The sequence below is a fragment of the Carassius auratus genome, chromosome 2, assembly GCF_003368295.1.
Source record: "Carassius auratus strain Wakin chromosome 2, ASM336829v1, whole genome shotgun sequence".
In the NCBI taxonomy this organism is placed as follows: Eukaryota; Metazoa; Chordata; class Actinopteri; order Cypriniformes; family Cyprinidae; genus Carassius; species Carassius auratus.
In genome coordinates this window covers 5,928,838-6,059,022 of record NC_039244.1, presented here as the reverse complement: position 1 = coordinate 6,059,022, position 130,185 = coordinate 5,928,838, and the positions used below count along the sequence as shown (strand labels likewise).

At 37.0% G+C, this 130,185-nt stretch overlaps 5 protein-coding genes and 1 long non-coding RNA gene across 10 annotated transcripts; 4 read left to right on the top strand and 2 right to left on the bottom strand.

Moving 5' to 3' along the window:
• Positions 1-18,218: 18,218 nt before the first annotated feature.
• Positions 18,219-21,088, bottom strand: LOC113114113 (partitioning defective 3 homolog). The gene is made up of 2 exons (XM_026280865.1): positions 20,954-21,088; positions 18,219-20,845 (listed from the first exon to the last, which is right to left on the bottom strand). Exon 2 carries the CDS (start codon positions 20,794-20,796, stop codon positions 20,419-20,421), a length of 378 nt encoding a protein of 125 aa, XP_026136650.1. The 5' UTR covers positions 20,797-20,845; positions 20,954-21,088; the 3' UTR covers positions 18,219-20,418.
• Positions 21,089-23,906: 2,818 nt separating this feature from the next.
• On the bottom strand, positions 23,907-85,843 carry LOC113040251 (partitioning defective 3 homolog). Its single transcript, XM_026198589.1, has 23 exons — positions 85,511-85,843; positions 70,442-70,543; positions 64,321-64,504; positions 64,054-64,235; positions 62,530-62,673; positions 59,198-59,277; positions 58,201-58,284; positions 57,335-57,460; positions 56,039-56,424; positions 54,143-54,282; positions 53,908-54,036; positions 53,311-53,346; positions 51,717-51,905; positions 51,387-51,557; positions 50,784-50,934; positions 48,465-48,648; positions 48,093-48,235; positions 46,548-46,592; positions 45,314-45,544; positions 44,949-45,168; positions 43,512-43,619; positions 42,927-43,157; positions 23,907-24,027 (listed from the first exon to the last, which is right to left on the bottom strand). Exons 1-23 carry the CDS (start codon positions 85,628-85,630, stop codon positions 23,907-23,909), a joined length of 3,507 nt encoding a protein of 1,168 aa, XP_026054374.1. The 5' UTR covers positions 85,631-85,843.
• Positions 85,844-89,623: 3,780 nt separating this feature from the next.
• On the top strand, positions 89,624-91,874 carry LOC113114108 (uncharacterized). Its single transcript, XR_003293684.1, has 3 exons — positions 89,624-89,672; positions 90,429-90,506; positions 91,098-91,874. It is a non-coding gene; the product is annotated as an uncharacterized LOC113114108 (long non-coding RNA).
• Positions 91,875-93,810: 1,936 nt separating this feature from the next.
• LOC113114083 (cAMP-responsive element modulator-like) lies at positions 93,811-105,093 on the top strand. Of its 5 annotated transcripts, none has more exons than XM_026280832.1 (8): positions 93,811-93,958; positions 95,250-95,319; positions 96,755-96,805; positions 97,599-97,684; positions 98,088-98,236; positions 98,460-98,648; positions 102,709-102,865; positions 102,950-105,093. In XM_026280832.1, exons 2-8 carry the CDS (start codon positions 95,260-95,262, stop codon positions 103,092-103,094), a joined length of 837 nt encoding a protein of 278 aa, XP_026136617.1. In that variant the 5' UTR covers positions 93,811-93,958; positions 95,250-95,259; the 3' UTR covers positions 103,095-105,093. The 5 variants fall into 5 exon arrangements, with proteins under 5 accessions (XP_026136617.1, XP_026136598.1, XP_026136625.1 ...); XM_026280813.1 differs by having other exon boundaries at positions 96,755-96,871; XM_026280824.1 differs by having other exon boundaries at positions 93,818-93,958; positions 95,212-95,319; positions 96,755-96,871.
• Positions 105,094-106,780: 1,687 nt separating this feature from the next.
• LOC113114073 (tripartite motif-containing protein 16-like) lies at positions 106,781-115,948 on the top strand. The gene is made up of 6 exons (XM_026280801.1): positions 106,781-107,484; positions 107,643-107,738; positions 107,949-108,182; positions 108,312-108,465; positions 108,629-108,688; positions 114,746-115,948. The coding sequence occupies exons 1-6, from the start codon at positions 106,894-106,896 to the stop codon at positions 115,279-115,281; spliced, it is 1,671 nt and encodes a 556-aa protein (XP_026136586.1). The 5' UTR covers positions 106,781-106,893; the 3' UTR covers positions 115,282-115,948.
• A 1,864-nt stretch (positions 115,949-117,812) lies between these two features.
• On the top strand, positions 117,813-126,147 carry LOC113113829 (protein tilB homolog). Its single transcript, XM_026280327.1, has 12 exons — positions 117,813-118,090; positions 118,273-118,440; positions 118,533-118,610; positions 119,392-119,564; positions 119,645-119,820; positions 120,187-120,360; positions 120,500-120,574; positions 121,381-121,443; positions 121,636-121,705; positions 122,056-122,151; positions 123,019-123,101; positions 125,528-126,147. Exons 1-12 carry the CDS (start codon positions 118,081-118,083, stop codon positions 125,718-125,720), a joined length of 1,359 nt encoding a protein of 452 aa, XP_026136112.1. The 5' UTR covers positions 117,813-118,080; the 3' UTR covers positions 125,721-126,147.
• Positions 126,148-130,185: the final 4,038 nt, after the last annotated feature.

The following is a 130,185-nucleotide window of genomic DNA, read 5'->3' as shown; positions in this document are numbered from 1 at the left end:
TCATGGAAGAATGCATGAGAAGACTTTCATTAAAGGCTTTTATACATCAAGGGTTTTTAGCTGAAGGGTTGTTTTCTGAACACACACACACACACACACACACACACACACAGGTGACATCTATGCATGCCTTCTGCGCTAAAGCTAACATTTACACATTTTTATAATCTTATCACATGTTGTCTTTGCATTCATCAACTCCTACAAACAAAGTCTTGGTAAACAACCAAACACATCCATCCATTTATCCGTCCTATCTTTCTTGGAAGCAATATCAAACAAAAGCCAGTGTAACCACGGAAACCTCAGGGTTTCACTCTGTGCCCTGAGAAAACAGCTTCTGCTCTCCAAACATCTGCTGGTGCAGACACTGATACACACACTGATGAAGTGAGGGATTCTTTACATGGGGCTTGTTCTGTGTGACGTATTTTAGTAGAACACAAACTAGATTGTTACACGTTCTGAAAAAAAATAAATAATAAAATTTATTTTATATATATATATATATATATATATATATATATATATATATATATATATATATATATATATATATATATATATATTTTTTTTTTTTTTTTTTTATGAATGACTGACTGCATGATTTTGAGTGAGTGAATGAATGAATCATTTTTGAATGAATAATGAATACATGTGGTTGTCAATGCATATTTTGTGGTTGCTAATGTGTTCTGAGCAATTGCTAGGGCAAAGGTGGTTGCCTACTGGTCCAAATCAAAATAGTGCCCTAGTATACCCAGATATGACCTGGGTCCCTCTTTCAATGTAAATGAATGGAATTTCATTCATGTCTAAAACTGACACAGTGTGTGATTAGTTAGGCACCAAAGTTTTTAGAATTACATGTTTGATCTAATCTCAAACCTTAGAGTAAGCAATAGTGCAAGTGGAGCTTGTTAGTAACTTAAAAATACTGTAATTGTTGCTAAATCTCTCACTGGACAGGCTGTCAAGGAGTTTTTCTGTCCCAGTATCCCAATTCACCACATAAATAAATTATCACACTGAGTTGAGTTTCATTTGTCTCCATTAAACAATGACTCACAAACCTGGAGACAAATATAATGCATTTCACAACCCTGCTATCAAACAACAGCCCAGGATATTGCGTCACATCTGAAGCAACTCATTGGGGTTGTGCTTGCATGCTAATGGAGGATGTTTCTATGATTTGCACACACATCAAACACCTTGAACTGTTTGGTTATGTCATTTGGTTACAGCGATAGATTTGGATGGGGGAATCAGCTGTTCCACTAGTCAGGCATCTCATCAATAATAATGTGATTAACATCCTTGAAGACTTTATAGCAATCTGGTGTTCAAGATTGGCTGCACCCACATTACTTGCCAATGTCCAAATTAAACCTACGTCAGAAGGTTAAAATGATCACTTTATCCTCTCAATGAATGGCTGAAGGATGCTAAACGAAAGCTAATATGAAGAATGCTCTCATAATCTTGATGATTTCATTTCCTTTGTTGACGTGATTATACGGTAATCACAGTGATTTCTTAATTGTTTATGGTATACTGGGACAACGAACAATAAGCAAAGTCCAAATCAACATGCATAAATTGTGTATGAGAAAATCAGAGTGAATGATCAAGAGAGCTTCTCTCAACATGTCATGGTTCCAGCGAACAAAAGGTTTATTAGCATGGTCATGTTCTCTGGAGAGAGGCAGAAAGAGAGAGAAAGAGAGAGACAAGGAGAGGGAGGGAGGAACCTGTGGGAATACTGTCTTTTCTAAAGAGGGCTCTGTCTTGATGCAACGTCCTGACATACCCACCGTCCCGAAACCCCAACCAAACCACCCCAGCTGAAAAACAGCAGTCTTCAAACCAGCACAGCAACTCTTCTAAAAAATAAACCTTTACACTAACAGACTTCTAATCATCATTAATCAATATATTCATGGTGTTCAGTGTTCATTAAATCCTCAAATATCTGGTAATTATTTACCATTTACTTTTTGTCTTTTATTCTGTTAGTATTTCACACTTGACTGTAATTGCAATTAAACTACATTGGACTCACTCAATTTTCATGAAATCCTTTAAGCTGCTAATATCAGTCTGACTCAAATAGCATCTTTGAACGTTCTTAATGCTAGCAGCTTGTTGTGTTTATGCAGTGCACTAGCAAATCTTTACACAGTTATGCACTCAGCACACTAAGACACTGTATAAAACAACAGAGAGAGAGAAAGAGAGAATGAGAGAAAGTGATAGAGAGCTAGAGAATGAGTGAGCAAAGAAAATAACTCTTATCTCTCTCTGTCTCTGGTAGCTATCTCTGATCTTTGCAGCTTACCTTAGTAATTACCGTGAATTTCAGGCATAAAGTTTCACACATTGCTTATTAATGTACAGAGGTCAAATCTGTGCGTGTGAAAGTGAGGGAGAGAGTGATATTATATATGTGTGTGTGTGTGTGCACTGTGTTTTATGCTAATTGTGCAGGAGATGGATGTGCAGTGCAGGTAACAACCTCCCTTGGGTACTACCCTTAAAACTGTGTGTGTTTGAGAAAGGTAGAGTAGAGTATGTTCTCTCTGCACATATTCAAGGAAGAGTGTGGGAAAATAGTGTTAGTGTGTTGTCATAAAACTGATAAATGCTGACTTTGTGCTTCTGTTCCACCTAGAGCCTCGCCATACACAAAAAAAAAAAAAAAAAAAAAAAAAACACAAAAAAAACCAGCTATTTATTAAATAGCAGAATACTGTGAACACAAATTCACCAAAAATACCAAAAAGTAAAATAGTCTTACTAATAGAGTTCATTTTAGAAATGTACTATGGTATTACAAAACACTAAAAGTCAAGTACTATGGTATCTACTACACAGTGAAGAAATAAATAAGAGTGAACTTCAGAGCCACAGAATCATTAGTATTCAAATAATATAACACCTTCATTAATGTATAATATTATTTTGTTTCCAGTCATGCAGAGAAATCTGGTTCTAGCATTAATTGTTAATCCATTCAGCTCGTTAAAACGCAGTTTAATTAACGATATAATCAGTGGAGCAGGGCACCAAAGTCTGATGTTATTAAGCTTCTTAATTCTGTCGTCTCATTAAGATAACGTGTTGTTTTTAATCTAATTACAAAGCAGACTGAAGTCATCATTAAAAACGGGCACACACTAGAGTGAGAGAACCTGTTCTTGAGTCTGTCAGTTGGCCGACTTCAGTTGTTGTTGCACGCAAAGCTCTCAACAAATCTTTGTGCGTTCATAAGTCCATAGGTGCTGATAAGGAAATTGAGACATCAATGTGTTTTGCAGCTTAAAAAAAAGATGGTCACTGTGATTTTAGTGCTGAACACAAAATGATTTCAGCAGCACAGATTTTCTTACCACCTCGTCAGCAAGTGAGTGATGTCATGCAACAAAAAGCCCATTACAATTCATGAAGCGTACTACACGGACACGGTATTTCCCATTCTGTTTTGTTCTATTTTTAAAACATTTGCATTCATTATGTTCAACCATTCATTCTGTTTAGAATAAACTTACTGTAGAAAATTATCAAACACATATTTTTACTACTAAATATACATTCATCATTAACTACACACCAACATTAACTACACACCAACAACTCACTTGAGTGACACAATTTTGTATTTTTTTTTTTTAAGTAGATCCTTTTTTTTTTGGAGGATTTCCTTGTAATTACCATATTTAGTAAATAGTTTTTTGCTAAAAAGTGATGACAGCACCAGTTTTGTTGTTGTTTACTAAAACCGAAACTTAAACTATAAAAAAAAGTTTTTTTGTTAATTGAAATGAACCTAAAATAAATTATCCTAAAATACCTAAAAAATTAAAATATAAATATTAGGCATATAATTCAACGAACAAACACAACTGAAATAAAATAAGTTCAATATGAATGATGAAAATGAATTAAAGATGGATGGATAGATAGATAGATAGATAGATAGTATGCTAGCATATAACAGACAAGGACTTTTAGCCTGAAGTAAAGCCACTAAACTTTAAGGCCACAAAAAGTTTTGATTTCATGGGGTTTTTAAAGAGTTTCAAATCCTATTTGGGCTCCATTTGTGGAAAATGCCAACTGCAGATGCACTACAGAGAAAGACAGGAGAGAAAGAGAGGCAAGAGAGAAATCGCTCATTTGTCCCATCATTCATTTCAGTTCGATGACTGGATGCCGTACAGAGCTGATGTTTCTCTCAGGTAGCTAAGACCAGCTGCTTCTTCTCCATTTAGCCTCAAGCTTTCTGTGACAAAGGGACACCACACATGCCAAACAAGCTTTTAATTCAGTTCCCTTCTGGAGGCAGAAGAAATGTCAGGAAAAGAGAGAGAGAAATAAAGATCCCTCTCTGTATGAGGGGAATCTTTTCATTTACCACATCCAGACACCCTGCAGAGACCGGAATCCGCCGGGCTGTTTCATGTGATTTGGGTGTATTGTGTCTGTGTGGAGAGTATGTAGGTGGCGACTTCTATATTGGACTCTTCTGAGCCTCAAATCCAGAAGTTCTCACAGGCTGTGCTAAATCTGTCTGTTAAATAACACTGAACACAATCAGCCCAAGAACCAGAAGCAGAATCATCCCCAAAATTGAAGATACATGACTGTCCTAGGATCTGTTCCTTTAACACCAAAAAAAACAACAACATTATAGCAGAGAACATAATGCTGTTCTGGGATCAATAGTTAACACATAGCATAATTACTGAGTGGCTTGATGGTGATTTGCAGAGGTTATGATTCACTGGAAGGGTGGAAGATGGTGACATTATGTTGCAGTTATGTTGTGGGAAGGTTAGGAGATTGGGGCTAGTGTTGAAACCAACTGGAAATATTTATGTTAAATAAAATAAAAAAGTGAAGAAAACTGAACTTAGATTAATATAATTGTTTGAGTTCCAAACTAACTGAAATAGAATAAAATGGCCACAAAAAAAAGTAAATGGTATATTAGGTATGATTTGAATATATATATATATATATATATATACACATATATATATATTATAGGTACCATAACTTGCCTGCATTAAACTTGTAAATTACAAATTAAAGTTAATGGATTAGCCATGGCAAATTACAAAACGTAAAATAAATACCAAATAAAACAAAACTAGAAAGCTAAAAAACTTTATTTTTTTAATTATTGTGTTTATAATTGGGGGAAAACTTAAAACCACAATAAACACAGACCACAATGAGCAATTAAAGAGTTAAGACTAACTAAACTGAAAATACTAATTAATAAATAAAAAAACATTGAAAATGATATTTAGAACTTGATTTTTTTAAAAATATATTCATATAGTTAATGCTTTAATTTTAGTAGCCCTAAAATAGCATAAATAAAAACAAAATATAATGAAACTATATTTTTTTTTAACTTAAACTAAAAATGATAAATAAATAAATATAAATAAAATAAATATAAATAAAAAATAAAACTAAAAACTGAAAAGACAACACTTTTTTGAAATATGATACAATAATATGCTAACAGAATAGTTTGGAGGATATAATTTCTTAAATAATAATAATAATAATAATAATAATAATAATAGATTATCCCAACTAAAAAAAGCTCTTCTGATTCAAAGCTCTTGTGACATCCCCCTTGAGGTGGGAAAATAGCCATTTAGACCCAAACCAGCGTCTTAACAAAGCTCCTAGTCTACAGGAAGTGATTGGACCCCATTTCCTGTGCTGTTACTGAGATAACATTGTATCCAGCTGCAAAAGCACTTCCTGTCTCTCTCCCTCTATGTGTTTCCCCGAAGCGCCATCTTAAGAACAAACTAAAAATAATCCACAGACGCTTTTTTCATCAGTTGTCCTTCTCGAAGAGGTGATGTCAGACCAGCAATTAGTTCAGCACAATGGGATAAATATAGCTGGGGGTCGAAGGCAAAGCTCTCATGAACAGCAGCGGTCCTGCTGTGGAGGGCTTCCCCTTCTGTCCGAGCATGAAAAATCCATAAGATAAATGAAGGAACGGGAGAAGGACGTTATGAAGGACTTTAGAGAGAGAGGTAAATGCTCTTCCCCTCTCTCATACGACATCCTAGCCTTGCTGGAATCATCTTTAAGTGGACGTGAAGGCTTCTTAATGAGCCGTGCCGACCGTTTACCATCATTAACCTAGTTAAAGCACGTCACACAGATGTGTTAGAGACAACTTCAGGAAATAAATCAACTGTGGACTGAATGGTTGAGTGGATCAAATACAGTGGGGTCAAACGTCAAAATGCTTTTTTTCTTGTTATTTCAAATTAAACTGGGAAAAGTGAATTTAAAAATGAACACAAATTTCAGAATGTTTTATTATTGAGCATTTCCCATTTTACATACAGACAGTCATCTTTTCAATGTGGCCTCAGACTTTAGATTGCTCTGTACCTCTCAGAGCTAAATGATTATATAGAGATAACATTTTGATGTGTGAGCATGTGAAAGGTTTGTATTTGGCTCATGCATCTTGTCTGTCTATATTAAGCATCGTTTTCTTCCACCCAAGCATCGTTTATCCTCTGCCACAGCAATATAATATATGTGGACAAACTAGTCTGTCATTTTTCATGGTACGAGGCACAATAATCACTCACACTAATGTTTCTGTATGTACACACACTATCGCACAAAATCTGTTGTGCTGCGTCGAATCGATTGTAGTCAGAAATGTGGTTGTACGATTCGCGCGTGTCCTTTAATAGCTCAGTGGGAAATAAGTGACAAGACAAATGAAGAAATTTCATATTGCTGCTTTTAAATCAAATTAGAAGAGCACACGCCTTTGGTTCGTGACCGCACAGAATATTATTTTTGATGTTTCACATATTCTGACATTACTGACTGGATGAAAAAAAAGAGTGACTATGAAGGTCAAAAGGAAAGTTTCAGATGGATTGCTATTCTTATTCGAGACACACAGAAAATCCTCTGAGGATATGACATTGAAAAGAAAGAGGGACACAAGAAGGGAGGGAGAGAGAAGTGAAAGGAGACAGAGAGAGGCAGAAAAAGAAAGACGAACTGATTGAATGACTCACTGTGTGGTTTGGTATTGCTTTGACTTGCTTCTGAGTTCTGAATGCATTTAAATACAGCCCAAAGCTAAAGAAACACAAGGGAGCGCGTGTCTGCGTCTGTCTTTATCTAATTTTCTTTTGTTTTCTCTTCATTGTGATGTGGCAAAAGACACAAGCTATTATTTATCCTCTGAAACAATGCAACAGATGGTTTATTGAAGCATCTGATGTGTCCGCCTGCTTCAGTAGAATGCTACTTTAATTTCTCATCTGATTCCCGTGTTGGAGGTCAGAGATAATGAACCTGGAGAGTTGTGCAGTCTGTGGTGATCATTAACATGGTGTAAGTCCCAGCAGTTAACCCAGCCTGCACTGTCTCTGAACAAGCAGCTAATTTTTAACAACACCTAAAGTGGAAATCCTTCGGCTAGATCGTTCTTGCAAAGCAAATGTCATTTCAAACAGAATCGATGTGTTTCCTGCTAGTTGCCATAGAAACCTCCTTCTGCCAGACTGGAGCTTGGTCACTCGGAAAAGTCGGAGTGAAATAACTGAAGGTGAATAATTAAAGTGGATGAGTGTGTTGACAAATGAGCAAAAGGGCTCTATCTATCTATCTATCTATCTATCTATCTATCTATCTATCTATCTATCTATCTATCTATCTATCTATCTATCCATCCATCCATCCATCCATCCATCCATCCATCCATCCATCCATCCATCCATCCATCCATCTATCTATCTATCTATCTATCTATCTATCTATCTATCTATCTATCTATCTATCTATCTATCTATCTATCGGATATTCATTCCAACAATAAAAGTCATGATAAAATGGAAGTGGCAATGGATCTTTTCTTCTGCACTGATGCATATCTAAGTGAAATATTGGGTATATGATATTTTGCTAAATAATTACAAGGTATTTGTTTTGTTTTGTTTTTACATGTAACACGAAACATGTAAAAAAAAATATAATTAACATGAATTTCGAAAATAGATAAGTTAAATTGTAATTTTTTGACAAACATGACATACTTTACATTAGTTGTTTAGTAGTTATATAAATTGTGTATGAATTCAGTTTAATTTAATTATTCTTTCTCATTGCACTGAAAGGAAGGATAATCAAATGTTAAATGTTTTTATTATTAATGTTCATTTGTTTTTACAAAACGTATCATGCAATTTTTTTATTTTTCAAATTAAAAGCTGTTTGTGAAAAGATAAGATCTATAAAGTTGCAAAGACTAAAGTCTCGAACCCAAAGAGATATTCTTTATAGAAGTTATGACTCGACCACACCCTCAAAAAATGGCTCGTTTAAACATGCCAACACTTGTCTAGTCACTGTGTGTGAAGATTTGCATAAAACTGCCCAAATGTTCACGCAAAGAAAGAAAACATATTTTTTATTCTTGCTGTAGTATTGTACTGCCGCCATGTTGTGAAGACGCTGTGTGTTTCGTTGTGAAAGTGAAGCTACTTTGTTTAGCCTTCTAAAAGAGGATACAACTAGAAACCAGTGGTTAAGTTGTATTTACAACACTGTTCCAGAACACTTCAACCCAAATATTCTACGGATAAAAAGACAGTATAAGTCATTATAATCAGTAATTATGTCCCCACTGGATGCAACAAATGTCTCGTTTGTAATGGGTTTTACTGGTTTTGTCTCATCGCGCCATGATAACACCATCACAGTACGGTAAGAGGCGTAACATTTCCATCACACGCTTGAGGTATTCGGCCAATCAACGCACTGGATAGCTGACCAATCAGAGCACACCTTGCTTTTCAAGATGATAAGCTTTGTAAAAACGGACTTGTTTTAGAAAGGCGGGGCATAGAGGAGCAACGATACTGTACAGTATGTGAAATATAATGTGTTTTTTTTTACCTCAAATTTCATTACACCAAATACACAAAATAATGTTCTTTTTTAGCAACGTCATACGAACCCTTTAATGTTACTTAATTTCTGACAGTTCACTTGTTTCCAAAAACTTACATTTGTTAGGTTTTTACTGTGATATACAGGAATTTAGACAAAGTCACAAAAATGCTGACTCAAGCCTCAAGCCTGAAAAACCGTAAAGGGCCATAAATCCAAAAACACCAACCCATAAGCACAAAGCTTTTAAAACAAAAAGACCTCTGACTCCCATAATAATCTATAAATCTCCAAACATGTTCCTGTCAGTTCCAAACAAAAGACATAAGAGCTCTCCTTTAGTGTTGAACAAGGTTCAGCTGTTAATTTATCTACTTGTGAGCTGGTAGCATGTTTACGAACTCTCTCGCACTCTTTCTATCATACAATGACCTCTGAGCTCACAGCGGTGGGAAATAAAATGTTTACAGCATGTGGAGAGCTTCATCTAACAGCTGATAAACAGCACTACACACGCACACACACAACACTTTTCAGACAGTTCATCAGCTCTAGGCAGCAATAAACACGGTTGAGAGTCTCTCAGTCGAGTGTTTAAATGATGATGAGGATGAAGGAAAGAAAAGCCAGGACTCAGAATGTCGCAATATGCCGTTAGCATTAACATTAACTTTTTACTTCTTTTCTGTGGGTCACAAGTTAACTGACAATAGACAGGCATTTAAATCATTGGATCATGTGATACACCCAATCACATCCAAACCACCAGAGAATTGTTCTTAAAGACAGATCTGATTGCAGCAGCTCGCTCAGAGTATGAGAAAAACAGTTAGCAGTTACTAACCTACTAAAAAAGTATTTTCCATGCTGATTCTTACTGGTTTGGGCTGGTCTACGTAGCTGACAAAACAAATCTTAGCAGGTAAAGCTACTTGGTCAGTCTGGTCTTTCAGGTGAACCTGTGTAATCGATTTCAACAAGTACAACATGTTCCTGGATCAACATCTTCTGATGATTCTGGATCAACATTATTGTCCAAAAACATAAACTTAACCCAATCCCAATCCCTACCCCTAAACCTAACCCTACCCATAATTTATTCCTAAAATCAGTGGGAAATAATAGCTGACTAACAAGGGTGTAGAAGCACTTAACCCTGATTGTAAGCCTAAAACAGATATTTCCTGAAAAGTTATATCTCAGTTCTGATTAGTTCATTGGAATGTTGTTCCAGGATCAACAAGGATGTTGATCCAGGAACATGTTGTACTTGGTGAAATCACGCCCGCCTAGGCTTATGGATAGGGATTGGGTTAAGTCAATATTTTGGACAATAATGTTGATCCGACTTGGCAAAATTATGGTGAATCCAGTATTTGGTAATAATATAGCGAAATGAGAAATTTATAAGCACTTTTTGTAAGCTGGTAATTTTTGACTGAAGAACTCCACAAATGGGGAAAAAATAAAACAAAGTACTAAATTCAAATTTTTTGGGAAGCTGTTATGTGAGTAATGTCAATAAGTTTTAGTCCTGTGCAATAACATTAATTAGGATTTTCCAAAAAAAAAAAAAAAAAAGAAAATTCCTTTTTGAGTCAAAATGACTGAAAAACACTTTTTATTTTTTTTAGGGCAAACCAGCATCCATATCACAACATGTGATCATTTCAACAGGGTTAACATTTTTTCACTTACCCAGAGCACACATTCGTTTACAAGCATGTTTCCCCCTGGAGCAACGTGAGGTTAAGTTTCTTGATCTAAAGAGCAATGGTAATATGGTTAATCTCCATTTCATGAATCACTCCTCGACTCATTTCTAATCATCATTAGCCCAGACCAGTATTTCTTCCCAACAATGATCTAAAAAAGCTTTTCTAATCCAATTTAAATTGGCCAAAGCACAGTCCAAATTACCTTTCACCAACTGCCAAAAGTGAGTAAAAGTTGGCTTTTGAGAGTAAAAAATATGCCAGTTGGCCAGTTACTTTATTAGAAACTGCAACATAATACATAGTTTATGCTGAACTGTAAGAATAATAGTCAGAATCTTGCTGATGTAAGTAACATGAGCAATAAAAAAACGACATACAGCACTATAGAAAACACCTGCTATAAATTGTCTTATAATTACTTTAACCTCAAAGATTTATCAGAAGTCTATCAAAGTGGCATGTTTCCCCCAGTGATAGTGAAAAATCTCCTTGACTAACACTTTTTTATGTCACCCACAAATTTGTGAACTCTTTTTGATTCACTCATGTCTTTTCAAACCATATGACTTGCTTTCTTCCGGAAAATACAAAAAAAACTTTAAAGACTATTTTCCATGCTCTTATTTCCCATGCACTTTAAATAAAAGGTCACAAGCTTCCAAAAGTACCGTATAAGCGTCATTAAAAGGAATGCAAAAGTGTTGTGTGAGTAACAGGATTAAATTTAAGTTAGTTTGGAAGTTAATTCATTACATCTTCCCTATGCTGGTGTGTTTATTAAAAAAGAGAAAAATGTCCAACTTTTGTACAAATAATTTCTTATCTTTTAAATGAATCATTGATTTGGTTCACAAAACAAATTAGACTCATGCAGTTTTTGAGTTCAATGCTTCAACTCAATGTAAATACTGTAACAGATGTAACAGAATAATCTAACGACAAATACAGAATCCATTTTTAGTGGATGTAAACCCCACAATAGACTCCAAAAAATGATTTTACATCATTATTCAGGACTGTAACCCTGACTATTCACAGGTTAGTGGCCTGCTGCTGACTTCTTTTGTTAGCGCTGATGCTATTGCTAGCACAGATGTTAATCAACCTGACAGGTTTCATCACTAGTCTGCATGCTTATCAGTCAAAAACATATCCATTCTTTGAGTATGCGAGACAGAGAGCGAGAGACATGGACATCCAGTGAGACAGTGTGTCAAAGTTAGTTTGAATATTAGCATTCAGCGAGCGACAATGTGTTTGTATCTGTGTGCCACTGGAGAAGCTCAGTCTAACAGTCTTTTTCCCTAAGGCAGGGCTCTTACAACATGGATAATAATAGAATTATTCACAAAGATGTAATTTAAAATGTTTTATCGCCTCACAGCCAAACAGACTCGTTTCCCCGCAAGCTTAAAGAGAGATTCTAGTTTTGTGCTACCAAATGTGTGGTATCAAGTCCTGAATATTGATAGACAGAAATAAGAAAAAGCCCTTGAGATATACCAGATTAAATCGGTGACATTCTTCATGCTGTGCACATTTGCATGCGTTTTCAAACCTCAAGTGCCTCTCTTGGGCAAAATCAGCTATTTGTGAGAATATGCTATGCTCTCTGTAACTGCTTGAGAGACGTAAACCTGTCATTCCTGGCCCCTAAGTGTCTCTTGCGTGAAAAGGAAAATAACAGTGGTTAATGTTTGTAGTCAAGTGGTTAATGTGGGCAACACTTTGCTCTCCTTTTTAAGGACGGGTCCATCATGTTGAACATAACATAACACTCAGCCTGTCCTACATCTACTAAATGAATGTAGAGAAACAGATTTACTGAAATTAGCAAAGTTTGCTAAACAGACCAACGTGACAGCAGCTGGTAGTGCATGAGTGTGTGAGTTATGACTCTTGTCTTGTGTCTCTGTCCGTGGTCACGATCAAAGCAGAGTGAAGCAGTCCCATTGCTAACATGATGTAATTCCAGTTAAGACTGACATTTGAATGTGACCTTTGAGTTTAAGCACTGACCTTTGGATCCACATCCAAAGAACTGTGTGGCCTCCGACATATTTCGGAGTTTAAAGACGTAATACATCACGTTAGAGAAACCCCTTACGACAGCTACACACATGTGAACACATGCCACATACAAAAAGATGTAGTCTCTGTTTAGGCTGAACCTGTTCCAATACAATAGTATTGAAAACTGTGAAAAGGAAAGAGAAAGGAAGCTTTATGTATATGATATATCTCCGGAGATTGTAACAGGTGCTAACTTCACAGCAGAAAAGTGCCAGATGATTTCTGTCTGATGTGTCCGTATGTAGGCAGGATGGTCACTTAAGCTCAGGGATTTCCTTTCTTCTGAGGCAGATGTTCACATTATAGTTTTCATGGTCTGAATGTATGTGTGTGAAACTACTGTGCAATATATTACAGCCAGTTAGCATGTTTATTTGGCACGTGGTGCTGAAGAAACAGAAGCCAACGAATGGACAAAATATCCTGCTGCTCTTTGCGGTCTAGACCTTGACATGTCACAACATATGACATGGTCTATGTTCCTGATACTAATGTTGGGACCAACATTAGGAAATCATTTGGGGTTCAAGAAACATTTCTTATCAGCCATGTTGAAACATTTGTGCTGTTTAATATTTTTGTGAAAACAATGATACATTTCAGCATTCTCTGATGAACAGAAAATAAAAAAAACAGCATTTATTTTAAATGGAAATCTTTTTTAATATTATAAATGTCTTTACTGTCACTTTTAATCAGTTTAATACATCCTAGCTGAATAAAAGTATTATTATTTTTTTTTATGTTACCGACCTTTAAGCTTTGAAAGGTAGTGTATTTAATAGGATGATACATTTTTCGCCTTTTTACCTTTACTAATTAATTTATCCCTGTGCTGTGAAAATACTAATTTAGAAAATTATTTGAAAGATTTGCAATAACTATGGACATAAAAAATGTAAAATGCTGCTTAAAATAATTTTGAATGGAACAAAGCATGTCTCACTCCAGGACACTTCGACTTTCCACCTGAATTACAGCTTTACTCGCAGGTTACCGTGTAAGAGTTTAGACAAATTTCACTGATTGAAACAGTGAAGCAGATTTCTGAGATCTTGGTGTGAACACACATAACTAAAGATCCAAAGTTTGTGTTTTATCTGTGTCACGATCTGGCCAGCTGGCAGGTCTCTCCTCCAGACTGTGAGTGACACACAAAGCTGTCATGTGTAACTGGTGACACAGTTCTCCAGGCATGAACAATGACAGGTCATCTGTGTAAAACCCAGCAGTCGGCACTCAGCATAAACAAACCGGTTATCAGCAGCCTGGGCTTTTAGCATAGCAAAAGATAAAATAAAATCTATTGCCATTTGCTGTTCATACATTTACCCTGGGGTGGAATATTCTCTACGCTCCAATCCTGGATTCGTTTTTCCATCACTCCATGGACAGAAAAACTGATCCCTGATCAGAGACAAAACAGCACTTAAACCCAACAAAAACTATGTCATGATCCTAAAGCATTTCCTGCATCATATGATTTACTCTGAAAGACATCATATGACAGACATCTGCAATTAGGACAAATCCCTGCTGGTGGGGAGAAAGAGATGGTGTCCCTAAAATGGGTTATTCATTTGTTCTGAAAAACATAAAGCTGAATACAAATACTAAAAAGTAAATAACCACATAATTGTGCATTAAAAGCATTGTAAAATAAATAGGCACATAAACTTTTAAAAAAGGGGAGACAATGCTTACCACATATTTTGTGGCAGATGTCTTAGACATCATGTTTAATTGGCACAAAATCATCTGGTCACATTGCAGAAGCGTGCCAAATTACGCAGACACCAACATAAACAGGTTGCATGACATCCCCTGATGACCATGAAGAAAATTACCAAGGAAAAAAATTACAATACATACTACATTAAATGAGATTATATATATATATACACTGAAAAAAGTGATTTTAGAGAGTGGTAAATATAATCTGTGGAAAATGTACATGATTATTGCAGCCAGCCAACAAATTCTAAAGTAATGGGTAAATTCTACATATGCTACCCATTCATCAACAGTAAGAACCATCACATAGAAAAATGCAGTAAAATATACCCCCAAACCGTGAGTTTTTTTGCTTTAAATTGCGCATGCATCAGCCCGCATTTTTGATTGAGTGTGGACTCATATAAACACTGAAGCAGGGTTGAAAGTAACACTGAAGCAGAGTTGAAGGTAATGAGATAATTAAGAAATTAATTGGGTCATGATTGACCATTATTAAAGACATCTGAAGTTAACAAGCAGACTCACCAAACTAGAAAATCACAATTTGTGTGTTACCATTATAGTGGTCAGTGTTTGCTTTAGTTGGGATCTTGAACCTTCAGATGTTTACTTTAGACTTTGTGGGGCTGTGGTAACAGAATTATAACAGATAGGAATCCAGCATTTTTGGCATAATATGACATGTTTTTAAAAGTTAGTTCTACATAAATAAAAAAATATTTAGTTAAGAAACACAGACATCAAGAATCAGCGTGAGCATCACAACAATGGTGACCATCAAAAAAGCATGTAGTAGCCAATAAAAACTCATCCATGGCTCCCATCATGCATTGCGGCATGAATAAATTATGAGCTGAACTGTCTTTTTAACTTTTTAATAACTAAATTTTATTTTTGCTGAGATAATTTTTACCTAATTTTAATGAGTAAGTAGCTGTTGAATATATACATAAATGTGAGGTATTGTTACCCAATTTATGCAAGCATTTAATAGCTTTTTACTTCAGATAGTTTATACTCAATATATGGGATTAAATCTACCCCACCAAAGTCGATGCAAATTGTTACCTCACATTTATTGGGTAAATTCTATAGATTAGTTTTTACAGTGTATATATAGAGAGAGAGAGATCCTGGATATATATGGACAGCTGTTTTTTTTTTTTACACTTTAGCAGTCAGTCATCGTATGCAAATATCTGAATGCCACAGTTGTCCAATCAGAATCATGTATTCCAGCTAGTGGCATATTAAAATTATGAGTCTGGATTTCAGAGATTTGTACTTCTTATGTGCACCTCCATGTGTCTGCCCCCTTCCCCCATCTCATAAATGGTTTTCTGAGCAAAGCTGAAATTGGAAATCTAATAAGAGCACTTTTCATTGACAACCGCTGACTGAGGACTGAAGCAATTGGCTGCGTTACAGCTGTGCGAGTCGATCTCTTCAAGTGGAGTGAATGGCCACTGAGAGTCTTAGACAATACCACGCTGACAGAGAGACTATTTTACCGTGGGCGAGAGAGTGAGGAGTGCAGTAGTGGGATGATTGTCTCTGAGATGATGTGGATGTGTTCATTAACCTCCGAAATCTCTCTTTGCTTCCCACAATAGCAGGACCATTCATTCACCGGCTGTGGCATGAGAAGGATGGCGTGATAAATGAAGGGCAGAGATAAACAGAAGGACTGCGCTGCTCTGACACGATGAATGAAGCTACAATGTGTCCAGTCGGGAGCTGAAAACAAGATGCATCTTCATTAAATCTGTAGTATGGCCAACACATGGACAAAAGGGGAATAAATGTCAATGAATGGTGATTTGAGAATGTAGGTCACTCATTCTCCCTTTTCTCTCACCGCATTGTCCTCTGAACTATACAACTTCTTTGCTTCTTTCTCCCTTTTGACCCGCTCACATGATAAACACACACCCCTCAGATCTCCGGAGGAAATGACAGGAGTTGAATACTGAATTAATCTTCAATATCACGTTACAAAAGAATAGATAGATGTTCGAATTTATAGGATCTAAATGGACGATGTACGTACTATAAATATAAAAAGTCTGACATTTTTATATGGCTGGTGTAAACAGTCACAGTTGGTTAAATCCAGTTTGCCCCTCTACAAACTGATGCCAATGTCAAAGCTCAGAAAGAAGCATGTGACAACAAGTGAGGAAACAAAGAGCCACATTTCTGAATGTGTAACTGATTATTTCAATACAAAATTGCAGATAAATTATTGTTATAACACAATAAGGGGGGGAAAAAGAAACCAAGGATTTAGATGAAAAGCTTTAACTTAATGTTAAATGAAATGTTGCATTTCATTTAAGTTCTACAAATAAAATACAGTAAGTGTTTAATTATGTACTAAAAACGACTAATACTGAAGAATTTCACATACATATATATATATATATATATATATTTTGTTACAGAGACATTTAAAAAAATACAAAAAAGACATGAGCGCACACACTAAAAATATAAAAAAAATAGTGTGTGTGTATATATATATAATGTTTAATATTGACAATCTTTACCTCCATTAATCTCTGTTTCTGTTCTGTCTGTGAACTAACCATCGAGCCACTGATCCAGGGTCTGCTAAATGTGAACCCACTGGCAGAACAGTTGCCTTTGCATCTCTTGAAATTGCTCTCCAAACTGCATTTGCTCCCGTGCACACTACTTTGTCTCCGAGATGAGCCTGTCAGCCTCTCCTGCAGTGAGTGTGTGCGTGATCTGCCCCAGGGTCAGAGTAAGCCCTTTTCTTTTATGAATTTTAAACCTCAAACTCCAGCAAAAACATCTTTTATGCTGAAACGCACACTAAACCTCTTTGCCCCTTCTCAAAATCTCATAAATACTTAAAAGAACTGAAAAAAAAAAATGAAAGTCAGGAACGTCTGGATATTGCTTTTGGGTGCCAGCGAGAAATATTCACTGGTGTTATGTTATTGTTTGTGTGAAAGAGAAAGCACAAGGAGAAGAAAATAAAAAATGTGAGAAAAAAGAAAGTGTGTGTGTTCGTGTGTGTAATTAGCACATCTGTTGCTAGGTTCCAGGTGAGAGTGGCACCTTCAAACATCTGGAAGGACTGCTTCCATCTGCTCCAGTCCAGCGCTCTCGGCCTCTTTCTTTCTTTCGATCTCCATCTTTTCATTATTGTCCTCCTAGCTCCTAAAAATCTGAAGCTCTCTTCTAATAGTGTCTGTGCAATCAGTCAAGTGCCCCCAACTAAGGCGACAGTGGCAAGGAACCAAAACTCCATCGGTGATAGAAATGGAGAGAAACCAAGCTCAGTCTGGCCAGATGAAACCAGCATGGTGTGGAACCCAGAAGACAGCTCTCCACACCCTGGAGATAAACTGAAAGACATGATGTCTTCGGGATGTCTACATTGGTAACCGAGAACTGTTAGCCATTAAGTTACTGGCACATTTAGGCAATGATTTGAAGGAGATTGTCATTTATTCACAGTATGGACTGCAGTAAGATCCTTGATGTCTGTGATGCCAAACAACTCAACCCTGACAGGACTTTATTTATTTTATTTTTTTTACAAGATTCGATTTCAAGATCGCATACCATCCAGGTTGTGTGAAAGCTTGCTTTTTGAGGAGGAAACGGTCTAAAGATATCAGACCCCAGAGGAAGGCAGATGATTAATGGACAGTGTAGACGTAGCTCTCACACACACGCAAACACAAAGTGTACGGCAAACAGTAGAGCATCCCCTTCCTTTATTTTACAAGAGTTTTGTACAGTCCAAACAGCTGCTGTGTTTCTAAACAACACCGATTTCTGAACAGCGTATAAACAACACAAAATGACAGACACAAAGGCAGAAACTAAAATTCAAAAAACCCTGTACAGAGTCCTGTAAACAAACTAACACAGTAAAGAAAGAAAATCGGACATGAATCCACTTGAAACTCCACATCTCTACCCGCTCATGGCCTCGGACCTTTTAGAACAGCATAATGAGACGCTTGCTGGGATTCACACATAAATAAAAAAAAAAAAAATCTGAAAGGCGCCACATATTTAACACTTCTTCATTAAATTTGTTCCAATCTGGAAATCTGACATTTAAAAAGGTGCAAAAGAGGTTTTGTTCATTTGAAAACGTTAAAAAAAAGAGGCAAATGTACAAAAACAGGGCAAGATCACAAGCTAATTTCCATATGGAGGAACAAAGACGACAGTAAAATCTGAAATGTCTTGATTGTTTAGTCGTGTTGTACTGAGGCTCTTTTCATGTTATCATCTTGATATCCCCTCTCTCTCGCTCTCTCTCACACACACACACATACACAACAAATGCACCCAACCATCTGTGCCTGGGCAGTAGTGTGTGTTGGGCACCATGTGTCCCACTGTTATGTGTCAAACGAGCATCGGCTGGCTCATATGGCACAACCCCCACGCACGTACACACACGCACACACACAGAGCAGTGACCTAGCCTCTTACACACCAGTATGTGAGTATCTCAGCTCAACGGGAGCTCTTGATTCAAAGCCCAGAACTTTCAGAGTCAAAGTTTGAGATCTCAAAACGCATCAGTGTCGGGCAGATTCTGTATCTTGGCAGCTGTTAGGGGCGGGGCTTCGGTGACACTTCCAGTAATGGCTACAAGAGAATGTGAGTAGTTAAAGACTTTCTACAATAATGATCAATAAAGTCCATCAATCTATCCATCTATTTATAGAACGGTGTTTCCAATGGAATTCTAACATACTGTGTATACTATTCTAATTAATATATATATATATATATATATATATATATATATATATATATATATATACACACACACACACACACACAATACTTTTTTATGTCACTATTTCAAGTTCACACTCTCTTTCTCTTGCTTTTATTATATTATATACATTTAATTATTTTTAAGCTCACACCCTACGTGTGTACAATCACACATGGGGAAAAAATAATGATATTCTTAAAAGTTATTTTATATATTTTACATATTTTATGGATGAAGACAGATGAAGTGGTGGTAGTATGGTATTCCAGACACAGCCTCTGTGTGTCTGTGTGTGTGCACGCATTTATGTATGTTTAAGGGAGAAGGGAAGACAATCTTTTTGTCTGAACTTTCACAGTGCTGTGGTCTGTCAATACAGGGGCAGCTGGTGTGTGTGATGAAAAATTCAGTGTGGGTCATCTGGGAGACAGGGAGTCACGCACACACACACACCTGGCAGGCAGCAGTGGGTCGTGGGTTGTGTTTGTGTGTGAAAAAGCTCTAAAGATTTAACGAGGAGCATCAATTAATGACCTGCTATCTGTTACCCCATTTCCTGTCTCTCTTCTTTTCCATTACATTTTTGGGATTTCCTCTTTTTGCTGGATTCCCATGAGTCCTTCACTTTGACTGTGTGTTTTGTACCCATGTTTGTAGTTCTTTAACATCCTTTATTTGACAACATCCAGTGGTATCGCTAGGTATGCTGGGCCACCTGTACTCAGTCCCACCTTTTCCTCAACTAACAAAATCAAATACGAGTTTAACGGATACATTTCACCTGTTTAAGAATTCATCTGATAAATCTTGGTAAAAAAAAAAAAAAAGCTCTGTTTCACAAAACTTCATCAAAACATGTGCAAAGCAGGAAAACTGCTCATTTAGATGGAGTTCTACATTGTTTTTGCAGAGGAACAGGCCAGCGTGAGGCTGATTGTCAAAGCTTGAAGGTCTTCACAGCCAATCAAGATACTTCTTGCCTCTGGACACACCAATGAGCTGTCAGATGGGGCCGGACCAATGTGACCTCATGAAGAAAAAAGGCACTTAGAAGAGTCTCTGCACTAATGGCACACAAACAATTGTTTGTATTTCTGAGCAATTCGCCTCTTCAAAAATTGAAGAAAGTGTCGTCCTTTTTTCTTATGACAAAAATGGGCGCGTTTTCTCAGGTGTGTGTATGCGGCTGAGTCGGACAACCTGGGAAGGGGAAAGTGGGGCGTCCTGTCTGTGGCGCCCTTTGGAATCCTGGGATTCGTAGTCCAACCGCATTGATGGGCCTCTTCCTTTCACTTCCTGCTCCCTGCGTCTCTGTTCTTGTCGCAGGAGCTCCTGGGCCTCCAGAAGGACGCGTGCATTGTAGCCGCCACCCACCGAGGAACCACCAGCTCCTGGGGGAGCAGAGAGGCCATTCCTGCACCCAGGACGAGGAACGGTCCGCGGGACGGAACGAGATCCCTGGTAGCTGGAGTAACGGCCACTGTCTTTGGCTGCCTGGAAACCATCTCCACCTGGACACATTCTCTCCCACTCCCTCTCTGAGGCTGGGGCGGGTGTCTTACGAGGGTGGCTACACACAGGGAGAAATTAGCAAGTGAGATGTTGTGTATGCACGCGAAATTAATACTTTAGACACTATGACTTTTTATTTGAGTTATTGTAGTACTTCATCACGTACCGTGGCAGAGAGCTGTACTGTCTCTGAGCATGTGTGAAAGCATCTCTGGCTTCCTGTCTCTGTAACTGCACTTCCACAGACACGGAGTGTCGGCCAGATGATGTCTGTGAGCTGCAGTTGGACTGTAACACAAGCAGGAGTTATCAACATGTCCATTTAAAACAAACAGGTAAAAGTTCAGTAGAGAAAAGTTTGAAAGAGATTGAGTTGTGGAAAGATTAATAAGGAATAGAAACAAACTCTCAAGCTAAGCACTTACCAGGTTTCAGAGGTGATTTTGTGAACAGGTCTGTGACATTTGTGCAGAAATGAGTGTTTGAATGTGACATTATTACCAGTCCTATGACCTTTGGCGCATTACTGCTGTTAATGAAACCATTAGAGTGGATTATAACCGATAAAATATTCATGGAGTTATTTATTACTATTCATAAAATTACTGCTACATTAATGGCCCTCAATAATTATGATAAAAATGAGTACTCATTATTTAAATGACCACATAATTAAAAAGCTAAGCCGTTATTTCAGCAACTTTTTATCTTTAAAAATTTAAAATGACAAGAATTCCCAGAAACACAATGTGCAAATGAAAACAAAAATTTAAGTATACGTAAATATCAGATTTTTCAGTTTAAAATAAAAATTGAATTAGATAATTATTTTTTATATACATTTACACACATTAAAATATTTATAAAATTCTTATATAAATATATATTTTAATATCCTGTTGTTCTGGTTTTATTCCTCTAAGATCCAGTGTTTTTCTGTGCATTCAAGGTTTATGTTCATCATCAATTTATATGATTCTTGGGAATCAAGCCCATGACCTTGGCATTGCTAGTGACATGCTCTACCAGTTCTCTAACATACATTATGGACACAAAAGTGAGACTGGAATGAGGACACACGCATAGCAGATGAGATAAATGTTAGATAAATGTTAGCTGGATGTTAGGTGAATGCTAGATAAACATTTAGTGAATATTAGTTCATTTATGGTGAGTGGGATTTGTGGTGATAATGTAATGAAGCACTTCTCCATGTAATTCATTAAGAAAACACACACAGATTCACACTTGGTTGGCACAAAACATAAGGGTGTAATTATAAACAATAAAAGACTTAATTTAAATTTAACACCGCCTCTTTCTCTCTCTCTCTCTCTCTCTCTCACACACACACACACACACACAGCTTTGTTCTGTACTGCAGTAAATTGCTCATGACCCATAAGAATTCATTTCTTTTAAGGCAACATCTACATTGAGTTCCCTGCTCTCGTCACACTCAGTCAAACAGATGAATGTTGTCCCAGGCATGCTCAATCAAGAGCCGATTCACACAGAGATTTCCATTAACTCTAATGAAGGAGAACAGCATGCTGGGTTTGATTGACAGAGCTTGGCTGCCATGTTGCCGTGGAGACAGAGGAGTTGAAGGTTGAAGGATGTGTGGAGCTGGGTCATTTAGCCCAGTTCATTAACACACACACTTCACTGCCTAAAACAACATCAGTGTCACAGGAACGTACCATTTGTTTGCTAAAAAGATTATGGCATTAAAGGTCTGATATGAATTCATTAACAGTATGAGATTTATAACAGCTGATGATGTTAACACTGGCACACATGCACTCTGGAAATTTTTCCATTTATTCTCACCTGTCAAAAAAACATTCCATAAAGAAATGATGGACGTGCTTGAAACACACCTGAATTGGATTTGATTCAGCTACAGGAACAAAACTGGCTCATTAAAGCATACCACTCATTTTTATTCCATTGGCTGTTGTTTTACAAAAAAAGGTTTTTAGGCATAGTTAAAAAAAAAGGGGCTTATGTAATCATGGTGTTTTTAAAAGCTGGGGAAAAATAGGGGATGAAAATGGGGAAGGAAAAGGACATTTAAGATGTTATTTAACACAGTTACATAATCACTACCATTACAAAGAGAAGCAGCAAAAGTAATTCCATACATTAAAGTTGAGTGAATGAAAAATTTTAAAAGCGAAATTTACATTAAGAAAATACACATAATACTGCATGTAACAGTTCAAAGAAACTCTCTCCAAGCAAAGGTTATTACAAATCAATAACGTAAAAAAATCCACACAGAAGTGTTTCTGAAATGATCTTGAAGTGCAACTCATTCCTGACTTAAAAGGATAGTTTACCCAAAAATGTATATTCCACCATCATTTACTCAATTGTTTCAAACCTGTATCACTTTATTTCTTCTGTGGAACAAAAGAGAAGTTATCGTAGGAATGCCTGAACTAGGATAGGGGAACTTGAATATGGTCCACAACAAATTATTTTTGTTGTACAGAAAAAAAAAAAAAAAGCTAAGTCATACATGTTGGGAACAACATGAGTAACTAACAAAATAATTTTTGGAACTATCCCTTTATTAAGACTTTTTCTGCTCCATTTTATAGGCATAGAGGTTTAAATTTACCTAAATCCAGATCATCATATTAAGTTCACACTCAATCCAGATTCTATTGATCTGGATTTTAATTTGTTATGTAAATAATAAACAACTTCAGTCTAAAAACATAGATTTTTATACTCAGACACACACACACACACTCTTCCATCTTGCAGACATACATTTAGCCAGTCACAGTTCTTGCCTTAATTCACGATCTGCTGAAGTCATGACAGCGGTGATATGGCTGAACAGATGAATGGATGGGTGAACAGTCCGGATGGATGAACACATGGTGATGTTAGCATTGTTAGCTGATAATGTCAGTGTCAGAGGTGACATGCTCCTGCATGCAGTGATCTCAGGTTAGCGGTTAGTATTAGCCCAGGCTTGGAGGTCGTATATCTAACCGTTCCAGTCCTTGGACTTGGTCTTATTCTTCCTGGGAGCTCCCAGAGACCATGGGGTGTACGTCCAGTGCTCATGGACATTCAGTGCACATACTCCGCTCACACACTCACCAGTGCTGCTCCAAGCTGTAGGCACGGTGGCGATCATCTGGCTCCGTCTCTTCCTGCCTGACCTGCTGGAACTCCTGGCGTAAGCGCTGGATTCGGTCGTGGTTGCTGAGTGTCAGCCTGTCAGGAACAGGAGGAAGAGGGCACATGATGACACATTAGAACATTACATCATAATCCCTTTGATCCTATCCTCCCTGGAACAGGTGTTGGAAGTGTGACCCTTTCTAAAAGGTCATCTAGTTACGCTCCACTACCTTTATGAGAACAAAGGTCAAGGTGTCACACACGGTGCACAGATGGTCCAGATGCCTACATGGACAACAAACATGGTCTCTCTAGGCAACTATGATCCACAAGATCAGATCAGGAAAGCCCGCAGCGGAATTTACCAGACACGGACAAGTGGCAGCTTACATTACAGTATAGATGTGTGTGCGTATGTGTGTGGATATGAGAACAAGACTGATTTCCAATTATTACGATTTCATAATCACATGTTGAGTGTTTACGATATAGAGGACAGCAACTGGGGCTTTTTACACATGAGCAGATGTCCAGTTTAAAACACACTGATATGCCGTATAAACTTAGTTATAGAAGATGACTCTTGATTTAAGAATGCAGACTAATAAGAAAACATGCATGTGTTTAATATGAATATACTATATATATAGAAATGGCGCAGAACAATTTTCACTCAGAAATTATTAGTAATTTCACAAATAATTACAAAGAAGCCGCAAGAAATCATTCAATTTTGAAGTAGAAAGACGAAAGTAGCGTTTTCTTATTAAATGTACAGCAATAATTTTTGTTTTATTTACAACTCCATGTTTTATCTTCTATATTGGTATATCTTCTATATATATATATATACTGTATATATATGAGCAATCTCACAGTGGGATATGGCTGTATGTCGGCATGGCTCTGATTCGTCCATAGGCAATTGGCCGCGAATGCCGTAGTTAATCACAGCGTGCCGATATACAGGCCTTACAGATTTAATACAGATTTAAGTACCAGAAAGAACTGTTGCATAATATGTATGTGTGTGTGTGTGTGTGTGTGTTTGTGTGTGTGTGTAGATGGATAGACAGACATAAATCTTTAACTAAACTGTCGAAGTAATATCAGTCCATGTCACTTTTTTTTTAATGAATGATACTTTTCGTACATGTATAATTTCCTTAATTTCGAAAAAGAACAAGACTTGCGGATCAATGCATGAGGTTTATTCAGTGTTTGCTTTGACAGATATTTTGGACAAATTAATCATTTTAGTGAAGTTCATTTGACTGATAAAAACAAGTTGTAACCGGAGAGCCTTTTAGTCCAATTTCCTCAACTGGTTTGTAAGTCATTTGTTTGTGAGTCAGACTATACTAGTCACGTTATATAGTTGTTTTTGAATCCAGCAATGCTTAACATTATTTCACAGCACCCAGGTCTTTGTATCTCATCACATTTCAGACTGCAAACTCCCAACAGAAATATAATTTCTCACATTTGCCATGGCAGTGCAGATTCAGCAGCAGCGCCACTGACACATACACATAAAAATTATATAGGTCAAACATTCGCTCTAAAACCACAAATAAACTTTTTCGCTTGGCATTGAAACACTTAGACCTTATCTAAAACATACAGCAATCAATACATACTCATCAAAAATACACAAATACATCAACACCATGGAGCCATTTAATCCAATAAGAGAATCAATGAAGAACTGTAATGTTTCCGGAAAGGCTATAAAGAATAACCTTGCAACATCTAAATGCATTACAATGCCCAGATGAACAAAGAAAGCCAGTGTGAGTGTGCGTCTACATGCTGACGCGGCTGTAACATTACCTGTGTGAAATTACATTTCCATTGTCAGCTGCATTGACTTAAACACATTTGTTCTGTTTTTTCATTTCTTTTACCCGGGCGAGTGCACACATTTATATGGTATAAGCCGGACAGGATGTCCCTCTGACCCCACTATGAGATTACTTTTTTCACTGCCAACAGCTGGAGCCATTTAAAACAGTGGCGTAACTCTCAGATCAGACTGAGAGACTCACTGGAATTACAAACACATTCACTCATGACACAGAGGAGCTTATTTAGCAGTCATGTTTGAGTAGAAAAGTTTGCGTGTGACCTGTTAAGGACGTTACGCTACAAACCTACAAAACAACACTCAACAGTCCATTCAATACTTTAAATCTGGCAGATGATTATGAAATAACTATATAAGCTAGGCACAAAGCCAGAAAATCTAATCAATTATGAAAATGCAACATTCCTCATGTGTTTCTTTACTTGTGTGCGAGACGTAAACATTACCATAATACATGTGATCTATTTCTGAACTCGAGGGCAAACAGCTTTTATAGTAGAACTAGCATGTGTGTTCCGAATCATTGCAGTGTATATCTGTGTGTGAACATGATGAAACGCTTAAAATGATTAGAAATGTATAAAAAGTCCATCCATCCATCCATCCATCATCTTCCGCTTATCCGGGGCCGGGTCGCGGGGGCAACAGTCTAAGCAGAGACGCCCAGACTTCCCTCTCCCTAGCCACTTCCTCCAGCTCTTCCGGGGGGACCCCGAGGCGTTCCCAGGCCAGCCGGGAGACATAGTCCCTCCAGCGTGTCCTAGGTCTTCCCCGGGGCCTCCTCCCGGTGAGACGTGCCTGGAACACCTCCCTGGGAAGGCGTCCAGGAGGCATCCGAAATAGATGCCCGAGCCACCTCAGCTGGCTCCTCTCGATGTGGAGGAGCAACGGCTCTACTCTGAGCTCCTCCCGAGTGACCGAGCTTCTCACCCTATCTCTAAGGGAGCGCCCAGCCACCCGACGGAGAAAGCTCATTTCGGCCGCCTGTATCCGGGATCTTGTCCTTTCGGTCATGACCCACAGCTCATGACCATAGGTGAGAGTAGGAACGTAGATTGACCGGTAAATCGAGAGCTTTGCCTTACAGCTCAGCTCCTTCTTCACCACGACAGACCGGTACAGCGACCGCATTACTGCAGAAGCTGCACCGATCCGTCTGTCAATCTCACGTTCCATCCTTCCCTCACTCGTGAACAAGACTCCAAGATACCTGAACTCCTCCACTTGAGGCAGGAACTCTCCACCAACCTGAAGTGGGCAATCCACCCTTTTCCGACTGAGAACCATGGCCTCGGACTTGGAGGTGCTGATTCTCATCCCAGCCGATTCACACTCGGCTGCAAACCGTCCCAATGCACACTGAAGGTCCTGGTCTGAGGATGCCAACACGACAACATCATCCGCAAAAAGCAGCGACGAAATCGTATGGTCCCCAAACCGGACACTCTCCGGCCCTTGGCTGCGCCTAGAAATTCTGTCCATAAAAATTATGAACAGAACCGGTGACAAAGGGCAGCCCTGCCGGAGTCCAACATGCACCGGGAACAGGTCTGACTTACTGCCACATGTGTTTTGTGGACTTGGAGAAGGCATTCGACCGTGTTCCTCGCGACATCCTGTGGAGGGTGCTCCGGGAGTATGGGGTCAGCGGCTCCCTACTTAGGGCTGTTCGGTCCCTGTACGACCGGAGCAAGAGCTTGGTTCGCATTGCCGGCAGTAAGTCAGTATAAAAACTCAACAAAATTAAAGCCAGAAATAACTGGCAACGTCTTGAAAGGTAAACAATTATTCATACATTATTTATGCAAAAAATGCATAAAGCTCTCTTTTTAAATTTAAAATTAAATGTAAAATTTCAATTAAATTTTAATTTATTCATTGAATTCAGGCTAACAATTTTTTCTTATCATGTGTTCCCCAGGATTCAAACCCCCAACCTTGCGCTTGTTAACACAATGCTCTACCACTTGAGCTACAGGAACACTCTTATGATTTGAGTTAGTCTGTGTTCATCATGATTAGCTTATATTAAAGGCTAATTTTAGATGTTAAGGTAAAGGTGTATGAGATTCTAAAGTAGAACAAAATGGACCATCTTAAAGGGACATTTAACCCAAAACTCGTGTCATTTCAAACCTGTATTACTTTGTCTCCTGCAGAACACAAAAGAAGATATTTTGAAGAATGCTGGGAACCAAACGACACTGGATTTATTGTATGGACAAAAACAGAGACATTTCTCAACTATCTTCTTTTGTGTTCTACTGAAGAAAGTCATGCAGGTGTGGAACAACATTAGGGCGAGCAAATGATAACATTTTCATTTAGGATGGAGAACCCCTTTAAAGATAAGCACTTTCAACAGCGTTCCACATTCTCCTGGCATTTTCATCTAACAGCTGTGAGCTCAAAGCACCAGAATCAGGTCAAAATAATCAATACACAACCAACCATGGATGAAAATGACAACACAATAATAACTTGTCTCTTTTATTACTTTAAATGATCAGAAAAAAAGAGAGTTGGGAGTAAGAAGGGATGAAACCAGACCCATTTAAAATGACTTTTCACAGGTAAACACACATGCTTTTGAAAAACACACAGTTAAAGTGGGCACTTCACCCTATTATTTTTCTCCAGCCTCATTTAGAGTTCTTCCTCTCACAGCCTCATTTAGAAATCACCTTCACACAGCCTCATACTGCATTCATCCTTTCTCAGCCTCGTCCAACATTCATCCTCTCACAGCCTCATTCAACATTCATCCTCTCACAGCCTCATTTAGAAATCACCTTCTCACAGCCTCATTAAGAATCACCCTCTCACAGCCTCATACTGCATTCATCTGTTCACAGCCTCATTCAACATTCATCCTCTCACAGCCTCATTCAACATTCATCCTCTCACAGCCTCATTTAGAAATCACCTTCTCACAGCCTCATACTGCATTCATCCTCTCACAGCCTCATTTAGAAATCACCCTCTAACAGCCTCATACTGCATTCATCCTCTCACAGCCCCATTAAGACTCACCCTCTCACAGCCTCATACTGCATTCATCCTTTCTCAGCCTCATTCAACATTCATCCTCTCACAGCCTCATTAAGAATCACCCTCTCACGGCCTCATACTGCATTCATCCTTTCACAGCCTCATTAAAACATTCATCCTCTCACAGCCTCATTAAGAATCACCCTCTCACAGCCTCATACTGCATTCATCCTGTCACAGCCTCATTAAGACTCACCCTCTCACAGCCTCATACTGCATTCATCCTTTCTCAGCCTCATTCAACATTCATCCTCTCACAGCCTCATTAAGAATCACCCTCTCACAGCCTCATACTGCATTCATCCTTTCTCAGCCTCATTCAACATTCATCCTCTCACAGCCTCATTAAGAATCACCCTCTCACGGCCTCATACTGCATTCATCCTTTCACAGCCTCATTAAACATTCATCCTCTCACAGCCTCATTAAGAATCACCCTCTCACAGCCTCATACTGCATTCATCCTGTCACAGCCTCATTAAGACTCACCCTCTCACAGCCTCATACTGCATTCATCCTTTCTCAGCCTCATTCAACATTCATCCTCTCACAGCCTCATTAAGAATCACCCTCTCACAGCCTCATACTGCATTCATCCTTTCTCAGCCTCATTCAACATTCATCCTCTCACAGCCTCATTAAGAATCACCCTCTCACGGCCTCATACTGCATTCATCCTTTCACAGCCTCATTAAAACAGTCATCCTCTCACACCCTCTTTAGAAATTACCCTCTCACAGCCTCATACTGCATTCAATCTTTCACAGCCTCATCTAACATTCGCCCGGTGCATAGAGGGAGAAGTCTGATTATAATGACTGTTATGATCTGGAGTCATTACTGAAATGGCTCAACTACAGGATGCAAAGTCTCTGCATACAGTCACACAGCAAAGCTTTTAAAACCACTGATACACAAGAATATAGATACAAGCAGAAAAATCCTTTCTCTCTGACGGATCACTTTATAAAAGGAATGAATGTTCGGCCATAGCATATAATGCAGCATCTAATATCAATATGTAAACAGCTTCTAGCTTGTGAAAGGAGATTTGGAGACATATGGTCTCATCATGGGTCATAATTTGTTCTGAGAGCAGTGTGCAAGTGATCTCAGGAATTGTGATAACATCGGTTTTAATGTACTTTAAAAGACCTCCAATCGCCATTAGAGCATATAAGAATCACTATCACCGTAGTAACGATGTCTTCCTGTTGGAAAGACCACATTATTTTGGGCAGTTCAGTGCTTGCTATAAGTGCACAAATGGAAAGATTGTCACAAATGCTGCTGTGCACTCATTGTTTGATTTGGCTGATATTTGAAGCAAGATTAAACGTCTTGTTTTTTCTTCATTTGTAACAGTACACTTTTTAATACCAGGTTAAAGGTTATTGGCTATATCATAAATATTATATGAAAATATGTCAAAATTGGTAAATATTCAGCATCATTTTAAAATGTGGATATAGGTAACAACAAAGCATATTATAAAATCCTACTACAAAGTCATTTCAATATAAAAATCTGCACAAATGACTCAAATATAACAACTGTATTGTGACTTACATACACATATATACGTACATACACATATAAGTGAAGTGAAGTGACATTCAGCCAAGTATGGTGACCCATACTCAGAATTTGTGCTCTGCATTTAACCCATCCGAAATGCACACACACAGAGCAGTGAACACACACACACACACACTGTGAGCACAGACACCCGGAGCATTGGGCAGCCATTTATGCTGCGGTGCCCGGGGAGCAGTTGGGGGTTCGATGCCTTGCTCAAGGGCACCTAAGTCGTGGTATTGAAGGTGGAGAGAGAACTGTACATGCACTCCCCCCACCCACAATTCCGTCCGGCCCAAGACTAGAACCCACAACCCTTCGATTGGGAGTCCAACCCTCTAACCATTAGGCCACGACTTCCCCACATATATATACATACACATACAATATGTACAATATACACATACATATGTATACATATACACACACACACACACACACACACACACACACACACACACCCACACACCCCGTTACCCTGATATTAAAATTTGATATTCTTACACAAACATATATTCTGCAATTCATAGCTGACGGGTCTCTCTAAAGACTCTCACATGAGTTAAACAATATATGCAAACAAATACTGTATGGGAATAATGCAACTGATACACACTTAAGAAAGTCGTGACACTTGCCAAGTACGGTAATCCATACTCAGAATTAATGCTCTGCATTTAACCCATCCAAGTGCACACACACACACACACACACACACACACACACGGCGCAGTGGGCAGCAATATATCCAGCGCCCGGGGAGCAACTGGGGGTTCAGTGCCTTGCTCAAGGGCACTTCAGCCATGGGTATTGAGGATGAGAGAGTGCTGTTCATTCACTCTCTCCCACCTACAACTCCTGCCAGCACAGAGACTCAAACCTGCAACCTTTCGGGTTACAAGCCCAAGTCTCGAACCATTAGGCCACAGCTTCCCAAACACAAACTGATACACATCAGTCTGTATTTCATCTGTATTTTTGCTCACTGGAAATTGAGAACAGGCATAAAGTCTTGCCAGCGAACAGTTCTGCTGAGTGATGGGTCCCAAAAAAATAAAATAAAAAAACAGGCGCCAAGACCATGGTAAACAATTTTACAATGCGCACACACACATACACACACACTGTGTGATACTTTAACATTAAACATGGACTGTTTGATTCAAGCAGCTTTTACATTATAAAATACGTATACAAGACATGTATACTGTTACAAAACATTTCTTAAAAAAAAGTTTCTTACTTGGCCTCCCTTTCGTTTAAACATGCAAGTTGTATTTCAGTCCCGACAGCTTTGTTAAGTCATTAACTCTCGGTAACGTCAGAGCTGTCAATGCTTTAATTGTGGTTCTACACTGTACTGCACTCTGAAATCCCACCACTTCTTTTTAATAAGGCATTTAACTCTGCATTTGCCTTTCAAAGAGTCGAGTTACCCCACCTAAAGGGGATCGATGTTCGTTGACACAGTAGGAAAACATCTTTAAAGGGGATCGAAAGTTATAATGAGTATCTGTTTAAATGATGGTGTTGTGTTTATGTCAGATGTGCTGCTAATTTGAAACATACGGGAGCATAAACTCTTCAGCCAGTGTGTGAGGAAAGGATCTTGTGGCCCATTGAGCCTTGAGTTTAAGTCACATCAAAGAATGACCTCACATAAATACACACTCACACAGAGGTGCAGTTTAGGCTTGAGATCGGCCTTGTAAACGACCCAAAAGGCAGTGGGGTTCAGCTCCCATGAGACACTGGGAGGCAAAGTGGCAGTCAGACTTCACCTTTGAAGACAGAAGAATGTTTACGTGTGTGTTTCTGATCTGTGTATTGCTGGAACACTTGCAGGAATCGCTCACTTTAAGTCCAACCAGTAAGTAAATCAAAAACAGGTTCAGGATGAGTATGCATCTTCGAGCATGTCTGTTTATTAAAGCCACAGACAGCTAAAAAAATATATAAATATGCTGACTCTAGACTGTTGGAAACAATCAAAGAAACAATAAACCCCAGGACATTCACCACAACAAACAGCATGAAACCCACAGATACCATTTTTTATCCACACATAAACTTACAAACGCTAATGGTCATAAGTTAGTAATAAGATGTTTTTGTCTTTTTATGTTTTTGAAAGAAGTCCCTTATTCTCACTAAAGCTGCATTCATTTGATAATAATATATAATGAATACAGCAATATTGTGAAATATGTTTACAATTCAAATAAATTATATTTTAATAGGTTTTATAATGTAATATATTCTTGCAATGGCAAAGCTGAATTTTCATTGGCCATTACTCTTGTCTTCAGTGTCACATTATCCTTTAACCTGTTAACTGTCACTCACGTTTTTGAAGATAGACTTGAATGTGCATGATACAAAACTAAATTTTTATAATTCATGACTGAAAACATTTTGTAACATGATTTTGATGTACCATTTACATGGTAATGCAATGTCTGATTTTAAAATGGGTTTTGAAGGATGAATTTTGAGATTTTATGTTTTCAAGTGATATATAACTTCTGATGATTTCTAAAAAGTGATAGGGAAAAAGACAACGAGGTAGTCTTTTTTTTAAACAAAGGTTAAAGCTCCTTTTGTAATGTAGATTTCTGAGGGTGCACTCTTGTCATAAATTCATCTATTACTTTTCCTACATAATTTTTAACAAAAAATATTGGTAAAATATATATTTGGGAGTCTTAGACCTTTCCAATGATATATAGTTTGTCAAGATTAGATTAGATTTGATTGTAATATAGTATAGTCAATGTAGGCGTCCCGTATACGGTACGGGGTGACATTTGACAGGTTAATAAATCATTCCAATATGATTTGCATTTTAAAAATGTACAAAGGCATACTGCCATAATGTGTTTCTGTAAGTATAATATCCTTTGAGCCATGCTGTTTTGTACATGTTAAAACCCCAAGTGACATAAATCAGTGCACCTTTCCTCAACATGATGCACAATTTGAAGGATCATTCATGTTTGTAGTACAAACGTCGTGGTTGCCTTAAAATGTAATAATTACTATGAGCAATAATGATGCCAGTGGCAGTAAACCCTGACTAGAAAATGTTATTACATTTGAAATAATTTAATTATAACTGAAAATTCCCTGCATTGAAATACTCTCACATTAGCATAAATACTTTTATGTCCTCTGGGTGACAATACAAGCTGTAGGAGCAAGAGAGGTGAAATTTCAGCAAATAAGTCCATCAACGCTTCTTCCTGAAGTGTCTGAGAGACTGAGAGAGAGCAGAGAAAATATAGCTGCCCTGCTCTCACTCTGACTGGACAAAAGTGAGCAGGAAACCCCCGGACCATGGAACTATCAAGTATACAATGCTCAATGGACACACACACATGAATATACAAACAGATGGGAATTCTCAACTGCCTGACATATCCGGGTTCGGCTTTGGCTTTGACTGCTCTTCGTAGATCCCACCTCCTAGCACAGTATGTTTGATTACGTACAATGCCTGCACATTACTCGCCATAACTAAATTAAGCACTTTAATGGTTGTTAATGCATTAGGAGTCAACAACTAACAACAGCCCTACTTATTTTATAAATGTATTAATGAAAGTTTATGTTAATTCCTACATACAGTACAAGACATTTTTAACATTTAACAAGTTTATGATACTATAATATTGTAAAGTACTAGTAAATAGTATATTGCTACCTAGCTTAATGATCCCAATTCATTAAATGACTCATTAGCTGTTTTACCAAGTAAAAACCCCTTTTTTTCTGAAAAGCACAATATGGCAACTCTAAAACACAGAAAACAAAAACTTTTACTCACAGAAAGTCATACATACAAACTGACAATGTAGCATATTCCATTCCATTTCCATGGTTACAGTCAGGCATAAGTGGGCAGATGTGTGTGGTGTAGTTGCCAGAGTTACACCACTGTGCATTGTGGGTAAGAGCTTTCATTAATGTGACCAAAAGATAAGGCTAATGGACTGGCGGTTTACGGGCAAGGAGTGTGTGTTTATGTGTGTGTGTGTGTGCGTACTGCTGTGTACTGACTTCTAATAGTATTAATCCTGTGCATTTAAGGGAGTCAGTATTTATTGATTTCTCATTACTTCTGCTAACACAATCATGTGTGAGGTGTGTGTATGTGTGTGTCAGATCGATAGCATCAGAGTGATTCCCCATTCCGATCATTAGATCTGCTTTGCCAATCAGTGTCTTGACATTTTAAGTGGGTTTGAAATACAAAAACATTTATATGTCTGTGATTCAGCAAAGTAAACTTCAATTTCGTCAACATAAGGCCAATTTAAGAAGTCTAAACTCTAAGCGAGACAAACAAAGATGCAGGAATAAAAGAGTATTTTTGAAGCTCTGTTCTAAACATCTATAATTTTGAATAAGCACTGGTTGACTTCAACAGAGCTTGAGTTAGTAAGTTGCTAAATTAATGGCACTGCAGTCTAAATGAGTGTTCACACTGACAACAATTTGAATTTGGATATGAGATTTACAGAAATCCAAGAGAGTTCAACAGTTAAATTTGAAATAAACTGAATTGGCAATTGAATTTATCTTCTTTATTATGGCATCAAGACAAGTGTAACAGATTATCGGGAAAAAAAATATTCTATGTAGTACTTCTTAACTTAATTTTACAATGTTGGTCTTTTACTCAAAAACAGACGTGTTTAAATTGACTAAAAAAATTGGAGAAGTACAGAGAAAAGTCTATTTTGCACTGGATAATCATGAGGTGAATCATTTGCATTAAAACCAACAAGTGGATTTGCAAAATAAACACATCTTATTTTTCACGATGACTTTAACGGCATCTCTGGGTAATAAAGTTCTTCCCACAATGATCTATAAATTTGCAACTTTAACGTTTCTCTTGACAAGAGTTCATTTTTCTTGGTAATTACTTAATGGGGCTACATTAATTTATTAGATTTTTTTCCTAATCATTTTAATTTCACTTCCTTGAAGTTAAATTCAAAGGAAGTGTAGTTCCTGTTTACCAAATTATCTCAAATTCAAATTCAGAAATAAGACTGAAGTTTAAAAAGCATTCTCAATTCACTTATAAAAGGGACATTAAGTTCCTGACACATTAAACCATGGTTCTAATCTGGTTGATGCAGGTTTGAGTCCACACTTCAGACATGTCTCTGTACCGTTCCACATGTCAGTCAGGTCATGTGCTGTGAACAGACCTACAGAAAACACTGTTAACGATCACACACAGGCTGAGGAAACTCCTACCAAGTGCTTATGATAAAATCAGCTCATATTTATATTCAAGTCATAATTATGAGTTACAACATTCGAATATAAACTCCCAATGACTCATTCATCTGAGTGACATGTTCTGCAGCAGCCATTAACAACACAGACAGTGAGATGATAATTCTAAGCTAACGCACAAGCACATGCAGAACTAAGAGAATGACTGAGCGCAAGCGTCGACAACAGAACCAATTAAATCTGAACATGTAGTCGTGCGCGCAGGGGACAGTTTTAATGTCACACTGGAGTCACTCCTTCTCTCTGAAATATGTAGTCACCTACTACCAGTGATACTACAGCTGAACGTGGTTTAACAAAAATGGAATACTGCAAAAAAACAAAACAAAAAAGGTTACTTAACTGCATTTTGTAATGAAATAAGACTATCTTTAACTACACACCATGTTAAGTGAATCAGTTCATATGATTTCTGTGATCATCAAAATGCAGATGATAGCTAGAGTGAACTGCCTGCATTCCCACATCAATAAATACAATAATAATTTATAGCAAATACTAGTATTTTTGAATCATAGTATAGTAAAGTGTATTATACTGAATATATTATATTATTTACAAAACTTAAATGTTAATGAATGCTACAGCATACTGAACTGATAAACTGTAATACATACGGTAGTATACTTTAGTGTTTACTAAAGTAAACTGTAGTGTGTTGTAGTGTAAACTGTACAGTATACCCTACAGTTGTAAAAAAAACAATTGAATGCTGTGGTTATATTACCACAGCAAGCATAGAATTTCCACAACAAATTAATACAAGTACTTTACTACAGTATGGTTCAAAAACACTATAATATTTACTATAAATTACCATAGTATTTTTTAATGTGGGTTGTGACAAAGTCAATAAAAAAAAGATCAAAGATGGTGGACAAAGTCGCAGAAATACCAATTTTAAATATTCTAATTTCATTCAACACCAAAGGCAGAGATGAAAGGCTAAATTCAATTAGAAAAGTACTATTTTATACAATATATTTGCGTTATTTGAGTGTCATCCCAGATAGCACATATACATCTACAAGATGTCTGTTAAAGATAGTTTCATCTGGAAAACAGATGAAATCTATTTAAGAATCTTAATTTTCAGACTTTTCTAAATGTCTATTTGACATCTAATAGGAAACGTCCTATAGACTTATTGCAGATGACCAGACACTCTAAAAAAATATATGTCTCGCAGATGTAAATGCAGATGTCAAATAGACAAATCCTTGATGAAAGTGTGCTATGTTGGATGCTTTTAGCATGCTAACGCAAAACTCACCAAGAATCTTTTGTGAACAATATGTGGAGTGCTATTTCTACAATTTCTGATGTAACTTCCCAAATCGGAGAGGTGCTATTTTCGTTAACTACAACTAAAACTATGAAAAAGTTTTCGCTAATTGAAATAAATAAATCATACTTTTTACATTTGAAATGACTGAAATGATATTAAAATGAAGTACTACAATAACTGAAACAGAAATACAAATAAATTGAATCTAAATAGAACCATTACGATCACAACATTAATAAATACTATATTAGCATATAAATAACAATGCTTAGACAGCAGACATCAAGGCAACTCACTAGGTTTTGGTGGCTACTAATTCTTCCACACGTTCAAACCAGGTGTGTTTCATAACTTTGCAAACAGTTGAACCTGACACCATAGAATAAGGAAGAGGAGAAGAAACTACACACTTGATTCTTATTTTTAGAATGTATACATACAGTACACCGAGAAAGCAGCCTACTTAAAGAGAAACTGTCTCCTGAAAGAAAAAGAGGAAAAAAAGACAGGGAGAGGAGAGGCGCGTCCCCAACAAAAGAACAATGTTCTGTCAGAAAAGTAGGTCGTCTTGTTGAGGGGTCAGAGAAAGGGCATCCACTCAATTCAGCAGAACTCCATTCCATTCACACACACATATAAACAGCTAGCGAACCATCATTGCACATGCAGCAGACACGCAGGTGAATTTACTCATAGATAAACAGCAAACTGTATCGAGAGCATTGCACACTAGAGAAGAAAAACTCCAAACCCTGTCAGAGCTGTGGCACGGTCATTCAAGTAACAAAATACATTAAATCATGGTACAAAAGTGGCTGTACCGATCATACCTTTTTCCAATAATCTTTCTTTAATTTCTAATAAAAAGATTTAAGTCAACAAACCTAATTCTATTCCAGAAACACTCTAAAGCATCTCTCTTAGGCCATGTCTACACCTGGTATTAACATCCATTTGAACTTTTTAAAAAAAAAACACTCCTCAGCTGATGTTAGATTAAATTTCTATTTGTGAGAAATAATTTAGCACTTTGCTACCAGGTGTAAACAGGGCCACAGACGTCCTTTAGCAATTGCTTTCTAATAAAAGCCACAAAGACAGTCCCAGAAGCAATTAGAGGCACAGTGGTGATCGAGGAGGTCTGGGAACGTGATAACGTTGTTTTTTGGGTCACCCTGACTCGGTTCTGAACTTTTGACCTCTATTTGACATCACTTCTCCAGCGAGTAAAAGTTAAGCACACGAAGCAGAGAAGATCTGAAACCATATGTCACATTACACAAAACACACAATCTGATGTCTCAGTGGAAAATTCAGCTTTTAACAGATGGTTATCATCCACTAATGTCTGTTTATCGCTATACTCAGTTTGTCGTATGCATGTGTGGCCTCATTATTAATAATCAGGAGCTGCGACAGATTAAATCCATTAGATAATATTGCAAATACTGGATTTAGTTACATTAAGGGAGGCCTTGAGAGAAAAGATTTCTTCTGTTTGTGTCATTTGTCACTGTTAATCTACACAATATTTTAATTAATAACAGACACACAAGCACACAGATGGAGTTTTGCAAGAGATGTGATTCTTTCTTTTGTGTTCCACAGAAGAATACGAGTTTGGAGGGTAATAAATGATATTCATTTTTGGCTGAAGTATTCCTTTAAATGAGCATTCATTGACTAGCCAGAACAAGAAAGAAAGGGAGAGGAAGACAGAAAACATCAGAGTAATTATCTAAACATAAAAAAGGATTTCTGGAGCTCTATATTGGGTTGATTGTATTTTGATCCATTCATCATTAGAGCACAACTTGGCCCAAATGACAGATTGTTCAACCACCAGCACTGCAGGGCTTCAGTAACGTCACCCCACTGCTGTTCATTTATAAACATTAGACCACAATCAGACACAAACTCTCAGTTGCTGAAACCACAGACCACCAGTTACCACAAAAACCCTGACCCCTCAGTGGATCTTTCCAAAAACAAACCATGTGTGCAGTGTGTGGATGAGCCACAGGGTCTGAAATATCATGAATAAAATAACTTCTAATATAAACCTGAAAGATGTGTATAGCATCAAAAGTTTTTGTTGTTGCTCTTTTGACCTAAGATTTTAATGTACTATAACATTCGCAATACAAGCTCCACCCAGAGCAAGTATTCAAACTTAGGCCTGTTTCACAGTAGAGTTTCAATGCATGATGAACCAATTTAGCTAAAACTTTCTGTACTTTACTTTTATTCAGAACCTTAGAATTAATTTGGCAAATACTCAATTAAATAAATATTTTTACTAGTGCTGGGCAACAATTACAAAAATATTTCGCAATACATTATTATCTGTGATTAATCACAGACAATAATGTGATTAATCATGATAAAAAATTTTTTTTTAATCAAGACAACACTTGATGGGCGGGTAGAGACTGGCGTGTGTGGGATGCGGGAGAATAATTAGGGTTAAAGCAATATATTGTGAGAGGGCCATGTGTTACCACGTCCCATGTGACTCAAAATAATAAACCACAAAGTTAACAAAACAATGCACTGCACTGTGTTGAGCGAGAGCATTTCTCTGCTGAAATGAAACGTAATATTTCCAACTTCATGTCATGATTACGAGCTTGCTGCATTTCTGTTACAAATAACAGTGGACAGTAGTTTGTGAATGTTGATGCTAAATAATTTGATAGGGAGCATCCCCACCTGTGACGCATGATTTGTCTGTATTTGTATTCAGAGCCAGTGAGCAATGGATAATAATAAAAAACTGCATTAACGTGCAGTAAAATAATTGTTGGATTTAATCAGTTAATGCATCAACGTGATAATAACATGTTATCTTGCCCAGCCCTAATTTTTAATCAAAAGGGTCTGCGAGTTTGTTTCTGACACTTTGGTTTTTCTTAATCCATGCTTTTTTTTTCCATGCAGCGTGCCAGGGAATGCTGATAATGAGCTTAAACTTGTGTGTGTATGCATGTGTGTGTGAGCTCTCAGCATGAATGCTGTGGGATTAGTCAGATGTTTACCCTCTGCGTGCGTTTGGCTGCTTTAATTGGCCTTTGCAATGTTCATTCTTTAAAAATTCCCTTCAGGGCTCATAGTCAACTCAGCAAGAGTGCGCACACACACACACATAGACACAACTAAAGTTTGTCAGGAGGAAGGAGGAATGTTGATGACAGGGGCTCCATCGCTGCAGTGGGAGACCAGAGACACAGACAGCGATCTGATAGTCATCAGATCCGATGTGAACAGGAAGGGCTCAGATATCTCTCATAATGACAAAATAAAAAAACATGCAGAAACAGTGCGTATGTGCACGTTGTTGCTCTCTGACTCAAATCTAAGCAGTCAATTTAATAAAACCTGAGAGAATCAGAGAGGAGGGGTCATGAGTGGAAATGAATAAAAGAGATTGAGTTTAATTCATTTAAACTACCTGTCTCTCTTTCTCTCGCTCTCTCACACACATCTCTTTTTTTTTCTCTCTGATCTATTACATTTCTCTGATCCTTCCATTAACAAAGAAATACTCTGAGCAATTCAAGAAAAAAAAAAACATATCAACAGACCACAAGAACACCGATTAAACCGATTACAGTCTCAAAGATACAAACACACACGTTCTAACAAAGCCACAGCTAGCCTGGTGGGTGGACAGAGACCCCGGAGAGAGAGAGAGATATTTATAACTGAACTCACAACCTCAGACATCAGCCACACTCACAGTTTTATTAGCTTTTTGTAGATTTATTTAATTCTACTATGTTTTATTGCAAATTATTATTATTTTGTATCTTTTTGTCACTATTTTATGCATATACTGACACTTTTAAACATATGCATATATTCCTATATAAATATGAATTTTTGTGCATGAAGCACAAATTTTGGGGGAATTTTGTATGTGTGTGCATGCATGATAGAGAGAAACCTTTGCTGTGCACAATCATCTCTCCCAAGACTCCTTACTTCACATCTTAATATCATCATTATACCTCAGCTGGCCTTGAACTGGGTTTGTGTTTGTTTGTGTTTGTATAAGCCCTTTTTATCAGGCTTCAAAAAGAAGTTCTGCTGACTGAACAGATATATTATACAGATATATACTTCAGTATAAATATGTTCTGCACTGAAGGACTTTAACCATACTGCAGCTGACAGCCAGAATGCTAGAACACTCTGATTTCTAGGTCAGATACTGTGTGTGTTTGTGTGTATAAGTGTGTTCCCTGCTAAAGCAGTGACATTGTAAAAATGACTCTATTATTGTTGGATTTCCACTATAACCTCTTTCACAACTGATGTCAGGAATTGTTCTGATCGTTCAGAGTCTAACTGATGCCTCTAGATTGCTCATGTTCTGGACCCAACGGTGCATTTCAAGTGTTTACACAAGTTTAGACAAGAAAAAGGACTTGGACTTCAACTTGCCAAAATATGTTTTGTGAATGCGTCCACTTTAATTTGCGGACAAGTAAAAATGAGAATAAGAAAAAAAATTTACTAGTAAAAAAGCTTTAGAAATGTGTCAAAAATCTTTTAAAGGGGTCATATGATGCTTTTTTGAAGATCATCATTTTGTGTATTTGGTATAACAGAATATGTTGACATGCTTTGTTTAAAAAACACATTCTTTTTCAAATACTGAGCATTACTGTAAGGTCCTCTATGCCCCATCTCTCTCAAACGCGTCGTTTTCTTCAAAATCCCTCCTTCCGACAAGCACAGTCTGCTCTGATTGGCCAACTGACCCAGTGCACTGTGATTGGCTGAACACAGCAAGCACTCGACGGAAATGTAACATCCCTTTCCATAATCACAAGCTTCATCTTTCAAAATAAATGTTAAGACAGTTAATACTGTCCTTAGTTTTATCATCAGTTCAAGCCTGAAAGAGGAACAGAGTGGAGTGACAGACACAGTGATGAAGCTCATATGTGTTTGCAGTACACAAGCCACAGACGGTTAAGACCACTGACTGTATTTGTGACCACCTCTCTCTCTTTCTCGCTAACATTTGTGTGCACAATGCTGATGCAAAAAACTAAATCTGAATAAGAAACAAGCAGCATTAGGCTCTTTTCAACAACCCAACTTAGGATGCACACTTAACTGTGAGAACATTCTCTCTTGATAAATTAGGGTGATTAATAAAAGGATTATTGAAATATTAATATCAAAGGAAATGTTAAGACACTCCCGCTTTTGTCAGTTGAAGAGGATTTGCTCCCTAAAAGTTAAGATAATGTTATTTTCCTGCCATTTTAAAGACACTAAAGTATGACTTCCTCTTGATGTCAATGTCATCATGATCAAATGACATGACTTCAATCAGTCTAAATATCCTAAAACATCACATCCGGCATCGGAAAAGGGCCACATCAACAGCTGTTTTAGCTACTTGGTCTCAACTAATATGATCTGACAGCTTGCAATAAAGATGACTGTATGAAACTCAGAAAACAGGAAGCTATAAGATCACTAAAGTATACAGTTTGGATCACACACACACACACACACACACACACACACACACTGCTACATAGTGTTTCCCTCTAAAGCCCATAACACACCCACCCAGACAAAGATCCACTTCCCATTCAGATACGCAAGGAGAATTCCCAGAGTTCCATTCTCTGCATCTCACTGGAATGAGATGTTCCATTTCCTGTTCCCTGAGGGTTCTTGCAGGAAGTGGTCTTCCGGTCTCTCTCTGCCCGTGTTTGTTTCAGTCTCAAGAAAATATGCACCTCTGACACAGCCCAATCCTTCATACAACTCAAGGAGAGTGTTTAGAAGAGCATTTTGACTTCAAAATTGAAGGTAAACTCATTAATAGCTCAGAAGGTGGAAGGACAATGATATTTAGAAACTAAATACCTGTCTGATGTAGAGGGGTGTCCGTTGTGGGCGATCTGTTTATGTGTGTATGGTGAGTCCGGAGGCGTGTGGATCCGATGATACCCGCTGTGTTCCAGCGAGCCGATGCCAGCGTACGAGGGCTCCTCAGGAGGGAGTGAGGTCAGGGTGGACCGACTGAAGTCCTGGATCTCAGCATAGTCTCTCTCTCTGGCCTGGCGCTGACGAATCTCTCGTGTTTTAGCCTGGATCCTACATAGACACAAGTAAAAAAAAAAAAAGAAAAAAAAAGAATGACAAAACACACAAAGATAAAAAAAAAAAAAGATACACAAGTTAAAAAACCTCAGAAAAACAAATAATAATGGACAGATCAGGATTTAGCTAAATGATTAGTATGCATACACGCACAAAATATAAAAGCATCATAATGCTTTAACAAAACAATGATGACAAAGAACAGAACTGAAACAATCACTTAGGAAGAAGGGCTGAGGAAGTGCGTACGGCTGGCAGGTAAAGTGTCAGGAAATGCCTCTGATTAGAGGCTGATGACAGTTAAGATTAGCTCTGACTCTGTATGTGTGTGTGTGTGTGTGTGTGTACCTCTCTTGTTCTTGTCTCATTCTGCGCGTCTCTTCCTCCGATGCATGAGTTTCCTCTGCCTTCCACTTTGGACCATCCATACGCTCGTCCTTACGGTTCTTCCCGAACCTTCAACACACACACACACACACACGTCACAAGATGATGGTGTGTATGACAACACATTCTTCCCAATGAACTGGGAAATTGCATTCAAAAGCTACTTGGTTCAAAACACTAGTCACGTGTCCCTTTCATTTGAATGGGCATCATGCTTCTGAATAAAACTCTTAAACCTGTCGCCTCTAATTAAACCAACATTAAAGCTCTTAATCCATCTATTCTAATTCAGTTAACAAACTAATCACTGTTTTGCAACTCTGCAAAGCGGTGAGCGTGAAAAGTCTTCTTTTCTTTGCAAATCTTTGTTTTATCAAGCATATCGATTCATTAATATTCCGCTGACGTGCGAGGATTGAAGTGTACTGTGCAAGAAAGCTGAATGGAGTTTCAATACCTTTGCATGCCTATGAGTTCTGATTTTCGGCGGAGCTCATTAATATGTAGCAGGTATCTTTGGCTCGGTGAGGCAGATGACAGCCATTAAAACACTCCACTGCCCCAGAAGTGGACTAAAATATTTTGACGTTTTCAAAAATGATTTATCTATTGCTGACAGATTGAAAAACATTCAAATGAGCTGCGTTCTTGCTTTCTCTCCCCTCCAGTCTTCTCGTATTTCTCGAAACTTCATGGAAACTCAAACTTTTCCTCCGTGTCTTGGATGTGATTGTCCATTCTGCCTAGAGCTCAGGAACATTCTGTCACTCCACAGAGCACAAAAACTCACAGCCTATCAATATTAAATGATTCGATTTCAATCCCATTAGTTTTTTATATTAGTACAGGATGCCGAATACTAGTAGTCGTCTACTGTTTATATACCTGTACACTACACTAATTCAAAAGATTGGGAACAGAAGACAAATATAATATCATTTTTGCAATGTATCGGCTTAAATAAAGCATTAAGCTTGCCAAGGAAACTACAGTCCATATTTAGAAACCAGAATAATAAAGAAACTCGGTGCAACACCCTAGCAACACACCAGAAAACACCCAGAACACCTTTGCAACAGCACAGCACCAGCCCTGCAACCAACCACCTTAGCAATGCGTCAGCAAGATTTGCATGTGCAAAGACCACTCAATTTTCTTCACTCACATCTTTCACCTATTTTGTGTTCTGCCTATTGTTGGCAAAGTCTTTGAGTCGGGAACATGCCTATGATGCGTCGGTGGGCAGCTCTGTGGGCAGCCCTTTTATTCCTTTGTTGGATTTTGAGGTAATTAAGGACATGAAGAAAAAGTGCTCTGGGCTCATCTGCGCTCTTATCTTCATTATTCTTAGTCTCTTTAATCTGACGCAAAAAGCTGTTCAGATCTGCTTTTAATTACCTGAACATCTCTCCAAGACCCTTGAGCATTCCTTTCTTTGTTTTACCCTTCTCTTTCTCTGGCTTCTTTTTGTCCTTCCCCCCTTTTTCTTTCTTCTTGTCGTTTTGAGGCTGACTGCCATTGATAAGCTGTTGCTCGGTGACGGGAAGCGGAGTGAGATCAGCTACCGTGGAAACGGAATCCCGCCCTGATCGAGAGCTTCCTTCATTGTCCTCCTCCACTACAGGAAGAAAAGAAAAACAGGGGGAATGCTGTTATTATGAGACATAATCAACTAAATTAATACCAATTAATCAAATTAAGTCGCCATCTCAAGATTTGCCATATTTGAGTGTGTTCACTGATTAAACCAGGAGCGGCCATACATGTGTCCATGCACTCCTCTTCATCCTCATTTGCTGCTGGCCTGTCGTACGATTTGTCAATTGCGGCTCGGAAGCTCTCGTTGCAGCCCCGCCCCCGTATGATGCGTGGGCGTGGCCGGTGAAAAGGCATGTCGCCGTTGAGAGTCACCTCAGCGACGGCAGTCTGTAAACTTTCCAGAGAGCTGGACTTCTTTAGGCCGAGAGACGGGCCAACATCATGTGAGGAAGAGCCTGAGGAAGAGTTCGCTAGTTAAACCACAAAGCACAATCAACTAGTTATGCGTGCAGTCTGTCCGCCAAAAATCTCAACCGTAACCCTGATAAAAGCTGCTATATTTATCTGAACATTATGTGGAGTGTGTGTGTGAGTGTGTACACCTCATAATACCGCAATATTACAATAAAATGGATTTTCAGAACAAAATGCTTTACAAAAAAACAGTTCAACCTCAATGGCAATAATATACAAAAATAAATGTAAAGAAAATATGTATATATGTAAAGGTGAAAAAGTAATTAAAGTATTAATTTAAAGTATTAAATAAATTAATACTTAATTAATCAAGGATACATTAAATTTATTAAAAGTGACAGTATAGACATTTCTAATGTTACAAAAGTTTCTATTTCAAATAAAATGCTATTCTTTGAAAGCAAAGATATCAAGACACTGATAATAATAATAAGAAACGTTTCTCAAGCACCATTAGACTGCTTTCAAAGCATATCAGAATGACTACAGAAGAATCACGTGACACTAAAAACTGGAGTAATGGCTGCTGAAAACTTCAATTGCCGCCACAGGAATACATTATATTTTAAAACAGGACAAAAAAGTTATTTAATATATATAATATATAATAACATTTTACAATACTAATTTTTTTTACTCTTTTTGGTAAAAAAAAATGAAGCCTTTACGAGCAAAATAGACTTCCTTCAAAAACATCTATATTTATTTACATAAATATCAATAAAATACAAGTGATTTCCGGGTCACTACATTGGCTAAACTGCAGAGTATGAATGCTGTAACCTGTTTTTATAGGTGCTGAAATATGCTGTTTATTAGAGTGGTGATAAACAGGCCTAGGAAAATAAACAACGGTGATACGGTAGGGAAAAAATTATCTCAACATAAAAGAAAAACAGGCAATTATTAATAATCCTGTAGTGTGGAATAGAAGTGAGTGTGTGTGTGCAGGAACAGAAGTGCAGGAGTGGTCATGCTTACCTGGGTGGTTTTCTGTGTAGTGTGTGAGGTTAATCTCATCAGCCACTGTGTGAAGGGCACACAGACATACACATACATTGACAGGACGGTTAGTGTGACCATTCAACATGCAGCAAGCAACCATGCATGATTCACCATCAACAAACCAGACGACAGAAACAATCATTCAGTGCTCATTAACAAAACTGTGTGTTTCCACAGTGATTCTGCTGATTCAGAGTTATCACTTTTCCACTGAGACCATGCAGGAGCCCAAACCTTCATCCCCATCCCTAACTTGCTAAGCTCAAAAGCAGGAATCACTCACATCAGAAATCAAAATGATAAAAAATGTAATTGAAACAAAGTTTTTAAAACAACAATTCAAGCTAGATATCTAGATAGTGTTAACTATATCTAGAAAAATGACCTACAAAAAACAATCAGCAGTGGTCTAGAAACCTAAATTCTAAACTCAAATTAGAAAAAGGTCAAATTAAATAATATGCAAAGAAGTGTAAGTGGTGAAGAAGGCCCACGAGAAAAAAAAAACTTGTTTGAGTCAGTGGAAAGATGGAAGGTTCTGCAGGATCCCTTGTCTGCACTCTGGCACCATTTCAGTGGTAAAGCGTTAAGTGAGGAACATCTAGCAGAATTGCATGAGTGGAAACAGTGTTCAGATTAGAAAGCACATGCACAAGGGAGACCAGTGCAGACTTAGTGACGGTGGAGTGGTGAATGCTGATAACCAGAATGAGAGGCATTCTGAGAAGTGCTCTTATAAAGAGAGGAAAGTAACTTGAGCAATGAATTCGATTTCGGGGTGGGAATTTATTTATCGCGACTGACCTTTACAGCATCTAGGCACAAGTACTGTGTTTGGTACTGATCTTTAGAGTATTTAGGTCCAATTACTGAGTTTGAGACAGACCTTTAGAGTATCCGAGTCTAAGTAATATGATTTGACTTTATATTTTGAGTAATGAAACCAATTTAAGGGATTTTAAAATTGACCTTTGGAGTATTTAGGTCCAATTAATGTTTTGGAGATTGACCTTTACAGTACTGAAGTCAAAGCAATGTGTTCGGAGATGGACCTTTAGAGTATTTAGGTACAATCACGGTGTTTGCGACTGATCTTTAGAGTGATTTGGTCCAAGCACAGTGTTTGGAACTGATGTTTACAGCTTCTTAGTCCAAGCACTGTAATAAAGGCTGGCATTTAAAGTATTACAGATTCAGCCACAGTGATTGGGACTGACCTTAATAGTATCTAGGTCCAACTACTGTGTTTACTCTGCTTTTAATTTTTAAGACTGACCTTTAGAGTAACTAGGTCTAACTAAGTGTTTTGGGTCGATGTTTACAATATTTAAGACCAAGCACTGAGCTTCAAGTTGATCTTAAGAGTGTATAGGACCAAGCAAGTGTATCTTTAGACTATCTATGTCTAAGTACTGTAAATTGAATGGATGTTCACAGTATCCAAGACCAAGCACTGTGTTTCCAATGATCTTTAGAGTATCTAGGACCAAGCACGGCATTTAGGATTAATCTTTAGAGTACCTAGGTCCATGCTCTTGGACTTGCGGGTCTTGATGATATCGAGTTGGCTTGCGTCTCCATACTGCTTGGTGCGTTTTTCAGACATGCTTTGCCTGCCAAAGCCTTCCCTCTGAAACGCCCCCTCATCATTAGCACTGGAAGAGCTGAGGGAAGGACAGAGAAAGAGAGAGAGATTAAATCAAAGCACAGTGTCCAGCCCTTGGCCCTGTTCTAATAACCGAAGCTCCTTTGACAAACAAATAAAAGGCCATGGACTCAATAACAGCAGGAAGATCATCAGAAGAGTCTGAGAGTTGAAGCTCGAAATAGAAACAAAGACAATAGATACTACAACAAATTACAAAACTTTCTAAACTGTCCACTTTTATTTACCTGTCTGGAAGTTCTTGGTTCCAGGGTGGTGGTGGCGGAGTCTCCACAGCGAAACCCATGTCTTCGTGAGAACTGGATGACGATTGGTCAGACAGCTGGGCGGGGAGAACATGTGGCCCGTCGTCTTCAATAATGACTGTGTCATCCTGAGGCATGTTGACCGTCGGCGAGAGCTGATAATGATCTACAATGAGATCAGAGCAGGAAGGGGTGTAGGGACAATCAAATTGTTTTATTATTATAAAGTAATCAAGTAATACAGCTAATCCTGGTCATAGTGCGGGTTCCAAGATGGTAAAAATAATCCATACAAAAATAAATCGCCTTGTTTTGAGCAAAGCAGGTCAGAGAGAATCACAAGAAAGTTGTAGTCCTCCTCATCTGGACATGCTTGCTTGCTCTGGATGCCATTTGCATGGCTGCTTTTTCTATATCATCTTGTGCAAACAAATTTGGCCCTTTTTCCAGTAAATACTGAGAGACATTATGTGGTTTATAGAGAAATAGTGCAGTTAGCTTGTTTGTGTTTTTCTCAGTTCAAAAAATTCCCACCCTAGTCTAAAATAAAGCCCATGAGAAACACTTTCTTTTTTTCCAGTACATACTTCAATAAGTGAAATCGTGTGGGATGTAAATGATCACAAAATGCATTATGGTTGGGAACAAAGTGCTTTTTAAAGAAATACTGGTACCAAATGATTCTCTTCACGCTCTTTAGCTTATTAATGGTTCATGAGTATCTTTTTCCATTAAACACTGTAATCTTATTCATTTTCCCAATAGAGACTTTAAGAAGGTTTCATTAATAAGCCATGATACAATCCATAACATTAAAATTTGGATTTGAGGGGAAAAAGACAAAGATACAAGAGTGTGTACTTTACGGATTTAACAAGGGAAAGAGCTACAAATCTATAAAGTACTGAAAAATAAATTTTTGTATTAAAAATAATGAAAAAAAAAAAAAACAATATGGGCACTATAAAGTTCTTTTGGCACAATTTGAGTGTCACTGATAGGTGGAGATTTCTTTACAGAATCATGGGTAACGTCGTTTTCTCATTAGGAATTCCATTGTTAAATGTGATTGTTTAAAAAATAAGCTGAAATAATGTGGGGTGATAGTTTTAACAAAAGAATATACAATTGATTAACAAACTCATAGCTTACCTATGGAGAAAATGTATTATATTTTTACTTCCAGACAGACTAATGCATTCTAGGTCTCTCCACCACGCAAATACCTAAATGCTAATTTCTTTAATAAAAAAATTCAATTCCTCAAAGCATCTGAAGATGAGACTTTAGCCTGCTGTATGTTCATAGAGAGCCTCACTCAAGCAAATCCAAATCCAATCTAACACATTTACTGAGGAGAGTTTGAAAACAGGTCTTTAAATATATGGACAGTCACATTCTGATCAAAGCAAGTTTGTATCTTTCTGCAAGAGTGAGAGCGAGCAACTGAAAGCCTGTCTGTGTTAGTGTAAATGGATGGCATGGTATGAGGATGACTCTACATATATTGAGTAAATGGAAAAGCATATGCACGTCTCTGTGTGGCACCCTGCTACTGTCATTTCCCATAAGTGGATTCGGTTGTTGACAGGGAGGATAACAGCTCCCAGAGAGCTCTCAGTGAACCTCCACGGCTCTGCATCTGTTTGTCCAGGGTAACACTCATATGTTTTGTGTTGGACCACATGTTTCTTACACACTGCAGCCCAGAGATGCCAATTCTACTTCTGAAACCTGATGCTGCATTCAAATGTGATTGTAGAGAGCACCTGGTGATGGTTAACTTGCAAAATAATGCAAATAATTAACTGCTTAAAAAAAACAACAAAAAAAAAAACACTCTGAAACCCAATGTGTTTTAGCTGATCTGAAGGACATATACATGCCTACATATTTCATTTTAAAGAAATTATACATTTATCTATAAACATTACATAATAACATTAATTTATTTTAATATATTCTTATATAACACACACACACACACACACATACACACATATATACATATACATATATATATATATATACATATATATATATATATATATATATATATAGAAATAGAAATATAAAATATGCAAAATTACTTTGATTTATTAAGCACAACATTTAATATTTATATATACTTCTCTAAATTTAGCTATGCATATGATTGATCTATCAAAAAGAAAAGAGGATTTGGGGCTTGTTTCATCCGGTCAGGCTGGAAGACCAGCTTTAACTGGCTAAAACCAGCAAACCAGCTTAGACTATCACAGAGATTACAAATGTAGTCCTTTAAGTATGTTGCCGACTCACTCATTTTATGAGGACTTGTGTTGGCATGTGGCCTAAGGTTGTCATCAAGCCCCTCGATTCCGTACAGCGAGTGTGAGATCCGTCGCTCGTGGTCATCAGGAGACGGGCTCAGGGTCCGCTCTAAACCTCGGGGACTGCATCGGCTCTCCCCCTGACAGAAACCAGAACAACAAGAGGAACATCAACATTCGAATCACACACCTCTAAATTTACCTTCCGAGAGATTTAACTGGCTATTATTTCAACTCTGGCTTCAGTGGGCTCCGTCTCGTTCAAATGCAGACACTGAACACTCAGCATGATGGGTAAATCTTGGGCAGTTATGATCCTTGTGCAGCTTTTAAATTGTGTCCGCTTTTAAAATCAAGGCAAGACTAGAGGAATTAAAATGATTCATGACAAAATATGACCATAATGTAGCAAGTTCTATATTCTGAAGCGCATCAAGTAAAAAATATACATATATTTAGATGTTTTTTTTAATGCAAATGCCCATTTCTTTTCAACCCAAAATACTAATGAGCTATTACTCGCTTGCATAACTAATACATGAACAATGATCAAAGCTTTCAGACTCTCCTTTTCAGATTCTTCTTTCTTTACCTCAAGGCGTTTGTTGATTCGTCTTGCCACAATCAGCTGAATCATCCCTCGCTTGTTGCCCTCCGTTGACATGGACTTGCGCAGTGTTTCCATGGCGTCCTGGTTTGTCTTCCCTAACAACGACTCTCCATTGACTGCGATTAGCTGATCGTTGACTCGCAGCCTTCCATCCTACGCCAGAGAATGAGGTTATTAAGAAGATTCAAGACATTTAATATGTACACTGTGCTACTCATAACAAAACTATAAGACGATGACCTCTACCGATGACCGCTTGGGGCAAGATTTTTTTTAAAGAATACAAAATGTTGGTGTGTATACATTTCTAACCTTGCATGCTGCTCCTCCATTGATAATAGACTTGACAAAGATGCCCAGGTCAGCATGGCTCTCCTTTGACCTATTACCCTTGACACTGACTCCTAAACCCGCCGAGCCAGAATCACTCAGAGGCACTTCCAACGTCAGGAACTCACGTGTCCCGTCAGGTGTTAGGACCAACTCCTCATCTTCTACCTTCTACAGAGAAAGAGACATAGGGACATTACGACAACATAGAAATAAAGAAAACTCGGTCATCATTGCATTAAAGATTTTTCATCCTCTTCATTAAACTGAGACAGAAAATTGGGGAACAATGACAGCTAGGAGAGAGATATTTATGGAAAAAAATATATATCTTCATGTTAATACACTATCATGGTTTGCGCACACTACAAATCAGCAATTCAGAGTCTATTTAAAGATATTTAATCACCCTTCAGTCCCAAACCCATATGACTTTCTATCCTTCATGGAACACAAAAGGAGCAAATCTCAGAAAGACTCAACTTTCTCTGAAAATAGTCACCAGTGCAATTCTTCAAAATCATCTTTATGTGTTCAACAAATGAAACAAAGTCATACAGGTTCACAATGACAAGAGGGTAAGTAAATCAAAATTCACTTTTGGGTGAGTGTTCTCTTTAAAAGATGACAGAATAGCTCATTTCTCATATCTTGCAGTGAGTAATAGACCCTAGACACTATGAATCTCTGCCATAGAAGTTTAAAATTCAAGTCTCTCTTGTCTATTACCATTTCCCTGACACACAAAGCTGCCATTTTCACCTGCTCTTGAAGGAAATTCAGCACATGTAAATGAGGCGGGGAGGGCAGCTTTCATGAGAAATGATGTCTGACAAACCTCTGCTCTCTGATTCAGACGCACAGATAATAAACCCATTACATCTGCTGCTCTTCTGACCTCTCCAGTGGCTCCCTCGTGTTAGTGCGTGAGTGTTTGTGTGGAAAACAGAGACTAAGAGAGATGAGACAGCTTTAACAACCATCTACTGAGCAACTGCTCTATAAACTCTATCTTTATTGAGCTTTAATCACCTTCACTTTATGTAACAACATCCGAAACACACACAAACACACACTTGTGTTCAGAAGGAAATGGACGGCTTTCATTTAATTCTCTCCTGCACTCTGCACCGCCACTGTTAGAGCAGATCTTATCAGACTTGAGAGGTTTTAATGCACAAACGTGCAAGTTGCATCAAGTCAAAACAACTGCATAACTCAAATCACAGTGATTAGATTTACAGTAATAATCACAACCAGATGAGGATGAAATAATAATGACTAATTCACTGGGAAAATCACAGCAACATAAAGCTTATACAGCACAAAGACAGAAAAAGATACGGATTGTGATACAGAGAGAGTGAGTCAGATAAATTAGTCATTTATAATCCGTAAATGACTGAAAATGAAATCATTTACTCAACCACATCATCTCAAAGTACTGGATCAGGATCATTAAAGAACTTCAGAGACCCCTGCGCATACTTTGCATGACAACAACGGTTAACAGTTCTTCTCATGAACAGATGTAGAGAAGTATGAGCGGCTCTGAGGGTGTGTGTGCAGTTCTTACCCATTCTCGTGTGTTCTGCATTGCTGGTTCTGTGTTCTAAAGAGAGTGAGGAAGGAGAGGACTAATGTTAATACTGCAAATGAAAACAAACATGCACACAGTGCAACCAAAGATGGTTCTTAAGATCACTCAAACTGGGTTTAATATATTAGATCAATTGTTTTGTTTTTTTTGCCCTTAATATGAATGTGAAAATTGACCCAATTTACCTGAATTGACCCTCCTCAAACTAACTGGTAAAACAATGATGTTTGAAAACACCAGTAAAAAGAAATACACTGAAAATGGTGTAATAATAATCAAATAAAAATGGTCCTCTTTATGGAGCTCTCATTGAAATGCAAATAGTGTGAAGAAAATGTGAAATCGCAAAACTTAACCTTGACTCAAATACACCACATGGTGAGACTTTAAGTGTCAGAGAGGCTGTGCGATATAGTGATGGACAGTTTTATGAAGACATTAGACTTCACACCTCGACACTTTCTCTCTCACACACACACACACACACACACACACACACACACACACACACACACACACACACACACACACACACACACACACACACACACACACACACACACAGTTCCTTACCATCTCTCTGGGTAGAAAGGACTCTTCCTGTCTCATTACCAGAAGACTCACAGTCCCACCCATGGGCGTCGCCCTCAGCAGAGAAACCACCTCCTCCTGACCACGCCCATTAAGATCCACCCCATTGACCTGTGCCAACCACAAAATCACTCATTGTGTCTATATTTAGATTTTATTCATTTATAATTGTTTCATCATTAATAAATATAATAAAAATGTATTGATTTCCTTTTACCTCTAGCAATCTATCCCCTGCTTTCAGTCTCCCGTCCTGTATGGCAGCTCCTCTTGGCAGAATGTTCTTCACGTAAATAGGGGCGGAGCCTCCAAGAGGGACGTCCCTTGATGTGATGCTGAACCCCAGACCTTCAGGCCCTGACAGACACAGAGAGAACACAGTAAAAGACAGAGCTAAGGATATTTACAGCTATCCATTTCAACCTGAGACACAAGTTGTTGTATGATTAAAACCCTGTGAAATAGCTCTTGGTGACAATTCACTGATTTAATGCCACATTACACGTGCCTGCTGGAATGATGCTGGCAATGCCAAGATGGGGAAAAAACATAATATAAAATAAATATTTTAATTAAATACATTAAATTAATAATTAATTTTAAAATAACTAGGTGTCCACTTTCATGTCAATTGCTTGTTAAATGATCAATGATTCACAACGTGTAACCCAAACATCAAACTGAGGTCACAATTTAAAACTAAATAAAAAACTGATTTCTGATTTCGAAAAAAAAGAAAAATGAATTTAACAAATAAATTCCTTCATTTGTAAAGTGGTTGACACAGCAAGAACAATTTAGATACAAAAATGCTTAATACATTTTTTAAAACGTATTACATTATATTATGTTTGGAGAACATTAAAAGCAGCTTTTGTTATTAACGTGTCACCTCTATTATATTATATTATATTATATTAAGTGGCAATTTGAATCTGTACTGTTCTACTACACAATATTCAGAGTCAGATACATAACGAAATTAAAATACATTTGAAAGGACTGCAGTTTAAATGCATTCATTTAGCTCTCTAGTTTTTAATCCCACACAGTTCTGAGTCTGCTTTCTGTGTCAGATCTCTCTCTGTTTGCATGCGAGTAACATCGGAAGCTTGCAGCTTAGAGAACCATCAAGCAACAGCTTGTTTATGGAGACTACAGGACTGGAACAAAAGCCACCTGGACTACAGGGGTCTGAAAGGCAACACAAGGTCATGACCTATCAACCCAAAAGGCTGGGCTTAAACCTTCTGAGGTTCAGGAATTAGAGACTGTGTGAGAAGACCGAGATAAGAGCCCCTGAGCGTGTGAGAGAGACCGAGAGTGAGAAAGAGAAAGTGTCTCCAATCACACTTTATAAAAAATAAAAAAAACACTGCAAGCTCTCCTGTGTGTGTGTGTGTTTGTGTGACTTGGGTCCAATGAAACACTGAGAGAATCAGACAGCCATATGGAAACACATCACACTGACACACAGCACTCCCTGCACCGCTGTTCCATAACCCCGCCGCCACCCCATGCACCCGCTGGGCCACCTGTCCACACACAGGTGCCAAGACTTGTGCCAACGGTTGTCAATCATTTCACATTTCACACCTTTACAGCAGGAAAACACACACACACACCAAACACACACACACACACACACAGAGAAAGGAGATGTTGGCAGATAACAGAGCAACATTCTCCCAGCTGAATCACAGTACAGCAGAATCTGCAGGATTCAGGAAAATATGCTCAGCAATAGGCATCTGGACTCATTAGCACAGCCTTAATCATAAACACATTTTAACATAGCCACAACACATATTAAATCATTTTAATAAAAACAACAAACAAACATAATTTAGTTATCAAGACAGGAAGACTACACTAAAATTATATTCATAGTTTTAGTACAATGAATGATATAAAATTGTGTTAAAATTGTAATGCCTATTCAATCATTTTATTGTCAACAACAGTAATAAAATGTTTCAAATTCATCTTCATGAGATTTTCTCAGCAAATATTAATATATGCGGTAATCAACCAGCATAACGAGCAGTTTATCATCAAGTGACAGCCACTTATTAATAATTTACAAAAAGCAGCGGGACAGTTTTACTGATACCTTTTCTAAGCTGGATTCCAAGTCTCCGCCCAACCTTCTTGGTAAAGCCAGTTGTGGGGGCGGGGCTTAATCCTCTTTGGGGAGAGGAGGAGTGACCTGATGGAGGTTTCCCTGATGAGCCAACAGGATGACGGATGGGAGAGCTGGTATCCAAATGGTTATTTGGTGGGTGTGGCATGTGCTGGGCCAATCGGTGAGCAGCGTGATCCAGGCCGACCGGGTCATTTGTGAGGGAGTCAGGGCTGAAACGTCCAGAAAGGTCAATGTTCACTCTGGGGTTGTGTTCATTATGGGATATCTGCTCATACAGGGATCTCATGGTGGTCGGCACCACATGGAACAAGATGACGGGAGAATGCATTGCCTGACGAAACATGTTCTGAGCTCTGAGAACATACAAAAACATACAAACATTTAGGTTTATGAAGTAATACAATTACAATAAATTTTCAGCATTAAAACATTACATTTATTTAAAAAAATGTGGGGGGGGGGGGGAGTTAACGCACTATCAGACACAAAGTAAAATGTAAAATATTAGAGGTTCACTTAATGTCAGAGAATATTTACATTTATGCATTTATAAGATGCTTTTATCCATAAACGACTTACACTGCATTCAGGTTAGTATATGTGTTCCCTGGGAATCGAACCCATGACCTTTTGTGCTGCTAACCCAATGCTCTACCACTGAGCCACAAGAAAAGGAGATGGATGAATAGGCGGAAGGATGAACAAATGGAAGGATGCACGCATGAATTAATTAATGGATGGACAGATGGATGAAAAGATGAACAAATGGATGACAACTGGATGAACGAATGGAAGAACAAATGGAAGAATGGATTAACAGCAGAATGAATGAATGAATGGATGGACATCTGGATGTATGGATAAATGGGACTGATAGATGAACATTGATGGATGAACAGATATGGATTGACGGATGAAAATATGGATTGACGGATGAAATGATGGATGGATGGGGAGATGGGTGGACAGATAGATGAACGAATTGATGGCTGAATGGATGTGTGGATGAACGTTAATGGATGAATGGATGGGGATTTATAGATGAAAGTAAATGATGGATGGATGGATGGATGAACATAAATGGGTGGCTGGATGAACGGATGGATGAACAGATGATGATGGGACAGAATGGAAGGATGAATGGATGAACATATGGAAGAACAAATGAATGAGTGGAGCGAATGAATAGATGAGATAAAAAGTAAGGAGTTAATGGGACAACAAGCACTCTGTACACATCAGAGGTCAGAGGTCAAGTCTTACTGCTCAAATCGGACATTCCGCAGATCTCCATTGTTGATCTGAATGATGCAGTCATTTTCCTGAAACAAACCCTGGACGTCAGCCTTCCCTCCATGCTCCAAACGCTTCACCAGCAGACCCAATGTCCTGCAGCACACACACACACACACACACACACACACAAACACTTGATCTAAACCTGAGAGTCTGAGATTTATTATTTAGTCATAAACCTCATCCATTTGAAATGAAACATTAATTTGATTGATATTGAATTGAAAGAAACTGAACTTAATGCAGCATCATGAAGCACTTCTGAACCAAAGCTAATTCCTCAAGATAAATAACATTCTCCATCTTTTTAACTCTGTGTCCTGTTGCTGCAGCTCGCCGCCCGGAGAGAGATGAAGATCACAGAGATATAAAGTGGCTTTTAGCTCGATTAGTCTGCCTGGTGAACATTCACATGCAGATGCTGTTTAGATACTCTATCTCTTCTAGAAAAACTCTTATGCACTCTCTGCAGAGGATTCGATGACTCTTTAGAGACACAAACATTTAGTCACCTCAAATCAAACAGTGGTCACTCAGAACATCAGGTGATTCCAGAGGAGAGAGCTCAGAATATGCCAGTGACCAAAAAATATCATAAAATGATTACATTTATTAATATACTATTACATATGCAAAAAGAACAATTCAGGCAAACATGCATAAAAAAAGTTTTAATTTTAAAACTTAAAGAATTTTTTCTTTTGTTTTGAGAGATGGTGATCTTAAGCAAAGTTTATGTTCAGTGGTTGAGTTTCCCAGGTTAAAAAAATATATATTTTATTTTAAATTTTGACCCATTTATTGATTTGATAATGGAGTTTGGTGGATGTTACCTGCGGTCTCGTCCACTGAAAGGCACAACATGGATACCGAGTGGACCTCCGTCATTGGACACTTCCACCAATTTCACAATATCACTGTAGGACAGAAGCAAAAAAAAAAGAAAAGAAGAGAAACTATCAGAGAGAGTAAAGAAGCATGGAGTTACACAGAACTACATCGCGGTCAAATCAAACGAAGCAGGATGGAGTCAGAACATGCGAAGAGTCAGAATGTTATGAAGCTGTCACACAAAATGCACCTTATGCATACATAGTTAAATGCTATTCATGCATCTATATAGAGTCAAGTTACAAAATATGTCCTAAAATGTGAGCTTGCATTTTAGTCATGTTTGTCAAAGACTCACACTATAACACTAATTTTGGCATCAATCCCAACGCATCTCAAAAGTGTCAGACAGAACTGTGAAAGACTCGACCAAGATTATAGATTAAAGTTTATGAGAGATTACTCCAAAACATTTCACTCTGATCTCAGTGTTTAAGAAAAGAAAGACATTTTATAATAAAACTCAAGAGTCAAAACGTTTCATTACCTGCAAATCAAACTGACAGCATAAAATAAAGATAATATCACCGCTGCTGCCAGTCAGAGCGTGTGTGGGTTTGTGTGTGTGTGTGTGTGTGTGTGCACGTTTTTGTGAAAAAGCAGGACACAACTTTGTATAATGACATGGGTATGAAACAGGTTTTACAAGGAGAGGGTGACTTATGAGGACATAACCCATGTCCCCATTTTACAAAACGCTTATAAATCATACAGAATTAGTTTTTTGAGAAAGTAAAAATGCCCAAAGTTCCTGTGAGGTTTAGGGTTAGGTGTAGGGTTGGTGTATGGCCATAGAATATACAGTTTGTACAGTATAAAAACATATAAAACATAACGTCTATGGGATGTCCCCACTTTTCACAAAAACAAATGTGTGTGTGTGTGTGTGTGTGTGTGTGAGTGTGAGAGAGAGAGCGAGAGAGAGAGAGAAACACTTACTTGAGCGATCTCACTCCCATGTGCTCTAAACATATATCCGCACGTCCCACTGGCTCTATCCTACCGTTTTCCTCCTCATCCTGCAACAAGAAGAAAACCGCTTAACTCACAATGCATTGCACTCAAACAAACCCTTCCAGAAATACATTTGACATTGATTTAACATCAATACATAACAAAAGAAACAATGCATACATGACATGAAAGGACCTGGGTGAGGACTTCTGCAGGGAGATCGGAGTTCTTCTTTTTCTAAACAGTATGAAGGAATTCATTCTCCATTCTCCATTACAGGAGATGTTTCACCTGATACACCACAGATCAGGTGAGATGTACACAAGAGCTCACGCACACTACGGTGTCACTTGATTATTTGAGTAGCACCACAATGCCAGTGACACACACACACACACACACATCTGGTTTACTATCCTTGTGGGGACTCTCCATGTACAAACCTTATTTATCACCCTACACTGCCATGACACCACTTATGTTCTCACATACACACTATGTATGATTTTGAAAGTAGTTGTTATCTTATGTCACTATTTTGTTTCTAATACTTTCATACAAATTAAAAACAAGAAAAAATGATACACACAACTCTAGGTCCAAACACTCAACGGAGCTGTGGTTGGGAACAAAAAGGAAGAAAAAGAAATAAAAATGGTAAGAAAAAAAAGAAAGAAAAAAAAGAGAAATGGCTTAAGAAAAAAAAAACGAGAGAAAAAAAGGAAAATCCAATACGAAAAGAATGAAGAAATAATTGAATAAAGAGAACTATAATTTTTTTTTAAGAAAAATAAAAGTACAAGAAAAAGGAAAAAAGAAAAAGAAAAAAAGAATTGAAAACAGAACTAAAAGTACAAAAGGAAAGAAAAAGTAAATATAAGGAAAACAAAACAGAAAAGGAAACAAAAGAATGAACAGAAAAAGCTCTTTCTCTCAGTGTTTTGTTTAGTTTTTTCCATGTTGTCTCTCTGTGCTTTATAAGTTTCTCGATTGCACTTTATTTTACAGTACGTGTACTTACATGTACTTATAGTGTACTTACAGTGTATTTATCTAAGAAGGTTCTGGTAACACAAGGTAACTACATGGGGTAGAGTTAGGTTTAGGGGTAGGTTCAGGGTTAGTACCTAGTTATTACATAGTTATTGTAATTACTATAATAAGTACATAGTATGTACATGGGGAACAGGACTGTAAAATAAAGTGCTACCAGTCTCTCCATCTCTCTCTATCTAGGGCAGTTGGTCAATCACTCTTTTCCTCTGTGACCAAGGGTTTTCAAAAGTGTAATACAGAGGAAAACACAATTGAAGGAAGTGAAGAAAATAGCTGTGATACACAACACACCCTTTACGGCAGACATAACCATCCCATCTTATATAACAGCTGTCTAATATGACAAAAGAGTGTGTGTGTTTGACAGCATAACTGTACGAGTCCAACACCGCTGGCCAAGCCATTGTCCTGCTCGGATCGGATCCAAACCTTTTTCCCGGCAAAACGCATTTTGCAGAAAGTGATTGTTTTCCACGGTGACTGAGTAGCCAAGTATTTCTCTGGGATTCTCCTAAACTGAAATGACTAATAGCATAAGAACACAGATCCAGAGCAGTCTTTTTTTAATTTTATTTTTTTAGTACCGTCTCCCTCACTGAAGCTGCGCATTTATTTATGCTTTCACCAGCAAAGCCTGATGGGACAAATACATATTCACAGGTTAAAGACCTCGTCCTAATTCTGTCAATTATAAGTTTATGTTTGAGAGTTACTCCTGCTCTTATATCAGCGAGCCTCACTTTAATTTGCTGAGGTGTTGCTATGCATGACAAGAAACGGGGACAGAAGTAACAGAGAAAGCTTTAGTCTGTCAGCCACTTCCATTATTAATAAATGAAAGACAAACAGAACAACCTCTGGAAGAAGAGTGTGAGAATTACAGGAAAAAAAAATAGTATATTCGTCTATCTATACTGAAGAGAAAAACTGATTACTGAGTTACAACTGACCTACAGCAGCACCTACTGGAGAGAGACAGAGATAGAGAGAAAACTATATATAGTCTTATCTCATTAGCAGTCTAAAGCTGAGAGTGATTTATAATAGCTGTTTTACCTTTATGATTAATTACAGACACACACTCCCCTCCCCTCCTCCACACAGACCCTGTCTCCCTGGATCCACTCTCTGATACACCACACATCTCTTCTCTCTCTACATACTGAATGCAACAGTGCTTGCACTACACTTCAGTTCCAATCAAGAGAACACAATATAACAAAAATGCACATTTCTTTTAAAAACGGTACAATATTACAAGTCGTGGCATGTTTCTTTAATAAAGATTTTTTAAGTATGTTTATATATCCTGTTTTTTTTTGTTTTTTTTACATTTTAAGCATGCATTTTAATGCAAAAGCATTAAGCTACAGGCAGTTTTGGGGTATAGACTTTTACTCTTATGCAAGATTTCTATTAAAACAAACAGAAACAGACAGTCAAATGAAACTGTACATTTGTGATAAAAATCCACTTGTGATCATCTCTGATTAACATGTGGAAATATTACCAATTTAAATAAAGTGGCGCGTGTGTTCTCCTGTCTCATGAATCAGTGTGCTGTTCCTTTAAGAAACATCCTTTTTACATTTCAAGTAAACAGCAACGCTTTGATCTGCGAAGACTGTGGTTTTGCTGTCAAGTCCAATATAGTTTTGTCCTTTAATAACAGCCTTTTTACAAAGATTGCATTACATCATGACATATTCATGAAGCAATCTGTGCTGAAATGTGTGCATTAACTTTTCAAAGAATTGGACATGATTAAACTGTTCTTTCCTAACACTGGGATCTTTCTGAAGGATATGGAGAGCAGAAGGCAGCCAGAAACTGCAGAGTTTGATGCACTTTCACACATTTTACTGCTATTTTCGCTGGTGTTTAGCAATAATAGGATTTATCCAGCTTTCCACTGACTACCCAACAGTGATTGGCCTAGCCAAGTATCTTATGTCCCAGTAGGCATCGCATCACTGACATTATTTTTTTGCACTTATCAATCTAAAATCAAAACAATGTGGAAATTAATTGATTCATTTTTACAGCCTGGTTTCAATAAAAGCGCTTTCTGTACTTGGCAGAAAGTTTTAAAACTGTTGATTTCTTAAGAAACACGACCCTTAACATTGGGGTTGCACAATTAATAGAAATAAAACCCAAATGGCTTAGTGGGACTATCAAATGTTAAAACACGGCGTCAATTTATTCATATTGATTTATAAATGATAAAAATGCTATAACTAGATCATTACAGTACAAACCTGTTCCTGTCGCTCCAGCCAGCGGTCCACCATGGGATGATTGGCGCTGAGTGAGGAACGGGCCTTCTCACGCTGAAACTCTTTCTGATTGGACCACTGCCCTGCATCACGAGGAAGACTACGATATGTGTCGACACCTCGGCCCTGAGGAGAGAGAAATTATATTCTTACAGCATTAACTTTCTCTTTATTGCCTACTTAGTACACTGTAAAATAATAATAATGATTCACATGTACATGGATGGTCAGATTACAATTTAATATACCAGTAAAAGAAGATTTTTGGTCTATGAGGACACTGTACTGATGGATAAGAAAAAGCTGTAAGTCAAAGCCTCGCACTACAAAGGAATAAACCGAGATGAAAGAGAGTGTGAGATGGTAAAAAAGAGCGAGCAAAATCCATAACTCATTGTCTGAAGAGTTTTATGACTAGCATTGACATAAGCATTACCCTGCTAGAAGGAGAACGGACAGAGGAATGATGGTCACATAAGCAAACGCATTAAATGAACTCGCACACACACACAGTAAATTTAACACACAAACAGCAGCTCAACATTCTTGGCTTGTTTATAGAGCTCTTTGAATGACAGTAAATATTCATAGAGATGTCATGAAGGGTGATGTGACCTCTGCCTCTAAAGATGACAGATTTATCGGATATGACACGAGAAATGACACCAGCAGGAAGCCGATTGCCTCTAAACAGCAATACAGCATACAGCCACATTAACAGAGTGCAATAGTGTCAGCCCACTTTTAGCATGGCATTGGTTTCGGAAGTATTTTTTCCATTCATTTTTCAAAGTCTTTGTCTAAAGAGTTATTAGACATGAATCAAACCAAACAGCTATAATGAGAATTACACCAATAACAAACTTTTATCTGAAGCAAAAGAGTATTTGACAATCAGACAAGACTCTGTACTTAATGGCTTTAATGAGGGAAAATAACAATCCCATCAAATATACAAATGTTTTAAATTTAAAATAAAAAACAATGGAGAAATAGTAAAAGTTATTAGATTAAAGTTCATATATAGGAAGAACATTTTAAGTTTTTTGGAAATATGCATATATATGCAAAAAAAAAAGTACTGATACAGACTCAATTAAGAGATCTTTTGTTGCGACTTGTTATTGATTAATATAATGCAAATTGGTGTCTTTAACAAAAGCATAGCCATTGATTAACAACCATGAACTCACAACAGGTCTGTCTAACATAGGTTTCAAATTGAATTCTGCCATTATTTAGTAACCCTCATGTCCCTACAAACCTGCATGAATTTCTACTCTGGAACACAAAAGAAGATAATATGAAGAATGTTTGGAACTGTTCGGTCAATAAGGTCCAAAATATGTACAATTAAGCATGTTTTCCCCCAAGATATCCTCATTTTAAGAAGAACGAAAGTCATCTTAAATGATGTTTGTAAATGATGACAGAATTGTAATTTTTCAGAGTGGTCAGTTATGTTCCTCCCCTATAAAGCTTTGGAGCTTCACAGCTGCTTCATACCTTCCTCTCCAGACTGTTGGTGCCGGAAGAGAAACGTGGTTTCAGGAAGCCGGCGGTTGTGGACCAGCGTGTAGGATTTTTTCTGGAAGGTTCTTCAGGTTGCGAACCAGGCTCAGAGAATGACATCGCTGTCAGGTTCAACAATGCCGGATCACTACTGCGACGGACATGCAAAGGCATGTCTGTGAGAAATAGAGAGACCAGTGAGTGACACAAAAGGCCATTTCAACTTCTAATGTCCTATACTACATTATGAGAGTCTCTTACTGGTTCGAAGCGTGGATGTGGTGACCTCTATCTCGCTGTGGGGCAGGTACGGCTGGAAGGCAGACAGTGGGGTGGAGGTGGACGGCTCTCCAGAGAAGAGCTCCGGCGACTGTGTGCCTGTGGAGCTCGCGCTGGTGCCGTCACCTCCAACATGAGGCTCCTGTTCATCATACACCGCCACCAACTGCAAAGAGAAAACACAGAGAAAAAAAGTCAAAAAAAGGAGAGTGAAACAATTGTAGGATGCCCTTTCTGCTGATTTGTCACCAAAATAATTCTGTCTAGCTGGCTAACATGGATGATTATTTGGGGACTCTTTGGTGTCATGATGTTCAATCTGATCAATGCCAACAACCATAAACGACAACAAAAATCATATATTTAAAGATTTTCAATTGATTACTCCTTAGAAACACGGAAACTTGGTTATTCCTGAGTACGAGGAGTCACGTAGCTTTATGAAGTCTGTAGAGAGCTTCAGTGTGTGTGCGGTGTCCTCATTTACAGCAGGACACTCTCATCACTGTGTCCCTCAAGACACTGGTGGATTTGGGACAAAAGGCAACATCTCATGCTACAGAGTGAACATCTGGTCTCAATTATGCGTGCGTGTGTGTGTGTGTGTGTGTCAACATGAATGATAACGCTTGAGGCACAGGTTCAGTGGGAGGGTTGAAATGGTCGGACACACCCAGTGCATTTGAGGCTTGGACTTGACTGATGGAGGTCTGGACCAATCACAGGAGTGCTGCTGAAGGGCACATTACCCAGAATACGCAGGGATGAGTCTTTTTGTGAGTGTGTTTTGCAATCCACAATCTTGAATGTGGGAAATCAGATACTGAAATGTGTGTGTGACCCCTCTGCATTTATTCAAGATGATTGCTAATGTCTGTAAGAAAATGAGTGGTGATGTCGGTTTTGTATATACTTTTTTAAGAGGAGTCGTCTGGACTATCTCAAACATGACACTTCTGGAAACACACTCATGGGAACGGACATTTACGCAACTATTTGAAGGGGTTTGTACATTAAACATTTTAAATTTTGCATTGTTAGAAATACATGAGTGAGGCTTTCGGCGTTTCACAGAAGATCTTCAGAGCGCAGCCATTGTTCAGAAAACACACACACACACACTGAAAGGCCCCACAGAAACCTATTAAGCGGTGACACATTTTCCCATGAGACAGATCTGCTCTTTGCATGTTTGAGGCTTAAACACTAAATCTGCTCTCTCACTCTCTCTCTCTCACACACACACACACACACACACATTAAGCAGCATACCGGTTTTCGTTGATTGTAAATAACTGATGATGCTAATAATAAGAAATATTTATTGAACACCAAATCAGCATATAAGAAAGATCTCTAAAAGAATCACGTGTCACTGAAGACAGGAATAATGATGTGGATAATTTAATTCGGCTTTAGAGTTATTTTAAACCGTAATAATATGTCACAATATAACTTTTTTACTGTATGTGATTAAATAAATGCACTACTTGTTGAGCAAAACACACACAAAAAACAAATCTGAACAGTAATATATGTAAACAAACATATTCACCTCTATGGGCTGAAATAGCCATCTTGGTAAACACAATCCAGCAAGGATTACATGAACTTTTCTCAATGAACTTTAGCATTACAAATAACACTGCAGCGCTGTTATTCATAGGGTTGAGTAATTCTTTACTGGTCAACTAAACAAACATGACACCTCATGTATTACTGGAAACACACACACACACACACACACACACACTATAGCATTACAGCTGAACGGGCACCAGCGCTATTGAGAAACCCCTCCATGTGTTTCACAAAAACAAGAACTCACTGACCCAACAACAACAAATCACATCTTACAAACACATCTTCAGACACACTGGAGGTCAACAGAGGTTTGTGTGCTGACAGGAAGCTCCCAGGAGAACATTTAAATACTTCCTGTGAGAATATGAATTTTCTGTCTCTAAAAGGATATGATCTTTGAGCTTCACAAACTGTTGAACCCATCTTACTCACACACACAAACACACACACGCTCTGCCCTATAGCCTTGTTTACATAAAACTGACCACATGAGCCTGAACCCGACCAAAGGAGACCACGGTTCATCTTCAGCTGGACAGCTGGAGCTGCAAAATTCGTTCGGATGAAAAATTTTGATTCAGATTCAAGTTTATGCAATGAGTAACGAAGTGGTGGGTATCATATGTATATTACCACTAGAATTTGTAGTGTTTTTGTGCCCATTCATCCAGTACAGTATTTGAAGTCAAGATCTGATGTTGGATGAGAAGGCCTGGCTCACAATCACCATTTCAGTTCATTCAATGTGGTTGAGGTCAGGCAGCCAAACAGAGAAGCATGATTCATCCCTCCACAGCATAAGTTTCCAGAGTCCGGCGGTGGGGTGACACTTGGCATTATACTTGCTGATGTGAGGCTTGCATGCAGCTGCTTGGCCATGTAAACCCATTCCATGAAGCTCCCGTTGCACAGTTTTGTGTTGATATTAATGCCAGTGGAAGTTTGGAACACTTCAGCTACGGAAACAGCAAAGCGTTGGCGTTTTTTATGCACCATGCTCTGTGACTTTACATGGTCTTTCACTTTGCAGCTGTGTTGCTTCTGTTCCCCACAAACACCCCATCCTTAAAGGTTTTATTGTTGAAGAATGGGCCTAACATCACCACTTAACCCACATAAAACCATTGTCCCTGAAAGCAATCAGCCTCTCGTGGCTCATTGCTTCAATCTCTCATGAGTCCTGTGCTGCTAATGGAAATGAGTTACAGCACTTCACTTATAACACATCTATGCGATGATTAACTGGTCACTGGCGACAGGGGAATCCTTGGTCACACACTGCATGTTCATACACGCAGGCTCCGATCATGTGGTCAGAACTGAACAGAACACTGCAGGACCAATTCACTGACGCCACAACTCACATACTTCCTCAAGTCTTGAGGAAAACATCCACACGTACACCGGCTGACCAGAAGCAGCACGTTTAGATGCTTTAACGTCCTGTTTATAACTGGTGACTGCTTCCTGTCCAGTAGAGGATAGAGGAAGTTATCACAGAAGGGGGTAGAGAGTAAAAAACTTAACATTAAAAGAGCTTTGTGTTGCTCAATACCTGACAGAGGGCCAAAAACAAACAGTTTTGTGGTTCATTAAGACAAGCCATGATGATAAAAAAAGGGGGAGGAGAGAGAGAAAGAGAGAAGAGGTGATGCACGTTTTAAAAAAATATAAATAAATAAATAAAAATCAAAGCTGAGTCTCTGGAGCCCTCTGGTGACCTAAAGCAGAACTGCATAGGCTGCATTTTTTTTTTTAATTGTTGTTTTTTGTTTGTTTGTTTATTTTTTGCGGTGACCTAAAAATTTGATTCTTACAAAAAACTAAACAAAAAAAAAAAACAATGTAGACTTGTTCTCCAATTTCACACAACACTTTTCAAAAATTTGTGTCGGTCAACTACATTTTTTTGTTTTGTTTACAAGTCTCTCAAACTAACCAAAACTGAATTTATGATCAACAACAGTATTTAAAATAATTGTAATATTTTAAAATGTAATTTATTAAAATTCCTTAGATATTATTATTATTATTATTATTATCAAATATGAAAATGGTTGTGCTGTTAATATTTTTGTGTTTCTTTTTCAGGATTCTTTGAAGATTCTTGAGTTCCTTTCTGTCACTTTTGATCAATTTATGCATCAATGCTGAACAAGTATTAATAAAAAAAAATAATAATAAAATAAATAAAAATAAAAATATAACTTCTGTGGGTAGTGAAAAAAACAAACAAACTGAAACTAATATAAGTTTTAATGGCTCCAAAACAAAATATTTGAATATAAATTAAAAAATAAATTTGAATATATTATATATATATATATATATATATATATTTTAGTTATTTATATATATATATATATATATATATATATATATATATATATATATATATATATATATATATATATATATATATATTATTATTAGTTAGTTTTTTGGTTTATAAAACATTTATATTATATGCATTAATTTACTAAAATACCATACAATACTTCAACTAAAATATAGAATATAGAATATAGAATATATATATATATATATATATATATATATATATATATATATATATATATATATATATATATATATATATAAACTAAATCAATCTAAAAATAAAAGGTACTAAGCAAAAGCTAAGAAAAACTAAAGTAAAAAGAGTTACATTTTTTTAAAAGTAAATTAAGAACACAAATCTATAATAACCCTGCTCTGAATGTGTGTGTGTGTGTGTGTGTGTCTGTGGGTGTGTGTGCCTGTATTTGTGTCGTGTTAACCACTGACAATTTCAAAACCGGTTATGGACTGTTAATATTAGACAGTTCACATTTGAGCAGAGAATTTAAGATACATGTGTGAGTCTCTGTGCTCTTGTGTGATTGTAGGTTAAATGAGTCACACTGAACCACACTAAAGCAGTATTGTAGCACTTCCTGTTTGCAGACGGTGTTTCCTGTGACCACAGGTGCAGCCTGAGTCATTGAGTAAATCTGTGTGAGATACCAGGATGTAACATAGACACTGGCTGATGTAAGGCATCATCTTTTTAAGGCAAAACTCGACACTATCAGCTAAAATTGTGTGAGCGTAACTGGTGGTATGACCTCACACACTCCCACAGGCACAGATGTGAAGTGTCTTTTATTTCACACACAGAACTAAAATAACACGCACACACCCAGACACACCCACCACATCAAACACACAACTACATTCTAGCAAAGTGTGTGTGTGTGGTCTTGGTAAGCCGATATCATCTGTTCTGGGTCAGCAGCAATGTTTCAAAGTGAAGAAGAGAGCGCACTGCCCGTGTTCGGCCAGTGGGGGGCAGAGTTACCCTGCAGAAAACTAAAATCACTCATGGACATTTTAATCATTCATTCATTCATTCTGCTCTTTAAATGTTCACAACTGATTACTTTTAAGACTTTGAAGGTAAACAATATTTCTCATTAGAGATGCACTAATATTAACATTCTGCTCAATACCAATAAACCAGTAATTATGTTATGGTCAATAACAGATCAGAATTCTATACAATTTCGTCATTTATTTTGAATGTGGGGCTTGAGCCATTCAATTATAGAGAATATTATTAACATAATTACAATTTTACTACTACTACTACTACTACTACTACTACTACTAATAATAATAATAATAATAACACCATCAGCACCAACAGCTACTTTTATAATAATAATAACAATTATTATTATTATTGTACACTATTTTGTCAAAATAAAAAAATGAACGACTAAAAAAAACATATTACTGATATTATTAATAAGGGACCCCAGTCATGTAAGTGTAAGGTAAAGGAAATGTACAACAACACAAAAGACTATTATTAATATAATAATAAATAATTGTTATTGGCATCACAACATTATAATTTACAATATGAAAATTGATATTAAATTTTTAAGGATTACAGTTAACAGTGTTATTAAATTATTAATTAATTTTTAAAGATCAACTTTAAGATAAATTTAATTGTTAAAATATTAGAAAAGATCATGAAAAATAAGTACCCAATATCGAAAGATGTGATCAATTAAAATAATAATATTAATAATAATAAAAGATACTATATTTATATATAGGTAGCTGTCTAACTTGTAGCTGAAGGCATTAGCAAATAATCTCAAATACCTCAAAAACAAACAAACAAAAGGGGTGGGGGGTAGAATTTTATGAATTTTAGGTTGGAACCTGAAACCTGTGGAGTTCTGCAGCTGTAGATTCCATACAGATCTACTGATGCCTAAGCAGAAGGAATCACAGGAGTTCTGAACTGTGTGTGTGCGTGCCCGCGCGTGTGTGTGTGTGTGTGTGTGCGTGCGTGCGAGTCTGTCCTCAAACTAGGTCACGGTTATTGGGAGACAACAGTCATCTGATACCTGTAACTAAAATATATACGACTAAAGCAACACACAGGAGCGCTGCCCGTTTTAGAAGAGAATGCTAGCAGTGTGTGAGTGTGTGTGTTTGAATGACAGAATGCATGTCTCACTCTGTCTTTGTCATCGGCCACATCACACAGAACATCATCCAGGTCAAGAATTCCTCCATCGCCGTGTTCCAGCCGGTACACCTGAACCCAGTACTCTTCATCCTGAGAGAGAGAGAGAGACACACACACACACACACAGAGACAACATGGTGAACTCCTGTTTGACTTTTAGCTTAAGCAAAAGCATTCTACCACAGCGGGACCTTAAACAAACACACACACACACACACACATTTGCATTTGTGGTTTACGGAGACTCTCCATAGATGTAATGGTTTTTATACTGTACAAACAACCCCTTGCAGGAAACTATTGACAATTTTTGTATGTCTTCTAAGCCTTTTGTTTTACGGGGACACAGGAATTGACCTCATAAACCATGTTTATGTTGTAGTACCCATGTCATTACAAACATTTGTGTCCTCAAAAACCATATATACCAGCACACACACACACACACACAGACTCGGGACATTCTAATCAATGAGGAAGAGCACACACACATAATGAGGGTTTAACTAATCAGGATAATGCACCTGAATCTGGACCATCACCTGACAGAACTACACACACACACACACACACACACAATCAGTGCAGACAACACAGAATCTTGTAGGTCAAGGTCACATGGAGATAAAAAATAAATCAATAAGTAACAAGAATAAATAATCATCACAGTATTAATGAACTATATAAAATGATCGTCTAATTTTATATAGTATCTAACAGAAATAATAATGTTTAATATTCAATTAGTAATATTTAATATATTTTACAGAACTACTACTACTACTACTACTACATAACCAAACCATATCTGTAGGAATTACCAGGACATTAGAGACTATTATTATTAATAGAATTATAATCCTTCAATAATAATTTTTAATATACAACAGTTAAGCCATATATAATATTTTATAGAAATAATAATATTATAATGCTGCTACTACAACTAGCATTTACTGATATTTGATACAAGAGCCCATGTCTTATTAAGCAGCACGAGGAGCAGAGACATGTACACAGCCACCAGATATTCAAACTTACTTTACACTGCTATCATAACTGGGTGCATATGTGTGTGATGTTTATTAATGTTTGGTAATGTAATCCCTTATTTATGATACTAATAAAGCTTCTTAAAATCTCCTGACAGAGAAAGCGCATGTCCACTAACAAAAACACGGAGTCCAACAAGGGAACGTCAGTCTCCCTAACATTGAGGAAAGTGTTTTCATGAGAAAGTGTCTTTATGAAGCCTCTCTTTCTGCAGCATACAGGAAATAAGAGTCATTTTGCAGTGCTAACTCACACACACTCACGTTCAGCTTAATGAGTGTTTACTCTAAAGAGGCGTGTGGGCATCTGAAATTTCAAAATGTGACCAACAACAGTAAGGAATGTGTTCTTACCGTTGTTTGCTACATTCTGAAACATGAAAAGGGCATGTTTTTCACAGGCTGGTTCAGAATGTTTGCAATGAGTTGTCATGACAACATATGATATGATATACAGGTGATGGTCATATAATTTGAATATCATCAAAAAGTTGATTTCACTAATCCCATTCAAAAACTTGCATATTATATTCATTCATTACACACAGACTGATATATTTCAAATGTCTTAGTTGTCGGTTATAATCATCAAAAATAAAAGAAACATTTGAAATATATCAGTCTGTGTGTAATTAATGAATATAACAAGTTTCACTTAAAGAATGGAATTAGTGAAATAAATACATTTTTTGATGATATTCTAATTATATGACCAGCACCTGTATATATACAGGAACATACACCGTAATCGTCTATTAACTACAACTCTGTGAGGAGTAAATACTTCCATTCGATTCCATTAAATGAAGAAAATTCAATTCAAGAAAGGATCATGTTTTACAAGAGATTCATTCAAACTGGAGATTTGAATAAAACAATATTACATTTTTTGTGTCATAATACATTCTCCTAATACAATTTATTGTTCATTGACTACTAAAAGTATGCAATTCCTGGATTTATCTCGGCAAAAATTGTAAACATTGAGCCTCTTAAGTCCCTTTCACACTGCACGTTGGACCCGGCATATTGCCTGAACATTGACTCGGGTCGCCTTCTGTGTGAAAGCAAACACGTCCCGGGATTGATTCCGGCATTGAACCCGGGTCGGGGACCTAGTAACATTGCCGGGTTCAACCCAGGAAGAGCACTGTGTGAACAAAAGCCAGATCTAATGCCGCGTCGAAGTGATGAGGCACGTTATCACGCGACTCTTTTACTGGCTGTTTTGAAGGATGATCAACGTTTGCGACGAAAAAATATGTGCTAACTGTAATGAAGCAGATATCAGTTTGTTCCTCACTTTCCGCGCTGACGCAGAGATCGTTCGCTTGCTTCAGTGAAAGTATAACGTGCCTAACGTTTTTGACTCGTACATTACACGTCACGCCCTGATGTCACGTGTCGTTACGGGATCTTTACGGGTTGTGTGTGAAAGCACGCACATATCCCGGGTAATCACTGGCAGTGTGAAAGTGCAAAATCTAGCGACCCGGGAACAATTGCCGGAACACTTTACCCGTGTATTTGCCGGAATGGCTTTAGACGCCATGAATACATTTAGAGAGACCGCTAAGATCTGTCAATCTCCTTACAGCTCAACAAATAACGCGAGTTTGGGGCGTGGCTACTGTAGCAGGCTGAGCCAGACAATTTTTAGCCAGTGTGGGAACATGGCTGATGCAATACATTCAGATTCAATTACAGAAATGCAAGCCAAAATACACAGAGACAGACAACAAACACTTTTATAAGATGAAGGAATTTGACTAAATGTTTGTTCTTTAATTGGGACGCCAAAATTGTAGAGTTTCTTCTTAACAAGTAAGCTACAATCATGCTTTTGCCACACATTAGCTCTTTACGGTCAAACCCAAGATAAAACAGTAAAATATTGTAATAATATTTTTTGGAAAAAAGTAATTAATTCCAACTTCACAACAAGGCTTAAAACACCCTTAAAATCCCACCACTAATATCTCTGAACCTTTGCTGCACTCTCCTTTAATAAGCGTATCAGTACACAAGCACAGAAGAGCAAATCCCTGTAGCACAGCTGCACACTTACATAACGCACACACAATGCTGTCTGATGTTTTCAGATTTCTGCATTTTCTTTCATTCTGTCTTTCTTTGTGTCCAGCGTTTCAGAACAGACGATACTGAACCATAAACTCCCCCTCTATCTGATCCCATGACACAAGCGCACACACACACACACACACACACACACACACACAGTCAAACTCATTTCACTGAAACTCAATTAAGTCACATCCATTAATGCTCGTCTAAGAGTTAAAAATAGAACAGCACTCATCTGTCATCAGCTGGATCTGCAGGGAGAAGGACAGACTCCCAAAATCCAAGTTAACCTCATAAAACCAGTCACAGGTTTAGCACAAGAAAATACCAGCGCAGTGATTATATTTACTCACCTTCAGGTTGATCAAAACACGTGTGACTTTTTCTCATGGAAGACAAAATGTCATTTAAAAAAAAAAAAGAATATCCCAATTAATTAACTTAAGTTAATGAGGACTGGGTCTGTCAAGCTTCAAAAAGGACTCAAGGCACCATAAAAGTATTTAAAAAGTAGCTTATAGAATATGAATTGCGTGTTATATTTACATTTTTATAAATAGAGTTTATGGGATATTTTCCTCTTTTTAGATAATAAATTTTTTTTCAAATGCAACTATTTTTTATCATGGACTTATATTTGAGACTGAAGACAAAGGAAAGTTATGCAACTACAATTCTTGCCAATTTTCATAAACTAATAAGGGGAAGTCGTGGCCTAGTAGTTAGAGAGCTTGAGGTTGTGTGTTCGAGTATAGGGTCAGCAATACAATGACTGAGTCGCCCTTGAGCAAGGCACTGAACCCCCAACTGCGTCTGGGCGCTGCAGCATTAATGGCTGCCCACTGCTCCGGGTGTGTGTTCACGGTGTGTGTGTTCACTGCTGTGTGTGTGCACTTTGGATGGGTTAAATGCAGAGCACGAGTTCTGAATATGGGTCACCATAATTGGTTGTATGTTACTTTAATTTTCACTAATACTTATTTCCATGTTCAGGCAGATAACTGATAAAACTATAAATCATTTCTACACAGCAATTTTGCAGATTCATTTTTTTTAAGGTACTAAAAACTAAAACAAATTACTTTAAATGCTTTATATGAATTTAGGCATCACAGCATTGTAATGTACAGTTACAGTATGAAAATGTAAAACCATCAAAAAGCAATTAAAGTGTAAAAACAGAGAAAATAAGACGCAGAATTAAAAATACAATAAGCAACCAACAGGGTGCCATTGTACTGTGCATCCGGCTTATATTGCATAAAAAGTATACAGGATGAGAGCATTTAAATGTGATTTCAATGTGACCTTCATAGAACAAAATTAAGTAATTAAAATCTGTTAGTTATAATAAAAACAAACCCTTGGGTTGAGGAAACACCCATATATACACTGAATCTTGTATGTTTTTACACACACTCACAGCTGCTTATAGCAGAAAACTGCCATCTTTGAGTATTCCAGTGACATTATTGCTGATGTTTTAAATATCGTGACAGAGATCTTACAGAAACAACCATATAAAGGCACAATCCCTACATCTCTCCCCCTCTCTCCCTCTCAAACTCACATAGCAGGAGATTCACACAAATGCAAAAACTGTGCTGCTAAAAGCAGTCGCCTGAGGAATAAGTCCTTCATGAGCTTCATGCAGCCTGAAATACCCCTCTGTGGATCTCATGCTATTCAGAATAGCTTGGCACCCCGATAAACAACTTGGACGGCACACTTTACCGACCCACAGACAAAAACACATTGTGTCAGCTTGTAAGGGCAGGTTTTCTACCCTTTTGGGGAAAACTTATCTGGTTATCAGAAAATGTACCTAAAAGAATAGTTAAACCTATCAAAACTAGCACAAATATTCATAAATGGTCTAAATAAGGTTTCGTTTAATATCTACCAAAATGTGTTCCGGTGTTTGTCTACAATTTTAAAAGTAGTGCTACATGGTAAATGTGATGAAATTAAAAAAGGAAATCCCATATTTACACGATTACTAATATATAATAAATTGAGAAGAATCATGATATTAATACAGTGCATCTTGAAAAACATGATAATAGCATTATTACTTTTTTTGTAGTAATCATAATTATCTTATTGGAAGAAAGACAGATGTGAATGGGAAGTACCACAACAACATATTATAGGCTACTGTGTGCATAAATGTCATTTTATGAAGACAACGTTTTGTTTGTACACATCAACATAGGCTATATACAAAGTTGTGTGTCTTCTAAACAGAAGATGGAAGATCAGTCTGAAATTTACACTCAAACAGACACTTACTGGATGCTTGACAACTAACCAGAATCACATGAGTCTGTACAGCCCATCTTAATGTGTTACTGTCACTTTAAGAAGTACTGAACCATGACCTCACCCATGTATGTGACCCACAGCAGTACACAGGCACAATAAACCTTTACAAAACCTCATAGAAATTTACAATAAAAATTAAATTGTCTATATACTATATACTATGCACTTAATTCTCAATATGTGAGAAATACTCAAAGAAATCTAAAAATTCAAGAGTTTTCCAACATAGACTTAAATAGAAATGTGTCTCTACCCTCAAAAATTCTAATTTTATTCCTTTTTACACAAATTATGATGACAGGAGCAGATTATTAATTATTAAAGACTTCTTTTGGCGCAGATCCTTGCACAAAACTAGAGATGTTCCGATACCCTTTTTCTCTTCCCGATACCGATTCCGATACCTGGGCTCAGGGTATCGGCCGATACCGAGTACTGATCCGATACCTGGGTGTATATCTGTATATACAGCTGTATATACTACTAGCCCTGTGTAAATTGCTAGAATTTTTTTATGGTGTGCTTCAGACAGATCCCTCAATAAAACATGAACAAATACATGGTGAACTACTGTATTTATTACAGTATTTTTATTATCTAACATGAATTTGACAGTATTATTTATTTTCTTATGCAAAAAAGAACTTCAAATGCAGCCAAAAATCTAACACCGCAAACTAAAAAAGGTATTTAAGTTTTACAATATAACTGTATAAAAAAACTGCAACAAAAAAGATCTATTAATCAGATAATCTCTTTACAACAAAACAAGTAAAAAACAAGCAACCATCTAGGCATAATTATTATTATTATAGAGACGTATTATTATTACTGTAGGCTACAACAGTAGCTTTATATATTGTCAATTTACTCATGTAAACCAAACATTTATTTTAATGGGCTGCCATGAAGATCTTTGAGTGTCTGTGTTTATGATATGACAGTATTCTCAAATGAAACGGTAAATTCTCATGAAGTGACGGTTTATGCGTTCGTGTCCTCATGACACACAGCAGAGACTACAAAACAGCGAGCTCTCGCGCATCTGTGCCAGTCACCCACAGAGATGTAGATTTTGCGGGAGTAATATTTAAATAGTATTTTGCAGTTTAATATTCACAGACACTAGTATATATTCGGCTACTGTCTGGAGCCCTGCGCTTTGACTTACACGGAAGCGACTGAACGCAGCTGCCGGTACTGAATATACTCGAGAGTCTGTAACTACCGGTACTACAGAGACATACTGCTAACCACTGATCTATAATATAGTAGCGGCTTCACTGTGTTTTGGCAGTTTAGAATGTGATGAGTGATCCAGTCATATATAGATAAGGGCTGCTAACGCGTTTTCATTTCTTCTTCGCTGCTCTAAACAGGGGTTGCTTGTGGCAACACAGCACAACTTCCTGTGTTTTCAATGCATTTTGAGCAGCGAAGAAGAACCGTGCAGCGGTTAGGCAAAGCTTGCGGTCATAACTAGGTCTTTTTTAAGAAAATGGTATCGGATCGGTATATGGGTTCATGTACTCGCCGATGCCGATGCCAGAATTTGTTGTGGTATCGGAGATATTTCCGATACTAGTATCGGAATCGGAACAACTCTACACAAAACTATGATTCAGCCTAAAAGCCCTGTTTATACAGTTTGACATTTGCATCACATAACTAGCTCAATATGTACAGCTTTTTTGTGCTGGGTAGCTCACCTGATTCAGAATTACACTTGCAACTTAGAGCACTCAGTTTGAGTCCAAGGAAAACAAGAGTCACGTTTAAAAAGCTGAAAGACTTGTAGAAGCAAGCTTAGACAGTATGGCTGCTTCAGCAAATGCATTTTTATTTCATGTTTGCTTTTAATAACACTTTCAGTTAGGTTTAGGGTAGGGTTTAAACTTTAAAGATGGTATGTAGTTTTCAAGTGCAACATATCAATAACTTTTGGCCCCACTCATCAGACATTTAATTTCTGAACTGACACGTTATGTACAACAACCAACCTAATAAAATGCTGCCAGAATCATATTCATCAGTTTCAGATAACACGCTTTCAGCACCACTCACTCAACACTTGCAAAATGTACAAAAAGCAATGTAATATTTCACAAAAATGATGCCACAAGCACATTTTTCCATTGAGGTTTCTGAAAGGTCATCTGAGAGTTTTTCCAATGAAAGTTCAACAAGAGGCTTTGGGTTTCTGTAGGGAACTTACTAACATGGTCTTCCAAGAAATCCTCTACTACAACAACGGCTTCATTCCCTTTGGGCAAAATTAGGATTCAGCAGAAATATGGGGACCCACCAATAAAATAGTGAAGCACATCACAACTCAAGATTGTCTATGCCACAAAACACTACATACAGTAATTACATACACAGCATTCAAACTGACAGATGTAAAGGTTATGTTTACACTAGTTTTTGTATTTTTAACCAACAATAACTATATACAAGCTTTATAGTAAGACAAAACCTCTGGAGGCCTGGAGCACAGTTCCTAGTTGCCAGGATTGGGAATTACCTGGAATCCCATGATAATGATGCCTTTGTAAGTTACCTGTTATAGAGCTACACCAATTATAAAGATATACTATCATTGTTTTTTTTTTTATTAGCAGCAATTCTTTGGACTGTAACACTAATTGTCTAAAAAAAAAATAGAAATCTCATATCATATTCATACAGCCCTATTTGTAAGCTATAGAAACAATGCTTTTTGATTTAAATATAAAATATACATCTTTGAAAAAAAATGAAACTTACATTTTAATATGGACAGTCACAGAATTTGTCTAAGTTAGCATAAATTAATCAAATCAAATCTTAATATGGACCAGTAAATGTTAAGCCAAAAGTTGGTTCTTGGTTGAAATATGAATCCTGCATGTTCTGCGCGTCTCTGTGTGAATGAATGAATGGTTTGTTTACTAAATAGACTGAAGCGTGTGACACTTGCAGTAATTTCAGCATCTGATGTCTCAATGAGGACATACATACATAACATCACCAGAAATGTTCGAGTCACTTCAGAAGCATTTTACCATTTCATTTGAGTAAAACCAGTGTCAATTTAAAGGTATTCAAGGCAAAATTCATTTTTACATAAAGGCATTGTGCTAGAAATATTACTAATATTTAGTCAAATGTATGTAAAACTGCTACCACTGTTGAAAAAAATTAATAAAACTTTTTAAAGAAATAAATCACACAATATTTCTTTCATGTTTTAATTTTAATAGCAAATCTTTATTTACCAAAAAATCAAACGTATTTAAAATTCATTAATTAAAAGAGAAATTAAATTTGGCTGCAAATTGTTTACGGTTTTTCATAATTATATTACTTGTAGAAAAACTTTTAACACAATTGTAAATAAGTACCAAGAATTGCATTGGTTTTATTTTTTGTGATAAATTTTTTTTTTTTGGTTTTATTTTTTGTAATAATTTTTTTTTTTTATTAGCATATTTTTGTGTTTTGCTTTGGTACCAAAATTGGTACCGAGAACCATGGAATTTCACTGGTATCGGTACTGAATACTGAAATTTTGATACTGTGACAACACTAATCCTGGGTATCAAATAAAACCCAATTGACAGTCAATACAGAAACAACCATGATAGCTTTTTTTTTTTTTTTTACCAATTTTTTTATTGTATACATATCGGACACAGTGCATCATTTTTAGGCTTCGCTGGTGTAACTCTTGTTCTATGTCAGTGTGACACCTGAGCCCTCCGTCTACTCAATCACATCACTGAGATATTACAGATACAAATGCTCTTAGTAAGACCAGTGAGAATCAAGTTCATTTGGAGTTTATACAGTTGTCTGATCAGAGCAAAAACACGCTCTGATTCAGTAGTAACTACAACAATCTATAGATTTTCCCACGCTGACCTGAACTCACTTATGCATGAATCACAGATTGAGGGAAACCTGCATTACTTCCCTCTGCTTTTGCATGCATAAAAAATCCAATATTCTGCAATAAATATATCAATTTCTGTCTTATTATTAATGCATTTATCAGATTTTAGTATAAAAATACATGTAAACAAAACAGATATCAAGTTGCTGGCTGACACATAATAATACAATAAAGACAGTCAGGAATCCGTTCAATAGACATGAACAAATGCAGCATCTGAAAACAAGCCAACCCATTGCCACAAACCAATAGTGATCAGCTGGGATAGCTGAATCTCACATGCAAGATCACACTAAATGTTCACTGGAGAAAGGACTATTCATTTTGGCCAGAAGTGACAGTTCAATGTTAAAACATCTTAATGATGGATTTGCTCACTACAAAATGCAGCTTTTTCTCAAATTGTTATATATCTAAAATATCTAAATGTTAATTGATGGATTGGAGTCATGTGGATTCCTCTTGTGATGCTTTCATCAGATGTTTGGATTCTCATTCTGACGGCACCCATTCACTGCAGAATAGTGCATTGGTAATGCTAAATTTCTCCAAATCTGTTCCAATGAAGAAACAAACTTATCTACACCTTGGATTGCCCTAGGGTTAGGGCTGGACGATATGGCCAAATTTTATATCACGATATAAATTAGATTTTCTTAATTTCGGTCGATACGATATAATTTCGATATCGGTATGAACAATATAAAAGCCTCAGGAAAACTGCCAATAATGCCCACAACGGATGTCTGTACCGACAATCTTCTGAGGTTAATTCATTTTAAATTAATTACAAAATTATAAATAAATAATAAATTAAAATGAATTTGCCAAGTCTATGAAACCTTCTCCTATAAAACTACATAATATTTTAGAAATAAAAACTGTTTTTATTTTTAAGAACAAGTTGAGAACAGAATTAACATTTCTTTATTTTTTTTTATGTAAAATTAATAATGGGCTTGTCTTGGACCAGAGGTGTTAGGAGGAGTTGGTTGGTTCATAGTAGCTGCAGCTTAAAATTTTATATATATATATATATATATATATATATATATATCGCAATATATATTGATATTGAATTATTGTCCAGCCCTACCTAGGGTGAATACATTTTCTGTAAATTGACAATTTGGGATAAAATAATCCTTTAAAATTAAAAATGTATAGAGACTGATAATCCCAGACAACAGATCAGCTCTAAATTCGAACCTCAGTCTCACAAAGAGAAGCTAAAGTCTGATTAGCAAATGCAATGCGACAACAAAGAAAAAGGGTTAGTTGAATGTAGTTAAAGAGTAGCAGAGGTATTTGGGGAAAAGAGAAAAGCAAAGGGAACGTGTAACAATGTAACAGAACCAAGGACACCACAGATCACAGACACATTCGCATAAACACATCCTTGTTTCACTGCCTGTTTTTCATCTCTCTCTCTCACACAGCCACAGTACTTTATTATTTACTTCCTGTGATATAAACTACAAATGGACATTAGCATATCAGCTACATCACAACAACACTCCACTTCCTTGTAATAAAGCAACATCAAAACAGCAACACTCTCTCAACTATATTCCACACCATAACAATACCAACTAAATCATCAACACACCACATCATCATACTGGCTTTTTATTATAATTGAAGCACTCCAATACAGCATGAAATTAGCTAGTTATCATAATAGAGCTCCAAAATTCACAGCCAGTACTCAACATTACATCACTTGTTTACCAATGGTTCCTCTTCAGTGAGGAACAACATCACAATAATTCACAAGTAATCTAAGTAATATAAGAAATATTTTCCATTTTCAAGGCTTAGCCTAAACCAGGATTAGGCCATAGTTAATTTAGGACATTTAAGTAATTTTTGTAAACATAGAAGCATTACTGGTGTGCATCTTAAGACAAAGCAAAGGCACTGATATGTTTTAAGATCAGTCAGCGCAAGTTTCTTCAGTTGAAACAGCTCAGATTTATATTTTAGTCTAGGACTAGGCTTAATCCATGTCTGTGAAACCGGGGGAAAGTGATCTATTGTTGCAGCTAACTGCCGGCTGCGTCCTCCCAGCCAGAATGCACCAGGTGAAGTTGATCTGTTGATTATCCTGGCAGTCATACAAACTCAGTGTAGAGCACCAGCAGAATGCAGCACTGGAAAGTGAACACTACAAACGCCTTGGACTGAAAAAAAACTCTTGTGCAGATTTAAGCTGCTTACAATCAGTGGAGTAGCAGTCGGTGAGCTTTCATACTTTTCTCTTGTATTAAATAAAAATTTTGGTAATGAATGTTTTGTTTAGTAGTCAGTTCATTTATTAGAAATTTGGTATTTGCTGTAGGGTTTAATTTTAGCACTTTTATATGAGTTTTGGGTTGTGGATGAAGGTCTGATTTTTATTTATATTATTTATATTATTTATATATATATATATATATATATATATATATATATATATATATATATATATATATATATATATATATATATATGAATAAAAATAAAAGGCAAATGTTTACAATCATTAAATCATCAATTTAAAAAACTGTTTACTGTACAAATATTTGAATATCTGCTGAATACTTACATGGTCTTCATTATTGTAATTTAAAATCAATCATTTAATTTTTGTGTGTGCTAAATTCTGTTTTGTATTTGATTGCATCTACTTGTGCTCTTAAAGTGGTGGTTTTTTTGTATTTGTGTTTACAGGTTTTTCACCTGACTGACTGAATGAACTGCTTCGAACTCTCAAAATAAAAAGGAGATCAAAAGTGTGGTCAATGAGTGAACTCCAGTTGAATTCTTCTTGTAGTGAGCCAAGTGGGAGAGCTCTGCACACTGAGAACCTTGCAAAACAGTGAGGATTCACTAAACATCTATCATTTCCAAACCATTCTAACTGATGCTTCTGACATGATCACAAATGTTTGCCATTTCAACTGAATCTGTTACAAAATAAAATAAAAATACATTTACAAAGCATGACACCACATGTATAACATTAACAAACTTAAGATGAACATAAGATAAGTAACGCTCAGTCCAGCTGACCTAAACCTGGCCAAATCTCACAGCAGGCCATCCTTAACTTTATTGTAAAATCAGATTTGCTTACTCCATATGATTAAATGGAACTCTATACTATCATGATAAAACTCTACATCATTAGAACAACAACCTTCATCATAGACACATACACTAACAGATGTTTTGTTTAAGAGCAAACAGTGGTTACAACTTTCATTAAATAAATCATCCACACACACACACACACACACACACACACACACACACTCACACTCACAGATGGCTGGCATTGAGAACACATATAAACTATTCTGTTCATAAAGCTACTAAAAGATCAAAATTATTTATTAATGTGAACAAACTTGCTTTTGTCTTCCTCAGTCCTCCACTTCCCTCAAAAATCTCCAAGCCTCGGAACATTTAACTGTAAAAGCTGTGTACTGAACACTATTAGTCTAAGTGCTGATCCTGAATGCTGATTTCTCCCGGTTGCAAACCAGACTCTAAGGTATTCTGGGAGATCTGTTGGTGCAACGGTGGTCAAAACAGTAGCCCAAGCTATTACTGTCTCTGTTTTTTTTATTTTCATCTAATACTACATATATCTATGGACATTACTGGATGCAATTGCAATTATTTTTGGTGAGTTAGTGACTCATGCTGGTCCACAGTTTGGACAAGTTTATGTTCAGAACCTGAACCAACCTGTTTATCAAACCTGTTTTTGCTTTGTAAAAGTATTATTATTTTTAATATAATATAACCTGTGAACAGAAGTTCAGACTTCATGGATTTGTGATGGGAAGACTCGCTGTAACTTAATTCAAGTCATTTGGTGTTGACTTAGGCCAGGTCTTAAAATTGTAATAATATTTTCATGGACAAATTCCCTGTACATACAAATATGTATCCTTTGATCATATTCCAAATTAAGAAACTATAAACTATAGAAATTACAAGCCACACAAACATAATTCAGGAGCAACACAAATGATTAGTTCACCTGAGTCCTTCATTCATTTGTCACGTGACAGATCATAGATTCAGAAACATGGATGGATCTGACAGCAACAAACAGTAAAGCCCACTCACAACAAGAATGTTGACCATAAAAATAACTATATTAGTGTTCACATCAACATACCATAATGTTCTGTTTGCTTAAGCTCTGTAAAGGTGGGTGAAATCTGACTGGCTGTCAAAAAAAAAGATCTAAAAAAGTGATTCCTACAATATCATTCCTCACCCCCATGTCATCCAAGATGTCTTTTTATCTTCAATCGCAAAGAAATGAATGGTGGCCATAAAGAAAATGACCAATCGTTTCACTAGAAAACACCCTTATTCCTCAGCTGCAGAGCCCTTAAAAGCTGCATTTAAACTCCAATTTGGACCTTAAGCCCGTTGGCCACCATTTAAGTCTTATTTCTGGGATTTTTTTTGAGAAAAATCCCAGAATGTTTTCCTCATGAATGTTAATTTCTTTGCAACTAACGAAAGAATTACATGAACATTTTGAATGACATTGGGGAGAGAGTAAATATTAGGATTATTTTTATTCTGTAAGTGAACTAATCGATTAATGTTATCAGGATATGCTTCCAGCGCTATACTAAGGTTATGGTTAATGTTATAGATAGACATTAACATTTTACAGTTTTAAAGTTAAGTATGCCCTCAACAATGCTAATCAATAAAATCTTCAGAACTGACTGTGGGGCGGAGCTTGCGCTAAACTTGCACGGTAGCAGCAATGGAAGGTCAACCCACTGTAGAAATCAAAACCGCATTTTCTAAAAGACGTACATGTCTAGAGTGTTACTATACTTATTGAAGTCCTTAATTGTTTATGTGTGTAAAAACTTTTTTTTTTTTTCAAATGAGCAAAACAAGTATAGAGCGAACCTCCTGCTAGGGAAGCGCACCGATACTTAAGGCTCGCGAACTTGAACTAAACGCGCGGACACTGAGCTCTCGCGCTGAACGGACAGCTTTGTTGATTCTGGGTTTTGCGCGTCGTTTTCTTTAAGTGTAGATGAGTTATACAGTCTATGCCTGTAACTCGAAAAACACGGTTTGTATGTGCCTACCGTGTAGAGGACATATCAATTATCACTATTAGCCTAGCAGTAGCTCACTAAAACAAAGCGCAGCACTCACGTAACAGTTACACACAAAAGTGCAAGACACATTTTCATCACAAAAAGCATAAAAACGCTTCAGCTGCAGCAACCCGCCATGTAAACAAAAAGTCAATGCACGTGAGATTGCATTATACCAAATGCTGTCATTTCTAACGGGTCCCAAAGTATGGTAATAATAACGTTTCAAACGTGGAGGTAACTTCGCTCTCATAAATTACTTCATCTGCCCCAATTCTAACTGGCTTCCACGGATCTGCTGTAGACATGAACAAAGAAGATGGTCGTGCATATTAAAAGAGGATAAATCACACAACGCTTTATTTTCTGGGGAGTAAAGCCGTTCTTTCCCGGAGTTATAATGTCCGGACGGTCCCAATCCCTTCCCCCGCACACTTACGCCGTCTCTACAGCGCCATATTTGCAGCCATCACCGGAGCAACTATGTTTCCAGATCACAATCAGATGATACAGAGAAACAGCATCTCACCTTGGCGATCGCTCTCCTGTACCGCATCGCGGCCTGCTGGACGAGCGAGTGCACTTTAATGTTGCCATCTCCGCACGGAACCACGACCCGAGTTCTTCCAAAACACACCGTCACTTTCATAGCTCCAACTCTCCTTAGACCTTCCCGAATCCAAGGGAAACTCGGGATCAAAGGCTCCCGTGCTCTGATGTCCAGAGCATTAATAATCTTTGGTTCAGCACCTCGGCGCCTCTGTGTAAGTTACGATCGGTAACCGTTCCGTTTCATCGCGGCGGGCGCTGTGTGGTGGTGAATGACCACCTGTTTAGTGTTTGGGATCTTCGTACGGGAACCGCGCTGGGATCAGTCGGTTCAGGAGCAAAGAAAACGGGCTTCTTGTGCCCTCTGGCGGAGGTAAACGCCACTGACGCAACGCGTGCGCTTTTGTACAAGTTTAGCTATACATGTGATCTTAAAGTCAAACTTATTTTACATTAACTGAAAGGTTCGTTTTTCATGTTTTTTACATTTCTTCACAGATATAGTATAATATGTGAATATCAACGGGATATCAAATAAAGGGTTAGGTTAGTTGGGTTAATTTAGGGGTCAAGGGTCATCACATTTATGATATGCAACAAGTCACAAAACTGACTGAGACCTGACTTGGACTCAAAATAAAGGCTTGTGTCTGCATGGGGAAAATATGTTCTCCAAATATTGTGACTTAGACTTGACCATGAAAGATTTGACAATAAATAATATAAATAGTAGTAACATGGAAAATGGAAATTAATAAATGTAAAAATGAATATACATATTTAAAATGTTAAATTTAAAAATGGAAACCTATTTAAAACTGAAATTTAATTATTTGAAATGTAGTTAAAACAATGGTTAAAGCTCTTTATATCATGTTTTAAAATATAGTGAAATACAACAATAAAAATAATAATTTTAAATGCACTTTTTAAAGTGAATTAAAAAAAATGTCAGTTGCTTTTCTTTATTTTTTCTATCTATTGCTTTTTTTTCATTTTGTCAAATGCTTTACTTTATCCATCAGTTGAGTGGCATTGGACAGTTCACTTGTGGGTGCGTATAATTAACTCTCAACTCAGTTTTAAAACCCCATTTCTAAAATAATTTATTTATTCACATTTTTATGTTTGAAGCATTCAGTTAACAAATTATTCCTTAATTTTATTTCATGTTCTCTTATATTTACTTCTTATGTCAATTTAGCATGTGGGCATTAGCTTTCATACTTATGGCCAATTGTATGTACAGTACATGTAAGGCTAAATGTAGTGTCATATTTAGCTTTCTGCTTGTGTACTAAAATAGAAACATTGGGCAGTGAAACTGCACGCGTACACTGAGGGACTGATGCAGATTAGTTCTACCCAGTTGAGTGAAGCTTTAGTGGAACAGCTGTAGGATTACGTGCACATGCTTTGATCTAATGACCAGATGTTGGAGATCCATTACTGAAAAAAGGAGAGATCTCTTCTATCAACTTTCATGCCACAGTTAGTGAGTTGTCAGTGCAGGGTCAGCTCTCTGAGACGTTGTCTGCGTGTTAGAGCCATGAAGTTTCTTTTTTTTTTTTTTTTTGAAACTGCAGGTAGTGTAATATTTTAATCTTCTCATGAGCATTTTTGAACTGAAGTATCAGCTCAAAGAGTGGGATGAATCCCAGAGTCTACACTGACTCATCATTTATAGATGAGCATCTGCTTTTCACAAAGTCAGTGGTGTCCTCCTGACTGTTTCTCACTTGTAAGGAGTTGCTAGTATGCTTTCCAGTGTAAAAAAAATAGTTTCCAACAAATGCAATCAAGACTGACTTAAGAGATCTTTGCACAACATATGTGACATTGTGACCTCAAAGTGCCAGTCAGTAACAACAAACAACTAAAACTCTGCCTGAAATTAAAATAGCTAAATGATCACATACCATTCTATCTATCTATCTATCTATCTATCTATCTATCTATCTATCTATCTATCTATCTATCTATCTACCTACCTACCTACCTACCTACCTGTCTGTCTGTCTGTCTGTCTGTCTGTCTGTCTGTCTGTCTGTCTGTCTGTCTATCTATCTATCTATCTATCTATCTATCTATCTATCTATCTATCTATCTATCGTCTGTCTGTCTAACATCTGTCTGTATGTCTGTCGATCAGTCTCTCTCAAACTACACATTTTATTACATCTGTATGATAAAGACGACATTCTTCTATCGCAGGATGGCGCTATTTCATCAAACTTCTGTATTTCTATTTGACTCAAATCTATTTAAGCTTATTTTTTAATAAATGAATCATAATGCATTTTTTATTTTGTTGGCTTTTTATTCTTTATTTATTTTAGAGTAAAGCATTTCTATAAATCTTTTTTGTAAGTGTTGAACAGTCTGGAACACTTTTTATTATTAAAATTCGATTAACTATTAAACTGAAGTTGAAGCCTCAAACACATTAATGCATTTTGAAAACCAATTTGTTGATTAAATTGACTGTTTATGGCATTTGGTGAGTGACAGCGGCCCCTCAGCACCTAGGCACCGCCCACTATGTGTGTGTGTGTGTGCCAGGCCCGGCGCCACGAGGGGGCAAAAGGGGGCAATGCCCCCTCAGATCTGACTTGTGCCCCCTCTGTTTCATTTTTGTATTCATGGTTAAAAATAAATGGTAAACCTTTTGTGTTAAATAATAATTTAACCTTATCCCCATGGGATTTAGAATGTTCAGTGTTGTAACTCGTGACATTACTGCCAGATTCAAATATCTTTAGCGTTGGTCGGCGCTGAGCAAGAGACGGACGAGCTCAGCGCTGTCATATCACAACTATGCAGTGTTTTCAACCTCATAATGTTTATTTTAGATTTCATTCATTTAAATAGGCTACACGTAAGCACTGGTAAAACAATAGGCTACATTTGGAGTCTGTGAAAGCAGCAAAAACAATCTATTCAAATGTAATTTGCCGACGTGTGTTTTTAAAATCAGATAAACACAGTGGAAGTAGGCTATCTATAAAGTTTACTCTATTGTTATAAAGATTTTTAAACGACCAAACACACTCACTTACACATATTTGAGAATCAGCATATAGGATAGTTGATATGGTAAGTAAGTTTGTGAATATTTCGAATAAAAAAGGAAAAACGAAATGAAGGATAGCCTGCATCTGTTATGCTGTGTTCACACCAAACGCGAATAGAGCGTCAAATTCGCGTCTACCGCGCCTAGTTTGCCGCTTGACCATTTTGAGATCATTCGCTTCATTCGCGCGAGTAATTCGCTTGATTCGCGCGTGAAATCAACTTCACAACAGACGCGAATTCGCGTCATGGGGGGGCTTCTGCCAGCTGAGTCCACGGAGCATTTTCAACCGCCATTTTTATTCGGATAATTTTCTAAATATTACTGTTATTGTGTCATGAAATGTAGTTTTAAAAGTATTTCAAACGAGAATGTAGCTGTTTTAAACTCAAATATGCGGTTTATTTATAATGACAGCGTCTATTTAAAAAATGTGTTTCGCTGATCTCAGAGATGAGCTCCATGCGATCAGCGGGAGCTCCGTCATCATGTATCCGCTGAGAGCAGCCTTTCCTCGGCTAGATCTTCTGACATTTGCCGCTGGCTCTGATGTCTCTTTAGTGGTTCAAGATAAAATATAATTCGTTTGGGGTAAAATGAAACGTTTCTTATCTTTGGCCTTTATTCAATTTATCTATTAATATGTTTTATATATATACATAGGTCCTTTTTATTCCGGTCTCTATAGAAATATGAACTTTTGTCATATAGCTCCGGTTGACTGCTCACTGACAACATCTTTCCTCCTTGTTGAATGAGTGGAGAAGGGTAACGTTATTCCTGCACAACCCGAGGCTGCGAGATAGGTATAAACGGAGGTCGGAGCCAGCTCCAAATGGGCGGGTCAGCTCCAAATGGGTGGGACTTCAGCTCCAAGTGGGCTGTACAAACCTCCAGAGCCTTTTAATTGGTTTATTTAATGTCACAGGGTTAATGCACGCTGCGAATCCCCCCCCCCCAATCCCCACCCCCCCCCCACCCCAAAAAAAAAAAAAAAAAAAGAAAAAGAAAAAAAGACGACGTCAACTTCCCAAGGCTTTTCAGCGTCAAGAAAGAGGAATTTGAAGGGGTAAGTTTAGAGTTGTACAACGTATTACAAGTTGTGAAAAAGTGCAGTATCTTGGCGGTAGATGTTTTAGTTTTGACGTAGTTAAATCATGATTACAAGCTCATTGCATTCAAGTTTGAAAATTGGAGGACATTCATGTGCAGTTTTTACCTTCAAAGCTCATATTTACGATTATTCCGAGAGCACGTTAAGACAGCATTAGCAGCACAGATAAATTACATCTTTATTGTGTCTGTTACCCTTTTCTGCTAAATATTTCTGCAATACAAATAGGATTTACGCTGCAGATTACGGACACTGAAGACCATAAGCAAGCATTGTTACTAACGTTACGTAAAATATGCAGGCCTATGTATTATAACTGCACTGATATTTAAGCGATTAATAACTATTAATAGATTTAGTACAGTGTTCCATAAGAATGAGTCTTCGTTACAATAGTCTTTACATGAGTCTTTTCCTAACTGATAATGCTTGACTTTAACAAAGCTGGTCATTGTTTCAAAACCTGCTGTTATATTTTTTAAAATGTTATCTATTTTTACGTGTAACGTTAATCCAAATAATGTAATGCAATTGAAACATTTGGTTTAATTACCAAATTCATTTTTCAATTTAATAATCATAACAGTGGATATATGAGGCTAACTGCAGTGTCCACTACCATGCATTACATATCAACAGGTGTAGAATTAATTTTGTCATTGTAGGAAACACAAACAAACAAAAACCTTATGTGTAAACTTTGTGTTACAGAAAGTCTGGGTGGCCAGAAGTTACATTTCAGTGACCTGGTTACCGCCTCTCTCTGCAAACCCAAAGGATCACTTTCCTGTAAACTGTTTTTTGTTCTTTCTATGCATCAAGATGTGTCATTTATTTTTTCTGAAGATTTTTGACTAATGTGTGTGTATGTGGGTCTTTGTGTGGATAAATTATGTTCATACTTTAAAGGTGGACATTTGCAACAGCGCTTGTCCCTAAAATTGCTCCAGGGGTATGGTCCGAGACTGTCCTAAATGACAAATGATGGAATGTAAATGACATCACATTCTGTAGAAGTCTCACATAAATGTGCATTGTACTTTAGTTAATGTTAACTTGTCAACAGTGAATTATTTTAGGATGTCATTGGACTGAATGTTTAGTGATTAATGACACTTCATTCCAGTAAAAATATAATCCATAGCCTTGGAGTGAAAGCAGCAGCAAAGTGTTCCAATGCTTATAAAAATCAAGCTGGTTAAAACCTCAGGTTCCTTAAATATCTGTTCTACAGGACTGTTTGGGGTTGGACAGATTTTGTAATGGTTTTGAAGTCTGATGCTCACCAGGCCTTCATTTATTTGTTCAGAAATGCAGTAGAAAAAGTAATATTGTAAATTGTAATAATATTTTACAATAACTCTTTTCTATTTGAGGCAGCAGTGGATCTACCCCAATCATCATTAACGGGACCCCAGTGGAGAGAGTGAGCAGCTTCAATACCTTCAAATGCCCTGCAAAGAGTAGCTGAGCGCATCTCCAGAACATCTCCCCCTTCTCTGCAAGACATCCACACCAGAAGATGTAAATCTAGGACTGTTAAGATCCTTAAAGACCCCACCCACCCTGGAAATCCACTGTTTCATCTGCTACAGTCAGACAGACGCTTCTGCAGTCTGATGGCAAAAACAGATAGGCTCAGGAGGAGTTTCTTCCCTCATGTTATCAGACTACTAAACATGGACATTAAACACACTGAACTTTATAGACTGGTTGTTTAGGGCTACCCAATAACTCTCTGCACACTGCTTTTTTGACAACCTAACTATGCAACTCATCCTCACTGCACATTGTCTACATCTCTGCACATCATCTGTGTAGCAGTTTCTATGTAGCATCTCTACAAATCATCTGTGTAGTAGTTTAATACAGTATATGGTGTATATTTTATACAGTATATTTTTTCCTGTTGTTTCATTTTTTTTTTTTTTTTGCACAGTCTAAAAAGAGTATGCCAGACCTACATTTCACTGCTTTTTGCATGTCATATAACAAATAAAACTTGAATTTTTAATGGTGTGGAGTGTTACCTGTGATTGAGTTGGTGATAAAAAGGAGATGGGGAAAAGAGTGTCTTAAATTGGACTTTGGTACCAATAATATTTTCCTCTTAAGTCTTGGAATGTTTATTTTTATTATTATTAATTCTTGTATTACTATTTAGATTTTTTTTTCTTTTTTTTTTTTTTATTAAATGTTTATTTGTACATTTACTGCTTTTTATAATGTTGTTTCACCTAGAGCCAAGGGGGTTGTAACAATCTAAACAATATAATTTCTCCCTCAGATTTCAAACTTGCATTAAAGAAAAACATTAACATACAGTAAACATTTTATTGCTCTAAATTACTCATTCATTTTCTTGATACTGATATAATTATAAAATTTATATAATTTAATATACTTGAATGTTTGCAGCTGTCACAAAATTATATAACCTCTTGTTAATAAAATGTAAACTACAATGAAAAACAATAAATCTGTTTTTCATTAGTATCGCTACTTTATGCCCTCCTCATTCGCGGGCACCCCGGCAATGACGCAATGTGAAATTTCCGCTTAAACCCCGCCCATTTGTAAAGTCCCGCCCACTAGCGGCAAAAGTTCCTCCCACTTGGAGCTCTCCGTGAAGTCCAGCCCACTTGCGGCAAAAGCTCCTCCCACTTGGAGGTCTCCGGGCTGCAGCGATACCTACTTGGAGGCTGCAGGAACATACTGTTGTTGAATGAGTGACTCCTAGCAGGCTCCTGATTGGTTAACGCGGCGCGAATTGACGCCAAAGTTCAAATTTTTCAACTCGGGCGGCAGACGCGAATTCGCGTCAAACGCTAAATGCACAAAAAGCACCATTCGCGCGAAGCGCTCTATTCGAGCGTCAATTCGCGTCATTCGCGCGAACTAGACGCGCGAATGAGGCGAATTCGCGTCTTCCGCGCCGCGCTTAACGCCCCATTCGCGCCGCGAGACCTCCAGACGCGCGTAAACGCGCCTTTGCATTGACTTAACATTGAAATCATTCGCGCCAGACGCTCTATTCGCGTTTGGTGTGAACACAGCATTATACAGTGTTATTATTGTGACTGCGGTGTTTCACGTGACAAATATGACGCGTTGCCATGGAAACATTAAGGGGGAACGTTCTAAAATAACTGTAGCCTTGAAAAATCTTACTCTCATGAGTCAGTTAGAATATTTTAAACTTTAGTGTGAAAGGGTTAATTATTCATAATAAATGAGGCTGGCTTATCTTTTATAGGCTGTGTGATTTCCTGATGTGGGTATTAAAGGTGCTGTAGGGAACTTTTGTAAAAAAAATTTTTTTTACATATTTATTAAACCTGTTATTATGTCCTGACAGTAGAATATGAGACAGATAATCTGTGAAAAAAATCAAGCTCATCTGGCTCATCCCATCGCTCCCGGTAAAAAACAACCAATCAGAGCTGCGGTCCGTAACTTTGTTTGTGTTCAAAATGTAGAAAAATGTATATAATAAGCGAGTACACCATGAATCCATTTTCCAAACCGTGTTTTTGGCTTGTCCTGAATCACTAGGGTGCTCCTATAATAAGTGTTTATATTCGGACTATTTTAGATTGCTTCGGGGGTACCGCGGCGGAGTAACCCAGTACCTTTGTGATTCTTCATAGACATAAACAGAGAGAAGTAGATCCGGCTACGATGTTCTTCCGCAAGACGCAAGCAGTTCTGTTTATTAACCGCTAGAGCGGCAAAAGTTACCGACTGCAGCTTTAAGTCACATGGAAAATACAGTTGTTTAAATTTAAAGCAAGGGGCGTGGTTTTATCCAACCCCGCGCCATTCGGTGTCTGTAGAGCAAATATCTGAACATGTGATATTATCAGCAATTCAGTTTCAGCTAAAATGTGAATTATCATTAATATCATTAAAAATGGACATAAAGTATATGCAGCGTATTTCAGACCACAAAAAGGACACTGAAACTGTGATTGAGAGTACAGCTGATGAACATGACAGCCATCAAAGCATTTTGATGGTGTAATAAAGTTAAGCCCCCTTAACAATTTCACATGCCCCCTCAGTCATTTCATCCTGCAGCCGGGCCTGGATGTGCGTGTGTGTGTGTGTTGTCGAGGCCTCCGGCTGCATAGTCCACATTTCCCAGGCGCATCATCAGAGCTGACGTGGGCTCTACGTGTGCAGTGAGTCGGGCTTCCTCTCCACCCGTAACGAGTGACGAGACTCTACGTAAAACTCGGGTAAGTTATTGCTGGCATGTCGATCTGCCGCCACCCGCCAGAGAGGATCTAGAGATGAGCGCACAAAAACGAACATGTAGCTTCTGTTAAATTAGTTTCTCAGTGTAATATGTGCAGCGAGGCGAAGAAGCTGTCTGGGACGCGGTTCCTGCTGTGACCTGCATTAAACTAGGCTACTGTTGACAAGAAAATAAACCATCGAATAACGAAAAGCGCGCAGATTTCATATTCTGAGTGTTTAAAAATAATAATCAGAGTTACTCTGAAATATAATATAAGTAACAAAGCGACAAGGTCAAGTTAAATGCAGTGTAACTTAGGAGATATTAAAAATGCATTGAGGCTGTGTGGAATGACGCAGCTTGGTCCAGGACTATGCAAATAAATACAGTAAGGTTAGACAGCTTTGCCTAAAGAGCCTAAAACTGTGCAAGTTGCTTTACTCTCCGGTGTTTATTTATCAACCCATGAATGTTGCAGTTATGTATGTCATATCCTCTTGCCACAGTTTGCTGTTGCATAAGCGCGAGCTGTTTAAAGTTTGCGCGCGTTTGTTCTATCAGTCCAGCGAGGGAACAGAAGTTAAGCGAGCACTGACGTAAAACACCCTTAAATTAACACTGGAAGGAATAATCTCAGAATGGTAAAGCAATGGAGTAAAATATGTTTCCTCATATTTCCTTATAAGTTTGTGCACTCACTGTGGCCAAGAACCGTTCAGAAAGAATGAGGAAGTGCTCGCGGCCGTTACAGCTCGCTGTTTTTACGCGGGCACAATTTCTGATAATAATAAACCAAACCAGTATTGTATTTTACATTATTTCGTTTTTTTTTTATTCATTACTTTTTCACACTCTGTAAAATGATGCCTGCAAAAAATAGTGAAGTATAGTATAGAAATTAATTTATACATTAATTTATTTTCCCTTCGAGTTATTTTGATAAGTTTCTCTCACTTATTTAAATCCAATTAATAAATAGTATTAAAGCGTTGTCATGCATTTTTCATAAGGTTAGGGAAAGCCTTATAACATGAGGGTAAACACGCCCATTTACACTGTCAGAAGATGAAAACCTCCACTGTGCAAAAGAAGAAACTGCTTCACAAGTTTCACAAATGCATGAACATTTCAACACGAGTACTCACAAACGCAGACCTTCACATTTTGAACCATTAGATTGGATTGAAAATAATGGATTGTTATGTGAAATGCATTTGGCTGTTTAAAATCTTGTGACATGTGACTCTGCAGAGCGCTGACTGTGCATTTCCTGTCTGCTCTGTTGCCAGGCCGATCTCCATGGAAACTGCAACCATAGCGCAACAGGAAACCAATGCAACTGAGAAAGTAACAAGTGAGGTACAGTCAGACTCTGATCCACTCGCACAGCTCCAAGCCTTACACAGATATAACACCTGTTACCATATATAACCATATATACAATACCACAGTGTATATAAACAGCCTGTTACAGATCATGCCACACTGAAACACATATTCTTGATAAAATGTGTCAAAATCTTATTTACAGATACTATTACACATTCCAATCCTTAGGACAAAGTGCTGAGGTGGTACAATGGTACAGTGATGCTGGGTTTCAGTTTCTGCTATGAGATGGTTTGATTATTGTATTCAGATAACACAGGATTTATGTGGATCTTCAGGTTACTTAAAATGGTAGTGGATGTTAATATCCATAACATAATAATAATAATGGTATTACCATAAAAAAAACATACTATTATTATGAGACTTTGTCTAAAAAACATGGTTATACCATGGTACTTGATGTGTGGTTTAAGACTGAAATATTCACAGATTAAATATTAAAAAAGAGTTCAATAGCCTTGTGGGCTGTACACCAACATATAACGTCGTTGCACTTCGGGCCTCCTTAGTTCGAGTCCCGGCACATGGATCTCTCCCGATACTGCCCCGGCTCCCTATCTCCCACTTCACTTCTCTTCTAAAACACTGTCCTATTGAATCAAAATGTGACTTTATTGTTTTAAATGGAAGTGTTATTTTAGTATTATTTATTGACTATTAAATTATTAATTACCGTAATCATTTGAGTTAGTTTTTATTTTTGTTTAAGAATAATTTATATTTAATAAATTATATTGTTCATTTAAATTCTAGTAAGAATTTTTTTATGTGCTTTAGCTATTTAATTTTTTACATTTTTAAAAATATTTTATTTAATATTTTAATCTTTATTTTTATTGCCGTTTTAGTTGTTTTAGTACTTCTACTTCTATTTATTTTAGGTTAGTTTTCAACAGTGTATTTTAGTATCATTAAAATGCTATTTAAGTTTTAATTAGTTTAAGTCATTTTTTTTATATTAATTAAATTTTTTGTTAAACCTCCAGTAATTTTTATTTTTTATTTTGTCTTTTTATTTTTATATAATGTATTTATGATTAGTTTTATTAATATTGAAAATTACTTTAGTACCTCAAGGTAAACGTGAATTTTTTTCCTTGGCAATGAGCTGAAATAAAATGATTTTTAATATTTTTTTTTGTATTATTATATTTGATTATTTTATCAGTTAACATTTATTTGTTCAAGAAATGACAATTTATTTCATTTATCAGTTTTAATTTTAGTTTCAGTTTGTTTAAATTTAAGCTTTTTATCAAATATGTATTAAGTTTTATGTTATTTCAGCTTTATTTCAATTCATTTTGAAAATGAAATTTGGACAGTTTTAGTTAACAATAAAAATACTGGGCTAAATAGTGTCAGACATTTTTTACTGTCTCTGTCTCTGTCTCTCTCTCAGGTGAATGAGGGTGTGTCTGTGGGGTCATTACCTGATGGACAGACACTACAGGTGCAGGAAGTCATTCAGAGCACACAGCCCTCTGTTATCCAATCACCTCAGATAAAAACTGTGCAGGTACACACATACAGGTTTTTTGTGTATAGATGTAAGGGATTTGTAAAGGACTATTCCAAATACAAATCTTAGTAAAAGTTACCGTTTCTAAAGTCCACTCTTATTAAACCAAAACGTGGCTGATATGTGAGCGATTGAAGCACAATCCTGTTATTCATTTACCTGTTCCTTCACTTGGAGAGACTGACCAATCACATTGCAGTAGTTAGAGCTGTAGCCAATCGCAGGCCGTTTTAACTCATCCTGAGATCAATGGGATGAAGGAAAAGCAGATTGACATAGTTACAAGAAGAGTGAGAGTAGCTGTATGGAGCAATAATGAGATTTGAGTAACGGGGAGAGTCAATGCATCGGATCTTGTTGGTCACACGCACACACAAAGGTCACGTCAGACAAAACAAATCTGCTCAGGAGGCAAAGACTCATGGTCACTGGCACAGTGGTTATCTCAAGAGAAATCCATTTTCTTATGCATGCATTGTTTTTAAATAAATATTTATGAACTCTTGTGTCACTTCAAACTCATATGACTTTTTTTCTGACATCAGTACTGTATATCCCAAAATATATATAAAAAAAAAAATGTCCTGTACATTAAAGCCTTGGCAAAAAAGCAGTCTATATAGCTGTTATTTGCTGATAATTTCCCCCTTCACTAGTGCTTTTAAAATCTTTTAAAGGCTCATTTGGAATGAAGACGTGCATATGTGTGTTTGGATGTTTTTAGGTAGTTGTTGATACTGGTGGAACGGGTTCAAACCCATCAGATCCTCAGAAGAGAAGGGAGATTCTGTCCAGACGACCATCTTACAGGTGAGATCAGTTCTTGAGCGACATTTTTTGCAATATTTATGGACTAGTATTATAGTATTATATATATAGTATTTTTTATATTTTGAATTACCTTGTATTTTATGTATCTTCAGGTTCTTCATCTACTGTAGTTGCCAAGACAACCTTTCTAATATTATCAAATAGTATTTTATTTCATTTAAGCGTTCTTTTATTTACTGAAAATGATTCGTTTTAATAGTTTAAGTTAACAATAGCATGACCTCATGACCTGACATCATTCTTATCATCCCTGCATTTAACAACAAAATACTCCGAATCCAGTAATGCCCAGAAATCCATACACCATAAGCACACAATATTTTTTTGACAGAATTTCCTGAAATTTAGCGACATATTCTGATAGATACATATGCATTTTCAGGAAAATTTTGAATGAGTTGTCATCAGATGTACGTGCCGTGCCAAAGATAGAGGAAGAGGAGAAAGTGGAAGAAGAAACCCTGGCCACTTCCAGTGTTGCTACAGTGATGTCATCATCTTCAATCTACCAGACCAGCTCCGGGCAATACAGTACGCCTGAGTTCATCTCTCATTAACTATTATGTGTTTGTGCAGCATGAAATGTGAATTACCCTTAAAAAAAGAGGGGTTTTGTTGTTTATCAGCCCATTCTTACGAAATACCAATATATATTTGATGCTGCGCAAATGTTTTCCAAATGAACTAAACCCTTATCATGTGTTATAGCAGGTGTTTGGGACTATTCAAGACTAACTCTTTTGTGTCTGTACAGTTGCAATCACTCAGGGTGGAGCGATACAGCTGGCTGGCCCTGGAGGAGAGGCCCTGCAGGGGGTTCAGGCTCTGACTCTTCCCAGCCCCACCACTCCGCAGTCTGGGGCCACTATCCTGCAGTACGGCTCCCAGCCTGGAGACCCCGGCCAACAGCTACTGCTGACCTCTGGACAGGTGCTCGTTCAGGGTAAGACACTTGAACTTTTATTAACTTTTTGTTTGTTTGTTTGTTTCTGAAGTCAGTCAGGAAGAGGTTAATTGTATTTTTTTTTTTTTGCTGATGATGAAGGACACTGAACTGAACGTTGCATTGTGGGAAACTTGTTAGACTTGTTTTATTAGGTGCTGAAGTTGCATACTTTGCAGTAAGTGAGACGAAACTTGTTAAATTTTTTTGTGAAGTGACATTGATAAACTACGACTGAAAATCTCATTGATTTGCAAAGATAAGGATAAAGACTTACTATTTCTGGGAAATCCAACTTTTAATATGAGCTTTGAGTAATACCTTTGATATCTATAATAATAATTGTACCCTGATACCCTGGTACAGTCTTTGTGCTGAATATTGCAAAAATCATTTTCTTAATCAATATTTTGGTCCTGTTTTTCAGTAAAATATCTAAACATCCTTGTGATATTTCAAATATTTTTAATTATCTGTTTGCTCTTACGCTGTGGGGCAAACAGTTTTTTTGCTTGTTATATAAGCATAAATCTAACGTACAAATGTTACATTTAGTGAGGTAGTTTTTATATAAATTAGGTACAACCGATGTGTGTTTTTAAGAGTGGATGTCCACGATTATTACAGATCAAGCAGACCGATAAACCGATATTTTGAGCCGGTATATATCTGGTGTAAAAATGAAAATTAATGTCAAAATTAAGAATAGCAAATGCTTTGACAAAAACTTTCTTTAAATGCTTTTAGATAGTTTTATTGGCAAATCAGTTGTAATAAGGACAATACAGATAACCATAAAAATGCTTAATATTGCCGCCGATAATCGGTCGAGCCCTAATACAAATATAAATATAGTACTTAATTATTTAGTAATATTTAATTCATATAATATGTAATATTATAAAGTATAATATTTGTTATTGTTTTAATATTTAAGAATTTACACTAATATAAATGTATGGTTTTTTTATGTACATATGCATTTATGAATAAATAATAGGCAATAATATAATGTGTAGTATTTTACTGCAAACAAAACAGTATACTAAAAAGACAGTGTGTTTCAAATTATTTCAGTCCTAATAAAACCGATATGAATTAAATATATATTTGGAGTTATGTATGTTAACAGTGTTATAGAATAGCTGATATTTCTGTGTGTGTGTGTGTGTGTGTGTGTGTGTGTGTGTGCCATTTCAATTGTTATGCCTGTGTTAGTGTTATGAGGTGAAATGGGCACAGTATCCTTTTGTTTGTGCTGAAATGCTTTTGCGTCATCATGATCTAAAAATACACCAAGCTCAACAACTTCTCCCTCCTTCTTCTCTTCTATTCTATTCTCTTCTCTTTTTCTACTATGAACCTAAATATTAAAATTTCATGCAGTTCCACAGTTTGTTAGATGTCGGTTTTAATTTCCCTCAGGTCACGAATTTAAGCATGGATGTTTAATTACAAAGCAAGTGTCTTCTTACACACACACACACACACACACACATACACACACACACACACACACACACACACACACACACACATGTGGGGAGGGCATTCTCCAGAGACATTGTGTTATTTCCCTGTGAGACTGCCGTGATGTCATAGTGATGTCAATGCTCTTAATAGTAATCTGATAGAGAGAGGGAGAGGGAGGGAGAGAGAGAGAGAGAAAGAGGGAGGCAGGATCACAGGCAAAACACTTAGTGTCACAACTTAAACTAAGACAGTCAAAAAGAGTGAATGAGAGAGAAACTCACTCAGCCAGCTGGAAGGAAGAGAAGGCTTTAAGAGGAAATAAAGAGGAAACATAGAAGATAGTGCTCAAAAACAATTACCACTGGATTATTTCAGCATAGAGATGGCAGTGACTGGGGAAGAGACGGAGTCAGGTGAGTCTATGTGTGTGTGTGTTTTATAAGGGAAAAGCAAGTGCAATGCTAATGTATTTATTTATGTTTATGCATTCCTGAAGTTTTGTATGTTTTTATTTGATAAATAAGCTAATAGCAGCTAAAGATGAAATAAAGGAGAATTTCTTTGTGTTGTTGTTTTTTATGAATATGGAACATTTGGTTTAGTTGCAGTTTTAGTTACTTTACACTTTTTTCTTTTATTAGCCATTTTTAAATGATCCTGCAATCTCTCAATTAATATGAGTTCATATATTAATAATGCACGTATAATAATAAGTATAATTTTTAAAGTAGTAATTATATTATTATAAAGATTATAAAATATGTAATATATTAATGACAATAATTATGATTATGAATTTTTTTTTTTTTGAGTATTGGTTGTCCCTGCAGAAAATGTCAGCAGTTTCAAAAGTAATGTAGTTAACAAAATAACAATAGGCTGTAATAATTAAAATACAGCAAATATTACTGTTAATAAGTGTTGGTTCCTGCAGTGCTGATAAAAAGTTTTATCATGTGCAAAAGTTTATAAACATTCTGAGAAAATCAGTCTACAGACACTGGAAGAATGACATGTTTTTGTGCTTCTTTTGGTTGATTCCTTTTATGTGGCTGAAACTTTATTCTCAGTCATAAACACACTCATTGACATTTTGTGTTTTACGAAATCAGGCTGCCAAATCTGCCTGTTTATTCACACTCATGAATCATTGAGAGAGAGAGTGTGAGAGAGAGAGAAAGAAGCAGCGAGAGAATGAGAAGCGGGAGTGTGGGGGGAGGGGGGGGGGGGTTTGGGTTGGCTTTCTGTTTGACGTCAGTCTGTTTCCTGGAAGCCGTCCGAAGCTGAGACGGAGAGAGAGGGAGAGGCGGAGAGAGCGAGGGAGTCGGGTGGGGGTTGGGGCAACGACGCATGTGGTGACGTCAGCATTTTGTCACATTGTCTGATAACAAACGCGCACACACACATCATATCCAGTTTGCTGAAGGACATTTACTGCTGGGAACTTGTACAGTACCAGCAACTTTTTTGTTGTAGCCTTATTAATTGTGTTCTTTCAGTGTTGCTTAAGGTGTTTTTAATGTTGTGTCGATGGGCGGATGTGAAGTCTTTTATGTAACTGCTTGTTGATATTGTTTTGAATTTATTGCATAAACTAATGAATCCAAATGGACCTGCTTTTTAAGCCTGGTGACAATAGAAGTCACAGCTGATTGGTTAGATTCAGTGTTATATGCCTTTTTATTGGTCAGATGAAATATTCCTGGTCAATGGATAATTTTCAGTAAGTGTCTTTCTTCACTAGTTAGCACTAAACAGAACTGCAATAAATAAATAAAATTAGATAGAATAATATATGCTATTTACTCAAAATAATAACTTAAATAGACACTGTTCCCATATGATTTTATATATATATATATATATATATATATATATATATATATACATATATATATGTATATATATGTATATATATATATATATATATATATATATATATATATATATATACATATACATATATATATATATATATACATACATATATATATATATATATATATATATATATATATATTTAAAATAGGATATAAAAATCATTATTTTTGCAATAAGGGGGGGGGGGGAAGTAAAAAAAAATATAATTTTTATATAATTTATATAGTTTATAAAATTTTAATACATATATAATTTTTTTTCCAGAATTGCAAAAATAATTATTATATTTAAATACTATTTTAAAAACGTAACCCTGTGGACTGTTTTCAGATATAATAGTAATAATACATTTAATGAATAAAATAAAACATTTTCAATGTCTTAGCACAAGTATATATATATATATATATATATATATATATATATATATATATATATATATATATATATATATATCACCTCTGATCTTAAGACAGAGATGTTAAGACAAAAAATATTGTTTGTTACACCTTTGACCACCAAAAATGGTAAATTTTTTACAGCAATTATTACAGTTTATGGAGTGTTCATTTATAAATAGAGTACTGTTCATTTTCATTTCTGATGGATTAATTACTATGTAGACGTGAACATTAACTATGATTAATTCAAATGTTACCCATTTATCTGTTAAATAATTCATTTGGGTATTCATTTGTGCATGTAGCTGCCACAGGAGACATGCCAGCATATCAGATCCGCTCCCCATCGTCAGGGTTACCACCAGGCGTTGTTATGGCAGCCTCACCGGGGACGATGCATATCCCACAGCAGAACGCAGAGGAGGCCACACGAAAGAGAGAAGTCCGCCTCATGAAGAACAGGTACCCACACATCTGAGTCTCAGTGATTCATGTGTGTATGCTGATGTGCATGTTCATGTTTGACCTTTTATTTGTGTTTCATAGGGAGGCTGCGCGCGAGTGTCGCAAAAAGAAGAAAGAATACGTGAAGTGCTTGGAGAATCGTGTTGCTGTGCTGGAAAACCAGAATAAGACTCTTATAGAGGAGCTTAAAGCTCTCAAAGACATCTACTGCCACAAATCAGAATAACCCTCACAAACACTGTGCAAGGACTGTGTGATTTACACACTACCTTTCTCTTCTCTTCTTCTGTTGCATCACCTGGATTTGAGCATTTTTGTTCATTTGTTTGGCCAAATGTTTTTATAAGAAGTTGCTAATGTTGCTTTGAGGATGCTCCTCACACACACACACACACACACACACACACACACAAACTATTTCAAACATTTCTCTGTGTTAAAAAAAAATGGAACTCTTCATTGATTATGTGGAAAAATGTGTTTTCCTTTTTTTAGGTTGAAATCAGAACAAGCAAAGTAAATGGAATAAGCAGCCATGTTAACTGGCTACACACTGCACACATAAGCGGCATGTTTAGCATTTTTGGTATGCACATAATTTAGCAGGAAATGTGTGGAAAATACACTTTCTGTTTCAGTTAATCTGACTAAATCCAGGCAAGTTAACCCATTTATATAGCTACACGTTGTGTTTTGGACATACAGTAAATTGGGTCCTTTTTCTCATGTATATTATATTTCAATCAAGTATGTACATTTCAATATGCATTTTATAATTTGTGGTTAATAAAGAAAATACTTAAATGTAGTACCCCAGAAATCACTATATTTTTAGCATCGAGTCACAGTTTTAGTTAATGCTGTTTACTGTGCAGTGTGAAAAGCCAAATTGTTAAAACACAACATTTTCCATTGATTTTGTTTTTATGTAGATGTAACAATGTAACAGTGACCTAAAACTTCACCAAGTAACGTGACATAAAGTTGACGATTTCATAATGTTGATGTAAGGGATAGTTCACCCAAAAATTTACACTTTGTATGCTATATGTATTTCTTTCTTCTGTTGTACACCAAAGATTTTTTTTTTTTTTTTGACCATATAGTATAACAGTGGAGGGCAGTGTTGTTTTGGACCTCACTGTCTTACATTGTGTAGACAAAACCAGTTCTTCAAAATATCTTCTTTTGTTTTCTGCAGAAGAAAGTCAAGATTTGGAATTACATGAGGATGATTAAATGATGAGAATGTTAATTTGTGGGTGAACTGTCCCTTTAAGACTACTCTTAACTCCCTTTATTATTATTACAGATTTATTCATGTAGTACTCTTTTATTCAATCTGTAGAATAAGCACACCTCTGTTAATTGCCTCAATTGGCTGTAAAATGAAGTTTTCAACATTAATATTTTGTTAAAATATGTTTTACTATACCATCTCAACATGCAGAAACAAACTATAAATAAGCCATTTGAAGTTTGATTGCTCTGTTTGTTAGAGAATACCAATATAGCAACACTTACTCAACCAATTGAGTGATTTTGAGGCTGAGCTATCTGTTAGTTTAACCAATGACAGATGGGGGAGTGCTCTGGAAACCTGTTTGAACATGTTTGCTATTTTTGCAAATCCATTTTTGGAAGCTAGAGGCAGATACATTACTATTGAGCATTAATGTTTTGTGTATTTGTGCTCTAATTCATATAAGATACATGACTTTTGCATGAACAAAGGAAAACAGTGTAACATGATGAACTGTGAACACGTTACTTAGGTGAATGTCACAAATGTTGCTTTTTATCTAATATTGTATATTATTTTAAATTTTAAATTAATTTGTCTTAGTTTATAATCGTAGAAGATAATTATGAAAGAAAGGAAGCGTTTGTGAGTAATTAGAGTGCAAATATGCTAAATTAGTGGCATTAACTGAACAGAATTCCTCATATTTCAGCTGTTGAGATGCCGGTGTGCATTTGTGTCTTCTGTTTCTCAGACAGTGCTAGTCATCATGACTCTATCTTCACTTACAACCAAACAAGTTTATGTTTCAATTAAGTACTATTCTGTGTAGTCAGAAAAATGGATTTGGTTTAATATTTAAAGAGCTTATGTTTTCAATTAATTTCTAGATTGATGTTAATATAACATCCCTGCCCTTCTTTGACACTGTACAGAGTGCTGACATCTATTTTTAATAAAATATTTTTGTAAATGTAGCCTATATACTTGGTCAGGACTGTATTTTGAGAAGCACTATTAATTGTGTATGCTTGTACCTAATAAATTCTGGAGAAATGTGCTAAAGCTGACAAAACCTCACTTTCGGGGACATGCTCATTTGTTAAAAAAAAATAAAATAAGAAAAAATATTCAAAATGAGGTTATTTATTTTAAATTAAGAAATTTCTTTTAGGTGTGGGTTAAGGTTTGGCTGTGGTATTTAGAGCTGTACATAAAACCAGTGTCCCCAAATTTCTAGGTTTTTCCACTTAAAAAAAAGAAGAAAGAAAGTTACATGTAACAAATCATGCCACTGACCTTTTAAGAATTTGTTTAATCTCTGAATTTTACACATTTTCTCAAGTATCAGCATTAAATGCTTCAAATGATCTCCAGGCCTAGTTAGGCTGGTCTGTTGGCTGTTTTAGATGGGCTTTTTTACCACTTTTCAAAATTTTAAGCTGGAAGATCATCTTGCTAACCAGCTAAACAACATGAACACCAGCTGGGCCCAACTGGGAGACCAGTTTAAATCACATAAAACCAGGAAAGCAACATGTGTTGAATACTGCGTATTATAATACAATACAATACATTCGAGCTGTTTTTATTTTTGTAATCAGAAAGAATATATTTTCTGTGTTTAAATGATCCTTAAATGATCCTAGAGGAGTGTGCCTAGTTGTTTGAGCGCTATGTGCTGTATCACGCGTTTGGCAAACAGACAGACATGGAAAATTCCACAGTGTGTGAGAGCGCCCTCTGGTGGAACACCACAGAACGCAAACAAGGGTTTATTTTCCATAACTCATATTATAGATCAGTGACCACACTGCCATCTAGTGGACGTTCAACAGCAAGTGCTTAAAAAATATTTTTATGTTAGTAGGCTACTTATTATTTAATTAATCCAAATATCAGTAGCATCATTGTTAAATATTGATACATTTAAAATCGCAGTTCTTTTATCATTTACAATGTCAAATGCCATTTTCAAACCCTATTTCATAAACTTTCGCGTCACGTGAATTTGTAAGATCAATAGAAGATCAAAACGTCACAACGAAACCTCTCGGTACAGAAATTTAAAAACATGGATCACATTAAAAGGATGTTATTTGCTTTTTTGAAAACCAAATCAAATATTTTGAATCAACTGTTAAATTTCATATCCTTGTGGCAAAATTCTATTTCCACAAACAAAGGTTACTTAAGAAAATACCTACTTTTATAGATTTAAATAAAAGTATTTAAGTAGTAAATGCTATTTAAATGCATCCTTATCTTTAAACAGTTATTGTCAACCTTTTTCTCTCTCTACTCTTACATATGTTCAGATGACATACAATCAGTGTAATGTATGCAAAGTTGTATTTCATTGATGTCATATTTGGATTTGCAATAAAAAATAAACATGGATGAATGGCTAATTTTAGCAGTGTCGCATCATCCTGTTTTATACAACAAAATATTTTAAAAATCACATTAAAGGAGAAGCGGCTTGGTTGGCGGTGGCAAGAGAAACGGGCGAATGTTTTTTTTTATTACATGAGATTTGCATGTGTGCGTGTTTGTACTTTGCTAACTCTACATGACTGATTGTAATCACAAGAATGGAAAAGAATAAAGACTAATGAGGATATTTTGTTGGTGTACTGTGAAATTAAACTTTGGCGCGTGATGTCATATCCTGGTCCCGATCGGATGCTCCATTTCGCAGCAGTGCAGCACGTCCGAACGAATTTCGCATGCTCAGAGTCTGAGACTTTAGGCGGTTGTACATCTTTCTCTACGCAGTAAAATGGCAGACTCCAGTGTTTCTTTGACTCAGGATGAGTTCAGCTGTCCAATCTGTCTGGATCTACTGAAGGATCCAGTGGCTATTCCCTGTGGACACAGTTACTGTATGAGCTGTATTACAGACTGCTGGGATCAGGATGATCAGAAGGGAGTCTACAGCTGCCCTCAGTGCAGACAGACCTTCACTCCTAGACCTGTTTTAGGTAAAAACACCATACTGGCTGAAGTAGTGGAAAAACTCAAGATGACAAAACTCCAGGCTGCTCATCCTGCTCAAAGTCACTCTGGATCTGGAGATGTGGAGTGTGACATCTGTACTGGGGACAAAAACAAAGCCATCAAGTCTTGTCTGGTGTGTCTGGAATCTTACTGTCAAACCCATTTTGAACGTCATGAAGAATTTCACTCTGGAAAGCGACACAAATTGACTGATGCCACTGGACAACTGCAGGAGATGATCTGTCCTCTACATGATAAACTGCTGGAGATTTTCTGTCGTACTGATCAGCACTGTATATGTTATCTCTGTATGTTGGATAAACACAAAAACCATGAAACTGTATCAGCTGCAGCAGAGAGGACTGAGAAACAGGTACAAACTCAGAATGTAGGCTAGATAATGACTTCATAATCTCTACATAGTAAAAAGATTATTTTTAAAATAGTTCTCACTACGATCTCATGAGGCTTTAATTGTTTGTTGCATGCGTTAACATCTGTCAGATTTATGATTATTTTATTTTCCTGCAGATACAATTGGGTGAAATGCAGAGAAAATATCAGGAGAGAATCCAGAAAAGACAGAAGGATATTGAGGAGCTGAAAGAGGCTGTAGAGTCTCACAAGGTGAGTTTTGAGCAGAAGAACAGCTGCTGGCTGCTGAAGAGTTGTTTCAGACTCAGTTAGGACTCTCCTCCAGTCAGTCAGTGAGGAGCCAGTGCTGGAGGTCTTTCAGTCCCACTGAAGTCCACTGTGGGGAACAGACTGTGTGAGGTAGCAGGAAGAGCTGAGTGAATGGACTGATTCTGATGCTTCTCTCTCTGTGTGTCCTGACAGCGCTCTGCACAGACAGCAGTGGAGGACAGTGAGAGGATCTTTACTGAGCTGATCCGCTCCATTGAGAGAAGCCGCTCTGAGGTGACACAGCTGATCAGAGATCAGGAAAAGGCTGAAGTGAGTCGAGCTGAAGGACAACTGGAGCAACTGGAGCAGGAGATTGAAGATCTGAGGAGGAGAGATGCTGAGCTAGAGCAGCTTTCACACACAGACAATCACATCCGTTTCCTCCAGGTAACAGAGATCTGACAAACAGGACAGTGGTCTTCATGAAGGGAAGAATATGTTGTACAGAGATTGTTTCTATCAAATGTTTATGTGTCTTTATCTGGTGTTTCTCTTGTTTTTTTTTTGTCTGTGTAGAGTTTCCAGTCTCTCTCTGTTTTTCCTGCATCTACAAACTCACCCAGCATCAGTTCTCGTCTCTCTTTTGATGATATTAGTAAATATGTGTTTCATCTGAAAGAGAAACTGGAGAATTTCTGCAGAGAGGAGATAAAAAAGATATCTGGTAGAGGTATAACACTAACTCATCCTTTTATGAGAAAAATAAGTCATACGTACAGTATCATGTAATGTAATAATTTATGTAAAAAGCATATCAATAACTGAATGTGACATGGATTTGATATTTTCACTTCATATGGTATGGGATTTATAATACACATCTGTTTCCATAGTAACATACATCGCAGTCATTCCCACCTCTGAGCCCAAAACCAGGGAGGAATTCCTTCAATGTAAGTCTTTATGAATAACTTTTAAACCACTCTATAATAAAACTGCAAAATAAAAAATACTCCTTAAAAAAAAAACTATGAACAAACATCAGTAAATGAATAAAGTTTTTCATTTCACATAGAACTTTATTCAAATCACTTAACCTTTATTACTGAATCATTTTTTCCCTCAAACACAACCAATGTGCAGCATCCATATCAATCATGCAAAGGCAGCTAAAATATGTGTGAGTGTGTGTGTGTGTGTGTGTATGTATATATATATATTAGGGATGTCAAATTTCGATTATTTCCATGATCGATCGTCGTTTAAATTAACGATCAATTAATCGATTAATCGTTAACCATAATACTGCAAAATGCATCTATTGCAGGCACGCAGTCAGCGGTATGACAGGATGTGCAAAAGCCACACACATAAAAACGCTTTCTCACTTGAATTAAAGAGGTTTTAGTCTGAATAAAATGCTAGTAGCAGGATTATAAAATGAATAGATGCGATTATGATCATTTGATAAAATGAAGAGAGCGCGCCATACTTTTGAGGTCATTTTACTTTGTTGACAGTTTCCAATCCCGCACGGAGAACGCTGAACGCGCATCTTTAAATGGTTTTGTGGTGCTCGTTGTTGTATTTTAAAGCACAATTGCAATGTTTTCAACTGTATAAAATTATCCGAAATGTGGAGCGCGTGTGACTGCGCTGCACATTAAGTGAACTACATCGGCGCTGCTGCACCAAAACACAGTTGCTCACATTATTTTGATCCTGCTGGATTCTGTCCTAGAAAATGTCAGATTTTTAAAAATCCGGCATACAGCGCATTAGATCGTGACAGTGCATGCGTGCAGACGAGGATGAGCGAGCGCGGCTTTGGCTAGATTTATTTGGAGGTTATTGCTCATGTCTCATTCGGCACAAATCGAAATGTTTCCATATTCGCAATGTATTTGAATGTTAAACTATTATTTATAATGTAAACTAGGCTTGTACTTAACACGCATTCGCATATAGACGGAAAATATTATCCTCTTCATATGAGCAAAAACGTCCTTGGCATAACAGCAGAGTGGACCGGTATACTACGCTCTATTTAAACTGACCAGTGTAACCTTTTAATGTTTAGTTGACATTTTATTTTGATAATGAACAGACTGCGATGTAAGTTTGAATCGCTAGAATATACGTGTGCAGCAGGCTCCGGGGCGATCGAAACAGCTAAGACATTAAAAAAATATATATATTTTCCGCAAAAGTGTTTACTTTCATTTGTGCACACTCACAATAAAAACAGAAGATTTGTGCTCTTGTAAAATAAAGCAAACAAACAGAATGCGTTGTCATCTTTTCTTTTTTTTTTGTGAACTTATGGAGCGCCCACACTTCTGTTTTAAATCCGTTAATCTTAATTAGCCTATTTAAGGTGGATATATTTCGCATAGCCTATTTAAAAAAAAAAAAAAAAAACATGAAAACAAATTGTTATTTTTATGTTGGGCCTATTACTTAGTATAGGCTATAAATTTTCCTTAAAGCATCCCATTTTGTCCCAGGGCTTAGAACCTGTGCCCTAGTCAGGTCCATGCAGAAACTTGTGAACGATGCTCGGCGTCACCGTTTAGTGACAGCAGTGAATGCTCCAGGAATGTGTCGGTCACAGCGCCTATTAATCGCTGTTTTGAATCCAGCAATTATTTATTTAGAAATGATAAGATCTGATTATGACAAGTGTGGTATAAAAGCTTTGTTTATTAGAGGAATAATAGGTTAACTGGAAAATGTTAGATCGCGACCATGCTTTTGGACCCCATAGTCTTCATTTACGCGGCTTTGTTCTGGTTTGCCGGTTGGTCACGAATTTGTACAAATTCAGTATATTTAGGCATTGTTTCTTTTCCTAAATCTTCATAGTCTAACCCTCTAATTTCCCATGTTTATTTTATTATCTTTCGCTTTTAATAACTGTTTTCGCATCTCTTACTGTGGTAAACATGGGAAAGGAAATTAAAGATTTCATGAATTAAGAATTCGTTCGATTTATTAATTTGTTCCCTTATTTCACTTAAATCATGGGTTATTTAGGGAACAAAATTAATGAAACATGGACAATTGCCACATTAATAATTCGTAGGAATGAATTAACAAGTTGTAGGAATGAATAGACTACCTGTCCTGTCACTGTGTCCCGCAGCCCTGCAAAGCGCACGATATAAAACAGTTATCTGATGAAATGATTAGTAACTACATTTCTATTGCATTTAATGTTGAAGAACTTTTATGTTGTTTCTATTTTAATGTACTTTAAAGTTTAAATCACATTAAAAGCTTAATTTGTACATTGTGAATGAATGATAATGCTTTTATATATCGTCACCGTCACTCACAGCTAGGGGTGTGCCGGTTTCAGAATTGGTGATGACGGTTATGACGTGAGTCAAATGTGACGGTTCATAACATAACCGTCAGGGGGGCGTCCAAGTCAATTGGTTGTTCTTGGAGATGGCGGGTTAACTCCGTGTCAGCGCGCGCTCTGATCGGTAAAGGGGCAGAGATTTCAGACCTCCGTTTATTAAGGAGATCTGTCACAAAACTCATCATCCGCGCCAACGTTTTTTGAGCAAATTTCAAAGCCACACCCGCCCGCCATCCGCTGATTGTTTTGGGGTCTATGGCGATGCAATGCTTTGCTGATGCGAGCCGCAAAAAAAAGCCATTGCCATTTGCCCATTAGCTCCGCCCACTACCGGAGAAACTGGTATGTCTTCTGCTTGTTCGAAAATGAATATGAATAATTCTAAATTAAATCCATTATTTTGACAGGAGAAGACAACAAAGAATAGTTTACATATAGCGTGTTGTTTAAGCGTGGTAAGACTCTCGCTCTCTCTCTCTTTGCATGTGTGAGAAACAGCGCTATCAGTAAAGTGACGGTGAGTCGTGCGCATTCACAAAGAGTTTACAGAGTGTCAAATACAGGTGCGCTGTGTGTCCATTGAGATGAGCTGAAAAGTTCAGATCGCTTGAAGGAGAGAGAACTCTGAAGCTCAGATGCTGAAATTAATGCAAGCGTCATGCGCTTCAGTCTATGTAGTAAACAAACCTGCACGTCTCTGCCATTCATTAATTCACACAGAGACGCGAAGAACACGGATTTATATTTTAAACAACTTTTGCGGCTTAACATTTACAGATACTGGTCCATATGGAGATTTGATTTGATTATTTTATGCTAACTTTGGCAAATTCTGTGACTGTCCATATTAAAATGCAAGTTTCATTTTCATGACTGGATTTCGAGATTCCGTCCTCATTTTTTGCTTCATGGAAATCATAGAGCAAATTTCAAAGCCGCACCAGCCCGCCATCCGCTGCTTGTTTTGCGGTCTATGGCGATGCAATGCTTTGCTGATGCGAGCCGCAAAAAAAAGCCATTGTCTGTTCTAGAAAGGATGCAGCAAAGATATTTAATGCTAAAGTATGAGGCATAGGCCTACGCTGAGTTTCATTTACGATGAGATGTGCTCTAGGTCAGTGGTTCCCAAAGTAGGGGTCGCGACCCCACGGTGGGTCGCGGGACCCCGGCGCAGGGGTCGCGAGATGATTTCGATATAGGCTTTATATATTTTTGTTTCAATTAATTTAACTCTTTCGCATCGCACGTACGATCACACCGGTGTGATCAGTCTAGGCTAGTCCCTGGAGTGTACGACCACACCGGTCAGTGCATGACGTGAAATTCAAATGTGCTCTCGCGAGTTGGCTGGCGCTGAGCCAGAGACAAGTGCGCTCAGAGCTGTCATCACAACTTTTCAGTGTTTTCAACCACATAATGTTTATTTTAGGTTTCAGACATATAAGTACTAGAAAAACAATACATTTAGAGTTTGTAAAATACACACTGATGTCAAAGGAAGAGGCAATAATAATATTTTTCATTATAATTAGACACATTTTATTCATATCAGATACACATTGTGTAAGTAACTTTAAAGTTTACTCCATTATTCTCCCAGTTCACCAGCCACTTACTTTTATGTATTTCGGGAGAGTGGATGAATTCACGTGTTGTAAATCCAACAGATCTGATTCTCTGAACTGCGTCTGCGGCACAAACTAAGATGGCATACAGCTCAACTAACGCGATGGTTATAAAGGTGTTTAAACAACAAAACACTTCCACTTGCATATATTTGACAATCGGAATATCAGCTATTTCATGCCATGTCTAACAAATTTGTTAATATTTTGAATAAAAAAGGAAAAATGACAAAAACAGATCATTCATTCAGCTCTGTTGTTGCTGCGGTATGTCACGTGACAAGCAATGACGCGTCACCATGGAAAGCATAAAGTGACACATCTAGCGGATTAGCATGAGTGTGTGTGTGTGTGTGTGTGTGCGTGTGTGCGTGCGCGCACGGGTGCGAGCACGCGTGTGAGCAGCTCAGACTTACTCGACTGGTTCCTGATGGCAGAATAATGAACGAGTTCAACATAGCTGCACAGTTACTTTCCGAGAGAGAACAGGTGGATATCGAGCAGCTCATGCACAATTGTAACACTGATTTTGCACGCAGAACAATAAAATATAACTTCGTGTGCTTTGAGACTGGGCATAAAATCGATTTGCTGTACATTTCACGCGACGAGAGGTGTTTTTTTTTGGGGGGGGGGGTCGCGGGGCAGCAGCGCATTTATCATGGGGTCGCGGGCTAAAAAGTTTGGGAACCCCTGATGTAGCTTGTCAGCGAACTACGGCTCTGTGTAGTAAGTGGTCTTGGTTCACTAGGCTACACAATCATAGGGTAGACTGCTGATCTGACAGTTGTCCAGAAGACAATAATTGACACCCTTCACAAGGAGCCACAAACATCCATTGCCAACCATCCATTGTATTCCTCTTGTTAAGCCACTCCTGAACCACACAAAACATCAGAGGCGCCTTACCTGAGCTAAGGAGAAGAAGAACTGGACTGTTGCACAGTGGTCCAAAGTCCTCTTTTCAGACAAGAGCAAGTTTTGTATTTCATTTGGAAACCAAGGTCCCAGAATCTGTAGGAAGGGTGGAGAAGCTCATAGCCCAAGTTGCTTGAAGTCCAGTGTTAAGTTTCCACAGTCTGTGATGATTTGGGCTGCAATGTCATCTGCTGGTGTTGGTCCATTGTGTTTTTTGAAACCAAAGTCACTGCACTTGTTTACCAAGAAATTTTGGAGCACTTCATGCTTCCTTCTGCTGACCAGCTTTTTGAAGATGCTGATTTCATTTTCCAGAAGGATTTGGCACCTGCCCACACTGCCAAAAGCATAAAAATTTGGTTAAATGACCATGGTGTTGGTGTGCTTGACTGGCCAGCAAACTCACCAGACCTGAACCCCATAGAGAATCTGTGGGCTATTGTCGATATGAGCAACAAAAGACCAAACAATGCAGATGAGCTGAAGGCCAATGTCAAAGAAACTTGGGCTTCCAGACCACCTCAGCAGTGCCACAAACTGATCACCTCCATGCCACGCCAAATTGAGGCAGTAATTAAAGCAAAAGGAGCCCCTACCAAGTATTGAGAGCATGTACAGTAAATGAACATACTTTCCAGAAGGCCAACAATTCACAAACAATTTTTTTTTAAAATTGGTCTTATGAAGTATTCTTATTTGTTGAGATTGTGAATTGGTGGGTTTTGTTAAATGTTAACCAAAACCATCACAATTAAAGAACCAAAGACTTAAACTACTTCAGTCTGTGTGCACTGAATTTATTTAATACACAAGTTTCACAATTTGAATTGAATTACTTAAATAAATAAACTTTTCCTTGAGATTCTAATTTACTGAGGTGCACCTGTGTGTGTGTGTGTGTGTGTGTGTGTGTGTATATATATCACCCTAACATCCAAATATGGATGTTCTACTCTACAGCTAAAGACAGTTCATAAACTCACTTTTATCTAATCTTAAACAGTTTTATGGTCCATAAAAGCTAAGCCAAGCTTAAGTATTATTTTAATGATTGAAATTGGCTGAATTTCATTTGAATTACATGCTATATCTCCATTTAGATTCTCATCAACTCACTCTGGATTTAAACACCGTGAATAAGAATCTCTGTCTGTCGGAGGAGAACAGAGTGATTGAATACACTCGTGAAGAACAGCTGTATCCAGATCATCCAGACAGATTTGACGGTTTTCTTCAGGTGTTGTGTAGAGAGAGTGTGTGTGGACGCTGTTACTGGGAGGTTGAGTGGAGTGGTTCGGTTTATATAACAGTGTCATATAAGAGAATCAGCAGGAAGGGACGGGGAAAGGAGTGTGAGTTTGGTTGTAATGATCAGTCCTGGAGTTTGTACTGCTCTGACTCCAGCTGGTCATTCTGGCACAACAACAGATGGACTAAAGTCCCTGAAGTGTCCAGCTCCTCTAGAATAGGAGTGTATGTGGATCACAGTGCAGGAACCCTGTCCTTCTACAGCGTCTCTGACACAATGACCCTCATCCACAGAGTCCAGACCACATTCACTCAGCCTCTCTATGCTGGGTTTGAGTTCAGTTCATTATGTAAAAGTGTATCAAATGTTAAACTATGTAAGCTATAAATAAGGTACAACCTCATTGCATATAAATTTCATATTACCGGTAACAGTTTAAGCTTCATGATAATTTAGCAACTTGGATACTGGAGTCTTTTACTTTCTAATAAACAAATCAACACTGATCATCTCACTAAAAAAAGCTTACTGAAAAATATCTCATATGATCTAACAATGATAAAAATGAATACTAAAATTGGCTTGGACAATACAGATAGAGAATAGAATACACACTGTGTTCTAGTCTTCAGAGGCTGATTCAATTTCACATTCAACAACCCACTGTGTACATTGTTATAAAACAGGTTTTATAAAAATCAATTGAAGTTGAAGTGAATAATACCCAGCTGTATCACCCAGGTGCAGGTTTTTAGGTTTCACACAACGATATTCTTATACTATATGTTTTAGTAAAATGTATGTTTATTTAATCTAGAGACAATATCTGTAAGTTTTGCAACAGACAGATAAATCTTATTGGTCTAGCTACTTTGTTGATCAGTATTAGTAAGTCAAAATATATTTTGCTTGATTAGATTTAATTAGGAGTCCTAAAACCTCCCTGTATTTTGTTTATTTTCACATTGTGATTGTGTGTTTCTGCTGATGTATTCTATTTTACTACAAAATCTCAGTAACACTGGGTACAGTTCACCCAATAAACATCCCTACTAGGGCAACTATCTCAAGTCTCTCATTCTTGTCTATATTTTTGGGGTGATTTTCTTCTTCCTTTTTGTTTTATGGTGTATGAAAAAACATTGAATATTTACTTCTTGTTCAGATGTGTAACATTTGAACTAGAGAGAGACCCTTGTAACAACTCACTGTTAAATGAGTGTCTAATAATTCCTCTTTGAAATGAAACCGCTTGATATAAGTAATAAAGTCGTTTTAATCGGTTAATATCTTTCTCATGTTCGAATAAATCAATCAAGTCCATGCTGCTAATACCAAGCTTTATGGGAAAGAGAATCCCAGTAACATTTTCTTTGTAACAGCAATTCTCCTGTCTTTAAATTTAACAAATTTTATAAGTGAATAATGAGGTCCACTTTTACAGTATTTTTGTTGTTTTGGAGCATGACATTCGCTATAACCCAGATATCTGTCCAGAAAAAAAGAAAGTATTTTTTGCAGCTAGAAGAAAGTCAGCCACATTGGTTCTGAACAACACCAGAGTGAGTAAATCGTGTCTGACAGGGTCGATGTGTGGTTGTGTTGACGAGAATTTAGATTCTAGTGTATATTTTTTAAATAATGCAGTGGTCCTTGAATGTTTTTTTTTTTTTGCAGAGGCTGATGTGTACAGTAATATTTATCATTTAACTAATAACATGTTTGATTTTCATATATTCGCTAATAATTATGCTCATATAGGCCTGTTTAAATAATCTTGATAATCAATGCTGCAGCAATCTCCCTAATCACCAACACAACAGATCTGAATTATGCACATTAATGGGTAAATCAGTTAAAACAGGTTAAAATAAAATAAAACTCAAAGCTTTCCTTGCCTCTTCTGATGGACGGACACTGATGGATTTGGTTTCATGTGTTGATATTGGCTGTGACCCCAAATAATGATGAGCATTATGGACAATGAGAGGGATGTGTTGATAGTATCTGAGACAGTGCCCTCTATTGGCTCACTGTAGCTCACTGTGGCTGGCCTATATTGTGTAACTTTTTATTGTCTTAATGGCACACCTGTATGCGCATGATTCTTAAACACAAAACCAGGAAACAGCTCATACAGAGAAACGATGTATTACATTGTTGAGCATTAAAATGGCAGAATCTAGTATTTCTTTGGTTCAAAATCAGTTTGTCTGTCCAATTTTTCTGGATGAAGAATCCAGTGACTATACCCTGTGGACACAGTTACTGTATGAGCTGTATTACAGACTGCTGGGATCCGGATGATCAGAAGGGAGTCTACAGCTGCCCTCAGTGCAGACAGACCTTCACTCTTAGACCTGTTTTAGGTAAAAACACCATACTGGCTGAAGTAGTGGAGATGTGGAGTGTGACATCTGTACTGGGAACAAAAACAAAGCCATCAAATCCTGTCTGACAAATTAGAATAATTGAACGGGATTTCAATGAAGAATTTCACTCTGGAAAGCGTCATAAAGTGATGGACGCCACTGGTCGGCTATAGGAGATTATCTGCCCTCTACATGATAAACCGCTGGAATTTTTTTGTCATACTGACCAGCACTGTGTATGTTATCTGTGTACAATTGATTTGCACAAAACCACAAGACTGTATATGCTGTAGCTGAGTGGACAGAGAAACAAGTATGAACTGAAAGACACTGCTAGTGCTTGTACTAAAAAAATATATTTATGGTTCTATAAAAATTGGAATCGACAGCCAATTTTGAAAAATTATGTTATTAAAAAATATGTCTAAAACACTTAGTTCCCCCATTACAGAAGAATGTTGTTACATCCTTCACGCCACTCAGCATATCGAAAATCAATACATTTCTTTGACTGTTATTGTTCACCCTGACCGCTAGGTGGCAGAGATGCTACGTGAATATAAACTGAGCAACAGGAGCGTTTTGTTGATAAAAATGTTCAGTAAACTTGTTGTTCAGTCGTGTGTCGAGATTACACCGTGCTAGTGAAGATTAGGACTGTTATTGTCGAGATAAATACGGAATGATTTTCTGATTCTGGCGATTTGCTCGACTGGAACGTTTCAAAGGATAGGCCTGGAAACACAAGCACGAGCTTCGGACTGCAGCGTGCCCGTTTCTATAGCAACGCATAACACACTTGCGCGAGCAAGTCATGGTCCGCAGTAAGTGCTTTATTATTAACAAATACATTTTTATTTATTCCTATAATAAAATAGCTATTTTATTATATGACTCTTTAAACAAAGGATTCTTCCAAAATAAAGTTAAATGTTTTTTTTATTTTCTTTTTCTTGCGGTTTAGCTGTTGGTAAACTAATCCTTTCTTTCTTCGTTTTCTGATCAGTCAGCGAGGATCTGATCCGCCGCAGAGCAGAGCACAATAATGGGGAGATCTTCTCCCTGGAGGAGGTTTCCCTCCATCAGCAGGACATCGAGAGGATCGAGCTTATCGACAAATGGTGCAGAGACCTCAAAATCCTCTACTTACAGAACAACCTCATCCCAAAGATAGGTAACGTTAGGCAAAGTTTCATGTAGGCTACATATCAGTGGAAACACAACAACTAAATATATGGCTATATGCTTTTAACTTTGTTTATGCAGAAAATGTGAGCAGACTAAAGAAGCTGGAGTATCTAAATCTGGCGCTGAACAACATAGAAGTCATCGAGAATTTAGAAGGTGACTTTCATAAATAGTTATGTATATATATATATATATATATATATATATATATATATATGTGTGTGTGTGTGTGTGTGTGTGTGTGTGTGTGTGTGTGTGTGTGTGTGTGTGTGTGTATAATTTACCCTCTGAATTTGGTGATTTTTAGAATCAATTTAGATGTAGAATGTAGATTATTGTGCATTTGTTTTTTAAAAACATGTCTATGTTGTTTTTAGTAGGTTTTGTTTCAGTTATTTTAGTACATCAAATTAAATGAAAATGAGAGTTGTTTCCTTGGCAATTTTTTGTTTGTTTGTTTGTTTTTTTTTTTATATTTTATGTCAAGTAACAAAATTGTTTTTTATTTATTTTATTTATATATATATATATATATATATATATATATATATATATATATATATATATATATATATGATTTTAAATCAGAACCATTTAACTTACTTTTAGCCAACTACTCCCAACATTGTTTTTAGCGTATATGCAGTTCTTCTCAGATTCACATGAGTGTCCTAGCAGACCAACCACAAGTGTAGTTTATCATATGAATTATGCATATTCAATTCTGACAGCCGGAACATGTTCAAATGCTTAATTTTAACAGTATATGTGTTCATCATTTGAAAATTAACAGCTTGAAGAGTGTGGTGTATTATATCTATTTTGTTGCATATATACTGTTTACATGCATATTACAGCTCAATTTAGGCTTGATTTTTGTGTAAATTAGTTCATATGTATGCATGTAACTCTGATTTATGGGTGTATTTGTTTGTAGGCTGTGAGAGTTTACAGAAACTAGACCTGACGGTGAATTTTGTGGGTAAGCTGAGCAGTGTGGAGTCTCTGAAGCAGAACGTTCATCTCAGAGAACTCTACCTGGTGGGAAACCCCTGTACTGAATTTCAAGGATACAGACAATATGTGGTGGCATGTCTGCCTCAACTACAGGTACTGCACTGAGACAGACATATACAGAGACATTTTAAGCTTTGCGTTATTTATGAATGACTGTCTTTTTTGCTTTGCAGTGGTTAGATGGGAAAGAAATCAGACGAGGTGAGCGTATTCAGGCCCTGCAGGAACTGGATGCAGTGAGGAGACTTGTTTTTGAGCAGGAGGCAGAGTATTTAGAGAAAAGAGAGGAACAGAAAAAGAGTGGTTTGAAAGAGACAACCGAAAAGCAGGAGGATCCTCAGATAAACCAGTGAGTGTCTGTAAGGTAGCGGACTTTGAATAACTGAATTAGGAGAGCTAAAAGACAATTTGGTTTGTATTAGATAAACTTTAACAGATTTAACAGAAATTTACCTTTTTAGAAATTAAAGTAAACTTATTGAAGTCTGTATAATTCACACAGTAGAAAGCACACACAGGTTGTGCACCGATTCACCCCAAAACTCTCTTTTCTTGAAAAGTTACATTCACAGAAAATTCCTCATAATATAAGTTATTTTCAAGAAATTTGAACATGCTTTGGTGTTTTGCGTAAAAAAGAGAGTTATCTGCTTTGAGCCAGAACTGTGAATTTCTAACTTTGATGAGCCTTAACCGTGATGATTATTTTACACAGTTTGCTCTCTGAAAACCAAAATGGGACCCATCAGAATAGAGGAACAAGCTCCAAGGTTTCCAATGAGGATAAAGAGAAGGAGTTCTGGGAAAAGCCTTGCTCATTCACACCAGAATCCAGACTAGAGGCCCATCGCCATCTGGAGGACAAGAGGAGGGCCAAAGAGAAAGAGAGGTACTTGCTTATTCAGAAAAAGAGGACTGAAATCCCTGTAGTGCTATCTATGTCTAAATATCACTGTGATGCCCATTTCTATGAGATAAAGACAAATGAAACAATGTTTCGTAATGCAGTCAATTCTGTGTTTCTACAGAGAGAAGCCCAAAACCAAAACCACTAGAACTCTGATTACTGCAGATGGACGAGTGCTGAATATCAATGAGCCCAAGTACACACACAAAAACACACAAACACAATACTACTGTCAGTCTGCTTATTTTCTTAAACAAATTCTAAGACACAATTCCGTCCCTTATGAACATGACTTTGTGTTGTGGTGGACAGACCCCGTCTACAAATTGTGTAGCAGTCAGTCAGACTAAAGCCAGCTCTCACCATTTTAAAGTGACAAGCCCAGAATCCACAATCCAGAAGGAAAAATGGAAAATGCAAATATATCCAAAATGCATGTCCAAAAACAGGCATGAGGATAAAATTCAGTGAGGCAAAGCAAACAAATGGACTTATCCAAAAAAGTTACAACACTGTCACTGGAGCATTCCTCTAAGATACAGAAAATAAAAAGGTATATATCTGTACCCCATTTATCCCTGAATGGTACATCTTAGTACTTAATTAAGGTACATATTAGTTTACTTTAAGAGTACATGTTAGTACCTAAAGTGTACATATTCATATCTTTTGAGGGGGTACCACCCCAGTGACAGCTGTACCTTTTTTTTCTGAGAGAGTGGGCAGAATAATGTGCAAAGTGGACCAGAATTTATGCCAACAGCCAAACGTCTGGCTGAATGAGACTAGTGCTAACAAGACATAAAAGCACAAGTGATAACTTGAGTCTATTTATAGTGAGAAACAGGAAATCAACATCAGGTAAGATGGCTAAACTAGGACACAGGAGAGATACAGTAAATGTCATGCATCAACAGTGCCTCACTCCAACCAGAGATACACATGAGCTCACATACTGTACATTACTTATAATATTTATTTCATGTGATCTCTACCTCCAAGGTTGGACTTCAGTCTCACTGAGGATGAGAACAACTGCATGCATTTGGAAATACATGTTTACAGGTAGAGACACACTCATTCACTCACTCCAGCTGGCTTTTGTCCTGCACAATGATCAGCACAAAATGATGAAATCATGATATAGCACTATACTTCCTTTCTTTCTTTGAGTAAACTTTGAGTGTATTTTGGTGTCATTTAGTAACTTTTCTTCTAACACCATCCACTCTCACATTGGTCTCTTCTGTGCTATAGGCATATGGACACCTCACTGCTGGATGTGGATGTTCAGCCAACATACGTGAGAGTGACCGTCAAAGGAAAGGTATACTATACATCCCTCTGTCTCTTTCTTTCAATCTCTTTCTCTCTCTCATCTGATGAGTTTGACCTTTAAAGCTGATTACCCAGCAGTAAATCTACACTCTTTATGCTGCCTCATTTCCTCACAAATCTGCGGCAGACCAATACAAGTAACGGTTCTGACTTCACAACACCACAGATGTTTGTGCGTGTGTGTGTGTTTGTGTTTGTGTGCGACTGATCTCGGTATTGATGTATATGAGTTTATGACTGGTGATACTGTAGTAGATCACTTTTACAGTGACAAGTGCTTGAAAGCCCACATAAATAAAAGTGTGTATGTGGTGTGGTGTGGTGTGTGTGTGTGTGCAGGTGTTCCAGCTGGTTTTGCCTGCAGAAGTGAAGCCTGACAGCAGCACAGCACAGAGATCCCAAACCACCGGCCACCTGCTCCTCATCCTGCCTCTGGTACAGCTCAGTACACCTGAAACACACCTTTCAAACACCCTCCTGATGTCTTTGAACACAGTTTCCATCCCAGTTTGTGCTGAATGAACATAACCTTACCAAAGATAATATCTGTTAAAATCATTCCCTTCAATATAATCCCAGAATTGTGCCAAAATGTTGTTAACTGATGTGAAGTACTTTTTGAAAGTTGACGTTCCCTGCAGTCTTACATTCTGTGCTTCACCTAAAATTATTTTTTTCATTTATTTGATTTTTTTTATGTATAGGCTTTTGTGATCTGATATTAATAATGCTGCAATGAAACTTGTACATGAACAAAATATTGTACAAGTTTACTGAAGTCAAAAATACGATTGAAAATTATGCTAAATGTGAAAGAAATGGTGGGGATTTTCAACACTTTTTTTCCTTTACTTTTATGTAAGCTACTGTTCAAAATATTTTTTTATCTGTTTTAATATATTTAATATTTCAATATATTTAATGTATGTTATTTGTATTTTCAATTGAATGTATCCTTGCTGAATAATAGTATTAAATTCTTTTAAAAAATTACAACAACATATAAATAAAAAAAGTATATATCTTACTGACTCCAAACTTTAGAATTTTTATTTTATTTTCCAATTTTTAACTTAATATCTTAAAAACATTGTTTATAGTCAGTTACCAAGTGTAGTGAAACTGGAATGGAAATCTAACAAACTGATGCATTAACATGCTGTTGGCTAACAGCTTTCAGAAAGTGTAGTTGAATGATCAGTTAATTTGCAAGTTTTTTTTAAGGATAACTTTATGTATGCATATCTAGACTGTATAAAACCTCTTCTTAAAACCCATTCTGGTATTATTTTTTTGTCCTAGGCACATGGAGAGATAAAACCAAAGAAACCCATTGCCAGGCCAAGCAGTGTCACCAGTAAGCAAAATATCAAGAAAGCGACCAGGTAATTCAGTAGCAGTTCAGCTGCATGTCTATGTGAACATGTGTGTTCTTGTCTTAATAGTGTGATTGTGGTTTTGCTACCACACCAGACAACAAAAAGTGTCCTTGGTCTGGAATAGTTTTTATTCATGGTCAACGTATCAAATATAAAATCCTAAAACAGAATTCTGCTAAATACCTTTTGTATTCCAAGAAAACAAAGAAAAATCTGGCATTCAAATGACATGAGGGTGAGTGAGAGGGTGACAGTATTTTAATTTCTGGGTGAACTAACCATTTAAGATGACAAGAATCAAATTTGCGACCTTGACTAAAACACTTAACTGTAGGTTGCTCCAGGGACGCTGAACTTCTAATTAGGGTAGAGGTGGCTTTGGAGCTATTTTTACTAAATTACTAAATTGCAATATATACACACATACACGCTTATCTGCTTTATAATTGATCTCTCTTTATAGTCCTCTCTCCCATTCTCTCGTCTTCTCTGCAGTTTACAGCCGGAGGTCTTGTGCGGTCACTTTCACACTGTACAATATCCCTTGTGTGTGTGCAGGCACCTCTAATGGGTCTTAACGCATGTTTGCATTAACCCGTGTGACTGTGGAATTAGTTTGTTGTCCATTTTGGGACCGTGTGTCTGCGTGAGTCCTTCAGTCGGTTTATCAGCATAGTAAGTGAACACTGGGGTATAACATTAAAGACCTAATAAAAATGCAAATAAGATGCAAATAGACCAGTTACTTTTATTTCACTCACAAACACGCACTCTTCTGCCCTGTCTTCATCCTGATGGATGACATCATCTCAACCTGATTACTCCTGACATGCTTGGAGGACAGATGCTCTTGCTTTTATGTTATTTACTGAGACCCTCAGGTAACACACACACACACTCTAACGCACCTGTGTTCCTGCCCCTGAGGAAATCATTGCACTTTCTGTAAATCATCTGTGTGTGTGATAATGTACCCGCTGATTTGCTCGGAAAGTACAATATAATTGCACGCTATCAGTAATTCAGAGTCCAATCAGGTTTCAGCTACCACACTAATTACATTTTTAGTGATTCATTCTTAAAGCATGCGAGAGACAGAAGTGGAGATAAAAAGAGTGACTCTTATACTGTACTATAAATACATGATATGTACTATAAGTGATATATATATTGATATATTGTGTAGTCAAAGAGCTCACCAGAGATTGTTAGACTACTGTCCTAGCAAAAATAAAGCCCTGCTGTGTGTTGAAGTCACAAGCCTTTTGGTGTGAGTCTTCAGGCTGTCAGGACTGATTTATCTGCTATCATGATGGATGGGGTTGGCCATCATACTTGGATTTGTGTTTCTATGTAAGAGGCAGAACGCTGCAGCACTGTTCTGTTGGGGAGGCCTGTGGTACAACATGATGATGGTGGGGAATAGTAGTGTATTAATGGACATTTATCAGCTTGCCTCACTGCTTAGTGCTTGTCAAGTAACGAACAAACATGGTTTCCGTTCACTTTTGCTTTCTTAATCTTCACAGCCGATCCATAATGATCCATTAAATGAATTAATTAGGGTGCATATGTGATTAACTACTACTTTGTGATGTTGTACTGTAATGTATGCTATAGGAGAATAGCTTATTTAGGTAACAGATTAGGTAACAGTGTTCTATGGTGTGAGGTTGGATCACAGTAAGTGATCATTAAATGTCAAATCAGCCCTTTTCTTTTCTTCTTAAATGACTTTTTTGTAATTTTGATAATCCTCTCTTGCTTAGTGATTGCATTCTATGGCAGTTAACAGTTTACTTCCTGTCACCATTGCTGTTCCATCAGCATCTGTTTCTTGAAGTCTGTTACTTCCAGGACAGCTTAATGCAGTTACACATTTGGGGTTAAATGTTTAGTTCAATGGTTCTTAACCTCGCACTGTACTCCCACTGTCCAATACAATATTCAATGGATTCCTATATGTTAACATAACTATAGCTAAGATATTCACACTAATATTATTATGAACAGAAACTTGGATTGTATATATATATATATATATATATATATATGTAAATTAACCACAATTCAATTTTTGAGCATAAAAAACATTGTTCGGTTTCCAATATTATTCAAAATATCTTCTTGTGTTGCTTAAAATAATGAAAGTCATATTAGTCTCTTAAGTATTTTTTTTCTTCATAATAAGGTACACAGATGAATCAAGCACAGTAAGAACTAGGACATTTATTCAGAAAGTGAATAGGGTCAAATGTGTCTTATAGTGTGCGTCTTTGTGGTGGATGTGATTTAGCAAAGAGTAGGTGGGAGAAACCGACTTTGATTTTTGCAGAGATTGTGCTGACTGAACAGTTAGACTAGAGTTATAGACTAATAAATTGTTAAAACGCAATAAAACAGCAATCTCAGTCAGATCTGTCTCTCTGCAGGGCAGCAGCAGGGCGTGAATTACTGGAGGTGGATCCCGGTCTGGCTCAGAGTCTGGCCAACATTGTTCCCAAAGGAAAGGAGTCTTCCCACAAGCCCCTGCAGCTATTGCAGCCTCACCAGCGCTGTGGTGTTGAGGAAAGGCCTGTGTCAAAGGACTTCGTGGATGATCCAGAAGTGCCTCCACTTATGTGAGCGAGAAAGAGAGAGAGAATATGCTATTACATGACACAGCAAGAGAGCATAAGCCTAATCACACTCTCTGCTGAGCTCGTGGAAGTGTGTGTGTGAGATATATTTAGTTCTATTCATTAGACATGCAGTTAAACAGATGAGTAATTTTCAGTCTCATTAAAGCTTGCTGAATATTTCACTGCTACACATTCTTAACTTTCAGTGTGTTCTTGTACTCTTGATGTGCAGCATAAATTATTTTCTCCATCCATCTGAAATAATTGTATTCATGATTGTAATATGTGTAAAAGTTATTGCTATATATGTACTCTTTTTGTTGTTTTTTTGTTTCCATCAAAACCAGCTTGTGATGTTTCTGGCCTCTGACCTACTATTTTAAATGATCATTTGTTTGTAGTAGTCATAGCAATAAAGACTATGTCTAAAATAATTTTCCATACTATGTCACCTTTATTTTTATAGTGCTTGATGCAATACGTATTGTTTCAAAGAAGCTTCACAAGTGATATTAAGATGCAAAAAAATCTAAGGTTTTAATGGTTCTTCAAATATGAGACTTTTTTTTTTTGATGTTGCAAAATTAATTAATTATTAAACAAAATTCAGATATAAGGCAGCTCATCACAATACAATATTGTGATCATCCAGCTCATTTCAGTTTCATACCAATGAGTTTCTTTTGGAAATTAAACTGCCAACGCTGACTGTGTCTTTAGCTTGTAAACATTCTGAGGTGATAAACAGCTTCAATGCCACTGTAGACAGCCTTACATGTATTGTCACCTGCTGGTGCATGGCATAACTGCATAATTTTGAGTCCAAAAAAATATCCTGCACCTTTAAATGCCACTTATTACTGTATTTAAGTATTAAATGTATTAGATGCTTTTACATTGTTACAAAAATGTTTAATTTCAAATAAATGCTGTTTTTTTTCATTATTTATTTGAATTATTTCTGAAAGATCATGTGACACTGTCATATCACCAATTTTGGTTGTCTAAAAACAAGGGTTGGCTCAACTTCCCCACAGGGTCAAATCAACCCACTCTCCCCTATTGCTGTTTTTACTTTATTTTTTTATCTAATTATTTTTTATCAAATAAATGCAGACTTGGAGACCTCTTTCAAAAACTAAAATCTTACCCACCCTAAACTTTAGAACCGTAAGTGTACTTCATTTGTAATTTGATTCTGGTCACTTGCATGTGCTTAATGATTATTATTCAAGATCTGTGTTTATGTTTGTTTAAGTTGATTAATAGTCCAGGATTTCTAATCATAGGCTTAGAGTCAGTTTGTTGTGCTGCTTTTTCCCTTATATGTATTGGAGGATATGTGTTGGAGATGAAGGAAAATGCTGATGTGTGTGTGTGTGTGTGTGTGTGTGTGTGTTAAAGAGGTCAGATGTGTACATAACTGCCAACGGATGAGCTCATTTCTCTACAGTATTTCTATTTTCAGGAAAGCAAGAAGATATACTCACCCTATAGTTCACACTCCTTACAGCTCGCACGCAAACACACACACACACACACACAACAAAGATCAAACACATCACAGTATATGCACATTCTTTACAGCTCACACTCGGGGTCAGCAGGTACACAGCTTATCTCAGTGTTTGAATGTTTTTCTTCAGTATTGTGTCTGTCCTTTCCCCTGCTGCTCTGTGTGTGTATGAGTGAATTTTCGGTATGTGCAGATGGACTGTGCAGGTTTAATTTCCACCTTTATTAAAACTCATGTCAGCATATGAGTGATTTACATTGCTGCTGACATTTAAACAGCTCTTTGCTGTGCTGGACTAAATATTATGAAACCCACCTTAAAGACGCTTCAGAGAATAGAGTCATCAAAGAGCATCATTTAGAGTTTTTTTAATTAATGACTTCCAGGATAACTAGATTCTAAAAAATATATATATTGGGGGCCAATAGTCTTGGCTTATATTTTGATTTTCTTGTGCAACACAATATTTTTCTTCATGAATTATATTATCAGCATGAAAAATTGAGTGAAAAGTTGAATTGAAAAGTTTACAATGAATGTCTAAGTAGTGTGCATCAAGCTGCATGAACTCCACACGTTTATGTAAAACTTGATGATGATATCCATGTTGTAACAATGTCATGATTTGAAATGATCCAGAGAGTTTCTTGTGTTTCAATGGAAACAAGAACATCTAACAAGAACAAAACTGTGATTATTTAGTGAGTCATAATTATACTTCAGATTTATTTATTTATTTATTGGCTTTTATTCAGCAAGTGCATTTATACATTAAACATTTATAATATTACAAAATGTTTAAAAATGTTATATAAATGATGTTCTTCTGAACTTTCTATTCATCAAAACATTCTGAAAAAAATGTATCATGGTGTCATGTTGGGTTTGGGGTTTTCTTTTATGTTCATGTTTTCAAGTCTTTTATTTTGTAGTTTAGTCATGGTTATGTTTCCTGGTTTGTGGTGTGATTCCCTTGCTTGGAGTTCATGGTCCTGTTTAATTTCATGATTATTTCATGCACCAAGTCATGTTCTGTTAAGTTTGTTTATTTCAAATAACTTGGGTTCACTTGGGTTTATCAAGCTCGCCTTCAGTGGACATTTATTACAGAAAGCTAGACTTTGAATATGAACCCAGCAGTTCTCCTCCTGTGCCTGCCAAGCCAAGGATCCACCTTAGAGCTTGGTCAAGCCTCACTTGTCAAAATCACTTTTTAAAATATATTAATATATACATTTTTATAATTTCACTATATTTCTGTTTTTGCTGTATTTTCAAATAAATGCAAAAAATATTTTTCATTATTTGTACATTTTTAACTACAGCGTGAATTCCATATTTTCAGTGTATACTGTATTTTGTAATCCTGTTCGATAAACGTTCAGAGTTTGAAAAGTTTCAAAAGGTTTGTGAAAAGCGTTGTGAAAATTTAGTCAATGGGTTTAAATATAAGTTTACTGCACTTCATGTGCTTTTCGCATATGCTGCAAGTGTATTGCACTTCATGTGCTTTTTACATTAGGAACTGCATACCAAAAATGAATTGTGCTCCAGATGTGTGTGTTCACATTAGGACGTATTGTCCTAATGTATCCAATTTGAATTTTAGGTTTTTGAAACTGTTGCAAATGAAAACATTTTTATTTAATGCAGCAGCTGGACATAGACTGAATTATTAAACCCCTCAGTCACCCTGACAAAGATGCTCTCTTTTCTTTTGCTCCCCACAGTCTCTTCATCTCCCCTGGCTCTGCTGTTCCTCCAATCTCTGACAAGGAGAAGGTGGTGTCTGCTTTGACTTTCCAAGAGACTAACTCAACAGTCAGGTCATTTTTGATGTTACTTCACTTTTATTGATCGGCCTGTCTTTTTCATCCTCACTTTGCTCGTTCTCTCTCCCCCCATTTCTTTCTGTAGCTTTAGGATCCTGCTTTCATGAGGGAAGTGTATGTCAGACGGTGGTGGCACAGGCTCTGAACTATGGCTGCTCTCTATCCTTCTGAGGTTATCAGTATCACTCCTAGCTGCTTGACGTCATAAGCACTTAAATTTATGGCTAATGAATCATGAAGATTTATAGCCGTAATCTTAGGCTGTGTTCCCAGAAAGAGGAATTAAGAAAGCCTGCATACTTCAACTGCTTTATCCCAAAAGAGAATTCTGGATTTGAAATGACAGAGGTGACTGGATAAGCAGAAAGACAAAGAGATTCATGATTGTGCTTTGATTTACAGGTATGTTCCCATAATGCACTGCAGTACTGGGGTCACCTTAGAGTATCCCATAAAGCAATCTATTTAAACAGAGCTTTCTGGATTTTGAGTTTAACAAGGTGAATTTACAGCTTTGTGGACAGATGGGATTTTTGTAGATCTCTGTTCTTGTGTGTGCGTGCGTGCGTGTGTGTGTATTTCAGCAGCCATCTTGACTAGTCCTGTAAAAGCAGTCTAGATACTCCCACTGCACAAGAGATTAAGAAAATGCCAACATAGATGTAAAAAACTCCCCTAAATGATATAAATCAAATTCTCAACATGTCGTTGTATGCACTCAATGGAAAAGAATCAACCTTAGTTAAGACAGCACGTGCACTGTAAAAACCCCAGTGTGTGCTGAATATTCTCATTTGCTCTGATGTGAGATTTGAAACCTAAGAAACTTAATTCTCAGAGAGAGTGTAAATCTCATTAATGATAAATGAAATCCTGAGAAATGCCTCACTGTGGGATTCTCCATTTCAGTTTCACTTTAGGGAGCTTTATTGCAGTGTTTTGCAACCTTTTTGGTCTTTTGTACCTCCACATCCCCATTAGTAAGGTTCACATACTCCAACACCAAACCAGAAATGTAGAAATGTATCCATATATAATATTATGCTGAACATCATTTTGCATTATCATATATATATATATATATATATATATATATATATATATATATATATATATATATA

Bases quoted from the DNA above. Each gene is read 5' to 3' on its own strand.
- LOC113114113 (XM_026280865.1), bottom strand. From the start codon at position 20,796: ATGTGTCCAGGTGGAGATGGTTTCCAGGCAGCCAAAGACAGTGGCCGT.
- LOC113040251 (XM_026198589.1), bottom strand. From the start codon at position 85,630: ATGAAAGTGACGGTGTGTTTTGGAAGAACTCGGGTCGTGGTTCCGTGC. The intron at 53,347-53,907 runs GTAAGGAACTGT...CACTCTCTTTAG, and splicing joins CCTTTCTACCCAGAGAGATG to AACACAGAACCAGCAATGCA. The intron at 51,558-51,716 runs GTTAGAAATGTA...TCTCTGGCGTAG, and splicing joins ATGGAGGAGCAGCATGCAAG to GATGGAAGGCTGCGAGTCAA.
- LOC113114083 (XM_026280813.1), top strand. From the start codon at position 95,260: ATGGAAACTGCAACCATAGCGCAACAGGAAACCAATGCAACTGAGAAA. The intron at 96,872-97,598 runs GTACACACATAC...GGATGTTTTTAG, and splicing joins CTCAGATAAAAACTGTGCAG to GTAGTTGTTGATACTGGTGG. The intron at 97,685-98,087 runs GTGAGATCAGTT...ATGCATTTTCAG, and splicing joins TCCAGACGACCATCTTACAG to GAAAATTTTGAATGAGTTGT.
- LOC113114073 (XM_026280801.1), top strand. From the start codon at position 106,894: ATGGCAGACTCCAGTGTTTCTTTGACTCAGGATGAGTTCAGCTGTCCA. The intron at 107,739-107,948 runs GTGAGTTTTGAG...GTGTCCTGACAG, and splicing joins AGGCTGTAGAGTCTCACAAG to CGCTCTGCACAGACAGCAGT. The intron at 108,689-114,745 runs GTAAGTCTTTAT...ATCTCCATTTAG, and splicing joins CAGGGAGGAATTCCTTCAAT to ATTCTCATCAACTCACTCTG.
- LOC113113829 (XM_026280327.1), top strand. The intron at 120,575-121,380 runs GTACACACACAA...TCTACCTCCAAG, and splicing joins CTGAATATCAATGAGCCCAA to GTTGGACTTCAGTCTCACTG. The intron at 121,706-122,055 runs GTATACTATACA...GTGTGTGTGCAG, and splicing joins GAGTGACCGTCAAAGGAAAG to GTGTTCCAGCTGGTTTTGCC.